The sequence below is a fragment of the Indicator indicator genome, chromosome 33 (genome assembly GCF_027791375.1).
Source record: "Indicator indicator isolate 239-I01 chromosome 33, UM_Iind_1.1, whole genome shotgun sequence".
NCBI classification, from domain to species: domain Eukaryota; kingdom Metazoa; phylum Chordata; class Aves; order Piciformes; family Indicatoridae; genus Indicator; species Indicator indicator.
In genome coordinates, this window is record NC_072042.1 from 6,673,629 (window position 1) to 6,788,145 (window position 114,517).

At 53.7% G+C, this 114,517-nt stretch overlaps 3 protein-coding genes across 4 annotated transcripts; all 3 read left to right on the forward strand.

Moving 5' to 3' along the window:
* The first annotated feature begins 32,130 nt into the window (after positions 1 to 32,130).
* Positions 32,131 to 89,579, forward strand: ARID1A (AT-rich interaction domain 1A). 2 transcript variants are annotated; one of them, XM_054395485.1, is made up of 20 exons: positions 32,131 to 33,291; positions 56,447 to 56,659; positions 57,308 to 57,760; positions 59,343 to 59,456; positions 74,046 to 74,286; positions 74,621 to 74,710; positions 75,408 to 75,575; positions 76,290 to 76,605; positions 77,765 to 77,910; positions 77,997 to 78,106; positions 78,743 to 78,952; positions 79,433 to 79,640; positions 82,551 to 82,683; positions 82,994 to 83,166; positions 83,326 to 83,476; positions 83,617 to 83,745; positions 83,848 to 83,944; positions 85,619 to 86,489; positions 86,948 to 87,078; positions 87,785 to 89,579. In XM_054395485.1, the coding sequence occupies exons 1-20, from the start codon at positions 32,131 to 32,133 to the stop codon at positions 89,516 to 89,518; spliced, it is 6,849 nt and encodes a 2,282-aa protein (XP_054251460.1). In that variant the 3' UTR covers positions 89,519 to 89,579. The 2 variants fall into 2 exon arrangements, with proteins under 2 accessions (XP_054251460.1, XP_054251462.1); XM_054395487.1 differs by having other exon boundaries at positions 86,249 to 86,489.
* A 7,677-nt stretch (positions 89,580 to 97,256) lies between these two features.
* On the forward strand, positions 97,257 to 100,997 carry PIGV (phosphatidylinositol glycan anchor biosynthesis class V). The gene is made up of 3 exons (XM_054395441.1): positions 97,257 to 97,343; positions 98,780 to 99,934; positions 100,686 to 100,997. The coding sequence occupies exons 1-3, from the start codon at positions 97,257 to 97,259 to the stop codon at positions 100,992 to 100,994; spliced, it is 1,551 nt and encodes a 516-aa protein (XP_054251416.1). The 3' UTR covers positions 100,995 to 100,997.
* Positions 100,998 to 101,860: 863 nt separating this feature from the next.
* Positions 101,861 to 110,969, forward strand: ZDHHC18 (zinc finger DHHC-type palmitoyltransferase 18). Its single transcript, XM_054395260.1, has 8 exons — positions 101,861 to 102,117; positions 105,178 to 105,338; positions 105,861 to 106,010; positions 106,773 to 106,910; positions 107,344 to 107,392; positions 107,796 to 107,898; positions 109,330 to 109,439; positions 110,341 to 110,969. The coding sequence occupies exons 1-8, from the start codon at positions 101,861 to 101,863 to the stop codon at positions 110,456 to 110,458; spliced, it is 1,086 nt and encodes a 361-aa protein (XP_054251235.1). The 3' UTR covers positions 110,459 to 110,969.
* Positions 110,970 to 114,517: the final 3,548 nt, after the last annotated feature.

Here is a 114,517-nt window from a genome sequence, read left to right on the forward strand (position 1 = left end):
TCAGCAGAGCTGAGGCTTCAGCCTGGCTCTGCCTGCTGCTTTTACTTTTTTTGGGGGGGTTCATTTTCCTCCAGCAGGAAGCTATGGACCAACCAACTTTCTGGTTTTAATTTCACTCTGCTCTCCAGCTGATAACTCAGGGTTTCTTTTGGAGCTGTACAATAAAAGTGTCCTCAGCTGACCTCACCTTACCGCCTGACTCCTGGCTGCAGAACAAAGCCACCCCAGCCGTTCCCCCACCTTGGAAGGGGCTAAGGTTTCTTGCCTGCCTTTTGGGAGATCTGCAAAGCTTTTTTTCACCTGGCCCTGCGATGCAAAAACCAGCAGCAGGGGCTGCAGCTTGTGCCACCTTCTCTCAGGTGCAATAATACCTCCCTGAGAAGCAGTTAGGTAATAAGGCAGCGACCGACAGGAGAGGTGGCAGGGTGCAGGCTGTGCAGGGAGCTTCTAACTCTCAGGACATTTTAGTGCTAATAGAAAGCAACACCTGGAGGCAAACTGTGCTGGAAGGAACTTTCTGACCTGTTCTAATTGCAGGGAATTGCTGGAGCTCCCTGGGTCAGTGGTGGCTGTTTCTTGGGAGGAGCAGGAGAGCTACAGGGGTGGCACTCAGGTGCTCCAGAATGCAGCTTCATGAAGGCAGCAGAGGTTCTCTGGTGAATTTCTGCTGCTTTGGGCTGGTCCTGTAAGGAGAGAGGAAATATTTTGCTTTTCCCTTTTGCTTAGTCCTGATTGACTGTAAACCAGAGAATTCCATTCTGAGATGTGCAGCTCTCTGCTCTTTCCCCCTTGCCCTGGCAGGTTTTAATCCCTGGAGCAGGCAGTGAGAGGCTGAAGCAGTCTCAGTGTTTTCCTGTGTTTATTCCAAGCACTGCCCCAGTGTCCAGTGCTGCTGAGAGGAGGAGCCCAGGACACACTGGATCCTCTCCCTGGAGCTGATGTTTTGCTAATATCTGAGGAGGGGACACTCCAGCACACAAAATGCCTTCCACTCTCCCTTGGCACAACGTTTGCAGCAGTGCCATGAACCTGCCTTATGTCTCCTACAGCTGCAGGGCAGCTCTCCTGTCAGTGAGAAGGTTTGCAGATGTCAGGTCTCTGAGACAGCTTCATTCTGGAGCTGGGGTCAATCCCTTTGGGTGCTGCTAGAACTGAAGCAGACCCCTCAAGAGTTTTTCAGACTCTTTCCCTTCAAGAGTGGGGCCTGCAAGGGTGGATGGGGTTGGATGTGGTCACCACTGTGAACCTCCCACCAGCCTGGACCATCAGGGTGGGTCTTACATCAAACCTTCACCCTGCCTGGCTGGGGTCTGGCTTGTTGGGGTCAAATTGTGCAGTCAGGAAAAACATCACAGCCTTGGCTTGGTCCTCACTGTAACAGTGCTGCTGTGAGGCCAGCCAGGCTCCACTCCAAGCCCTGCAGGACAACCAGGTGTAGAGCTCTGAGGGCACAGGGAGAGCAGCTCATGGTGGCTGCAGACTCTGCCTGGCTGTGAGCTGATACCTGGAGGGTCAAAGCTTGATGCCTGGGAGCTGATACTTAGAGCATCAAACCCCTTCTGCCTCTCTGGGCTCTGCAACCACATGGACCTCGTGTTTGGTGCAGCTGCAGTTTGTGAGACCTCCATGGCTTGGGAGGAGAGAGTGAACAAGAAGGGCTACACCTTGCTCCCTGGGGTGCTTTTAACTGAGTTGTTGTGAGTGATCCTTCCATAAGTAAAACAAAGTCTTGATTTTTAGTTCCAAATCAACCAAGTGCTGTTACTTTTTTAATTCCAGTGCTTAATAAAAATGGATTTGTTGATCTTTCTCTGTGTGAGAACTGTCAGTGTTTGGAAGGGCTCAGGTGGGCTCCCTCAGTCCGTCTCTGGTTTTGTCCTGGCAGCACTGAAGCTGGGACCAGCTGCTGGCATCTGAGCTGAAGTTGCGTTATTGGAAGTGAAAGCTGGGCCTGGCTGAGGCTGGGTCTCTAATGCCTGTCCTGGGGAGCCAGTAGGTGGCTTGGGGAAGACCAGAGGATGTGCTTTGACAGGAGCTTGAGGTCATTCAGCTTGAGATAAAGACAGGCAGCTTCCCTCTGCTGGGAGGAAAAGGGACTCAGATGTCTTTACCTTCCATACAGAAGGAAATCTTTACAAGGGAAACTGCCTGGGGGTATGTCAAGTGTTCAACAGCCAACAGGACCTTTAAGATTTGGCCCTGCAGGTCTCTGTTGAAAGCTCAAAGGAGAAGTCCTGGAATCCAGCTTCAAATAGCTGAGTCTGCCTGGAAATGGGAGGTGAGAGCGCAGCCTGGAGAGAATATTGAGCAGCTCTCTCTAGACAACACAGCTGTGGAGCTTCCCTGGTTTGGGGCCTGAGTCAGCAGCCTTTCTGTTGTTGAAGAGGTTGACCCAGGTGAGAGACTTTTTCCTTCTTCCCACTGTGCCAAGCACTGTGCCTGCCTCTTACCGATGAGCTACTGACCTCTGCCAAGTTAATCAGAGCATAAATAAAGGTATTTTGCCCTAAATGCTTCCTTTACAATGATTTAGGCTGTCTGAAACCAAAGGCTGGACACTTCCTCCTGATCCTTTCATTTATTTCTTAGTGAAACTTCACTGAGCCACTGAGCAGCTCTAACCTCCCACCCAGGCAACCAAATACCCTCTGGAAGTCCCGAGCTTCCAGGGGAGCTTTAGGTTGGATGTTACGGAAAAAAAAAATCTGTCAGGGATTGGAACAGGCTGCCCAGGGAGGTGGTGGAGTCCCCAGTCCTGTAGGTGCTCCAGAACCCTGGGGCCATGGTGGGGTTGGGTTGGACTCAATGATCTCAGAGAGCTTTCCCAAGCCCAACAATTCTCTTACCCTCAGTCAGTTCACATCATTCATTTTCCCTTCGTTTTTAGGCAGTCTGGGGACAGAGAGTTGTGCAGCTGGGTGGCATCCTGGGTGCCACCAGCTCCTGGTGGCTGTGCCAGGTCTGTGGGAGGCTGTGGAAGCAGTGGGTGGCAGCGTGCGGGGTGGGCGCAGAGCTTTCATGTAACATTCAACAATTTAATCCTCTCGTGAGGCAAAGAAAACCTCTGAAATATTGCAAGGCCTCTTTTTTTTTTGGTGAGTGCACAGGGGGGCTCTGAATGAAACCTTCATTCATGCTCTGAAAGCTGGAGGTCTGCTGCCACTGGGTTTTCTTGCCTCTGGTTATTAACACATCAAGCTGTCTTCCCACTCCAGCTCAGCTCACTTGCTGCCTTCCTCCCTTTGTGTGGCACAGGAACACCTGCCATTAACACTAATTCTGCTCTGAAGAGGAACTCCCTTTCAGATATGCTTGTCTGGAAATAAATTGACATGTAAAAGGTCTCCTTTGTCAGGAAGTGTGTGTAAAGTGCTGGGGTAAGAAGCTGATCGCTTACAAAAGGAGCTACTGACTCTCTGCATGGTCTGTGGGGAGGGGGCTGAGGCTGCCCCACGCAGAGGGGGGTGCTGGAAAGTGATGATGTAAGAAACCTTCTGGTCTTGAGTTCTTCCTCCACTGGGAATCTTGGTTGGAGGTGAGCACAGCCAGCAAACGGCACTAGCAGAGAGAAGTGTAACAGAAATGGGTGGCTGAGAGAGAAATGCTGCTAAGAAGCTCTCTGTGAGTTCTTTAAGCTTGAGGAGGGCAGATTGAGACTGGAGATGAGGAAGAAATTCTTTTCATTGAGGGTGGGGAGACACTGGAACAGGCTGCCCAGGGAGGTTGTGGATGCTTCCTCCCTGGAGGTGTTCAAGGGACCTTGAGCAACCTGGGCTGGTGGAGGTGTCCCTGCCCATGGTAGGGGTTGGAACTGGGTGAGCTTTGAGGCCCCTTCCAACCCAACCTATTCCATGGATCTATGAATCACAGGTGCGGCCTCTGCTTGGTGTCAGGGGTGAAGTTTGGGGATGATTTCTGTCCACAGCTGTGGTGATAGAACTGCTGCACTGTCTGGAGGTGCATCCCTGGGCTCTGCAGGGACATAGTTGGAGCGAACTGGGGGAGGGTTTAAGGAAAATTATTGTCATTAAGCTACCTCCCTGGGTTTTAACACATGCAACAAAAACTTAGGAGTGCTATTTTTAATAGCAAAACCTCATGTTCTCTGAGTTCCTCCTGGCCTGTGCAGGTGGTGGCTCTCTCCCAAGGAAAAGGTTTGCAGTTGGTTCTTTAGGTCAGACTTCAGCACTGCGAAGATGGATGGCGTCCTGTGGCTGTGGATGTTCTGTGGTGTGGAACTGGCTTTCAGCTGCTGCTGCTGGATCTTCCCAGCAAAGAGATAATTCAGTTCATAATGAAGAACAAGACAAAACATGTTCAGGGTTTGAAAGAACAAAAGTGAAAGCTGCTGCTGCCAGAAAGCTGCCAGATCAGCTGCTGTCACCTCTGCTCTATCAGGCACAAGCTCTCAGTATGCTGCTGTGCTCAAATGCTGTCTTACTTTTAAACAGCAGATGGTGTTAGAAACCTGTAACAGGTGGAACCTCTCCAGTTTTCTGCTAGATCAGAAGCAGCAGCGACTTCTCCTTTCCCTGGGGGCAGGTTCTCCCCCAGATGAATGCCTCTCCTTGGGTAGCTCCTACAGGGGGACAACCTCTGTGCACCATATGTGTGCACCTGCAAGCAGGCAAGGCTGCCTGGGCTTCCTCTGCTTAGAATCAAAGGAACCTGTTAATGGTCTGCACATTCCTCTGCCAGCTGCTCTGAAGAGAGAAGCAATGGGAGCAAGGAGCTGTGTTTGCTGCCCTGCCTCCAAGCCCAATCCAGTCTGCCATCACCTATGGGTTTGGTGTCTCGGAGGGCAGCACTCTGCATGCTTAAAGTGGGTTGTACACATTTAATTCCTGCAGCCTTTGACTCAGAGCCAGGAATTCATCTGCAGCTTGCAAGGTCTGTGGAAATGATGTTCCAGTTTCAGAAGTGCAGGAAGGGTTGAGCTCAAACTTCAGCTCCAGAGCCCTCAGTCAGCTGGGAAGAGAATTCCTCCTGCAGCAGTAGGAATGGCACCATGGTGGGGAATGAGGGTGGGCTGCAGGATTTGTCAGCAGCCCAAGACAGGGAGCTGCATTTTAGTCACGGTAGGGAAAGGAGATGCTAAATTCTCCTCAGCCTGGACTGGAGGAACTTCAGAGGCAGGAGGGACTGCAGCTATGGCTATGAAGCCATGCTTGATGCCCAGACCTGCTGTGTCCTCTGCTGCTGTAAGCAGCATGAAAATCATTATTTTTAGAAATAGCATTTTTGTTCCCCACCCACCAAACAATTTGTAATTTCAACATCTCTTCTCCACCCCAGCTCCCAGCCCTGTTTCTTTACAAAGGTAGAGAAATGTGGGCTTAGGCTGTAGGTTCTCTGCCCACCTTCCACACTCAGCTCTGGGGAAGCCCCCAGTAGCAGTAGAGTTTGGGACACCAAATGGAAGGACTGCCCAGTGGTCCTGGATAGCCTGCTCTAGTTGGAGGTGTCCCTGCTGACTGCAGAGGGGGTAGGACAAGATGACCTTTGAGGGTCCCTTCCTACCAGATGCAACCATCTGTGAAGCTGTGAATTGAAGGCAAAAAAGCTCAAAGTACATTATTTTCTCTTCAATCTTCTGCCTCTTTCACCAGCTCCTTTCTCTGCACAGCAAAGTGTTAAATTCCCTCTCTGACTGTTAAATGCAGGCTCGGCTGTGCAGGAGCAGAAGTCATTTGCTTTCCACGAGGAAAAAGAGTTGTCAGCTGCTGTGTTTTGTGGATGGCCACAAATGATCTCTTCTGGTCAGGGCAAGAGACCCAGATGAGAAATTGTTCCTCCTCCAGACACGCAAGAGCTGACCCGGCGCTTGAGGAGGAGAAAAAAGCATGGAGGAGAAAGCCCAGGTCTGCAGCTGCTGCTGTTTGCAGCCTTTGCCGTGACTCAGAGGCACGCCGTGAGTCCCTGCTAGCAGAGGCCCTCGCCAGCAATTAGCTCCTTTTTAATGAGACAGATCCCCGGCGCCGCGACCCCGGCTCGCTCCTTGCTCCGCCGGCTCTCTGTTCAGTGAGTTGTGAGCGCAGGATGAGCAGCGACTCACAAAGTCAAAGAGGAGTCCCTCTCCCTGCTCTGTTTGAAGAAGGGGCAGGGAGCTGCTCTGATGTTCCACTAAAGCTGCCTTTGCTCCTCGTGGCACAGCAGATTGCAGCAGATCCGCCTCCCAGTTCCAGCTGCCGGGTTGGAGCGCTCTGATCTGTGCGCTGGGTGCACGGCTAATTACGGAGGCAATTCCCATGGATACCAAGAAGAATTGTCTGCACTGGCAAAAACGATCCCAGCTGGGAAAGCAGGGAAGGAAAAGCTGCTGAAATATTCAGGAAGAGACTTCAAAAGTTTCTGGAAACTGAAGTAAAACATTTCCAGTGCTCTTGCACCTCAAACGCAAACCTTCAGAGAACCCCAGAGTGGGTTGGGTTGGAAGGGACCTCGAAGCTCATCTAGTTCCAACCTCCCTGCCATGGAACACCTCCCACCAGCCCAGGTGGCTCAAGGCCTCATCCAGCCTGGCTCTGAACACTTCTAGGCTTGGAGCCTCCACAACTTCTTCGGGCAACCTGTTCCAGTGCCTCACCATGCTCCTGGGGAAGAATTTCTTCCCAATGTCTCATCTCAATCCAGCTTCTCCCAGTCTGAAGCCATCAACTCTTGTCCTTCCACTCCATGTCTTTGTAAAAAGTCCCTCCCCAGCTCTCCTGTAGCCCCTTCAGGTACTGCTCTAAGGTCTCCCCAGAGCCTTCTCTTCTCCAGGCTGAACAGCTCCAACACTCCCAGCCTGGCCTCAGAGACTGCTTAGTCTGAGGAGAGAAGGCTGAGAGGAGACCTTATCAATGTCTACAAATACCTGAGGGGTGGGTGTCAGAATGAAGGTGCCAGGGTCTTTTGGGTGGTGCTCTGTGACAGGACAAGGAACAATGGACACAGACTGGAACCCAGGAGTTTCTACCTCAACATGAGGAGAAGCTGCTTTGGTGTGAGGGTGCTGGAGCCCTGGAGCAGGCTGCCCAGAGAGGTTGTGGAGTCTCCTCTGGAGACTTTGAAAACCCATCTGGATGTGTTCCTGTGTGGACTGCCCTGGGTGACCCTGCTCTGGCAGGGGGGCAGTGGGCTGGATGATCTCTGGAGGTCCCTTCCAACCCCTCTACTCTGTGATTCTGTGTTTCCCAAGGGCAGGTGCCTGGGCAGGGCACCCTGGAGCCAGCTGCCGAAGGGCAGGAAATTCTGGTTCCATCCCAGGGCTGCTGTCTGGGACTTGGGTGAGTTCCTCCCCTCTATGCCTCACTTCTCTGAAATGCAGGAATTTAAATCACTTCTTTCTGTATAAAGGAGTATTTGCAGGGTCTGTTGCACTCCATGGTAAAAGAAGGAGGGGAAATACCTCCTCATGCCCTGCTCAGATGTGGAAAATTAAACAAATCTGATTTTAAATCATTTAGTGATCGTTCAGCTCCCAGGCCCTTGGAGCAAACTGCACCAGGGAAAACAGACTTCTTTGATCTAACAACGCCCAAAAAAATCTTCTTGAGGGTTTGTTTTGAATGTGGAGGTTTGGGGACCATCCTGATCAACTACACAGTGGTTGTAACTTTTATTTCTGTCACTGATTTCTCCCCACCAGGAGCTCAGGCACTTCTCAAGACACTTCCAGCGAACACAAACACAGAGTAAGGAAAGCTGCAGCACCATTAGGTTGCATTTCCAGCTCTTTCTCATCCAGGGCACCTGCTCCCCTTTCCCTCCCTCCCTCCCTCCAGTCTTCCCAGCTGTCTGTCTGTCTCATTTATGTCAATTAGATTCAGTGCTGCCTGATTTAATTGTCCTGACTTTCCCCTCTAATAGAAGCTCAAGTGAAGGCAGGACAGGCAGGCAAGAAAGCAGGCAGGCAGGCAGAGGAGGGAAGGAGTCCCCCTGACTGTTGGGAGGGCTGGGGCTTGTTTGTGGAGCTGAGCACAATAACCTGTTTGTTAGCAGCTGCTGTGGAGAGGTTGGTGACCTCCTAACAGGCCTGGGATGTGGGCAGTGCTGTCACTGCAAAGCTTGTGGGGGCATCGCTTGAGGGGTTGAGGAATTTGTACAACCAGTCAGCCAACTCCAGCTGGCTTTCCATGTGCTGGAAAGGTTGGGATTTGCTGCCTAGGCTGATGTGTGCTCCTGTCAGGTGGCTGCACTGAGGTCAGTAAGCAGCACAACATCCACCAGAGGCCTTGTTCCTCATCCTGAGCCCAAGCCACCCCCAGCAGCCCCAAGCCAGGCTGACCAAGACCTGAGCTTCATGAGGTTTTCAGGAGGGCTTGACCCTGTCTCTGCTTCAGGCAGCAGACCTGGAAGCAAACCAGCTCAGATGAAATGTGCCATCCTTCCGCTCCCCCTGCAACAGCCGAATCCCAGGAACCCAGCTCTGACCTACTTCTTCTCCCTGGCTGCTGGCTGGTGTCTTCCTGACAAATTGCAAGGCTCTTCTCCAGCTCTCAGCAGCAGCCTGAGCTTCCCGGAGAGCTGGCCCGGAGAGGCACAGCAACAGTACCACCTAGTGACTTTGGCTTCCAGGGAGCATCCTCCCGAGCGGGAGGGGGAGAGCTGTGAATTAGGGAGGCCCCGGTTTGCAAATGAGATCCTTATCTCCCGGCTCATTTGGATCTAGGAAACCGATGGTGCTGATGCAGCAAAAAGTCCTGCATCTGGAGAGCTGGGAGCTTCCTGGGCAGCCAGTCCCATTTTCAGCTGAGTGACTCCTGGCTGAACCCAGCCCTGACCCTGCTGGTAACGTTCATTGATGGAGTCCACAGCTTCCCACACCCACCCAGCACAGGGATGGCGAATGCAGGCCTGGGCTGGGCTGGAATCTCAGGCCCAGGAATCTGCAGCTTTTGGCTGTCATGAGCCACAGGTGAAACCCTGAAATGGGGCTACAGAGAGACCTGGAGCAGCTCTGTGAGAAGCAAAGACTGAGAGGCCGGAGAAGAGCAGCCCCAGAGGGGATCTCAGCAATGCTCAGCGAGAGGTAAAGGGTGGGGGGCAAGATCCACATGGATCCAAACTCACATCTTCTCCCTCACTGCTGGAGGGAGGAAATCAGATCAGAGCATTTCTTTCCCCATCACAGGATGCTAGTCACACCATGGGTCTGTCCCACCTCACCATCCTGTCCTGTGTGCAGCTTTCCCTGGAAGAATTCCAGCTGACCCAGGTGGGTTCTGGCACATTCTGCACTGAAGGGAGCAACTTTTGGCAGCTGCTTTGCAGCATGCAAACCAGCACATGGTAGTGCTTCCCAGGGAAAGAAGGCGCAGCAGGTTGAGGAGAGGTGGCACAAGCCCCAGTGCTGCAGTGCTGGGACTCTTCTGTCAGGCCTATTAACTGCCATTGGGACTGGCAGAGGAAATTGCTTCGCTGGCTAATCAAATGTGTCCCCTCTCTGCTGTCAGGAGCACAGCACTACCCTAGGTCCACTCAGCCCTGCTCATGGGCTGATGAGTACCTGACAATTTTCTGCTTTCAAATTAAACAGAAAACTAAATTAGCAGATTAATTGTTTGCCATGTTTTTCCTGGGTGCCCATCAGCTGCCTCAGGACCCACAGCCAATCCAGAGCCCCTCTCTGCAGTCCCGAGGAGGAGGTGGAGCTCTGTGCTGGGCCGTGCTATCTACCAAGTGTCAGTCATGTTAATTTTAAATTACTTTTGTACAGCTTGGTGTCAAAACGATTAAAGCATGAAAGGAAAAAAACTGAACTAGAGGGAGGGAAGGGGGAGGGCAAGAGAGAGAATGAATAATTTACCTTGCACACACAGCAAGGACGCTGCCATCACTTTACCTCCTCACCTCTCAGAAGCCTGAAACTTTTCTTTCCAACTTCCAACTCGGTCACTTAAACTAATCCCAGAGCCCCAGCATGGTGGATGTTGGAAGGCAACTCCTGAGCTCTCCCAGTCCAACCCCCTGATTCCAGCAGGACACCCACAGCAGCTTGCCCAGGACCACAATGGCCAAGGCGGGGGGGTTGGAAGTTCTCCAGAGAAGGAGACTTCACAGCCCCTGCTGAACTGGAAGAAGCTGGATTGAGATGAGACATCAGGAAGGAATTCTTCCCCAGGAGGGTGGTGAGGCTCTGGAACAGGTTGGCTTGGAGGGTCCAAGCCTGGAGGTGTTCAAAGCCAGGCTAGATAGGGCCTTGAGCAACCTGGACTGATGGGAGGTGTCCCAGCCCATGGCAGAGGGTTGGAACTGGATGAGCTTTAAGATCCCTTCCAACCCTGAACCATTCTGTGATCCTATGAAGATCTATTCTCAACAGAAGTGTTAAATCACTCCCAACTGCAAAATCTTTACATATTAGCAAAGAAATGGTTTCAGATTCTGAGCTGCCTGCTGGCCAGGCAATTAACACCACCAATGGAACAAAACTCACCCAGGTTCATTGATTTATAGCTAATCACAGAACCTGAAACTCTTCACAGCTCAGAGTTGTGCTGAGGATCCCTGTGTCAGGGTACAGGAGGGACATCAGCACTCACACAGGTCTCAGGAATCACTGCAGACACTCCAATGGTTGATGTGGAGTGGTCAGCACTGGAGTGGCTGCCATGAAGAGGACAAACCAGGGCTGGGGCTATGCTAAAACGACATGGAGGAATGAATCCTTTTTCCTCCATTAAGAGCTGATGGAATCAGGGAGCTGTAGGCTTTCTTCCTCTCCAGCCCTTGAACTTCCTGCAGCTGGGTAAGAAGTTGAGTTCTTCACCTTTGTGTTGGGCTTTTAGGCTTTTTAGGCAATTTTTTAGGCTTTTGATAATCCTCCCATGATAATTTCAACTCTGTAAAGCTTTTCAGCCCTGACTATTGAATCAGCTCTTTGTTGGCAGACACTTTATCCCCTTGAAGTATCCAGGATGATTTATTGTTACAGGACAGGGAGACAAAGTGACACTTTCCCATCCCCTGCTATGTAAACACACAATTGACATCACTCCAAGACACCCAGCGTCAGAGAGTGCTGAGAGAACAACTGCTGCTTAGCTTTCCCCAGGACCTGCCTTCTTTACTGAGGGGGAAAACACAAGGAAACAGTCCTAGAATCATGGAATTGTTTGGGTTGGAAAAGCTCATCCAGTCCAACCAGCAACCCAACCCCACCACAGCCGCTCAACTACATCCCAAAGTGCCACAGCCACAGGTTCCTTCTCAGCCAAAGTTCTTGGAAGGAGTTGTGTTTGATTTGCTGGCTGGCTCCTAAGAAAGCTGAATGTAAATTCAGGGAGCTGCTGCTGAGTAATCAGAGAGCTTTTGTGGTTTAATGTTTTGATGGTAGAAGGAAAGCAGCGCAAGGCTGGAGGAATAAATAAATCTCTTCACGAGGTGTTCTGAACTGATTGGAGCACAAAGACCAACACAATGCAAGTGCAACAAAGACAGCAGCTAAAAGGGAGCTGAGGTCTGAGGCAGAGCCCAGAGCATCTTTGGTGCTGGAGGTTTTCCTCAGACCTCAAAAGCCAGAGGCTGCTCTTTCCAGCAGACCCTAGAACCTCATAAACTTAGAGCAAAAACTGATGAACAAGACAGCAGCTCCAAAGAGCTCAGAGGCCAAGAAGCTTCACCTGCAATTTGCATCTGCAGTTTAGATTTGTAGGTGAAGGCACCTGCAGCTTGAGGAACAGTGATAAGGAAATGGAAGTGCAGGGCAGGTGCTGGGCATCAGGAGTCAGGACACTTCTATGGAGGTGCCTGGCTGCTAACAGCATTGACAGGCACCTCCCTGCTGCAATGCATCTTCCTCTTCCACATAATTTCATTACATGTTGCCTGCTTTTCCCAAGCCGCCCCAGCATGCCCAAACCTCACGGATTCAGCAGAGGGAAAGTGAAGGTTTTGTGTGTCAGAGAGGATCAGCAGCTCTGCGTGTGAAGGGTGGGAAAGGGCAGAACTGGAGAGATGAGCTGCAAAAGGAATCAGGCTGGAGAAGACAGAGGCAGTGAGCTCTCACTCTGGGGCAGAACCACTGAAGCCCATATCTGATGGACCCTACAGCGTTTACTGATGTCCTCGTTTGTGTATCACAGGCACTTAGCCTGCTTTCCCCTCCTGCTTTTTCCACTTCATTTTTGATGTGCTTAAAGATCCTGATGTGTTTAAAGGTGGATGTGGTGCTTGGGGATCTGGTTTAGGGGTGAACCTTGTAGATAGGGTTCTCAGTTGGACTTGGTGATCCTGAGGGTCTTTTCCAGGATGAGTGTTTCTGTGATTCTCCATATTTAGCTCTTGCTTCATCCAATAGTGCAAGTACTTAAGAACAGATCCCAAAGGCCTCTCAACTTACAGGTGATCTTCTAGCTGAGTGTATCAGGAATGAGTCTTGGCCTAAGAATGGGAAGGAGAAATCAAGCTGTTTGGAAGTGAGGGGAAGAGGAGGGCATCCACACCCAGGAAGGAGAACCTTTTGTATTCCAAACACAAGATCAACGCAGGTCTGCAAGCCAGGCTGGAGTCCTCTTCACCCGGGCAAAGCTGGGAGTGCTGCTCCTGCCATCTAAAGCAGGAGCTCTGCGCTGGGGCAAGACTCGGCTGCCAGGGCAGCGTCAGGGCAGTGCCTGGCAGCGTCCCTGTGCCCATGCAACCCGGGAAGCCCAGCCTGGCCCTTCCACCCACCCGCGCCTTCAGCCCTCCTTGCCTTAGCGAGCACAGCGGCAGGCAGAGGGCAGCAAAGGAGGCTTTTTACTTTTTTTTCCTTTCCTAATTTTTTTTTTTTTTTTTTTGTTCTCAGCCCTTTGCAGTTGGAGCTTTCCAGCTCGATTGTGCTAAATGCTTATGTACCAGCGTTTCCATTTACAAACTCGGCCTCCCCTCCCCCCGGCCCCGCTCTCGCATTCACTCCGCCGCCGCCGCTGCCGCCAGCCCTCTCCCGCCCGCCCACGGAGCCCGGGGTGGGGAGCGGATCGCCTGCCCCAGCCCAAGGACACGCAGCGGGGACAGGGGCAGTTTTAGAGGGTCTTTGCCCCCATCCCTCGCCACCAGGCAGGCTGCTTCTCCTCCCTACCAAGGCCGGCATGAAGGGTTCTTGGTCCCCCGGCCACCCCCTCAGGCTCTCCCACCGATCGCTCCCGGGGGTACCGAGGGGCGCTGCCGGAGTTGGAAAGGGGAAGAGGGGCGGCTGCCCACCCTCATCCCTGCCGGCGCTTACGAGAGTTCCTCCCTCACTTCTCTGCTCTCATCTGCACAGGGAGAGGGAGGGCAGTGGGGTGTCGGTTTGATGGGTGTCAACGGCCTCGGGGACTGCCCGGGTTGCGTGCGCCCGGCCTCGGAGCGGCGGCAAGGAGGGGCTGAGCTGTACCGCCCCACGCCCTCCCGCTGCTGGCCTGGGACTCTTTCTCCCTTCCCCCCCCCGCCCCGCTCTGAGCGGGAGTTTCCAGGAAGCGCTGAGAAGAGCCGCAGTACCGCGCAGCCTCTCGCACAGCGAGCTCCTTCCGCTGAGACCGTGGCAGGAACACCAAGTAGTCCCAACCGCCTCTCCTTCCCCACCCAGCAAAAGGCTCCGTCCCGCTCTCCCTTAGCGGGACACGGTTTACAGAAACAGGGAGAGAAGCATTTCTTTCTCCCACCTTCACCCCGCGCCCTTGGCCCGGATAAGGCAGGAGGAAGCAAGGGGGGAGGGGAGGTGAAAAAAACCCGAGCTCCGGCGGAGGGATCCGGAGGCGCGGAGGAGTGAGGAGGCACGGGGAGCTGTGCGCGAGGGAGGGGGTGAGCGGGAAAACGCGGAGCGGAGCCGGGAACCGCGGCCCCTCCCCCGCCACCGGGGGGTCTCTGAGGGGGCGGCCGGCAGCGAGCCCACCGCCTCCGCCCGCCCCCCTCACCGGGCTGGGCAGCAAACTTCGGGGAAACTTTCCCCTTGGGTTAAGGCCTGGGGTCGTGCCTCAGCCCCCTCCCCGCCGCGGTGTCTTCCAGGCAGGTGAGCGCCCTCGGAGCAGTTTCTACACGGGGCCCGGGGCTGCTCCTTTCTCTTCCCCCGCCGCCCCAGCTGGGTTGCCCCCCCACCCCTTTCCCGAGGGCTCTCGTTCCTGTCAGCACACCTGGGCCCTCCCTCCGGCCCTCGCTGCCAGCCGCGGAGCCCTGGCTTCCTGCGCCCTACAGATAAGGCGCTGGGCTCACCCCGCCCCGCCGGCGGTCACCCCGCGGCTAACTTCTTGGCTCCTTCTACAAGAGCAGAGCTGGGAGCCGACAAAATGCATCGCCACGTTTATGGAAGTTTGCCCCAGTTCCTCCCCCGCCCCCCTTCTTCTCTCCCCTCCCCCCGGATGTTTGACTTCGCACAGGACCCCACAAATCCTAAAGCTGCTCCTAGGCGAGAGCTTCACATCCTCCCGTCAGCCCTGCAGGGAGAGCAGGGCAAGGAACTGCAAACTAAGGCCTTAACCCCCCCATCCCCTCCCCCTATGCCAGTTACAGAGGCTTCGTGTCCTCCTATTAACCCTGTGGAGAGAGGACAAAAGCTAAACTATGATCCTGCTCTGCTTCCCGCATCCCGTTCCCAGCTACATGAGCTTCGCATCCTCCTGTTAACGCTGAAAGGAGAGGAGAACAAGAGCTGCTGATGATTGTAAGGCCTTGCTCTGCTTCTCCCCACCCCCTCTGCCAGCCCCATCCCCCACTGCAGCTCCCATAGACTTCTATCCCTCCCATTAACGCTGAAAGGGGAGGACAGGAGCTCTGATGGGTTTTTCTCAGGCTTACTCTATTTTCTCCCCCTCTACCAACCAATACCAGCTCCACAGCCCTGTGTAAGTGCAAAGCGTGCATCTGGCTCTGCTAGCACATCGACTGAAAGCCCCTTTTCCTCTCAGCTCCACAGCCCTGCCAGGAAAAAACCCTCATTCCCCTCCTTTTCCTTATTCATTATAAAGGGTTGGTCGTGTGCTTTTTAAAAACGTGTGATCTCTTGTTTTAGAAGCATCTGTGCTTTAAGAATAAGGTTTTGTCTCCTGTCATCTTGAATGTAGCTCTTCATAATCATCTCTTGAAGTGCTCCATTTTTGTCCTTAAAGTTCTATTTTATTACCTCTTCTGGATCAGTGAAGGTCGGTTTAACCCTTTCAATGTGGAAATCGGCAGTCACTGTAGAAAAAAAGGTTGCCTTTTTCTTTTCTAATCCTTGGTTATAATAATATTTTGTCGACTGAGGTGGTGTTTTTTGTTTGTTTTTTTTTTTTCCAACCCAGTCCTGATGCTTGCTGAAAGAAGTGTGTGTGTGCTTCAGCACTGATTGAAGTCATGTATGAGTTAATGAGAAGCTTGCAGAGTATGTGAAGCAAGAGAAAATCTTTAACCAGCTCTGCTGTTCCTTCTACATACCACAAACTTGTAAGCTGTAACCAGGAGGTAGATTGAATCTGTGTGAAATGCTGCAGTAGGAGACTCTTGTTGCATCACAGGTGGATGCTCACTCAATCCATCTATTATTTGTCAAATACCTTAAAGTTAGGTAGGTTTGGGCTTTTCTTTTTCTTTTACGTGTTTTGAGACTTTATATTTCAAAGCAGGTTGAAATCCTTGGATGAAAGATGCTGCAAGCCTGCGAAGGATTATGTTTTGGATTGGGTTTTGTATTTTAACCAATCATTTATTTTTAATCCTGTGCTGACTGCTTCCCAGGTTAATAGATTGATCACACAGAGGAGACTCGTAGGTGCTGGAGGAATATTAGTGGTGGTGTCAACAGTCTAGTTGTGGGACTTCTAATTTAGGAGACATTGTTGTAAGGAATAAGATCAAGGCTGAATCCTGCCTGCATTTAGGTCCAAATATAAAACACACTTTGGAAGGAGTCCCTAGTGAACACTGAGAGTAATTAAGTAAAAATAAAACCTTTCATTTCACCCCCCCCCCCTTCCTTTTCCCCTTTTAAGATAGGCAAGTAACTGCAACGTTGTTTTCATTCCACCATTTTCATTACCGGTCCTCATATTTCTTAATTGTGTGTTGCATCTTAAACCCTCCAGTGACTTATTTCTGTGATTTGGGGCTATTTCTAGACCATACTTTTAAAGAAGTCATCTTGCTGTGTCCCAAAAGGAGCTCCTGAGCAGTCATTCTCCTAAAGCAGGCTCAGCTACTGACAGCTTGGCCTTTCCAAACAGATTTTTTTCTTTTTTCTTTTTCTTTTTTCTCCCCCTTTAAATTTTCGTGCTTAATTCCTTTTTTCCTTACATTAAGCAAATATTTATTAGTACCAGTTGGATTTTTTCCCCCCTCTATTTAAAAGAGCAGAGCCCTGTCACTGAGACAATCCCTTCACACCCTTTTGAGGAGATGACAGGAAAAAAAGGAATGAAGGAGACTTGTCTTGTGCTGGGAACCTAAATGCCATTTCCAGAAAACAATGCTGTAGGAAATGGGAATGAAAAATACATTTTATGCTGGTGGGAACTTGTAATGAGGCTAAGAGAGGATTTGATGTCTCAGAAAAGCAATCATCAGGAGGGAAAAACTGGGGACTTTATCATCCCTTTGTAAAAGTTCTCTGCCTGAATGGCCTTTTGGGGAAGAGAAATTTGGCTCCAAAGTGGTTATGAACATCTGTTGAATGGAATTTTAAAAAGGCAGAGATTATAATCTTAGTTTCTGTTGACTGCTTGAGAAAATAATTTTTTCTTTCTAGCAAACTGTGTGGACACTCTGAATCCACACTGCTGCTGACCTGCTCAGAGAGATGTTTTCCATGCATTTTTCTCTTTATCAAATACAGCCCCTACCCCTTTAGCTGTTTAATTTCATGTGAAGGGAGACTGATGGATTTTAGTGTCTCAGTCTGTATTTGAGGGGGGATTTGGAGAGCTGCTGGGGGCTTTCCAGAACTGTGGCCCTTGACTCAAATTCACATCCTGCCCACCTGTCTGCTGCTAGGTGTCTGTAAAGGCAATCACTTTGTGTCCACTGCCTCTGGTCAGCACCACTTCAGCAGCTATTTCTGACCTCCTGTTACTCAGGGAGGTCTTCACTTCTATTTTTCTTCCTATTATTTTGCCTCTTTTGCAGTCTGATGTTTCTGCTCTTGTTTTATATTCCAAGCAAGGATCCTGTGAATGCTTCAGCTCAAAATTTAGGTCATCTCCGATGGAAGAGGGAAGACCTAAAAAGTAAAAATAAGATTTCACTGTGCTTTAAAAGTGACAACTCTTGGCAAAAATGGACAAACTCATCTGTGTGTCCTGGCCCTCTGGGCTGGGGGGAATGGAGAAGACCTTTCTTGATTCCAGAACAAAAGTCAAGTCTCCAGGTGTGGTTTCTTCCCTTTGTTATTTTGTGGTCTTTTTTTTGTTTTCACACCTGCTTGGAGTTTTAATCACTCTAATTATGCATAGGCTTGCCCTGGAAAAAGAAGAGGGTGACCTCTTTGCATCTGGAGGAGATGGATTTGCCATCAATAATTGTAAATGGACTTGGATGACTTAATAATGGGGTTTACTCTTCAGCTTTGGAATTCTGTGATTTCCCTGGGTTGTAAGAATTCTGCTCATGGTCTTTTCCAAACCGATTAAACTGAGGTTCTACCACAGAGATTTATTTCTTGCAAATTATCTCTTAGCATTGGGCTCTCATCCACAAAGTGCTGATGGTCACCCATGAGCTGCTGAGTCATCAGAGGCCATGCATCTTTCCCAGGAGCAGGCCTGGAAGTTGCAATATTCTTCTTTTCTGTAATTGTAGACAATGTCTCTTTTATGGCAAAGAACCTCAGGATGATTTGTGGTATCAAGGGCCCCTCAGTAGCAGTGCCTGTTGGGGTTATGTCTTCACATTGATTACAATTTAGCAATCCCTCAGCCTGAGGGTATCTGAAGGGACTTACAGCCAACTGCCTCTCAAGTGGCTGTTGCTATAAGCAGCAAGCTGGGATTGATAGGTATGTGTTGCTATTGCTTTTCTTGTTACTTTAGTGGCTTTATTTAAATTACTGAGAATCTTGTGAATCAGTTTTGTTTGTTTTCTGCTCTTGCTAGGAGCTATCTGCAGGTTTGTACTAAATGTGCTGAGCTTCATCTGGCCTAGATGGATAATAAATACCTTAGTCAATGCAGGGATGTCCAGTTTCCTCTATTAACTCAGAGAGATTTGTCCCTTATCTGAATTGTTCCCCCATGCAGAAGGAGAGAAGCCTTGCATAGCCAGAGTCCTCCTCATAATCACCCAGACAAACTGACCTTGGGGCAGAAGAAGATGCAAAATGAGAATCGTTGTGATTTAGACTCCATGACCTTTGTGGTGTTCTGCTCTGGAGATGTGCTTGGCATGAGACAGAGTCACCTATCACCAAACACACCTCAGAGAACCACAGGATGATTTGGGTTGGAAGAGACCTTAAAGATCATCTTGTTCCAAGTCCCCTACCATAGGCAGAGACACCTCCACCAGCCCAGCTTGCTCAAGGCAACCTGCCTCTGAACACTTCCGGGCTTGGAGCCTCCACAGCTTCTCTGGACAACCTGTTCCAGAGCCTCACCACCCTCCTGGGGAAGAATCTCTTCCTAATGTCTCATCTCGATCCAGCTGCTGCCAGTCTGAAGCCATCACTTATCTTGTCACTACACAAAGGTAGAAGGAGTGGAGGAAGCTGACAGGGTTTGCAGGTGCCAGCAAATGCCTTCACCGAACACTCTTGGAATCAAAAAGAAGCTCCTCAAGCCCCAGCCACTCCAGAGTTGGAATCAATAAGTAATGAAGACATTACAAAGAGCTAATAGTAGAAAAACACCTTGTGTTGGATGAAGACAGGATGAGCTGTTGGTAACTAATCAGAAGAGTTGTAATCACCAGCTTTGGAGGCTCCAAGCCTGGCTGGATGGGGCCTGGAGCAACCTGGGCTGGTGGAGGTGCCCTGCCCGTGGAACTGGATGATCTTTAAGGTCCCTTCCAACTCAAACCATTCTGTGATTCTAGGATTTACTTTAAGAACCGTTCACAACAGTCTCCACTCCCTGGGTCTTTCCTTCTAGATGAGAGCTTCCTGTTGGTGTTTGTCATCTCTGAGCAGGGAGAGTCTGAAACCTTTCAGCTCAGTCGTTGCTTTGTCTCCTCAGCTCTCCCAGGGGTCCTGCAGATGCTTTCAGTTCTGCCTCACCATTTGATTTTGTGTGTTCCCCATTATTTACATTTCTTCACATATTACCTCCTCCTACCATCTGCTACCTTACGTTTTGCTCCTCTCAGAAATTCAGTAACTCTGTTTCATCTGATGTTGTTCTACATTATTTTCTTAAAATTTAATTAAAAGGTTCTGAGAGAACAAAGCAAATTAGAATTCCCCCTTTGCATGTAGACAACCTTAAGTGACTCAAATGCCTTGATACAAATTAATCTGTAACCAAAAGTCTGCTCATTTTATCCAGAAGGTATCTTGCCAGGCACCAGTATGGACTGGGGGTTGTCCTGCTGGAAGGCAGCTCTGTGGAGAAAGACCTTAAGAGTCCTGGTGGACAGCAAGTTCTCCATGGGACAGCAATGTGCCCTTGAGGCCAATAGGGCCCTGCTTATTCCTTGAACCCCCACAACCTTGATTTGATTCATGGACTGTACTAGGGGAAAACTCTAGGTAATTTTTTTGTGCATTGCCAAGCTTTAGGCACAGAGGAGCAGCACCTTCTCCAGATATACGCATAAAAAAAAGTCCCCTGACAATATCCTTGACAGGAAACCTGCCAATTTCCAGGGGGAAGGAATCAGGACTGCAGAACTGCTGCTCTTCCACAGGTGGTAGCCATGGGCTTCTGCATGTGAGACTTTGGTTTGCATCCTGCCAGGAAGCAGCTGAGGTCTGCATGGGTTTCTAGGAATGCAGGTTTGTCATCTGCTGTTTGGCTGCTGCTCCTGGTCACCACAGCTCTGCACCAGCACCTCTGCTATCACTCACTGCTAGCTGCCTACACCCAGAAACAGTACACCGCTGAGTAAACTGCTCCAGATTAAATCCCACACAGGAGCAGCAGGTTGAGCTCATCTGACTGCTTCTCTTTGTGCATTCTGTCCATTAGCAAAGCAGCAAAAGCCTGATGGAGCTGCAGAGCTGAATCTTTCCACCTCTGCACCCTGACTGGGAGATGCTTTGTAGTGGACTTACCAGTTCCTTCTTCATGCAGCCTTGGAGCATTTGGCAGAAGAAACTGCAGAGACAAAAATCACTGAATGGCAGGAGAGGAGGAATAGGAATCTGTCAGCTGACCCACAGAACCCCCAAATTCCTGAGAATTCATAGACCCATGGAAAGGTTTGGGTTGGAAGGGATCTTAAAGATCATCCAGTTGCAACCCCCTGCCATGGCCAGGCACACCTCCCACCAGCCTAGCTTGCTCAAGGCCTCATCCAGCCTGCCTTGGAACACCTTCAGGGAGGGGGCATCCACAACCTTCCTGAGCAACTTGTTCCAGTGTCTCCCCACCCTCACTGTTGAGAATTTCCCTGTCCTTGCCTGTGAAATCCCTCCCCATGCAGCTGAGCAGCAGAACATGCTCCACAGGAGAACTGCTGGGAATATTCTGAGAGGTAAATTAATCCAAGAAAGAAGCAAACACACTATTTTAACAGTGAAAATACCTTAAATCAGCATAACAAAGTGGGGTGAGTGTTCCTCTGCTCGGTGGAGTTAAATAGCTGTAATTAGATCAAACAAACGAGATTGATGTATCATCCCTTTGTAGACATGGCCTCCAAGGTAGGTCAGGAGCTAAGTTCAGTGGAACAGTTTTAGCACTGAGGCTTTTATCTACCAAGGCACAGCCACACACTCACTGGAAAGTAAATACTGCTTGGTAGAACTGCTGAATTCCCCCTAAAAAAAGTTCCTAGAGAAGACAGAAATCTTCCATCATAGCCTGAGCTTCTGGCAGTAATCAAACTCTCCTAGTTGATTTGCTCATGGAATCATGGAGTGGTAGGGGTTGGAAGGGACCGCCAGAGATCATCCAGTCCAACCTTCCTGCCAGAGCAGCGTCACCCAGGGCAGGTCACACAGGAGCACATCCAGGTGGGGTTTAGAAGTCTCCAGAGGAGACTCCACAACCTCTCTGGGCCGCCTGCTCCAGGGCTCCAGCACCCTCACACCAAAGAGGTTTCTCTTCATGTTGAGGTAGAACCTCCTGGGTTCCAGTTTGTGCCCATTGTTCCTTGTCCTGTCCCTAGGCACCACTGAGCAGAGCCTGCCCCCAGCTTCTTGCCCCCCACAGGTCTTTAATCTCTTGTTAGGCATTGATCAGATCCCCTCTCAGGCTGCTCTTTTCCAGGCTCTCAGCCTTTGCTCCTCATAGAGCTGCTCCAGGCCCCTCAGCACCTTCAGAGCCTCTGCTGGACTCTCCCCAGCAGTTCCCTGTCTGACTGGAAGCCACAAACAAGCCATGAACAGCAACCAATCCTGAGACTGGTGCTGGAGGAGCTTGTAAAGGACTTGCTCCCTAGCCCCCAACTTCCCATTTCAACACAACCCAGTGTGGGGATTTGTAGCCCACAAGATTTTCCTTGCACTGATCTTTCCTGGTTTTCCTTGTGCCTTCACACATGGCACCAGCCCAGAGCTGTCACTGGGGTTGGGGTGGGTGAGCTCAGCCCTGTTTCACTTTACTAAGTAAAAATCTCTTTCCTTATCTTTTCCTTATCAGACAAAGATTTGTCTGCTGTGGTTGCTCTTCCTAAACCCATCCTGCACTTTATCTCTTTAGTTCCCTTAACATCTTTTCCCCCCTCCAGGGAAAAAATAACTCCAGTCCTAGATCTGACTGGGGTCAGGCTAATTAGCCTCCTGTTGTCCAGACATTACTTTCTAAGCCTTTGGTTTGATTTTGAGGATTTTCTTTGATTTTGGTTGTTGTGTGTTTTTTCCCTCCTTCCTCCCCATGGCAGGATGTCAATTTTATGTTATTTTTTAATCCTTCAAGGTGGTAGAGAAGAAAATTCACTCATTTGCATCACTGCTCAACTGTTGTGCTTCAGGTTTTGTTTGCTGGTGAGGTTTTTGGAGGGCAGTTATAGAAGTATTCTACATTCCAGCCCTTGGAGCATCTTTGTGGCCTTCCTCTGGACCTGCTCCACCAGCTCTGTGTCCTTTTTATGCTGGGGACACCAGAACTGGACGCAGATGTTGTTTTGTTTTGTTTTGCCAGATATCCTCAATATTTTTATTTGCAAACTGTCTGTTGGGATTCCGCAGCATGCCTGGACCCCAGGATTCTGTTTCCCCTAGAAAGTGATGAGTTCTGAGACATGCTTTGGGTTTGAGGAGAGATCATGTGGTGGTTCCAGCCCTTATAAAGAGGTAACACCGCTGAGGTTTGACTCTGGGCCTCTTTAGAGTCCTGGGTATCTGTTAGATAAAAACGATCTCAGGTCACAGCTCCAGTGCTGAACTCTACAACCTCCAGTGGAGCTGCTCTGAACATGCTTCAATGCTTGTTTCAGCGAGGTGCACACTTGTGAAGTTCAGAACCTTATTTCCAGGCCATGTCCCTTGGAGCAAGATTACAGGATGGAGGCCTTAAAACCCCCAAATGAGTCCCCTGTGGTGCTCCTGGGAAGTCCTAATGCTCCCCATGTGGCTTAGATTACAGAATTCAGATGCTGAAATACACATTTAGGGGGGAAGCTGCTGGAAGGTAAATAAGCAGAATTTTTGTCTGGCCTTTGGATGAAAGGTCTCCAGGTGGACATCACTTTGTTTCCAGGGAACACCACCATGGTTGTGTCCTGTTCAACTGTATGTCAGTGCTTTGTGCCTGCCTTTTTACAGCTGAAATGAAGGGACCTTCCTAAGAGTTCTCCCCATAGCATGAATATTTAATAGTTTGTGTGTTCTCGCTCTGCATTGTGTCTGTGCCTATAAAACAGCCACCAAAAAGCTCTTAAAATCCACTTTTGCAGGAGATTTTCATCACCTGATTGAGTTGCAGGGCTGAGGAGAGGAATCTGTAGTAGAGCTGCACCTCAGATGCTGGGAGGAGTTTGCCCAGTGGTGGGTTTAGAGCTCAGCCTGGATTCAGTGAACCTCCCCTAGAGATTTGATTTCCGTTTGATCAGAGATTTCATTTCAGTCTGATCTGACTTCCCAGGACTGATGCACCGGTGGTGGCTTTCCCAAACCAAAACATCTTTAGCTGGTTCCAAGGGAAGGTTTTCTTTGTTTTCTCAGCCAGCTCCTCATGTTCTTCAGCTGCCCTGAGCGTTCTGGGCGGATCCTGCAAAGTGCTGAGCACATGGTTAACTTTAAGGGAGTATATGCCTGAAATCACCGGGGCTGCTGATGGGTAAAATTACACAGAGACTGAAGTACTCTGATGGCCTGAGGCCAGTGGCTTTTGCATCTTCTAGGACTGAGCCCTCAGCAGATTGCAGCCAGCAGCCAGGGATTAATTTTCTTTTATTTTCTTTTTTGTTTCTTTTTTTCCCCTTTTAAATATAACATTTAAAGCACAAATCCTGGCATCTGGTTAATTAAAAAGATTCTCTCTGAGCTGCGAGGGATGCATTAATGCAGCCTGGTTTCTGTCTCTCTCTCTCTGCTAGCACCCAGCTCACTCCACAGCGTTTAGTGCAGGGCTTGCAGTTTTCAGCCGTGCTCCGTTCCTGCCTCATCCTCTTCCAGCTTTTCCATCTGCTTCATTCTGTTTGGAAAATGGCAATGTAGAATATGTTTGGTGTAACCTTAATCCTGACCAGCATCTGGGCTCCGTTTAAAAAAAAAAAAAAGAAAGAAAAAGAAAAAGCATCTACTGCAGGCAAGGTTTCTGTCTGTGCTTCCCTGCTTCAGTACAACAAAGTTGGGGGGGAGGAACCCCAAAAACAAGGGTATCAAAATAAGGTTGATGTTAAGGGCCATGGGCAGGAGTGTGTCAGTTATGTGTCGTGTTTCAGATGTTTTCCTGCTCCATGGACAAACCTTGGTGCTTGTGCTTCCCACCTCACCTCTGTCCGGGGGGTGTCATGGCAGAGGTAAAGCTGCTTTGCACTATTTTAGAGGGGAGGAGAGGAAAGAGAGGGGAAATCTTCTCTTTTTTCTGTTAATTAGTCACAAATATGTAAAAGTTAATGCCACCAAAATAAACCCAAAAGTGCTGGACTGAGCTTGCTGTGTGATGCCTTCTGGCATTTCCCTACTAAACTTTTGCAGGCCTGTCAGAGATCCCTGATGCCGAGCTGCTTTTATCAAAGTACTCCAAAAGAACGTCCTGAAGATGAAATTTGGTGACCCAGCCGTGACTCCCTCCCCTCTTCCAGCACCCCGCGTCGCACCCGGGCAGACCCAGCTTGCCCATCAGGTCGGTGGAGCCCGGTGCCTACCCGGCTGGCACCCCCGGGCCGGGCCGAGGGCTGCACCCTGGGGGCTTCTCCTGGGATCTGGGGAGAGCTCAGCGTGTCGGGAGCCTTTGGAAACCTGGCTCTGGATGTCCCCAGCACCCGGGGAGCGCGCAGAGGCGCGGTAATTGCGCACCCCGCGGAGCAGCTTTGTGTTCAGCCACACGTTGGAACAGCCTCTCCTGAGCCACTTCCGATGGCTGGGGTGTGACTCCTCATTACCCAGCGCAGGATAACGCCTGGCAGCCAATTGCGCTTCCCAGCTCAGTTCCCGGCCCCCCCTTTTTCCCTTTTTTTTTTTTTTCCGTTTGATTTTCCCAAGCCGGTGCCGCATCTGCCCGGCGCTCCTGGCTCGGGGCTGCTCAGCTCCCTCCCCGAGCAGCCGCAGAGGTCGCTTCTGAGCACCATTAAAATGGGGATTTTAATTTATTGATTTCCTTGCCCTCCTCAACTAAGGCTCTCAGTCCGTCATGGCCAGAGTGGAAAAGACGCTTAAAGCCCACACTGGGCTTCTCCAGGTGGTGTCTGGGGCTGAGCTGCTGTCACAGCCACTGCCCTGCCAGAGGGCCAAGGCTGCTCCTGCCCCTGCCCTGGAGGTGATGAACATTTTTAATCAAGCCTAGGACGCTGCACTAAACCCCAAAATTGGGCAGAGAGCTCATTCCCTTCCTCAGCAAGCTCTTGCTTCTTGAACTCAGCATCGTGTGGACTGATAATGCAGGGAATAAAAGTTCTGCTCCACCTCTGGTGGGCAAGGGGCTCAAGGGATGGCTGTTTGTCAGCCATTCGAGAGTTAATTCAGCCAAGCTTGCAGCGCTGGGGTCTATCCACAGGCAGGGAGGGAGCCTGTGTGGCTCTGGAGGGGAGAATTAGCAGTGAGCTGGGAGGACAAACGATTGTTTATGGGAATATAGGATCTATCAGATGTGTGGATGCATTAAATAGGCTCTGTGTGTGGTGTTTTTAGTTGGAGAGGGCTTTTTTTATTTACTTGGAGGGGATTTTTTTTTTTTACTTGAAAGGGCTTTTTTTTTTTAGCTGACTTTTCACCCTACTCAGAAATCATGCTGTTTCAACACTTACTGGGGGGAAAGGGAAGCAGAGAGGAGGCAGGGGAGTATCCAAAGCACCTCTGGTCCTCCCAGCTTGTTGTGATGTCCAAGGGAAGATGCCCCCCACCTTGAATGATTTAGTTTAAGCAGACCCAGAGCTTGCCTGGTCTCGAAGGCCTTTTTCCTGCTGTCTCTAGGAGGCAGCCTTCGTCGAGCGAGCAGATAAAATCTTGGCAAAAAAAAAAAAAAAAAGCACCGAAGGATGTGAACCCCTTGGAAAATTCCACTTCCTGCACAGCAACGCTTGTCCTTGGGTCTCTCTCTCTCGTTCCCATACTCTTACGAAGGGATTTCAGCCTGAGGCTACCACACCAACTTTCTAAACAAACCCCAGGCTGCAGAGCTCGCTGCTGTGGCAGCTCAGCTGAGCTCAGCTGGGCACCATTTCTTCTCTCTTCCTACTTCCCTCCATTTTATTTCTCCGCTGGTTTCTTTCTCTTCAGCAGACTCCTAACTCTCTCTCCTGCTGAACTTGTCGGGAACAAAAGGCTCCGTTCCAGATCCAGCCCGCAGTTGCCGTGAGAAACTTCCTTGCAAAAAGCGCTGGCTGTCGCTCTGCTCTGCTCTGCTCTGCCTCCCTCCCTGCCTGGGTAAAATGGCAGTGCAGGAGCTTTATGAAAAGCCTGCACGAACCCTGCTTCCACAGCGCTGCCTCTCCCGCAGCAACCCCCCCTGCCCAAGTCGTGACGCCTCAACTCCAACTTCTCTAAAAATACACTTGAGGAGGGCAGAATTTCTAGTTTTTATATATATAATTTAAATTTGATTCTCTTTTTTTTTTTTTTTTCCTCACACTCCACTGAAAAGAGCAGCTGAGGGTGGGAGAAACGCAGAGGGGCAGCCCTGGGAGCTGGTTTGTTTTTTTTCTCTCCTCTTTGCAGGCAAAGCTGCTGGTGTTTTCCCCTCCCTTGCACAGGCATCACCAGTTCCCAAGTCCTTGAAACAGAAAGAATCGTTTTGCTTCAGTGGGAAAATCCAGGCCCAGAGTTGAGGGTTTTCTCTTTGCGCAGCTTTCAAAGGCTTTGCTTTAACTCTTCCGAGTGGGGTTTGCAGTGGAAGGAGGCTGCTTTGCGAGCCCACCCGACAGCTCCCAAATCTGGTGGGATTCAGGAGGAAATTCGACGGCTGGCTCCGGATCCAGTGCAGGGGTTTTTACCAACTCCGGGCCGCGTTTTGTTTGATTTTGTTCCTTTTTTTTTTTTTCCTCCTTCTGTTCTAAGTAGATTTACTCTTCCTCCTCCACGCGCTCAGCACCACGGAGCTGGTGACCTAGGGCTGCCGTGGAGTTCGGTGTGCATCAAATCAACGTGGTTTGCTCCTTGCCTGCACTTTATCCTTGGCAGTTGTCCTCTTTGCCAACGTCACTCAGTTTTCTCTGGAATGATTCCATCCCAGCTCTATCTCTCCTGGCATCGAGAGCGGCTCTCCTCCACGAGCCCCCAGTCCTCACATGCGTCCCCCCAAACTTGCTCCTGTTCCACTTTTACCACGCTGGGAGATGGGAGGGTGGGGGAGATAGAAGAGGGGGCCGTGGGGCAGTGAACCTCCATGGGGCAGTGAATCCCAGCGGGACGGTGAACCCCAGTGGCCCCGACCCCGTTACCCACCCCCAAGGATGGCGCTGGGTGCGGGGGGGCCGCGCAGGGCGCTGCGCTCTGCGTCCCTTCCCCTCCGGAAAGTCCACTTCGCTTTTTCCTCCTGCCGGCCCGGGCTGCTAAAATAATGCATTTCCGTGAGTCAGGCCGAGTCTCCTTTTCCTCTCTCAATGTGCATCCAAAGTTTTGCAGCTCCCTGTCAGATGTTAGCAGGAGGCTGGAGCAGGACATGGGCTGTGGCCCTTCCCTTCTCCCTTTGGTGGGAAGCAGCAAAATCCCCAGCACAATCCACTCCTGCCTTGGAGCTGTGCTGACACAGAGCTCTTGAGCCGAGCTGCTCTTGCAGCACGCAGCTCTCCTTCCCTGCCTGCCATTGTGCGGGAGCCGGTACAGTACCTCGATATTTGTTAAGAGGATAAATAAACTTTGTCCCACACAATGCACAGCGCACAAATAATTCCAGTGCTGTTAATCTGAGAGGTTATGAAGCTGCAAGGAGAGTGCTTAACCCAGATGTGACAGTGGCCAAAACACTGCGATGCAAGGGCTGGGCAAACAGAAAGGTATTTACAGGAAATGTAATGTTCTGTAGCAAAACTCCTCACAGATAAGCAGAGGTGCAGGAGATAACCTTCCCTCACTCCACTCTGTGTTTTGCAATGTGCTCCATGAATTATAATCGATGAGTCTCTTGTTCTTGGGTCCAGTCTGCATATCTCAGCATGCTGCGCCTCCCAAGGAAAACGGGAGAGCATCCTTCTGCACCCCACTGCCTGCATCCCTTCTCGACTCCTTTCCTCCCCTGGCTTCGCTGCTCCAGGCAGTACCTGGTGCCAGAACCTTTACCCAGTTCCTGCAGCCCCGATCCAGTCCACATTTGTAGCGAGTTGGGAGGCTGTGGATAATGATAAGTTGTGTGTGTGTGAGCGTGCGGAGCGCGACTGACTTTAGTCCGGTTTCCATGTCAACGATTCAGTCCATATTTGCCATCACACAGTTGGCAGAACCTTTTTTTTTTTTTTTTTTCCCTTTTCCAGAGGAGAAAGGGGGGAGAGCCTACTCCTGTTTCGGGTACTCTAATCTAGACCAGGTTTCCTCGGCTGCCTCAGTGTTGGGTTAAATGGCATGGCCACCTTCATGAAGGAGACTTCCACTCCGGAGGAGCCAGCCTGCTGGTGGCGGCAGCCTGCAGAGCCATGTGAGAGCCTGGAGCTGCTTCCCAGCCTATCTAAGCGGGCAGGGGCTGAGCCTGCCGGGGAGCCAAAGACTGCTCCGGGAGGTGGCGAGCAGAGGGCTCTGCCGCCTGGCAGGGATGCGAGCACCGGTGCCTTGCTGTGAAGTCTCCTCTGGCTCTGCTGAGCTGCAAGGTGGCAGTTCCCACACGGAGTGACATGGGTGGTGGGAGGATTTTCAGCTATTAGGTGGGAAAGCTGTTAAGAGCTGTGCTGTCAGCTGCTTCCTGAGGCCTATAGCTGGAATCTTACCCAGTGCCTCTGGACTGAGTGAAGTGCCAGGGCCTCGCTGCTGAGGCATTTTCCTGGATCTGCTTCAGCCTTCACAACCGTTTGGTGAATTGTCTCCTGCTCTTGTGGGTGCCTGGGGAACCCAGGCTGCCTTGCATGGGGCCAAGGCACTCTTGGGAGAGGATCCCAAAAGACTGACACATGTCAAGAGGTTGTGAGTGTGTGGTCTTCACCTGGAGCTGCAAGCCAAGCTCCTCAAGTGTGTGATTAAACTTCTGGTGGTGCTTCCCTTCCTGAAGCAGATTGGAGCTTTGGAGTTGGGGAGATGGTTGCTCAAGATGGTTCTGGGGTTAAATGATAGAATTCTCACCAGTTTGGGGGTTCTTTTAAGTCTAGCATAAACTAAACACCTGAAGAGTGCATCAGGCATAGTTTGGCCAGCAGGAGCAGGGAGGTCATTGTACCCCTGTACACAGCACTGGTTAGGCCACACCTTGAGTACTGTGTCCAGTTCTGGGCCCCTCAGTTTAGGAAAGATGTTGAATTACTGGAGCATGTCCAGAGAAGGGCAACGAGGCTGGGGAGAGGCCTTGAGCACAAGCCCTATGAGGAGAGGCTGAGGGAGCTGGGACTGTTTAGCCTGGAGAAGAGGAGGCTCAGGGGAGACCTCATTGCTGTCTACAACTACCTGAAGGGAGGTTGTAGCCAGGAGGGGTTTGGTCTCTTCTCCCAGGCAACCAGCACCAGAACAAGAGGACACAGTCTCAAGCTGTGCCAGGGGAGGTTTAGGCTGGAGGTGAGGAGAAAGTTCTTCACAGAGAGAGTGGTTGGCCATTGGAATGGGCTGCCCAGGGAGGTGGTGGAGTCCCCATCCCTGGAGGTGTTCAAGAGGGGATTGGACGTGGCACTTGGTGCCATGGTTTAGATAGGCATGAGGTGTAGGGTGACAGGTTGGACTCGATGATCCTTGAGGTCTCTTCCAACCTTCTTGATTCTAAGAGGAGCATTGTGGTGCTGTGGTGAGCCACAGCCCACCATAACCATGAATAAAGCCATGGGGCCTCCTGTATGAGGATCCTCCCTGACATGCTGAGGGAGCTTTTCCTGCTGCTGCTTTGCCTTTCTAGAACCCAGAGTCTGATCAAACAAGAGAAGCTCCATTGAAGGGAGCACCTAGGTCAACTTTTTGTTCTAGCACATTCTATAACTTTCAAACTCCTCTTGGTGGTTCTGGTGCTCTACTGTCCACACAGGTATCAGCAGAGCCACAGAACCTCCTGTGAGAGACTCTAGAACTGTGCTGGGATTCCAACCTTCCCTAAGGCCTGGGAAGAGTATCCCAATGCCAATGGCACCACGTATTGCCCTTTTCTAGCAGTGTGTTTAAGCTGTGGGGAGACACCAACTGACCAGTTTGCTGAGGTGGAATCTGCTCCCAGTCCAGACTGGGAAGTGGTGAGGCTGCTTTGCTCGGGAGCCTGCAGGGCACTTTATTGCTCTAGAAAACATTTCAAATGTTGCTCTTTATTGCCTGCCATGTACCACCCTCCTCTCCCACTTTCCAGCTTTGGAACCAACCCCTTTGTTCTGCCACTTGCTTCCCAAATGATACTTTTACTGGAAGGTTTATAATTAGTGTTTGGGTTGAGCTGACAGCAGCGAGCACCAAACCCTTCAGTTCACCCATGACAGGCAGAGAGCAGTGGCCATGACTCAGTCCTTCTGCACCTTGCCTTGCCTCTTGCTCCAGCCTCTGCTTTCCACAGCCACCAGAGTTGTTCAGATGAGGTTCCTTGTGGTGTGCCCCGTGGCCAGGCTGGGGCTGAGTCCTGCGCTTCTGTCCCTGCATGGCTGGTGGCTGGGGCTACTTCTGCCCAGTTTTCTGTTTGGAGAGGATGCTCTAAAATGGCAGCTTCCACACTCAGAAGTGTCTCTGGACTCTCCATCCATTGTTTTCTGTTTTTTTCTTTCCCCTTCAAGTTGTATTTACTTAAATTTCACTTCTGCAAATATTTCCTCATTCCTAAGGAGGCACCCACCCAGGTTCAGTAGAGGGGGCACATCTTCAAACCCTCCTGTACTCACCATCTTTGCTAGGCAGCTGTGGCCTCATTTCTGAGAGCCCTTTTTTATTATCCAAATAACAATTTCCTTCTGCACCTCCCATACCGTTCTGCAGCCCAGCACCATCTGAAGCCAGATAGGCAGCAAGAGAACCTGCTGGCATGGGACGGGTTGTGTCCAGCATAGAGTTCCAGGTGTTTTTCTCCTGCCTCTTGCTGCTCTGGGCAAGGCCATGAGCACAGAGGTGGGAATTTGGGTTTGAAAGCACCCACAGAAGGGTTGCAGAAGAGCTTGGGCTAATTGTGAGTGCACCACTTGGCAGCTGGGGAGCTTCAGCACCTTGTTGCCCTTCGTGATCGCTGGAGCATCCCGACCCATTGCTCAACGTGTTGTGTCTAGACACGTTCAGGTGGTTTTGGTTCTCCCCATCCAGCTGCCCCGAGGGAGTTCCTGGGTCTGTGCCCACTGCCCTGGCGTTGGCAGGAGAGGGAACCAGGCTTTCTTGGCCGTCCGTGTGTGCAGTTATAGTTCTGGCACACCGCCAACGCCATTTCCAGAGGGACACAACCAGCCGAGAGGAAATGACAACTGCTAGGAGTTTGCAAAGCCTAATTCTAAATGGAATTTCTAGGGACAAAGCAGAGGCGCTTCGGTAACCCGCGGGCCATCGCCTGTCTCCCCGCCGACACCCCACAATCGGCGGCCGCCAACGTGGCCCAGCGCCCTCATCGCTCCGCCGGAGGACTCCCGCTGGAGGCCGTCGCCTCGCAGCCCCGGGAAGTGCCCTGGCGAGGTAAGCGAGGCCGGGCCGCTGCCCCTCCGCCGCCAGCCCGCTGGTGTCGCCGGCCGCGGCCCGCTGCCGCCCCCTCGCCTCGCCGGCCGCCCGCCCGGCCCGGAGCTAGTCGGCCGGGCTCGGCTCCGCGGATCCGCTGCGGGTTTTGCGTGCGGCAGCCTCCGCCGCGCCGAGCCGGCAGCGGCCGGGGCCGGTCCGCTCCTCCTTTGTGACTGGGGGGGAGGCTCCCGTCCGGGCCGCGCTCGGCTCCGCTCCGGGTTTGGCAGGCGGCCGCGGCGCTGGGTAAAATGGCAGTGCTGAGCCTCGTGTCGGAGTGAGCCCCGCTCGGCGGAGCAGAGTCGGGAGCTGCCGCGCGGCTCGCCCAGTCCGGCCCCGCCGCCGCTCGGCCTGGCTCCGGGGACGGCGCCCGCCCGCCCGCCGTGTTCCCCCTCCCTCCCTCCCGCCTCTCCCACACCGGGAGCCCCGTCCCGGGTCCCCCCCCCCCCCACCCCCCCCTCCTCCTCCTTCCCCCCCACTCCCTCCTCCTCCCCTTTCTCCGCCGGCTGCAACCGAGGAGGTACAGCGGGGCCAGGCCCCGGGAAGCCCAGCCCAGCGGAGCCCTCCCCGCCTCGCCAACCAGGCCGGGGGGGAATGAGCCCCCGCTGCCCTGAAGAGCCCGCCGCCGCCTGAGCGGGGAGCAGCAGAGCAGCGAGGCCTCACGCCGGCCGGCCAGGCAGGGAGCAGCTCGGGGGGGACCGGTCCGGGGGGGGGTGGCTGGGTGGGGAGGGGGGATCATGGCTGCTCAGGTCGCCCCCGCCGCCGCCAGCAGCCTGGGCGCCCCGGCTCCATCCGAACTGAAGAAAGCGGAGGCGCAGCAGCGGGATTGTCCCCCGGAGGAGGCGGGGGGTGAGGCGGCGGCGGAGCGCGGCGGCGGCGAGAAGCAGGCGGAGAGCGAGGGCCCCACGGGGAAGGAGCTGCAGGACGGGGCCGAGAGCAACGGAGGGGGCGCAGGGGCCGAGTCCGACCTGAAGAGCTCGAACGGGAACCCGGGCCCCAGGCCCGCCGCTGCCGCCGCCACCCTGAACAATAACCTCCCGGAGCCGCCCGGTGGCGGCGGCGGCGGCAGCAGCGACGGGGTGGGGGCGCCGCAGCAGCAGCAGCCGCCGCAGCAGCCTCCCCCTTCCCACCCGGCCGCCTTGCCCCCGCCAGCCTACGGCTTCGGGCAGCCCTACGGCCGGGGCGCCCAGGCTGCCGCCGCCGCCGCTGCTGCGGCCGCCGCCGCTGCTGCCTTCCACCAACATGGCGGACAACAAAGCCCTGGCATGGCAGCGCTGCAGAGCGGGGGCCTGGAGCAGTCCTACCCGGGGCCGGCGGGAGCCCCCGCGGGGCCGCCCCCTCCCCAGAACTCGCACGGCGGCGCCGAGCACGGCTTTCCCAACCACCAGTACAACTCCTACTATGCGGCCGGGGCCGGACGCAGCGCCGGATCCTACCCGCCTCCCCCCCAGGCCTACGCCCTGAGCTCCCCCCGGGGCAGCGCGCAGAGCTCCGCTCCGGCGGCCACCGGCGCCAAGTCCCCCGCAGCCGCCGCCGTCGCCTTCCAGCAGCAGCGCTTCGGGGTCATGGGGCCCTCGGCCGCCGGCGGTGCAGGAGGAGGGGGAGCCACCCCGCAGCCCACGGCGACCCCCACCCTCAACCAGCTCCTCACCTCCCCCAGCTCCGCCCGCGGCTACCAGGGGTACCCCGGGGGCGACTATAGCGGCGGGCCGCAGGACGGGGGAGCCGCCGCCAAGGGCCCGGCCGCAGCGGAGATGGTCTCGCAGTACGGAGGGGGCAACAGCCAGGGCTGGGCCGCGGCGTCCGGCGGCGCCCCGTCGAGGAGCCACCACGCGCCCATGAGCCCCGGGAGCAGCGGCGGCGCCGGAGCGGGACAGAGCCTCGGCCGGAGCCAGCAGGTAACGGACGGGCCGCGTGGGACGGGCAGCGCGCCGGGGTCGGGGCGGGGGGTGGAGGGGGGGAGACGGGACGGACCGGGACAGGCCGGGGGCGGCGGGGGGTGAGGGGCCTGGGGTGCTGGCGGTGGGACACGGTGCCTCTACTGCGGGTTCCCCCCGTCGGGCCGGCACTGCCGGGGAGCTGCCATTGTCTGTGCTTGCTCGCTCGCTCTAAAATGGCTGCCTCGCCGCCTTCCCTTCCTCCCTCCCCAGCCTTTGTGCGAGGCTTTCGGCGAGCTGTCGCCGTTCTCCGCGGGGCCCCGGCCCGTTCCGGAGGGCTCTGGCCGGGGAGCAGGTCGGCCGCCCCCGGTGGAGGGCGACGAGGGGCAGGCGAGGCCGGGCGCGGGGTTCCAGGGCTGCGGGCAGGCCCGCCCGGGCCAACGCGTGGCCCCGGCAGCGTCGCCGCCATCGGTGCCTCCGCCCGGGTCCCGCCGCCCGGCTCCCCCTACCCCCGGTCACCCCCACTCCGGGGGGTCCGCACCCCTCGGTGAGGACCAGCGAGGTCCACTCGGGTGGCCGCGGGTCGATCGGGGCGATCTGGGCCATATTCGTTATGGGGCGAGCGGTGGGGGCCGCGGGGATGGAGCGGTGCGGCTGGGAGCGCTCGGGAAAGAGCCGGGCGATGGGAGCAGCGAGTGCAGATCGCTTTGGTTTGGGATTTGAATTATGGAGGTAAAATCCTTCTGTCAAAGCCAGGAGACAGTTGGTCTTAGGTTGACATCCTATCTGTGATCTGATTGGCTCCGCATCTCCTGCTCTTGGCCATTTATAATTGCCTCTGATGTAATGGTACAACAATCCTGATGAGCTCATAAACTTCTACACTCGCCTTTTCCGCCAGCCCCGGACCCACGGCGGCCCAACAGCAGCCTTCTCATCTCCTCTTCATCCCTCTCCCCCACTCCAACCCGTTCCTCGGAACCAGCCATGACCTTGAGGCGCTTGGGGTTGGCATCGGCGGGAGTGCGGCCCCGGCTAGCCTGCCCTGGTTGCATTGTGCCCGGAACAAAAGCGGCGGCGATGGCGTTTAGGTGTCTGTACCTTGGGTTTATTTTGGGTGTTTCGTGCAGCCTGCGGCCGGGGGCTGTGCTGTGGGAGCAGTGGCAAGGCTGCTCTGCACAGTGGCCTTGCTTGTTTGTTTTGGTTCTGTGACTTTCCCCTTCGGTATAAATTGATTTCTTTGATGGAGCTGAGGATGGTTTTGTTCCTGCCTCGTTTTATTTTGGTTTTTTTTGGCTCTTTTCAAAACTAGAGGCTGTTTGGATTCATTACTGGATGGAGAATATTGGGAGGGGGTCTGTGGTTATGTTACAGGGAAAAACAAAACAACCAAACCTAAACTTGTGGTGGATTCTCTGTTGACATGCAGCAGAGCTTTGATGGTTTGACTCAAGGATCTGAAAGGTCATTTCCAGCCAAGAAGATGCTCTGATGTTGGCATAGGACAGGCCTGAGGCTCTGGTTGTGTGTCTTGGGGCACATCTGGACTTCAGAGTGAGCACTGATGTCTCCTTCCCCCATCCATAAAGGGACTTGCTAGAGATGTTCAGGTGCTGATTGTGGTCAGGCCCAGCGGTGCCACAGTTCTTTGCTTTCTGGAGGACTGGAAATAGGGAAAAGGAGACTGCGAGCGATGTTTGCTATGGGGTGTGTGGAGTCATCTGCTTGCTGGCAGTCTGGGTGGCCAGGAGCCGTGCAGGGCAGCACAGCACATCCTGGGCATCAGACATCTTAGACCCAGGAGGCAGAGGGGCTGGTAGCTGCAAACCTTGGTTCAGACCAAACATTCTGTGCACCTCCAAGGGCTGTTGGTGGCTGCACGCAGGACTCTCAGCCTTCCCTTCTCGCTCTGTGTACTTTGCTCTAACTTCAGGCTGGGTGACAACTGACACCGCATGGTGTGTGACTCGCAGTCTCCAGAGTTTCCCTCCTGGCTCAGGGCTTCTCTTGTGTCCATCTGAAAAGGGTTTCACTTTGGTTTCTTGATTACCGAGGGCAGAGTCTCTCCCTCAGTGCCTGGAATTCCTGTGTTGTCTTCCCTGTCAGGCTGAGCTTCTCTCCAGGAGAGTGGAGCTTGAGCTGCCTGCGCTCAGCAGTCTGCTGCCGCTCGCTCATCCTGGGTGAGGATTCCAGCTCCACGGGGCTGGGTTCCTGCAGCTCCTCGAACAGAGGGCTTGGATGTGAGGCTGCTTACTTGGAGGTGCTTTTTCTGTCCCCTCCAAATGTCAGTTTAGGTACGAGGTGTGCTAAGACAGGGTGGCAGATTGAACTTTGCAAGCAGGGATTTGGCCGCGAAGCTTATTTGGTATTGGAAAACGAATTTCACTTCATGTTTGTGCTCTGTGTGGTGTATTAATAGTACCTGAGTGACCAGTCCCATCCCCTGGAATTCCTGATGAAGAGTTGTTCTGAGAACGAGCTGAACTTTAAGTTGTCCAAATAATCTATATGAAAAGTAAACCACCAACCACCACCCCCAGTGCTGAAAACCAAACAGCTTCCCCCCCAAGAATCCTTTTTGTGCCAAGGATTATTGAACTCAAACTGACAATTATTGAGCACAAACTGACAATTCCTTTTGTTTTTGCTGACGGAAACAAAAAAACCCCAAATAGTCTTACCTGGTGCGATGAAAAAAGCTTCCACATGTTACCTGTGCTGCCCACGAGAAAGAGCTGATTAATAATGACAACAATTCAGGCTTAAGTTAGAGCCTCTGCTTACTGTGGATTCTGTGAAATTCCCAAGATTGGGAGAATTTACATCTTGGAGTCTTTTGTCTTGTATAGGGATGAACAGAGCGAGTCCTTAGCTATCTTCTGAGAAGCTGAGGGAGAACAGGAGGCCAGAGTGGAGCTGAGGGAGTACCAGAGTCATCCATCTGACCAAACACCAGGAAGAGAAGCATCATTTAGGGCAGGCTTGGAGGAGATGTTGTGGGAATCTCTGGGGCTTCTCTGCTTGGGAATCTTGAGGTAGCAAAGCTGAAGTTTGGAGGTCAGGAGGCAGGAAGAGGCAGATGGGAGCAGTGCCTTTAGCTGTTGACACTCCTGATTTGTGAGTGATGCCACAGGGGCACTTGGAGCACATTGCTTGTCCCAGGCAGGGGAACTCTTGGTGTGAAAGCTGTTTGAGCATTTCCTGTAGTGAGAGTGCAGAGACTGACACAGAGGTAGACTCTGCTCTGTAGCCTTACTCACCACACCTTTGCCCCCTGGCTGGCCCCAGGGCTGTGGTGCTGAGCCCCTCTGCAGATAGCCATGCTCTGTGTTGGTCAGGGCTTGGCAGGTTTGCTTCTGCTTGACTTTTGTAGGTGGGAAACGTGGAGTGGGCTCAGGAGCTCTGGTGGCTGTTACACAGAGTGTGGGATGAGAAATCTGTGGTTTGCTGTGGGAATGGCTTGCAAGGAACCAGGCCAGGGATCTTAGCTTTCAAATTTTCCAGCTCCACCATGTATTTATTTCCACCCCGCCTCCTTCCTCTCAGAGCATGGAGCAGTTATTAATAATTTGCATTCCCAGTGTCCTGGGACTTGAAGGAAGCTGCCTGGAGAAGGAACTTCCCTGCCTTTAGCAGAGGAGCATTTCTCACTGGGCAGACTTCTGCTGCAGAGAGCAACAGCTCCTGTAACAGGAGATGTCTTTGGATCACATTAAACATTGACATCTTGGATAACCTCTCCACGGGTCCACTGCCATCTCCGGGCCTCTGCTATACGGCAGTTTAAAAATCCTTATGTTAATTAACACCAAAAAGAAAAGAAAAAGCTTTTGGGCCCCTTGCCATCCAGTAGCTGTTTCTTATTTATTTATTTTATTTATTGATTTGGATCTTGACTTCAGCAAACAAGGCATGAAGAATGTTGCTGGAAATATGTTTTTTAAAGTGAATTGGCACCGAGTGGCTCTGAGCTGCCAACGAGCTGAGCTATCTTGGAATCAGAACTCGAGCCCTGGCTCCTCTTGGCTCCTGCCACAGGGTTTTTCCTTGCCTGGCACTGTAATGTTAGCAGCCCTTGCACTGCTCCTCAGGTGTGCAGCACACACCAGGGCTTCCCAACAGAAAGAAGAGTGCAGCAGCCTCTCTTTCTGGGGTAGGGTTTGCCTCTGAGCGACTGGTTCTAGGCTTTGAAAAAGCAGGAGAGGTGTGCTGGTGTAGTGCTGGCATCGAGGTGTAATTAATCCTGGTGTGGACACTGAAGGTGCTGATGACTTTGCCTTTTCTAACAGGTCGAAGCTCTCTAGCAGCTGCCTGATTGTCTCAAATCTCTTGTTTGCTGAAATACCATCCCCAGGGTGCTTGGTTTGGAGATGAGCAATGCTTCCAGGCAGGATATGTGTAGGATCCAGAACAGCAAATCTCAATCCTGACTTTCAGCTGGAGCTTCTTTTCCCCTGCTCTTATCACCAGCAGTTTACTGGGAAACCTTGGGACAAGCCACAGGGTACTGGGAAGCCTGGGACAAGCCACAGGACTGTTGTGTGGTGAGATGTGGTTAGCAAAGCTCCAGAACCTGCCTGTGGCCAAGGGTAACTGAAATGCTCCCTCAGTCCTTACTCTGTGGGCTGGGACAGGGTCTCTGCAGGTGGTGTCTCTGTGATCGTGGTGCTGGGTGCAAGACAGACATGGGGTTTCTGCAGGGTTTGTGCATTTGACTTTCTCAGCCTTTTGGTCTGGCTTGGAATATTTACTGGTTGCCTAAAACTGCCTGGCCAGGTCAATTTCTTTGACCTGCTGCAGCTCCTGTTTCCTGAGCAGCTGTTCAACAAACAGGCAGAACTTCTTCCCTTTTCTGAAATAATGTCAGAAACTGGGGTAGGGGTGAGGCTGAGCCTCCAGTGCTGTGTTGTGTGGCTGTGTCTTGCTGATTTCCTAACTTGCTGTGTTCATAGAATCCCAGAATGGCTCAGGCTGGAAGGGACCTCAGAGCTCCTCTGCTCCAACCCCCCCACCATGCCCAGGGACACCTCTCAGCCAGACTCAGCTGCTCAAGACCTCACCCAGCCTGGCTCTGAACACTCCCAGGCAGGAGGCTTCCACAGCCTCCCTGGGCAGCCTGTGCCAGACTCTCACCACCCTCCTACTGAAGAACTTCTTCCTCAGCTCCACTCTAACCCTGCTCTGCCGCAGCTTCAAACCATTCCCCCTTGGTCTGTCTCAACACCCTCATGAAAAGTCCTCTGCAGCCTTGCTGGAGGGTCCCTTGGCCTTGAGGACACTCTCCAGCGAACACCAAACCCCAGGGGTGCTCCATGAGACTCTTGTAGGAGCCTTCCTGACAACTGCACTGAAGAACCCAGCAGGAAGAAGCTGATGCCCAACATCAGGCTCAGGAGGGCAGCTGTTCATTGTGTCTCTTGCCTCCTGTATGCCTTGGGCTGAATGATCTTGGAGGTCTCTTCCAGCCAGATGCATTCTGTGCTTCTGTGACTTCTCCACTGTTTTTCTTCCTCTTCTCCCCAAAGGAGCACCCCTAGGTCAGAAATGCAGTTTCTTACCTCCTGAGTAGGATCTGTGATCTGGGTGGTTAAAACATTAAAGGCCAAGGATGCCCTTTACAGTTTTCACTGGGGGTGGTTGAAATTCTCTCTCCAGTCAGTTTTGAGTTCTTTAGGTTTTGGGAGTTTTTGTGTTGAATTGTACCTCCTGTGTGCTGGATTGCTCTGGGGGGAAGCTCAGCAGCATGCCACTGTCCAGTGCCTGCCAAGAATGCTTCAGACTCTCAAGGAGCAGCAGTAGCAAAGCAGAAACTGAGGGCAGCAAGTGGAGTTGTGGGGGGTGGGGGGTGACAAAGATAACCTTGTTGGTATTTAGCATTGCTGCTGCTTGCTTTTTCTCTCTGGAAGGGCCTTCAGAGCATCAGCAAGAATGCAGAATGCCATCTCCCCCTTTGTTCTGGGGGAAAAGAAAGGAAATACATTGCTGGGGGGAACAATGGTTTTGAGAAGTCCTGTGAAAGTTTCTCTGCTGTGTGCTGGTGTCAGAGGCTCAGCCTTTAATTTATCTGCCCTGGTAAAACTATCCTGGATGTCTTCTGGCCAAAGCCTGTAAATCTCCAGCTAGGAGTGAGTGACAGGTGGGATTGGAGGGAAAAAGCCTTTTGCTTTGGCAGGCTGGGCCAGAGCTGCCACACATCCCTCTGGGTCCCGGTGACTGGAGAGGAGTTCTGATCCCTTTTTGTTCCTGCTTTTAGTGGCTGCAAAAGCAGAGGGGTTGGGCACCTGAGGAGAGGCTCTGTGGGCTCAGGAGGACCATTGCTGTGTTTGTAAGTTGGTTCCAGGAGAATTCCAATCATCAGTTTGATGCCATCTCGGCTCTCTTGGCTGTCTTTGCTGTCCTTGGGGCTGAAGTTCTGCAGAAACTGGGTTTCAGGCATTCTTTTTTCTTGCCCTGGTGTGCCCAGGAGGAATGTGAGGTCTTGAGTTCTAAGCTGGGTTTCAGGCACTCTTCTGTCTTGCCCTGGCGTGAAGAGAGAGAGGAGGAAGTGAGGTCCTGGCTTCTTCCAGTGACTTTTTCGGTGGAAGCAGCTGAGATGCTGATGTGGGAGCTTGCCAAGGTGAGGCATCAGGGCTGGGACAGGGTGGAGAATGCACTGTGTCTCTTCTGAGCCTCCTCCTGTGCTGTAAGTGCTGAGAGCATCTTTCCTCCCTGGGATGTGGCTGGAGCTGGATGTGTTGTTAAGACCCTTTCAAGTTGTGTGCTCAGAGGAGCAGAACCCAAGCCTGCCCTGAGAGGCTCCTGGAGGGGAAGCAGCAGGGCTGGAACAGGAGGAGCTGCTGCTCTCAGGACTGAGCTCATTGCATAGTTTAGCAGTTCCTGGAGTGTCTTAATCAGATGCTAATTTGTGTTAACATATGGATGAGAGAGGGGTTCCCATTTCTTAGCTCTTCTTCTGTGTACCTGCACTGCCAGGGTCAGGACTCAGCAGCTGAGTCCTGCAACTTGAGCATTTTTGGAGGGGTTGGGTTGGGTTTTTTGTTTGTTTTGTTTTGTTTTGTGGTTTTTTTTTTTTTTTTTTTTTTTTTACTCCATCAAGAAAAGCACTTCCAGGTTTGCCAGGGTGGTGTTGCTGGAATATTTCTGAGTGGAAGTGACAGCTCAGTAAGTATTCACACAGTGTGGGCATGAGCTTGCAGTGGCAGGGTGTAAAGGATGCTCCACAGTGATAGATAAACTGAACAAAAGCTGCTCCAGAGTTGCTCAACAAATAATCTTTTTGCACTCTGTGTTCAGAGTAAAATGATCACTGGAGCTAGGATCTGATTTCTGATGTTCTTTATGGTTTTTAGGGGGGGTGGAAAAAGGGAACAGAAATGGGGAGGAGAAAATAAAGGAGACTAGTCAATTCTGTAAACATGGTGAAGACCTCTTCTTATGAGAGGCTGGGGAGGGTGAAGAGTTGCTGTGCTAAATCCTATGAAATTCCCATGAAAAATCAGTTTGTAAATAAGGGCAGAGCCACTGCTGCATTACAGCTGTTGGCATTCCATGCAGTCACCAGCGTGGCATCACTCCTGAAGCTGGCTGAGGGCAGCTGAAACTCTTGCAAGGACAAATTGCTGCTCGCTTCTGCTTTGCTTTTTTTTCCTTCTTCTCTCTTTTTATCTCCTCCTGGATAATTAAAATGCTCCAACTGACCCAAGAAGCTGCAGGGTTAGGTGTGGGGAAGAGTTTGAGGGAAGCTGTGGGAGTCCCTGATGCAGCTCCTGCAGCAGATCCCTGCTGGGGGCTTGCCCCGTAGGTGTGTTTGGCCATGTGGGCAGCCAGAAGGGACTGAAGAGCACTTGGGATGTGATGGGCACCTCCTGCATGTGGCTGGAAGGGAGAGAGGGTTTCAGTGGTCACCAGTGTCAGACTCAGGTAGCATTGGCTTCCCATCTGCAGAGATTCTGCAGCTCTTCTCCAAGATAAATTCTTGGAGGCTGAAGGACTCTGGAATTTCCCCCTGGAGAATTCCTGTGTGAAGCAAGGACTTCCCTCCCCCTGCTCTTGGGAAATTTCATTCAGGTTTGACTAAGAGAAACCCTGAAAATCTCCATTTCCCCTCTGATGTCAGCACCACTCTGGCACCTTGCCTGTGAATAGCTGAGCAGGAATGTTTGAAATCCTGCACTCAGGCCACAGCTGCAGCTCCAGACACTGTGGTGGGAGAGCTGCTCTGCCCCAGCCAGGGCTGAGGTCTGGGATGCCCTCCCCTCGGAGCAGTGCATGGCCAGGGCCAGGCCGAGTGGCTGGCAGGGGCTTTGTGCTTTCTGAACACTGTCAGTGTCCAGAGCAGTGCTTCCAGCATGGGCAGCTGTGCTGAGAAGCAGGAGGCACAGCAGAGGAGAGGCTGTTCTGGGCTGACTTTGCCCAGCTGGCCCTGTCTGGGCTGGGTTTGGTGAGGTCTGTGCTGCCTGCAGCACCTTGGTGTTGGGTCCCTGCCTGCCTTGCCTTTGCAGGTGGCTGTGTTCCTCTCGTTGAACAAAGGTCTGGCCCTGAACTGGAGAGCTCCCCTGGGCTGCTTGAGGCCAGGACCAGCTCTGCCTGAGAACAGGGCAGGCAGAGACAAGTGCCAGGGAGCTGCCACAGTCTGTTTCAGTGCTGTTACCCTTGGCACCTGACAGCAGGGAAAACACTCAACTGAAATCTTCTTGAGTGTCTCTTGTCCTGGTCTCTAGGAGCAGGGAGCAGAGGCTGCAGTATGTAACCTGCTTTTAAACCTATGGCCTCCTGGCTGTCCTCTGCTCCCTTGAGATAAGCTTTGCCAGGTACATGGCAGAGGCCTGGAGCTGCAGGTGTGGAGGGGTTTGGGCTGTCCTGCAGGGCCACCTCAGCTCCTTCCAGGCTCCCTCTGTACTTGTGTGAGATCCTTCCTGGAGGCTTCTTTGGAGTTTCATCCTTCATAACAGTCTGATGATGGATTTAAAGTCCAGGTGGCTGTAGGACTATGCACCCGGTACAAACTCAGGAGGGGACTCTGGTATTCATTAACCCAATGTAAATGATTAAACCAGTGCCAGACTGGAGCTGGTCCTCCCTCAGATGTGCTGCTGTGAAATGGTTTGAAGAGAAGTTCTTAGCTCTCTGCAGAAGATCTGTCGGAAGGATGGAAGTGCTGGAATTAGTTAAAATGATAGATTGGTTTGGTTTTGTTTGGGTTTTGTTGGGTGGTTGGGTTTTGGTTTTGGGTTTGGTGGTTTTTTTTTTGGTTTTTTTTTTTTTTTTTTGCCTTTGAAGGAAATCTCTGACTGTGGAACTAGCAGGGCTGGTCCCATTCAAGGGCAGTTTACTGAGTTGCATCACATGTGCCAGGAAGCTGCTTTGGTTGTGCTGTGGCAGCCAGGGCTGTGGGGTGGTCAGGGGCATGCTGGGGGAGCTGGGAGGGTGTCTGGGTGATTGTTTCTGTTATAAAAAAATCCCCAAAATCATGGAATCCCGGAAAGGCTCAGGCTGGAAGGGACCTCAGAGCTCATCTGCTCCAACCTCCCCACCATGCCCAGGGACACCTCTCAGCTAGACTCAGCTGCTCAAGGTCTCATCCAGCCTGGCACTGAACACCCCCAGGCAGGAGGCATCCACAGCCTCCCTGGGCAGCCTGTGCCAGAGTCTCACCACCCTCCTACTGAAGAACTTCTTCCTCAGCTCCAGTCCAACCCTGCTCTGCCTCAGCTTCAAACCATTCCCCCTTGGCCTGTCTCAGACACCCTCATGAAAAGTCTCTCTGCAGCCTTCCTGCAGGATCCCTTCAGGTACTGGCAGGTAGCTCTAAGGTCCCCCCAGAGTCTTCTCCAGGCTGCACACCCCCAGCTCCCTCAGCCTGGCCTCACAGCAGTGCTGCTCCAGCCCTTGGATCATCTTTGTGGCCTCCTCATTGCTTGCTCTTGGGTGGAGGGCTTGTGGTGGTTGTAGTGCTTTGGATTCAGTGGAAAGGGTTCAGGGCAGCTGCTGCCTGGAATGGATTTGGACATTATGGAGCAGTAAATTGTGTGTGGCTAATTGGGCAGTGCTGTGACAGGAAGCACTGGGCATCAAGGTCTCTCCTCTCCTTGTCTTTCAGCTTATGGTGATAGCCCAACAAGGAGCTAGCAGGAGCAGAAGCCACCCTGCAACTGGGGGCACAGCAAATCTTCACAGCAGGTGCTCAGAGCTGCAGCTCTCAAAATCAAGGTTCATGCTCCAACTAAGGGATCATCTTCTCTGGACAGGGGGGCTTACACCTGGGACACAAAGCAGCTCACTGAACAGGAGAAACTTCCTCACTGTGAGGGTGCAGGGCCCTGGAGCAGGCTGCCCAGAAAGGTTGTTGGAGTCTCCTTCTCTGGAGAGCTTCCAACCCCACCTGGATGTGTTCTGTGACACCTGCCCTGGGGGATCCTGCTCTGGTAGGAGGGTTGGACTGGGTGATCTCCAGAGGTCCCTTCCAACCAGTCTGTGACTTGGAGGTGGTGCCTGTGCCAGTGCTGGGTGAGGGTTCACAGCAGAAATGGCACAAGAAGCAATTCTTCAACTCCTGCTCTGGAGAAGCAGCAGAGCACCTGGCTGGCTGTGCAGGAGAGCCCAAAGGACTTCCCTAGCAGCCTTCTCTGGCCTCCCTGCTCAGCTCCCAGGGCATGGCAGTGTTGCAGAGCTTGTTTCCACGTTAATTGTGATTGATTACCTTGCAATCTAGGACAAGATTTCCTTTGAAAAGCTCAGTGCTGATTTGGTGTCAGGAATGGAAATCAGATGAAGTGATTAGTGTTGTATGAAATGTCCCAGAGCAATCCAGTGCTCTTTGGCTTCCAGCTCTGCCTTGGCCCTTAACCCTTTGCCTCCCTTCTGCTTCTCCAGGCAAAGAGCTCCTCAGGCAGGCTGCATGGGTTGCTCCTGGTGTGATCTGCTGCCTCAGGGGGGCAGCTCTGGTGGCTCTCCTGGTGAGTGCAGTGTGCCAGGGCAGCGCTGGCACTGCATGGGGACCATGTGCCCAGGTTAACTTTGATCACTGTCAATGGCAATAAAGTGCTGCCAAGCTACAGCCATGGCTCATCCTCCCTTAGCTGAGTTGTCTTCCAGTTCTTGTTCTACCTGTTCTGAGAGCAGGGAAGGCTTTTCAGCATTGGCTGTTCCTCCTCCCCCATAGCACTGGCACAGTGCTGAAGGTTTGTATCTTCTCAGCAGCTGCCAGCACACTCTGCTTGTAACTTGCTGAGCAACTCCCCACCTTCATGTTGCTTCAGAAGCAAGCTGGGCTTTTCTGGGGTAGATGAAATAAAAGCCCAAGGGTAGAAGCGAGCATGGGGCAGTGGACCCAGGCTTCAGAAATCACCAGCCAAGGGCTGGGGGCCTTCAAAGAAATGATTATTACTATTTTTAAGTGAGAGGGACCCTGGTCAGTGTGGGGCTGGGGTTCTTGTGGGGCTGGCCACATGTAGTGAAACTGAAACATTCTGGTGAGACCCCACCTCGAGTGCTGCTTCCAGCTCTGGTGTCCCCAGCAGAAGGCCACAGAGCTGTTGGAATGAGTCCAGAGGAGGCCACAAGGATGATCCAAGGGCTGGAGCAGCTCTGCCATGAGGCCAGGCTGAGGGAGCTGGGGGTGTTCAGCCTGGAGAAGACTCCAGGGGAACTTGAGAGCTGCCTTCCACTACCTGAAGGGATCCTGCAGGAAGGCTGCAGAGGGAGTTTCATGAGGGGGTCTAGAGACAGGACGAGGGGGAATGGTTGGAAGCTGGAGGAGAGCAGGGTTAGGCTCAGGTCCCTTCCAACCTGAGCCATGCTGTGATTCTGTGACAGTGTTGGCTTGCTGAAGGCTCTCTTAGTATCTTCGGTGCCCTCTGGGTGCAGATAGATGGTTTGGGTCTGAATGCTGGAGGTTGGTTGTTAACTTGTTGCAGGGTTCCCAAGTGCATCCCTGCTCGGTGCAGATGGTAAATTGTCATTACTGCAACTCCAAATATTTTTGGTTCCATGGAGCTGAAGCAGTCTTGAAGGCTGAGTTCTAAGGCTAAAATAAGAGAAGGCTCCATAAACTCCACAGAAATAGCAGCTGAGTTTGTCAGCTGCTGGATTGAGAAGTGCAAGAACTTTTCTTCTGTGAGCAAAACAAAGCTTTGCTGCCTTGGTTTGGATCCCTCCTGTGAAGCACTGCAGGGCCAGGAGGGCTGGACAGGGCCTGAGGTGAGCTGAGTTGCTTCCTAGTGAGGTGACACCAGGGCTGAGCCCAGTGCAGGCTGCTGGGAAGGTCAGGGCCATGTTCAGATACTCTTGGATGTGATTAGGAAATGATGGCCCCAGGGCTCCTGGCTGGGGTAAGGGTGAGGCTTTGGGCAGTGACAGCTGCCTGACCCCTGTAGCCCATCCTGAAGCAGAGGTAATGTCCAGCAGTGACCTCTGAGTTTGAATTCAGAGTGTGGGAGGCAAGGCTGATGGAGCAGAGTTCTGTGCTACCTTCCCCTGAGGCTGCCCATCTCTTCACAGGCTGACTCCTGAACTCAGGAGCTCTTGGATTGTTTTGATCTTCCCTTAGTTGTGTTCTGCCTGCTTTCAAGTAAACTCAGCTCTTCTGCAGGAGCAAGGGAGAGCTTTGGGACTTCTGAAACATGGCTTGGAGAGGCTGCAGGCCCCAGCATGCAGCTCTTAAAGCAGCCAGGCAGCTGCCCTGGACAAGATGGAGCTCTGTGTGCTGAGACACAGTGGTGGCCAGCAGCTCTACCCCTCCAACCTGAGCCATTCTGGGGTTCTGTTGTGGTGTAAAACAAGACAGATATTCAAATCAAGGTATTCAAATCCAGGTTGAGCTTTCAGACACAAGTGGGTAGAAACCTGCAATGCTGCATTTTATGGATGAAGAGCCAGCAAGAAATAGTTTGTAGGAAGCTAGGAGCTGTGCTGGAGGTGCCTTAGCAAGGTTTGAGTGTGCACCAGCACCCAGCAGATCTCTGCAGAAAGAGCTTTTAATGAACTGATAAAACCAACTTCATTCTGGAAAGGAAGCTCCAGTGAGCCTCCTGCAGTGCATCTTCCTGAAGGGCTGGAAAACCTCTGCCCTGGTCAGTGGCAAAAGACATCTGTCCCTGAGATCAGGGCTGCTGCTTTTCAAGGAAAGAGGGAAGTAGCTGCCTGGCTGCAGTTTGCCACAGGTCACAGTTGTCTGGATGCATTCACAGGGCTGCTGGAGCCCTTTCAGGTTTTCTCTGCTGCTCAGTGCAAATATTTTGCATCTTGCTGGGGATGTGGAGCAGCTGCTCCTTTACTGATTGAGATGAGATCACTTAAGTGGTGGTGACACTTAGGATGATTTTGCTCTTCCATCCTAGCCCTTCCTCCTCTTGGTTTGTTTTTTTATGGCTTGCTGTTGGCCCAGTCCCATTGCTGTGGTACAGCTCGTGTGTAAGGAGGGCTGGAACGAGAAGGCTGTAAGGAGACACTGAACCATTTCCTTCTTGACTTGCCTCCAGCTGAGCAGAGCCAGAAGGAGGAGGTTGGCTAAACTTGAAGCCTGATTTAATGTTCAGGAAGGAAGTTTGTTTCCATCTTTAAAGGAACACCACCTCCTTACCACTGTGACTGGTTCCCTGGGATCAGCTCCTGTGCAGCCAAGCAGCAGTTCTCTTCACATCTTGGTGTTGCTTAGGTCTTGGGAGGAGTCAGACAGTGGCACTGGGGAAATGTTGTGGTGAGTTGGTTGAATTCTGAGAGAGACTGTCTGCTTCCCTCAGGATTTGGAGAGAAGGAAATGCTCTATTTTCATCCATAAATGTAAACTATTGGGGGTGTCAGAGATCGTTTTGCCCATCTGAACAGCAGAGTGCAGGGACTGCCTGGGACATGCCTGGCAGCTGCACTCCTCTGCAGCTATTGCAGAAGAATCCTGACCCTGCCTTCATTTTGCCTTACTCTGGTGAATGTTTGTCAGAAGCTCCTGCTGGGTGACAATAGCCATGGAAGCTTCCACATCAGGGTCTGTTTGATAAAGAGGGAACTGCCTGCCCAGCTAAATCCCCCTGGCAGGGTTGGGTTGTCAGATAGGGACAACGTGTGGCATCCAGCTGGCACTGAGAGACAGCCCTGCCATGGGTACTCAGCCTAGGCTTGGGCTCTTCCCTCCCTGCCACCTGGAGCCCCTGCAGAGCAGGACGTGGTGGGGTTTCGAAACTGTTTGGTCACAACATCAGCGTTGTGCTGGCAAGAGAGCTTGGAGGCAGAGGGAAATGAATCCTCTGGCTGTTGCCTCATCTTTATGTCCTGGGGATCCCTCTTGCTGCTTGCACAACCTGCAGACAGGTTCATGAGGGGCCTGCCCTTGAGTCGCTTCTGCCTTTGAGCAGGACAAGGTGCTGGGAGAGCCTGGCTGTGGGCAGGCTTTGACCTGGTGCTAACGACATGAAGAGTTTCCCCCTGTGGCAGCTCAGCCCACCTCGGGGTTTGCAGCTTTCTTGTTTTGGGTGCTTTGTCCTACAGCTTTCCACCAGTCCAGAGCAATGAGCTGCTAATGGGAGCACCTTTCTGCCTTGGTTACTGTGAGCTGCTTCTGCCTTTGGGCAGGTCCTGAGGACTGCAGGAAACCAGTTGTGTGTTGTCTTTAGATATGGTAGTGGTTGAAATGTGCTACTGAGGGTCATGAGAGTGGCTCCAATAATGTGGTGTGATAAGCAGGGTGGCCATGTGTCAGAGACAACAACTGACTGAAGAAAGGACCTGTAATCCAGTGACTCGATAAGCTGGATTTGTTGAATTTGTTAAGGAGGGCTTAAAGTCAGGCTGGGAAGGAAAGATGAGATCAACAAATGCACTTTGTTTAAAACACAGCCAGGCTCAGCAGCTTCCAACCCTGCTCCTCTCAAACAGCAAATCCCCAGGACCCTGCTCGTGCCTGTGCAGGAGCCCTGGGTCCTGTGGGGTTGTTTGCAGGGAGGGTTTGGGGTGTGGGGCTCTCGTTTGGTTTCCCCACCAGCTCACCACCTTCTGATGGATTTCTTTCAGGAACCAAACGTTCCATAAAGACAGATCCTGTAAGTGGAACTCTGGTCAGTTTCAATCAATTTGAAGAGTTAGTAAGAGTGGTGCTTGGGAAAGTCCTCTGAGAAGTGTGGACTGGCCTCTTGCTGGGAAATGTTAATAGGGTAATTACTGACTTGTGTTCAGCCAGGGAGGCAGAGTTCACTCTGTGGCTGCTAGAGAAAACCTGCTTATCTTTTTCCCACTGGTGGAACTTTGGATCCTGGATTTACAGAAAATCTCCCCAAAGGAGAGAAGGGATCCTCCAGGAAGACTGCAGAGGACTCTTCCCGAGGGTGTCTAGAGACAGGACAAGGGGGGATGGCTTGAAGCTGAGGCAGAGCAGGGTTAGACTGGAGCTGAGGAAGAAGTTCTTCAGCAGGAGGGTGGTGAGACTCTGGCACAGGCTGCCCAGGGAGGCTGTGGATGCCTCCTACCTGGGGGTGTTCAAGGGCAGTTTGGATGAGACCTTGAGCAGCTGAGTGTAGCTGAGAGGTGTCCCTGGGCATGGTGGGGGGGTTGGGGGAGATGAGCTCTGAGGTCCCTTCCAACCTGAGCCATTCTGTGGTTCTATGAAAAGGGTAACATTATTTAAGATGCTTCCTGATTTGAACTTCACAGGAGCTCCAAGTAACTCCTGGTCAGAAGCAGGTGTCTGAAGTGGTTTAGCCAATGTCCAGTTTGCCTTTTGTGCATTAGTCTGAGGTCTGTGTGTTAGCATAAGATCAGAGGAATAGAAAGTGGCTGGGGTCAAACTGTGACCTACTGGAAAAAGTCAGAAGAAAATCCAGCCTTGCTCCAGTTGCAGAACTGAAACTCTGTTATCTGAGCACTTTGGCAGCCAATAATTGAATCCCCATTGGCTGTTGATGCTGAGATGATGATGATGATGAATCGCCTCTTGGTTGTGTATTCACCTCTAAAATTCTAGGATTTGTGGACATGAGTGAGTTCCATTTTTCAGTACCTTAATATAAAAATCAGTTTCTCTTGTGAGTTTCTAAAGGGTGATGTTTGGAACCTTGAAACCGATTCCACAAGCCAGGGGAGTGAGGCAGAGCAGCCCTGACCTGCTTCACTGCTGGAGTGATGGCTGGGCCTGGAGGCTGGGTGCTGAGCACTGCTTCGGGTGCTGAGCACTGCTTCATGTCTTGGCCTGCTGGTGCTGAGGGACTGAGGGAAGTTGGTGGATTTCTCAAGCTTAAAAAAGGGAGGGGAAGGAGAAAAAGGAAGTGAAGATTGCTGCCATTCTTGGCAAAACTTGCTGCCTGTGTCCAGGCTTCAGTGCAGTGTTTACCAGGGGGCTTCAAGGTGTTTTATCTTTTGGGGCCATCTTCACTCACTACAGGAGGATCTTTTTATCTTAATTTTAATTTCCCCTCAGCCTCTTCCATCTCTTTCAAAGCAGACCTCCACAGGAAGAGAGGCAATGAAGTGTGACCCAGTGCACTGGCCCTTCAGAAGGCTATAAAAGGCAGAGAGTTCAGGCTGGGATATTGACCTTAGCCCAGGCAGTTGCACCTTAAATAGATCAGATGAAAGAGTTCCTCACTGGAAGACGAAGCTTGTTTGCTCTCCAAGGGGAACAGTTGTGAGCTGGAGCTCATTTCTCAGCTTGAACTCCCTAGGCTGGCTACGGAGGAATTGGAGTCACTTGTGCATGGAGTTTGAGGAGTACAAACAGGACTGAAGTGTCTGAAGTGCCAGCTTGAGGCAGGAGAGTGACCTGTGGCTGGAGCAGGGCTTGCTGCAGCACCTGGCGCTGCCCACTGGTTGCTGTGGTGGTGTTCCCTCGCTGATGTCACAGCGTTGCCATGGCTGGGAGATGCTGCAGGTGACTCAACTGCCTCAGCCTTGCAGTTGGTGTGAACCGGTGCAGCCCAGCTGGTGGTGGTGGTGCTGGTGCTGGGAGCCTTGGTGGCAGCTCCTGTTCAGGATGTATCCTCTGCATCCCAGGTACTGGCACTGCTTGGGCAGGCAGTGCCATGTCTATTACAGCCTGCTGATGGTGAGTGTCTGGAGAGCTGAGTTTTGTCTTGACCATAGCCCTACTGCCTGGATGCTGCAGGCAGCGTAGCTCTTGCAGTACACTTTGAATGTGAAAATAGGGCAGAGATTTAATCTAGGGAGAGGGTTTAGAGGTGGAAGGTCAAAGCCCTTGTCCCTGGAGGCAGTGTGGATGTGGTGTGTTAATAGTGTTGGGACCTCCAAAACCTGGCCCAGCCTTGGTGTCTCGTGGCAGCCCGAGCTCTTGGGGGCTCCAGAGGATGTGGAACATGGTGGAAGTGTCAAAAGCCAGGGCAGCCTCTCCCCTCTGGCTGGGGTGGCCTTTTACAGTGTTCAGTTAAAGGCTCTTGGCTGCTTTGTGATCAAGACAAAGTATTTTCCCTGAGTGGTTCTCCATTTGCCATGAGTCTCACATGGAGGTTCTGCTGCCTGCCCTGACAGGGGTGGTGTCCCTCAGCAGGGTGGGAAGTGCTGGCAAAGGGGCAAGGAAAGTTGCTGATTTGGAGCCCAGGTCCTTGCAGTGAGCTGCTTCGGGTGTCACCAGCAGGTTAAGCTTTTGCTGCTGCTGGCAGGGACACCTCCACCAGCCCAGGTCGCTCCAGGCCTCATCCAGCCTGGCCCTGAACACCTTCATGGAGGAAGCACCACAGCCTCAGGAATTTCTTCCTCATTTCCAGCCTCAATCCGCCCTGCTCAGGCTCCAATCCATTCCCCTCTCATCTCTACAAGCTCTTGTAAAAAGTCACTGCCTTAGCTTGAGGGTTCGGTGGCCGGGGAGCAGCTGCCGCCTGTGTCCGGGCTCCCGGGGCCGGCCAGCGCCGCTCTCTGTGGGCCGCGGGCGGGCAGACAATGGCGGTGCTGGCCGGGGCCATCCGGCTCGGCTCGGCTCGGCACGGCACGGCCCGGCCCGGCTTGGCCCGGGGCTCTCGCTGCCGGGGTCTCTGACCATCGGTTCCCTGCTCTTTCTGGGTTAGCAGGCGCGGGTCCAGGTCCTCGCAGGCAGCCAGAGCCACGGCCAGAGATTAGGAGCAGTAACCTCGCTGGCAGCGGCGGTGCGGCTTTGCCTCTATGCAGATTAGCCATGTGCTCGGCGCTCCCAGGCGTGCCACAGGAAAAGCCTCTTCCTGCCTCGGCTTCTCGGGGGGCGGCTCCGGCGGCGGCCCCGGGCCCGGACCGTGCGCGGTGAGGCGGCCTGGGAAGAGAGGGATCGCGGCGTGCCGCCCCCCCCTTCCCCTTCCACCTCCGCGGCTACGTCACCACAACACAACCACACGAGCTCAGCCTGTTGGTGTCATTCATTCGGTGCCAAGATTGCTTTAAAAAATTCCCTTGGCCCCAGTTCAAACAGGAGTACAGCTGGGATGTGTTAGATTTTAGGCAGTCTGCCCTCAATTTGAGATGAGTTATAAATAGCAGTGCCGGCTTCCTTAACTACCACTCTCTGAGGTAAAATGCAGGTTAATTACTGTGGGAATCAATTAGGGCTTCTCTCAGTTAAACGGCCAGGAATGCTTTTTATTATTTTTGAGCACGAGAAAATGGACAACAAATCTGCTCAGGAAAGGATTTCAGCTCCAAGGTGAGAACTCAAGGCTTGTTTTGGTTATCTCTTTGGCCTTTCTGGTTTGTGGGGTTTTTTTTGTGGGTTGTGGGGTTTTTTTTGTTTGGTTTTTTTTTTTTTTTTTTTTTTTTTTTCTCCTGGCGGGGGTGGCTGAGGGAAACAGTTGTGGCCAGTGATGGAATGATGCTGGTGTGAGACTGGAGGGGTCAGCAAATGATGATCCTCCCTCTGTGATAAATGTGAGGTGGCTGGGGACAGGCAGAGTTACAGTTCTCAGTGCAGCTGCAGAGGGTTTGGCTTCTGCTTCCAGTGTGGGATTTGCCTCTTCCCCTTACTCATTTTCCTGCAGGGACCATGAAACAAGTCCCCTCCAATGCAACCAAACTCTTTGTTCAAGAGGCCAACTTTCTCTTCTGCTGGACAAAAGCTGCAAGGAAGTTTGTGGAATCCTCTCCTCTGCTTGGCAGCTTTGTTGGTCAGGGACAGTGGTGGTGCTGTGCAGCCTAGCTGGGGTTCCAAGTGCTGTTTGCTTTTAGGGGTCTGTCATCCTTTACACTCTGCTTTGGGGAGCTTCTGAACCCTGCAGGTTGAGCTGGCTTTGGGCTTGCTCTGCGTCTGGAAATCCCTTTGAATTTTCTTGAAAGCTCAGCAGTTCCTCTGGAGCATTGGCTTGGGGTCACTTCCATTACACACCCCCCACCAAATAACTGCTTTAGGAAGTTTTGCCTGGTGACAGGACTCTGTTTGGCCAAGTTTGGATACTTGGCAGTGTTCTAAACCAGCAGAAAGACAGAGCCTGAAGGGAGAATAGAGGCAATTTCTATGAATGCAAGGATGTGGAAGCAGGGGGTCTGGACTTCAGTGATCAAGGAGCAACACTTTCTCTCAATTATGTCTCTCTGTGGCAGGGCCTTTGCTTTTGAAGTGTAATCACAGTAATCTACTCCTGTGGTTTCCTATTGAAAGGATTTCCCATCTGTCAGCCCACAGAAGAATCTCCAGCCTTTTGCAGGCAGGCTTTGGTATTTCCTTATTTATCCTGAAGTGTTCTTGTGAGCAAGCCGGAGCCAGCGTCGCTTCCCTGCCTCCTGTGCACCTCTGCTCTCCCCACAGCCTTCAGCCCAGCTCCTGGCTCCATCCCTGCCTTGCTGCCTTTTAACTTGACTGCTCTTTTCTTGAGGCACGTGGAGTTAAATAACCTGAAAGGGGGGAGGTGGGAGATTGGAGTGGACTTCCTGGTGGTAGCCCCTTTGAGCTAGAGCAGTGCTGCTAAGACAAGAGCAGTCACAGCTCCCTCAGCACCAGAGATGTGGCTCCTCAGTGGGAGATTTGAAAGGGAGAAGCAATGCCTTGAAGTGTTTGAGATGTCCAGGACAGCCCCAGGGAGCAGGAATTAGGCTGTTGGCTTGCAAGGAGGCAGGAGTGCCTGTAGGAAATCGTATCTTCATTAGAGATTAATTGGCATTTACGTGCCTGCTGTTTACAGAATGTTATCTGTGAGGCTGTAATTTGCAGTGATGATCTTCAGGTTTGTTTTTAGCATCCTCAGTGTGCTAGGGCCTTGTGAAAGAGTGACAGCTGAGAGCTGCATGGTGTGGAGGCACCTCCTGTACTCTTCCTCTGAGCAGTCAAGGTGACCACTTGGTCACCTCCTGGCAGTAAGTTTGGGGGTGGTGTTTGGGCCTTTTTCTTTCTCTTTTTTTTTTTTTTTTTTGTTTCTGGGTGCTTAATCAGTTCCAAATGTTTCATGAAGTTTTGAAGAGTTGTAACCCTTCCTGTAGGAGTCACAGAGGAGTGGATCTCCACTTTGTTTCTGTCCTTCCTGAAGATATGGTTGGCTTTGGGGGTGGCCACAGGCAGGACAAATCTGTGCAGAGGAGGCAGCATGTGGAGGGCTGTGAAAAACAAAACCCCAGGCATCTGGTCAGGGAGGGTGGTTGAGAAGCTGCCCTTGCTAGTGGGCTGAGAAGGTGAGGAAAAGACCAGGAGGAAGAAAGTAACAAGATACTGAAATGCCACCTCAGGAACCCAGGTTTCACAGATTCACAGATTGCACATGTTGGAAGGGACCCTCAAAAGGGACAGCTTCAACTAGATCAGGCTGTCCAGAGCCACATCCAGTCTGACCTTGGATGTCTTGATCAGGTAGAAGAAGGAGTTGTGTGCTTGAGAGGGGATGAGAGAGGGCTTTGACTTTCCAGAAGCTAGGGGCTGGGAAGCACTCCTGGTGGCACCATTTCTGTGCCAAAGAAGAAATGTGGGGAGGGAAAAGATGTCCCCAGTCTAAGGTGATACCCACGGGGCAAGACTCCTGGAAGCATTAGGGATGATTGCTGGAAAGATGTAAACACAATTTGCAGCCCTGAGGGTGTAGGAGAGCTCCATGTGGGTGCTGCCATTCAGGAAGGAAGCCTCTGAAGCTCTGAGGGTTCAGACTGCAGCCAGCAAACCAGCCCCTGAATGGAAACTTCCTGGGGTGCATGACGTGGGCTGTGGGGGTGCAGGCAGGGCTCTGGGGCTTCTCTGGGCTTCCTCTGCTGAGGGCCTGCAGTCTCTGCCTGTATTAGCCTCCTGCAGCCTCTATCTATGGCAGCATCTGAGGGGGCTTGAACGTGAGCCACACCACCTCACTTTTTTAGTGTCAGTGTGGATGGAAACAGGAACATGCAGCACAGCTGAGCATGGCAGGGCAGCTAGAACCTGCCCTGCTAGGGAGCAGCCCACTGGTGCCTCACACCTGGCCAGCTGTGAACAGCTTCACTGCAGGGCTGAATTGCAGTGGTGGAGGGGACCTGGCCCTGGTTCTTAGCTGATCTGTGCCATCTTGGTGCAAGTTAAGGAAAACCTTTCCTCTAAGGGTGCTGGAACCCTGGAACAGGCCCAGAGAGGTTGTGGAGTCTCCTTCTCTGGAGGGATTCCAATCCCCCTGGCCGCTGTGCTCCTGGGCAAGCTGCTGTGGGTTCCCTGCTGGAGCAGGGGGACAGGACTGGGTGAGCTCCAGAGGTCCCTTCCAGCCCCTCTGTGCTGGGCTCTTCATAAGGTGAAGTTTGTCTAAGGGAGCCCAGTTGGAGCTGCCTGGTAACCCTTCCTTACCAACGCCGGGGGGGTGCTGTCCCTGCTGTCTTCTTTCAACTCCCTGCCATGGCCCAGCTCCTGTTGCCCCACAGGACCACCATGAAGTCCCCACTGCTCCCCAGCTTCCCCCTGCTTGGCATGGGCTGGCTGCTGGCAGGCAAGCTGCAGCAGACAGCTGGTCAGACAAATGTTCTCAGGGGCTGTGTTGGGACTTCAAGCTGTGCTGGCTGCTGGGGCAGGATTTGCTGAAGTGGAGCATACTGCACAAATTTTTTTTTTTTTCTCCCAGGAAGGGTGGATTCTGCAAACATAACTGAAACACTGCTCTGCTCTCTGGGATTCTTTGGGGTTCCCAGTGGGATCTGTGGGATGTTGGCTTGTGCAGGCCTGCAGTGCCACTCCTCAAGCACCTGATCTCAGCCAGAGAGAGAGGGTGGATCTGTAGAAATACCACCCTAGGGCTAGTGGCAGGAAGGAATGGTATGGTAGAGAGGCCATTGTCATGGAGATCTGGTGGAAAACATCTCACCGGTATTAGTTAGGTCATCAGGAGATCAGGGAACGATTCTCATTCAACCCAAGTGATGGAGGTTAAGGACTGGGCCTGGGAAGCATTCATTTAGAAGTCACTACAGCAAGAGAGTCCTGCTTTGGGGTGGGGATGGGCTGCTGAGGCTGCCTAGGTTGGAGGTTGCCTTCTGAGGTGCTTGCTCTTTTCAGGAAACTGGAGAGACTGCTCTGATGTGGTGTCCCCAGGCAGGGGTAGTCCAGCTGAGGAGATGCTGGGAAGGTTGCATTTATTCACTCAGCTCATCATGTCTGCTCTAAAACTCAGGGATCTGCTTTTCAAGGCTGACAGATTTCTTTCTTTATTTTTTCCCCCCTATGTGTGCCTTTGAAGAATTTTGATTTGGCAACCTTCATTCTGCAAAAGGCAGGAGGCACAAAGCAGACCTTAAAAACAAAATAAATACATGCAAAAACTGAAGGGAGCTGCAGCCTTGGATGTTGTGAGTGTCAGCAGCAGTGCCCAGCGCTGCTCCCACATCAGTGTGGATTAATTGAGATGCAGAAGTGTAAGTGCACAGCCCATGGTGTTTTGGGAGCCTTGTTCCATGTGCTAGGAGCAGGGCTGCTTGTGAATATGGAAATCTGCAGCCTGGATTTACCTGGTTGTGGAGGATCTAGATGTCAAACTGCCACTTAAACTGATAATTAATCTTTCTTAATGATCCTTCTCCCCTCCTTTGCTGTTCTCTGGCCACGGGAGTCCTGGCAGCACGGAATGACAGCTTCTGGTTGGGGTTGTGCTTTGTGAAGTGTCTGGAGGTTGGAGAGAGCAGTAGGAATCCTGCTGGAATGCAGAAGGGATCTGGAGAATGTAGCACCTGAGGAGAGGCAAAAGAGCTTCTGCTTCTCTGCACCTGTTGATGTTTCTGCTGGGGTTCTGGGGGAGTTGGGAATGGTTCCTCTGTGTAGCTGAGTGGACCTCATGTCTCTCCACTTGCTTTGCAGCCTTCAAGCCCAATGGATCAGATGGGGAAGATGAGACCTCAGCCCTATGGAGGAAACAACCCTTACACTCAGCAACAGGGACCTCAGGCAGGGCCCCAGCAAGGACATGGCTATCCAGTACAGCCATATGGGCCACAAACTCCTCAGAGATATCCCATGGGAATGCAAAGCAGGACGCAAAGTACACTGGGCAGCATCTCATATGCACAGCAGGTAGAACACCCAAGCCTCTGTGGTCTCTGTTTACAGCAGGGGCAGGCAGAGGAGCCACAAAGTGTGGGACCACCTTCAGCCAGCCTGCAGGCAGCTGCTTCAGTAAAATGGAGTTTCTTCAGGCTCTGTGGATCCAGGTGGGATCGAGGATCTGTGGAATCCCTGCTTCCAAGAGAGGCAATGGCAGAGCACTGACTCAAGGGAAAAATAAGCAGCAAGGAGGGCTAAGATGTTCCTTCCACTGTGTTCTAGTAAAGACACAGCTCTGCTTTGCAGAAGAAATGACTTCAGGTCAGTTTGGGCTCTTTGCATGGTCCAGTGGCTCCTGCTGGACTGTTTGCAGGGTTCAAAAGGCTTTTTTTGGAGCAAGCAGCCTTCCCTCTCAGTGTCCCTGTCACTGAAGGCAGGTCAGACAGGGATCCCTAAAACCTTAGTGATGATGTCCATGAAAATTCTGTTCCTACCAAGAGAAATGTCCTGCACAGGTGACTCGTGCTGTGGTCTGGGAAGCACCTAGGCAGTGGCATTTCCAGCGCATTCCCAGTTAACTACTTTACACAGGTCTCTGATTTTTTTATTTTGCTGAGCAGAACCTTTGTGTGTGTGTAAAACACCTCCCTAACTGCTCTCTCTCCTCTTCTCCCACAGATTCCTCCCTATGGACAGCAAGGCCCCAGTGCATATGGGCAGCAAAGCCAGACCCCATACTACAACCAGCAGAGCCCTCATCCCCAGCAGCAGCCTCCATACTCTCAGCAGCCTCCATCCCAGACCCCTCACTCTCAGCCTTCATATCAGCAGCAGCAACAGCCTCAGTCTCAAGCTCCACAGCTTCAGACGTCGCAGCCTGCCTATTCCCAGCAGCAGTCCCAGCCACCCCATCAGCAGTCCCCAACTCCATACGCTCAGCAGCAGCCCACAGCCCAGCAGCACCAACAGAGCCAGGCCCCCTACTCGCAGCAGCAGGCGCAGTCTCCCTACCAGCAGCAGCAGCCGCAGGCAGCTCCCGCGGCGCTCTCCCAGCAGCCCTCCTCCTACCCCCCGGCGCAGCCGCAGCAGCAGCAGGCTGCCTACTCCCAGCAGCGCTTCCCCCCTCCTCAGGTGGGTCACCTGCTGCTCGCTTTCCTTCTTTGGGAGAGGGATTTGGGCAAATCCTCTCCTCTGTGCACAGCAGCTGGTTGAGCAGCACACCAGTGAGCTGCTGGTGGTGCCAGATGTGCTGTGCTGGCTGCTGTGGCCAGACCTGTAGCTCTCTCAGGCGTGTCCCAGCCCAGGCATCTCTGTTTCACCCCAACAGCCCACAGGGAGGACCAGAGCTTTTCTGGCCTGGTGGAAGTTGGCTTTGCCCTCAGAATGTGATCTGGAAGTGCCTGAAGTGCACAGAGGGCACAGGAGCCTGTGGTGTGAGATGCACCTCCCCTTCATGCACATCTCTGAGCCAGGCAGAGTAAAAGAGGCAGAGATGTGGTGCTGAGGGCCATGGGTTAGCACCAGCCTTGGTGCAGAGAGTGGTTGGACTCAGTGATCTTAAAGGTCTTTTCCAACCAGAAGCATTCTGTGACCTCTGTGGTGGTGATGGGAGGCTAAGCCAGGCTCCCACTACAGGTCTGAAGGTCACAGTGTGACAGCAGTGCCACTGCAAGGCAGTGCCAACCTAAAGGATTTCTTAGTGGAATGGTTCTCCTGCTGTGGTCTGTGGAGGTTCTCCAGGTGGTCTCTAGAGCTCCTTGGCTCAGTACCACAGCAGAAGAGAGTTTGCAGAGTGACACAGATGGTGACGGAAGAGTTTGCTCTTAAATGTGAACATGGCTTTAGGGAGGAGGAATCAAGCAGCAAGGGCCTGGAACTGAAGCTAACACCATGAAGCAAATTCATTTATTTTTTCTTAGGCATTGTGTTGGTTTCCTTCTAATGTCTGAAACAGACTTTCTGTAAAGGCCAAAGTGACAGGATAGGAGGTGATGGCTTCAGAATGGGTGGAGATGAGACATTAGGAAAAAATTCTTCCCCAGGAGGGTGGTGAGGCTCTGGAACAGGTTGTCCAGAGAAGCTGTGGAGACTCCAAGCCTGGAAGTGTGGAAAGCCAGCTTGGATGAGGCTTTGAGCAACCTGGGCTGGTAGGAGCCGTCCCTGCTCACTGCAGGGAGTTGGAGCTGGCTGATCTTTAAGGTCTCTTCCAACCCAAACCAGTCCGTAATGATTCTCTGATTTATTTTCAGCAAGGCTTAATGATATTTTAATAGCTGTGTGAAAAGCTAGCTGGGACCTTTCAGCAGCCATTGCAGTGCATCAAAGGCAGCTTTGGAGAAGTTAAGGATTTTAACGGACCTGCCCTGTTGGTGTAATGAAGGACTTAGAGCTGGCCTGAGATGTTACAAGATCAAGAAGCTAAGTGAGCAGTCTCCCAGGACAGTCTCTGCTCTTCAGGATCTCTAACAGGAGAAAGGCAGAGAATTCTTGCATGGTTTTAGACTTGAGCTCCCACCTCTGAGCAGCAGTTGGGTTGGGCAGTGAGTGTCCTCCTGCTGGCTCGAACGCTTTGCTCCCTTGTTTCCTGTTGTGGCCACATGTCACCCAGCACACAGAATTCCTCCACCACATGAGAATGCAGCAGAGTGATCCCAGCAAAGCCTTTTCTGTATTCCCATTTGTGGTTTTCTTTGGTGTTTTTTTGGTGTTTCAGGAGTTATCTCAAGACTCATTTGGGTCCCAGGCATCATCTGCTCCCTCAATGGCTTCCAGTAAAGGGCAAGAAGATCTGAACCTGAATCTTCAGTCCAGACCTTCTAGCCTGCCGGTGAGTGCTGAGCTGCTCTGGAGGGGAATGGGGTGAGGGCAATCAGAAGCACAGCAGGAGAAATTAGCACTGGTTGTATTCCACATGGAAATGGGAGTGATGGAGGCTGCCTGTGCTTTTTTACGAAGTCATTAGCTTCTGGCTTCCCACTGGAGATTAAATGTAATTTACAAAAGTAATGGATTTGAGAGTCAAGTTTAACCCTAGGTGCTCTGGTTTGCAGGTTCTGGCTAAAAGATTTCTTTTCTTGTTGAGCTTTCTGTTTGCAGTGCCTGAAGTTGCTGGCAGAGCAGACCCTGACCTTCAGGAGAAGGTCTCTCATTTTTATTTGACTTTCTTGTTCCTCCAGCCCAGTGCTGCTCTGCTGGTAGCAGAGTGGCAGCACAGTTTGCTTTCTGAGTTGTTGGATCCTTCTGCTGCTGATTTGAGCTTCTTTGGTCCAGTTTGACTGAACAGTTGGTGCAGAAGTCAAGTTTATTAGCACCTGGAGTGAGGAAGATCACTCACAGACAGCTCCTTCCTTGACAGATGGAGAATTGTATTTTCTTTAGCATTCTAAATCTGTTTGCTCCATGTACAGGAAGCAGTTGGGTGTGAGATTAGTTCCAGCAGGTTTGGGACCAGAATAGTTTTAACTTTGGGTTAAAACTTCATCAGGAAAATGGAGAAGGTTTAAAAGTTTAGTTGGCACAAGTTAGTCTGGGCCTGACCTGGAGGGAAAGGTTTGAGATGCTGGGTTCTTGATTTTGCTGCTCCGTTTGGTTGTAAGCAGTAGGAAGTGAGTGAGAGTTTATTGTTTTCATTTAGCCATTTAAGTCTTCCATTTAGCCACTTGGCTAAGTCAGGCTTCTAAGCTGCAGCTGCATTGGTCAGGGGAGAGTGAGCTGTGCATGGAGCAAAGTTATTTTTGCTCTCAGCAATGAGAACAGCTTTGTTGTGAGCCCCTTGAAATAATCCTTTTGAATGGTGGGGACAAATTGTCACCCAAAACACCAAATGATTCTAGTCCTGACCACCTAGTGGGAACAGTTGTGGGTTGCTCCTTTTTCTTCCTATCTTTTATTTTCACCTTTTTAAATAGATTTTTTTTTCCCCTTCCTTTTGGACCCTGATTACAAAGATTTAATTTGTTCTGAGGCCTGGGTGGGGGGAAATCCTTTTAAATAGCATGTTTCTTTCCACTCTGCTTCTCCACAAGTTCTTCCATGTGACCCATCTGCTGGTAAAGAATGGAGGGAAAGTGAAGGCAGGGAAGTAATTGAAGCAATTGCTGTAGCTGGGAACGGTGGGAAGTCCTGCTCCGTGCCCTTGTTGATGGAGCCTCCATGAATCCTACCAATCAGCTCCCTCTGACTCAGATTATAGGAATTAGTTGCTCTGCTTAGCAGAAGTAGCTCCTTCTCAGCACCACGTGGGAGTTTGTTTTATACCTTGTGGTTAAATGTATTTGGCCCCTTTCAAGTTTCGCCTTTTGCCAAGCAGTTAAAGCAAAAGAGATTCAGCTCTGCTGTGAGTGAAGGGACCTAGGGGCCAGGGAGTGGGATCCAGCTGAAAAGGGTTAAATCATGGAATCCTAGAATGGCTGAGCTTGGAAGGGACCTCAGAGATCATCTGCTCCAACCTCCCTGCCTTGGGCAGGGACACCTCTCGACTCAACTCAGCTGCTCAAGGCCTCATCCAGCCTGGCCTTGAATACCCCCAGGCAGGAGGCATCCACAACAAGGTTCCAGAGTCTCACCACCCTCCTACTGAAGAACTTCTTCCTCAGTTCCAGTCTAACCCTGCTCTGCCTCAGCCTCAAACCATTCCCCCTTGTCCTGTCTCCAGACGCCCTCAGGAAGAGCCCCTCTGCAGCCTTCCTGGAGGATCCCTTCAGCTACTGGAAGGCAGCTCTGCCTGGTTTAGAAAGTCTTCTCCTGGTTGGGAGGACTCCTGGATGCCTGCTTGGTTCTGTATCACTTAACAGAAGTGTGGTTTGTGGTGGTTTAATTCTTTGTGGAGTTGTGAGCCCTTTGCCAAGCCTCAGTGGGCACTGTGGCACAGCTCACTGGGTAGCTTGGAATCGGTGCCAATGGTGCCATGCATCATCTTTAATTAAACAGAGCAGCTCCAGCAGGAGAAGGATCTTCCTGCTCTTTAGCTTCCTAGGAAGCGTTGGATTTATGCTCCCAGAGCCTTCTCAAGGCTTTGGCCTTGCACATGAATGTTGTGCATCAGCTGTGATGTTGGAATTCTGAGCAGCAGAGGGGGAGGATATTGCTTGCCATGTCAGGAGGTGGTGATCCCCTAGCTGGTGATGTTGTTCAGTTGTTCAACTCCTGTGGCTTTGCCTGGCAGATGTCACACTGATGTTCCTGGAACCTTCCAAGATATCTTCCCAAGAAGGATATTTTTTTTTTTTTTTTTGTGTCGCTGACTAAACTTTTTCCTGATGAATTTTCCACATTCAAACTTTGAACAGCAGAAGATTCAGATTCCTGCTTCGTTTAATGCTTTGTCCACCCACCTGTAGGCACCAAAGTGTCTGCTCTTCCCTTTCAGCTTCTGCTGTAGCCTGCTCTGGCTGGGGCCCTGGTTTATTGTTCTCTTCCTGAGGATGGTGAGGTGCTGTGTTTTGGAGGAGGAGGAGGATGCTGACCTGGGCTCACTGATCCTCCGTGAGTGATGCGTCCCTGCCAGGGTCCTGCCTGCTGCTGGCTTTCTCCAGTCTAGGAGAAGACTTTCTCTGAAGGATTTGCTGCTTCCCTAGGGAGTCTCTGTCAGGACTGCAGCTAAACTAAACTCAGATTGCTGTGTATGGGAGAAGTGAAGTGCAGCCTTCTGTGGCTGGCTGTAATAGAGGAGCAAGGGATCCTTAGTACAAACCTGCTCCTCCCAGGAGATTCCCTCTGCTCTTCTCCTTAGCAAAGAATTTTTCCTGGCAAGTTGTGTGCAGTTTATTCAGTGCCTTTACCTTTTGAGGCTTGGATTCTGAGTCTGTAGGAGTCAGATGTTTCCAGCTGTTAATTACCTTCTGCTCAGATGTGGAAGGTGCTGGGAACAAGTAGAGGAGAAGCCAGGAGGGTGCTGGGATGTCACCTGTTTGGGTTTGGATTGCAAATCAGTTCTGCTGCAAAGCTCTCTGGAGTCTAGGGTTTGTGGGGAGGAGTTTTTTGTTTTGCTATAGAACATGCAGCAAGGCCAGGCTGGATGAGGCTCTGAGCAACCGAATGTGGTTAGGAGGTGTCCCTGCCCATGGAGTAGATGATCTCTGAGGTGCCTTCCAACCCAAGCCATTCTGTGATTCTATGCAACACATCTTGCCCCAGTGTGTCCTGTGGGCTGCCTTGGAGGAGCTGAATGTGAGTTCCTGATGTCTTTGGGTTGGATGAGGAGCAGAGCACTGAGGTGGTGGTTGCCAAACACCAGGCTGTTTGTACTTTCCCAGCCATAGAAGTTGGTATCTGTGGTGTTAGGCCTTCCAGGCTGGTCCCAAAAGCCATTTATAAAGCAGAACTGAGCTGGTACCAGTGCATGCTGGCTTGTACTTGCTTTTCACTGGACCTGCTGGGATGTCTTCAGGGAGGCTTTGCTATCTGTGGAACTCCAAAGTTCTGTGAGGGCAATGTTGTTTCCAGCACTGCTTTGGTACAAAAGGTTCTGCAAAGGGTGAGACTCCTGCCTGAAGTAGAAGGACAGAAAGGTTTGGGAGGTCCTGAAATAGGAAGGTTGTGTGCTGGGTTGCTCCAGGGAGTGGAGCAAACTGGGGCAGAAGTTTCAGATTTCCCACCCCAGACTGTCCTTAGTTTGTTTGGGTCAGTGTAATGTGCAGCCTGAGGGAGAAATCCCTGTCCTGGGCAGCTTATTTTTATCTTGGTTTGCTGTGGGAGTTGTTCTGATCTCAGTGTTTTGCACTATTGGAAACCTGTTTTGCTTATTCAGCTGCGTTTCGTTTTGGTTCATCTCGGATTTTTTTCCCTTCTGACAAGTGTCTTGTCAGTGGCAGAGAGGAATCTAAGCAGCTAAAAACAGATTCCTGCTCCATCTTTAACTCTGGAACGTGTGTTCTGGTCGTGGGGCTCTGCAGCACAGAGTTAGCAAAATCAGATTTTTGTGGAGGAGGGAGAGGAATGAGGCTGCAGGGATTTGGCGTGTGCAGAAAGAGCCTTTCTGTGAATATCCCCCAGCAGCTGTGGGGTCTCCTCCTTCGGTTACCTCTTCCTTTCTCAGGGAAGGAAGGGATGTGGGTGCTGGAGGTCATCAGGGAAGCACTACTTGGCTTCTCCCCTCTTACAGAGCGGTCATTGGTGCCTGAAGTGGGATTGAGTTGAGCTCTGTCAGCTGCATCCTCTGACCTGAAAATAATCAATGCAACAGGCTGAAAAGCAGCAAAAATCTGTCTCAGAGCTGCTGTGGATGAGGAGGGAGGTGCAGCCCAGGAAATGAAGGCTTCCTTAAAAATTCTTGCAGCTTAAAATTAATCATTTTGGCAATTTTTGTGGAGGGAGAACAGGAAGAGAACTTTCTGCAGTTGAATCTACTGGGCACCGCAAGCTCTCCTTTCTTTATTCTGTCTCCATATGGCACTTCCTGCTCCTGTTTGGTTTGTGTTTGGCCTTTTGAGCTTGGCTTATTGCTTGCCTTAAGAGAGGGATTAGTGATGTATGCATTTCAAAGCAGGGGAGCTGCATGCTGTGCTGCTTGGGCATCGCAGTGGCTATGCAGATAAACACTCCAGCACCTGGAGGCTTGCCCTGAGGAGCCCAGTGCCTGAAACACAGGTAATGGAGAGATGCTGCATTCCAGTTTGTGCTGATCTGAAGTCCTAAGTTCTGGTGGGTTTGTCCCAAGCTGTGGTGATAGAAGGGAGCTGAAAGGGTTTTATTGCCTGGCCAAGGCTCCTCTGCCTCAGCTTTTTCCCGTGGGTGATCATGGCCATCATTGCTCTGTGGCTTCTCGAGAGGGCTCTGCCTTTCTGTCAATGTCTTTTTGATTTTGCTAATGGTGGAGAGTGTTGGGTGCAGCTCACAGAGCTACTCGAATCTTCCAGCTGCCCATGTGGTGTGGGAGAGGTCAGAACCAGATGATCTTGAAGGCCCCTTCCAGCCCAAACCATTTTCTGATGCTGTGCTTCACGCCTCTGACCTGCTTCCCAGGGCTGCTCAGCATTTTGTCCATGTGGCAATTTTCCCTCCTCCCAGCCCTTCCTCCGGGTTGCAGCAGAGTTAATCTAGCCTGGTGCTTGGGAGGAAACTCCCCACGCAGGCTGCATCACCCCGGAGCCCTCTGCCTTCCCCACGAGCAGCGAGGCCCTCCCGAGCCTCTGCCGCTGCTGCAGCTAGGCTGGAGCCTGCACCCTGCTCGCTGCCGGCCTCGTTTCCTGTTGCTATTCTGGTCGGGAGCAGCTCAGCTCAGCTCTGCTTCCTGCCTGCACGCCGAGCACACTGCCCTAGCCCCCGGCCGCACTGCTTCTCCGCAGGGCTTTGGTTACAGACCCCAGGGAAAGAGGAGCTGGGGAGGCAGGTGGCAGGGAGAGCTGGCAGCTGACTGGGGAGAAAAGAAGCTGGTGTCCTGTTGGGCTGGGGCCAGGAGCTGGTCAGTGGTCATCAGGAAAGTGCTGTGGGCTGACCAGCTCTGCTCTTGGAGCCCAAACAGTAGCCCCCTGCCCTGTCCCAGTGCCCCTGTCCTGGCCTCCCCATCCCAGCCAAACGCAGAGAGGTGACCCCATGCTCCCCAGAGCGCTTCCCAGAGCCTTGCTGCTGCAGGGCAGGGAGCTGAGGAGTTCACTTCCCTGTGCTTGCTGGCTTGGTGTCATTGGAGACCCTTTGAAAGGTGCAGAAGCCTCTTGCTAGTCTGCCAGCAGACTGCTAGAGCCTCCTCCTGAAAGGGAGAGCCAGGAAGGCACTTTGGACAAGGGCTTGTGGGGATAGGAGAGGGGGAATGGATTGAAGCTTGAGGAGGGAAGATTGAGATTACGAAGAAATTCTTGACAGCAAGGGTGGGGAGGCACTGGAACAGGTTGCCCAGGGAGGTTGTGGATGCCTCCTCCCTGGAGGTGTTCAAGGCCTTGAGCAACCTGGGCTGGTAGAGCTTTAAGGGTCTCTTCCAAACCAAATAATTCTGTGAATCTTTGGCTCCTCTGCCCTTTCCATCACAACTGAGACCTGCCAGAGGTCCCACACCATGCAGAGGAGGGGGGTCCATGTTGTGACCTTGGTCTGTGTGCAGTGGTCACAGGGACAGATGAAGGAGTTTGAGTTTGGCTGAGAGCACTGCAGGCCCCTTGGACACTGCCACACCTCAGCTTTCACTGTACAGGAGTCCTTGTCCCCTTCATGTCCCTTTGACCTGCTGGAGAGACTTGTCTGTGGAGAAACTCTTCCGACGCGGTGCTCAGATGTGGGGCAGGGCAGGGGCCCAGGGCTCAGCCGTGCTGCTGCCATGGGCTTGTGGCTGCACCCTGATGGGTGCCAGCCTTGTGCTGGGATTTCAACTATGGCCTGGTAACTGCAGGAGTTGTTGTGGAATTGTGTTTTTAAATCAAGGTTTTACCCAGGAAAAGAGAAACCTTTTATTAAATAAAAAAAAAAGAAGGTTGAATATCCTGAAAGGAGGGGAAGTGACATCTCTAGGAATTGCCTGCTCTGTCACCCTGACCCCGAGGGTGGCACACGGCCTGCGTCAGCATCTGGCCCGGGCCAGGTTTCCATGGTTATGTCACCTCTCCCCATGCAGGCTCATTGCTCCCAGCCAGGGCCAGGGCAGAATTCCCTCCATTCTTTCCAAATGTGCTTCAGTTTCCAGGTGAGTCCCATCCAGGTGAGCAGCCCCTGGGTGCAGCACTGCAGGTAGGTCCTGGCTGGAGGTGGTTTCTCCAGAGGTGCCCCAGCTGGCAGTGCCGAGGGGGGGGGGGCTCAGCCATGGTTCTGTCGCTGCCTCCCCACAGGAAGAAGGGATCTGGGGGAGGAGCTGCCAGCTGGCTCTGCAGCAGCTTTTCCCAGCCAGAGCACTGCCAGGCTCATCAGATTGGCAAACCCTGATACCTGGGAAATCTTGGAAGGAAGATTTCCTCCCTTCTCTCCTAGGATCTTCTTTCCTTCCACTTCTTTAGGAGTTGATTTTGTCCTTCTGAGCCATTCCAGAGAGGCCAATAGCAGCACTAAACATGGAGCTGTGTTGAAAATGCAAAGTTTTGGCCTGAGCCAGGGGTCTTGGATCTGAAATTATTTCAGACTCCTGCTTTGGCTGTGTTGCTTTGCCCACCCTAGCTGGTGTGGTTGGCATGGTGGCACAATCACATGCTGAGATGACTAAATGCTTTTGGAGTCTGAACTCAACACATCAGAGACTGGAAAGTGCCTTCCAGAGAAAGCACTGCTGGGGAACTGGAACATCCTTATGGCTGTCAGGGAGAGGGGAGCCTCTTGCCTCTTAGGTGATTCAATGTTTTATAGGATCTGGGGTTTGTCTTCAGACTGATGGAGAATACTTAAAAACCTCTGGAAAGGAAACAAAAGCTCTTTAAATAAAAGGGGCTGCAATCTGTGGTCATAGTGGCACAGAGTGGTTTGGGTTGGAAAAGCTCTCTGAGATCCTCCAGTCCAACCAACAGCCCAGCTGGGCTCCAAAGGGTTAAATGAAAACTCTGCTGGAGAGTTTTGCTGCTGTGTTTCCCAGGGCCCTGCAGAAGAGCTCAGCACCCCAGGTTCTGCTGGCCTGCCAGGGCTGGGGGAAGCATGGTTCCTCCTGCTCCACTTTGTGCTGCAACTCCAGCGTTTGGCTCTCTGCTCTCCAAAGATGGAGAACATGAAATCTGCTGAGGGGGAGGGAAGGGAAGGCCCCACCCTCTACCTCCCTGGTATTTTATTTTTATTTTAATTTTATTTGGATGGGGAGAGAGGAGGGGTGGCAGAGGGCAGGAGCAGGAGATGTGATTAAAGCTGCTGCCGAGCAGATCCGTGGGAGTGGAGTATCGACCTCTGAGGAATCAATGGCTGCTGCGGGAGCGGCGCTGGCTGCTCTGCCAGCTCTCCCCTTGCAGGAATGTAGTAAAGCCAGCAGCACTTCCCTCTCCCATCCTCCCTCCTGGTTTTATGTCTTGTGTGTCCCTGCTTTCTGCCAGGCACCCAGGCTCACCTACATTTGCTGAGGTGGATTAGAACAGCAGCTTTATTTTTGCCATCGGAGTAGAACTGCGCCTGTGACACCGAGCCCCTCCTCCTGACAGCCTCCTTTCCAAATGCTCTTTTTTTTTCCCTGCAGTGCAGCTACAGCCAGCAGCTTCCACCAGTTTGTCTAAAGCCAGCCTGGAAGAATTGAGCTTTTCAGCTGCTTTCTTTTGAGCAAAGAAACCACACAAATCTCTCTTGCATGTTCTAGTCCCCATCTTAGGTTTGTAATTGTTGGTGCTGATGCCTGAGAGGAGCTTCAACTGCTGGGAAGGGAACATGGAGTCTAGCAGAGGCTGGAGCCTTGCTAGGGTTACCTGCCTGGTGTTTGTTTTAGTGGGCAGGTGGCTTTCCCCTGAAGCAGTAAAAGTCCAGCACTTGTTTCCTTTGTGTGAGGACTGCTTGGGTGAGTAAGCAGCCTGCTGGAATAGGACTGGAAGGGTTTGTGCACTCCTGGGTTTGTAAGCAGGTTCTTTTTTTTTTTTTTCTCAGAAGAGCTTGCTGGAGAACCTCAGAACTGAGTCTACTTCCTAGCTGCTCACATGTGGGCCTTGCTCAGATCAGAGCTTGAGCTTCCAAAGCGCCAAGCCCAGGGATTTCATTGCACAGTTCAATTCCTTTGTTTTCTGATCTTGTCCCATTTTGAAGGACGTTGGAAGAGATGAGGCCATGAATTAAAAAAGCTCTCCTGGAGCACTGAAGTGTTCAGGGCAGCTCATGCTGGTGTGGCAGTGCCCTTCCTCCTGTGTATTCCCCAGTTCTGATGCCAGGACAAAGTCATCTAAACCCAAACCTCTCAGCACCTGAGAGCTGTGTGGCAATGGAGGAAAGCTGTGTGTGGGCAAGGCCTCATGTTGCTAGGCCTTGGTGATATTTGAGGACTCTTTGGTCATCCTGGGTAGCTTGAGAATGAGGATGGAGGTGCTTCCTGCAGGTGTGTGGAACAAAACCATTGACAGGCAAAGTGGCAGCTTAGAAAGAGGCATTTTTGAGTTGCACCCCAGGCCTCCTGCAGAGCACACAGGAAGAGTGTTGACAGCATCTTTGACTTCACTTTCCATTCCAGAAGTGTTGTAGATGTGGTGAGAGGTTTCACTGGAGAGACATTCTGCACACATCATTCCTCCTGCTCTTGGTCTCTTCTCCATTCCATGTGGGCACCAAGAATGGAACTGGAAAACTCCATTCTAACTCTCACCAGCAAGAAAAAACCTTGGAGACAGCAGGTTGTAAAGGGAAAGTATCAACTGGGTATCTCCTGTAGCTTAACTTGTGTTCCCCAGCTCCAGCTTCTGGTTTCTCCTGGAAAAAACAAACTGGCAGAGGCAATACAGTAGGTAGGAAGGTGGTAGCAGAGCCCTCTCCAGACACTTCTCATCTGTGGAAATCTCAAGCCAGCTTTGCCAGGTGTGATGGATGTGCTGTGGGTGTGTGATTGGTGGTGTAAATGGAGCACACCAAGGTCTTTGGGCCACTGTGGTAGGAGACAGAGTGCTCTGTGAAGCAGAAGTTGGGAAATGCAGCTGCAGGGAGTAGCAGACAGATCCTGGGCTGCCAGTCAGCTGTGTGACTCTGGTGATGGAGAGCACTGAGGTATTTTGGGTGTAGAAATAAAGGGGAAGGGAAGGACAAGCTCATGATTTTAAAAGTGTTGATAGTTCTTGAGAAGGAACTGCAGGGGAAAATGAAATTGTAACAGAAACCCTTTTAGGGGCAGTGAAGAGGCTTTTCCCCTTTCAGGGAATAAGTTTAGCCATTGTTCTCTGGTCTTACTCAGAAGCATCTTCATGGAAACCACTGCCCCTCCAGAACTTACAAGCTCCACCACATGCTTGGCTCCAGATCATAATTTCCTTGAGTGCTATCTGGTGATCTGATAATGCCTGCAATCATTACAGCCTCTGCTCCTTCCCTCTTCCCCCACACTTCTCACATGCACTTCAGGTTGGGGATGGGCAGGGCAGAGGCAGGGGAAGGCAGCGGTGCCCGGTGAGATCAGTTTGCTTTCTGGTCAGTCTTCCTGCTCTTCCAGATCAGTGGGATGGGCCAGAGTGGAGGCTTGGATCTCTTCTCCTCTGGCGTTTTGTTACCTTGATCTTCAGTGTTTCTTCTTGTTTCATCTGTTTGTTTAACAAATGAGTTTGTATCAGATCCTTGCTCTCCTCACAAGTCTCCCTGCTCCGGCTGCCTTGCGTCGGTCATGCCAGGACTTGCAGCCCTTTCCCTGAGACAGATGAACTCCCCTGCCCCGCTCCTTTGGGTACCAGATCCTGTGATTTCAGGCATGGTTTTGTTGTGGTGTGAAGAGGAGAAGGTGTTAGCTGCTGAGTCCTTGTTTGTCAGCGCCACTGGCACCGGCGAGGGCTGGGGCCTGCCAGGCGCAGCTGGAGCCGGTACGGTCCTGGGGTCCCCGCGGGCTTCCGCTATCAGGTCACAGCCCAAAATAACACTGGGCACTATTTCAAGGGAAGAAACTCAGGCTTTGGGGCTGCAGCCAGCCTGGAGTGTGAGATTCTGTGTGAAATAGTTGGAATCCCTCCAGCGTTTTTGATCTGCATGGCAGATGAGCAATAAAAGGCATAAAAAACACATTGGGAACACGTGAGGAAATTCTCCAGACCCTGACGTTTCCTTCGAGTTGGCAGAGTTGCTGCTGTCAAGCCTCACCTCCTGTCTCAGCTCCATTGGCTGTGCTCGTGGGAGGAGGGAAGGGGAGAGCCCTTCTCATGGCTTTCCAGGTCTCCTCCTGATGCTCTGCGGGAGGCAAACGAAACCTCCCTGACCCTCTCCTCTTGGGCTTGCTCCAGAGCCTGCCGACGCCAGCAGGTCTCCATTATTTCAAGGAGGGTTTCTGTTTTTTAAAGGCATCCCTGCTGGGGCTGCCCTGAAGGTGGGCTGGAGAGGGACTGAGAGATTTCCTTTCGCCCTAGTTTGTGGTGCACTCAGGTAGCTGAGACACCAGAGCTGGAGGGTGTCCTTGGGTCTGGTTAAGAAAAGCCAACCCCCCACTGTGCCTTGATGGTTGGCATCCTGAGAAAACGGGTGGAGAGCAGCTCCCTCCTTGCTGATCAGCTGCTTGCACTTAGGCATTCCAGTCCCTGCCTCTCATCCTTCCCCTTGCAGGAGTCTCCCTTCTGAGGAACTTAGTCCTACTGAAGAACCTGCTCAGGAAATGCTGCTCTGCTGGCAGTGTTCATCTGCTGGGGAGCTGCAGGGATTCATAAACTTGGAGGTGAAAGTCACTTGCTGAGTTACTGGATTTTTATGGTCCTGTTCCAGTTCATGTCCTGACACCCAAGAAAGGTTGAGAGGAAATCCACTTTTAACAGATTTCAGCTGATGATCTGAGAGGCTGCTCCACAGCTTCTAGCTTGAAGGCTGCTCTTGCTGTATGTGAGGTCCCTGCTGGTATGCCAGCAATGCAGAGGGGCCCTGGTGCTCATGGCCCAAGCAGTTCTGCATTAACCTGCTTAATTAAAACTGAATGTTTGTAAATGACTCTCAGCACTTAAGCTGAGCTCTGATGCCTACCTAGGCAAGGTCGAAGACGCCAGCTTCAGAGATCCTTATCGAGTTCCTCAGGAGTTAATTTTCAAACACGTTTTAACCTTGCTTCGTTTTCCATCTTGCAGAGATTTTCCTGCCTGCCCTTACCAAGCCAGGTCCTCCCAGTCTGCCCAGCTCATGTGTGAATATTGCTTGGAGCAGAGAGTGACCTCCTCAGAGCCAGGAGGCAAACTTCCCTTGCCTCTTGAGGGAGGTTGTCACACATAGCTCTGAACAGCAGGAGGCTTCCGCCTTTCACCCTCCATACTTGCTCTGTGTTTGTCCTTTTGTGCCAGGATTTTGTCTCAGGTGTCCATTTGTAAAATGTTTTTTCCTCTGAGCCTAAAAAAATCTCTCCCCTGAGCAGCTGCAGGCTCTGCCCCTCTGCTCTGGAGGTTAAACTGGTCTGAAGTGCTCTTGGTGGGGGTGGATTTTAAGCTGCAAAGGGTTTTAGTCTCCAACTTCATTTCAGTGATGATGCAAACCCAGTGTTTGCATGCATTTGATGATTCAAACTGGAAGTACTTTCATGCATTTTAAGGGAAATAAGGTCTGTGAAGGTGACAGAGCCTTGGGGCAGGCTGCCCAGAGAGGTTGTGGAGCTTGCTTCCCTGGAGGCTTTCCTGGGTGACCTGCCCTGGGTGACCCTGCTCTGGCAGGGGCCTTGGACTGGATGATCTCCAGAGGTCTCTTCCAGCTCTACCACTCTGTGGTTCTGTGAAACAGCAGCACTGACATCCAGCTTTGGGGTGGACTGAGCTGGCTTCTGGACATTCTGATCCCTTCATTGTCTCAGGGGGCACTCTAGATGTGAATCTTGGACTGGTGGCTGAAGTCAGCTGCAGTGAGTCTCAGGGAGGAGAGTGTTCTGCTCTTGGTTATGTTGGTTGCTGCCTTTCAATGCAAGATCTTGGAGCTACTGCCTCTTCACACCTGTCTCAGATGGTTTCTGCAGGAGGAATTGGAGTTTGTCAAAGTTGTCCTGGGGAAAAAGCCCAAGAACCTGCATAAAGCAGCAATGCCTTTGGTGTTGCACCAGGGAGGCACTGAACATTGCAGGAGCCCTCAGCAACTATTTTTAGGCTTTTTCTGCATTTTTTTTTTTAGCTTTCAGTGAAGTAAACCAAAGCTCTTTTTTTGTTGTTTTTGTTCCTCAGGAAGGGAATACTTCAGCAGTAAACAAATATACCTCTGAGACTGTGGTGCAGGAAATGATCTCTGAGACAGAAGCAGTAATGGGAGGAAGGACACTCAGTCACCCCCCCAAGTGACTGCTGCTTTCTGCTCAAGTGCAGCATTTGCCTTTTGCTCAAATTCCACTGTTCAAGCAGCCAAGATTGGCCTAATGCAGCAGGCAGCTGAATGTGGTGCAGCTGGTGCCCAGCTCTCACCTTTGTCCTCCTGCCTCTCACTGTCTGTCCAACGAGTGTGCTGAGGTGGTTGGGTGTCTCCCAGCTTGGGTTTTGTGCTTCTGTCAGTCCCAGTTTTCCACTTGCTGGGAGGTGGTGGCATGTGGCTCTCCAGCTCAGGTGATGGGGGGGGTTGTCAGAGCCTTCTCCCCTGTCCCACATCACCTGGCCCACAGGGGTGGTGCAGTGGTAGGGCTCCTGCTTGCTTCTGCAGGCTGAGTTGGCAGTGCCTGTGTGTGAGGTCCTACAGAGCATGGAGCTGGGCAAGTGTTACCTGAAGTGCTGCTGCAGCAGGCAGCATCCACCCCCAGTCTGTGCAAATGAGACCAGGGGGTCCAAGGCAGTTACCAGTTGGCTCAGCCCTTCTTGGTGGTGTTTGAAATGAGGCTGGCTCTGATGCTGGCCACCTGAGCTCTGTGCAGAGAGAGCTGATCTGAGATGCCTCCAGGGCTCAGGCTGGAACAGCTCTGAGCCAGGGCTGATTGCTCTGAAAGACTGACAAAGGACAGGTGAGGTCCTGGTGAGCTCTGGTCTACCACTTCTGCACCTGTTGTGATCCTCTGAATCCTTGGCAGAGGTTTTTCCCTGGCAGAGTTACAACATCCCAGCTTTCTGTTCAGGTCTGCCACCACTTAGCCTCTCTTGGACTGTTTCTTGCTCATGTGCTGCAGGCCAAGCCTGAGGACCTGGTGCAGGTTGTTAGCTGGGGCAGTGGAGCCTGGTGGCTCTGCACATCATCCCCTTGAAACTGTGCCCATTTTTCAGCCTTGCCAGCTGATTCTTGGTGCTTTTGCTGTGCAGTCACTGCTCTGGCAATTGGAGGTTTCACCTTGCTTAGGCTTTTGGTGCTTTTCCGCTCCAGGCTGGATGCATGCAGCAGGAAGGGGGATTTCTAGCTGTGCCTTCAAGAAAAGCTGAACTTCCCAGGCTGATTTTTTGCTGTCTTTGAAGAACAGAAAGTGGGAACCCTGAAGAGTATTCTCTGGGTTTCTTTTCACTCTCTGTTTACTTTGTTTTTATCCATCTCAAGTGAGCAGTTTCCCAGCTCACACGAGGTTTATGAATTAATTATGGTGAGGCAGGAGCTGCTGTCTTTGAGGCTGAGCCACACTTCTCTTCCAAACCATTACACATGGACTGTCTCCTCTGCTTGCAGTCTTAGGTGTGTTGTGAATGCACTCTTTACTTTCTCACCTCTAAACTGAAGCAGAAGCAGCAAGCAGGAGAATTTGCCAGTTGTTGGGACCACCTGCAAGCACTGAGCAAGCCAGATAGGGGCCCTCGTGGGTTCAGAGCAGGCAGCAGGATAAGGCAGCTTGGCAGCTGCCTGGGTCTGCAGCCACCTTTGTTACTGATGATGATGGTGTGAGCAGAGCTGTCTGGTTTCTGTTTGTAGAGTGGCAAAGGAAGAGCTGCCCCAGAGGGTGTGAGGGAACAGCCCCATGTCTGTTTTATTCTTGTCTGATCTGTTTCTCTGTGTGTTGCAGGACCTGTCTGGTTCAATAGATGATCTGCCCATGGGTACAGAAGGAGCCCTGAGTCCTGGAGTAAGCACATCAGGGATTTCCAGCAGTCAAGGAGAGCAGAGTAACCCAGCTCAGTCTCCTTTCTCTCCACATACCTCTCCTCACCTGCCAGGCATCAGAGGACCCTCCCCATCCCCAGTTGGATCTCCAGCTAGTGTTGCTCAGTCCCGCTCTGGTCCACTTTCACCTGCTGCAGTTCCAGGTGAGGCTGCTTGGCACATGCTGACCTTTTGGTGGGGCTGCCTCCTGCAGCTGGGGATGAATGGCCATGGCCAGTGGGGAGGAGCTGGCCAGTGCCAGTGCTGTGTGGTTTGAGGTCCTGTGAGCTCATTTCCAGTGTCTGAGCTGGGTGGGAGGGCTGGAGGCAAGCAGTGTCATTTCGCTGGGTTATGGTGACTGATCTGCCTCTTGTTTTTCCTCACTGTGGCTAACACAACCTCCTCCTGAAGCTGTCCTTCTGGCGTTGAATACTCCTGCCTCCTGGGGTTTGTGGTGTGCAAGTTGTGTCATTAACCACTCTCTTGTTTGTGGTGCAGGCAATCAGATGCCACCCCGACCGCCCAGCGGCCAGTCGGACACTATCATGCATCCTTCCATGAACCAGTCAAGCATAGCCCAAGATCGAGGTGTGTGACATGAGATAAAAGCTTTAATTGTAAAGCTGGCTGTGTAACTAAAACTCACCTGGCCTGGTGACATGGATTCCATGGTGAGATAGCCTTGAAAAGCTGCCCCAGGTTTATAAGCTGCAAATGTTCAGACACCCTGCAGTGAATTCAGCTCTTGGTGGTGGTTTGGCCTCTCGATGCTCCATCTGAGCCTGGTGGTTTGGCTTCTGAGATGTTTTCTCTGGCTTTTAACAAGCTCTTCTCTGAATGTTGTGGTCCAAGGTCCATAACTTTTGAGCTTCAAAACGAGGGATGCTCACAACAGTGCTGTGTCCTTTTCCCCCTGAGAGAATGGGATCAATGTGGGGGAAAATGCAGGAAAGGTTCCAGCCCTCACAGCTAAAAGTTGTCACTGAGTAAGCAACCAAACAACCCCAGTAGGAGAAGAAGCCCCTAGGGTTTGCAGAGCTGTGCTGCCTGCTTCTGTGACATGAAGCTGGCTGGTTTTTTTTTCTGGTTAAAACAGGAAATTGGATCTGTTATCTCAGCAGCTAGCACTAGCTTCTTCACAGCAGCTGCTGGAGCTCTGGCCAGACTGCTGCTGGAAGGGTTCTGTTAGTATGACCCAGGGGTTGCTGTGACCTAAGAACGTGTCCAGTGGCACCTCTGGGTACTTTGCACTAATGATTGTCTGCTCCACTCTCTGGGTGACCAGGTTACATGCAGAGGAATCCTCAGATGCCCCAGTACAGCTCAGCCCAGCCTGGCTCAGCCTTATCTCCTCGGCAGTCCTCGGGAGCACAGATGCACGCTGGCATGGGGCCCTACCAGCAGAACTCCATGGGAAGCTATGGACCCCAGGGGGGGCAGTATGGACCTCAAGGTGAGGCACAGTCAGCTCCTTGTGGTGGGAATTGAGCCTCTCTCCAGTGTAAGATCTTGGCTTTGCTAAGCTTCTACTTTGTCCTCTCTTAAGGTGTGGGTGAGACAAAGCAGTGCACTCCTCAGGGGCTGGGCCTTGGTCTTGTTGAGATTCATGGAGTCACAGAAGGGGTTGGGTTGGAAAGGACCTTGAAGATCATCTAGTTCCAACCTCCTGCCATGGGCAGGGACACCTCCCACTAAACCAGGTTGCTTAAAGCCCCATCCAGCCTGGATTGATGACCTGTGGTATTTTCAGGGCTACATCCAAATGTAGATTTCCTTCTGGTTTAGAAGGATGTAGGTCATGCATCCAGTGTAAGAGCAGCCAGGTCTCTTTGGAGAGGAGGAAGAGTAAGTGGTGTAAGTTTTGGAAAGGGTTAAAGGAGGGTTGTTTGGGGTTTTGTTTATCACATTCTGTCCTGACCATCAAGCTCAATGCTTGGTTGAGGTTTGGGGAGAGTTTCAGGCAGCTTTTGAATTGTTGTTGCTTGGCTGTGTCAAAACACATTTTTTGTGGCTTATATCCAAGTGCTTTGACTCCTCATTGAGGTGTTAGCACTCCCCCTCATCTCTGTTAGGGATCTTTAAATATTTGCTGATAGAAGATTTTGATGGTGATTCATAAACTAACTGGTTGACTGATGTTGTCTTTCCCCTCTTTTCATCTCCTCAGGAGGTTATCCCAGGCAGCCAAACTACAATGCTATGTCCAATGCCAACTACCCCAGCCCAGGGATGGGAGGAAGCATGAACCCCATGGGAGCAGGGAGCCAGATGCATGGGCAGACTGGTGTGCCACCCTACAGCGGGCTCCCTCCAGGGAGGATGACCCATGCCACCATGGGGAATAGGCCTTATGGACCTAACATGGCAAATATGCCACCTCAGGTGGGCACAGGGATGTGCCCCCCGCCCGGGGGCATGAACCGCAAAGCACAAGAGGCAGCTGCCGCTGCCATGCACGCCGCTGCCAACTCCATCCAGAACAGGTGAGGAGCAGCACTGCCCTGCTCTCTGCCCAGCACCCTCCTCCTGGCACACCTGGGCTTCAGGGCTGTGCATGGAATAACCCAAACCTGGAGTGCAGCTGAACAGACCCCTTGAGGGTTTGCTCTTCGTGGGGCCTTGCTCATCAATTTCAGCATTAAGGAGCTCAGACAAGCAGCTTGCTGGGACTCAGCTTTAGGGACATACTTGGGGAGGTTTTAATGTCTGTAGATGAAATCTGTTCAAATCTGAGATTTCTTCAGTTAGTTTTGCTTTCTGCTCCTCTTTGTTGCATGAGTGACTTAAAAGACTCTGCCTGTGTGGTAGGAGCCATAAATCCAGCAGCCATCCAGCTGCATTCATCTCAACCAAGGCACTGCTGGCCCAGTGTGAGCAGCTTCTTCCTTTTAGGGCCTTGATGAGCAGCTGTGGGAAAGCAGCTGGAGTTCTGCAATGAACTTTGCAGCTCTTTTCTGTGGTTGGTTGGGGGTTTTATTGCACATTTCAGAGTAGGTGTATGTGGCCTACAAGAATGCCATGAGAGCCAGGAGCTGGCTTCCAAGTTGGGTTGCCCCAGTCAAGCTGTCAGATCTGTTGTCTGCTCGTGGTGCTCTTGGTCCTGGCTTCAGGGCTGCTTCTGCAATCTGCTTCTGATGTTAGCCATGGCTGCAAGAGGGCAGGCTCCCAAATGCCAGTGAAGGAGTCTAAGCCCTGTCCCTCTGAGGAGAGGCAGTAGTGGAGGAGGTCTTCTGGTGCGTTTGAAATAATGCAGCTTGTATGGGGAACAAAAAGGAAAGGCAGAAAAAGCCTCAAGTGTGGCAGCAGCACTGCCAGGTCCAGTTGTGAGTGCACAGGGCTGCAGTGGTGGCAGCTCTGTTCCTCCTTGTGAAGGCAACACAGGTGAAGTTCTTTTGGGGTGAAAACACTTCAGAACTGAACATCTCTCAATGATTTGCATCCCCTTTTCTTTTGAGGATGTGACTGAAGCTCGGGGTAGCCAAACTTTAACAGAGCCCCCAATTGTTGGTCTTCTGCTGGCAGAGTGAGCTGGAGAAAGTCACTGCTCCACTTACTCCTGACAAACTTCCTTCCTTGGAAGACAAGATCTTGCCACTGCCTGTTGTTTAGAGTAAGCACCTGTCTGTTCCTTGCCTTCTCTAGGCCTCCTGGTTATCCCAACATGAACCAAGGGGGAATGATGGGCACTGGACCTCCTTATGGCCAGGGAATTAACAGTATGGCTGGGATGATAAACCCCCAGGGCCCACCCTACCCCATGGGTGGGAATATGGCCAACAACTCTGCAGGTAAGGCACTGCTGGCTGCTGGGCATTGCATGGATTTCATTGTACTGCCTTGAAGATCAGTGCTAAAGGATCTTTGACCTTCCTAGGGATGGCAGCAAGCCCTGAGATGATGGGTCTGGGGGATGTCAAATTGACACCTGCAGCTAAAATGAACAACAAGGCAGATGGGACACCAAAAGCTGAATCCAAGTCAAAGGTAAAACGTTTTGGGTTATGTTTTTAATGACTGTTGAAAGATTATCACATCTACTGATGAACAGAGCCTTGGGTGTAGGGGTTCACCTGGAAGCTCATGTTGAAGTTCACTTCTGCTTCAGGAGTTAATTTTTAAGTAAGTTTGGAGAGCCAAAGCCATTTCTGCCTTTACTCCAAGGGTGTCTGCTGGAGGAAGACAGAAGAATGTGCTCAGGCAGTGCATCAAAAGACAAGGGGGGAGCAAGGCAAGGTGCAGGAGCACAGGGCTTGTGTCTACACACAGCCTTGGGTGGGGCAGGCGTGTAGGAATTAGTGTGTGAAGCTCAGACTTCACAGCCCTCCCCCTGCATTCAGGAATTCCTCAATCCCTCTTGCCTTAGAGATGGCTCTCTGCAAAGGCTCCTAGAGGTTGGGTTGGTCTCTGTAGCTTTCCTGAAAACTCCAAACCCAGGCAGTGTGTGAACTGCCTGAGCAGCAGCTGCCTGTGTGGTCCCTTGGTCAGAGGATGCTTGCCTGGCCTTGCACTGAGCTCTCCTCAGGAGAGCAGCAGAACTGTGAGCTCTTTCCTGACTAATCCTGACAAATGAAGCAGCTGCTTCTGTGCTGCTCAGTCCTGATCTCTCTTTCCTTCTCCCAGAAGTCCAGCTCCTCCACTACAACCAATGAGAAGATCACCAAACTCTATGAACTGGGTGGTGAGCCTGAGAGGAAGCTCTGGGTGGATCGTTACCTGGCCTTCACCGAGGAGAAGGCCATGGGCATGACCAACCTGCCAGCAGTGGGCAGGAAGCCCTTGGACCTTTACAGGCTCTACATCTCAGTGAAGGAGATTGGAGGATTGACTCAGGTGGGTGTCCAGCAGCCAAGTGTGGTCACTGGAGGTTTGTAGTCAGTCACAAGCCAATGGGCAGCACAACTGCAAGGTGGCTTTGGGGCCAGGTGTCAGCCATGGCTTCCAGCTGTGCTTCTTTACTTTGTGTTCTAAACCTCAGCATCCCTGAAGTGAGCCACAGGGCTGGCTGAGAACAGTCTGTGCTGAGGCTCAATTCAAGGAGGTCTTTTCCCTACTTTGGTCAGGGCAAAGGTTGGTGACCCTTTGTCTCTGCACCTGGCTGTCAGCTGCCCTCATGTCTAATTCAGTTTGCAGTCTGCCCCTTTTGAAAAGGTTCCTCTGGGTGAGGAGGGGAGGTCACTAGTTTGGGGGTTTGAACACAGCTGTTGCTGCTCTGCTCAGCTCAGCCCTTGCTGCCTGCTCTCTGTTAGCTGGGAAGTGTTAACTTGCTGGAGAAGGTTTTGAGTTCAGAGCCTCTGCTTTGGTTGTGTGCAGGTCAACAAAAACAAGAAGTGGCGGGAGCTGGCCACCAACCTGAACGTGGGCACGTCCAGCAGCGCTGCCAGCTCGCTCAAGAAGCAGTACATCCAGTGTCTGTATGCCTTTGAGTGCAAGATTGAGAGGGGAGAAGACCCCCCCCCAGATATCTTTGCAGCTGCTGATTCAAAGAAGTCTCAGACTAAGATCCAGCCTCCATCCCCAGGTGAGTTCAGAGGCTGGGGAAGTCGTGCAGAGAAAATCCGAAGCAGCAGATCTCTGGCACTGTTCACCTGACCCCATGGGATCAGACTGGTTCCAGATGTGCAAAAAGCCCTCTGTGTCTCTTTCTAAGCAGGCCCTCCCTGGTTGTGCAGGCGAAATACCTTTGTGATACGGCAGGGAATGGGCAAAGAATCACCAGAGAATGGCTTGGCTTAGAGGGGACCTCTCAAGGTCATGTGGCAGCAAATGGTCATAGAATGGATTGGGTTGGAAGGGACCTCTCAAGCTCATCCAGACCAACCAAGCTGCAGTCAGCAGGGACATCCCCAACCAGAGCAGGCAGCTTGGAGCCCCAGACAACCTGACCTGGGATGGTTTCAGGCATTTCCCACCTCTGTGGACAGCCTGGGCCAGGGTCTCACCATCCTCAGTGTAAAAAAAAAAAAAAAAAAAAAAACAAAAAAACACAAAATCTTCCTTCTTTCCAGTCTAAGATGGTAGCAGGAGTGAGTCAAAGCCTCCTGGGATAATTCACTTTTGTGTCCCACCTCTGTACTCAGCTTAAGAAAAAGACATAAAAATATTTACACACAGCCCAGTGCTGACTGATCCACAAGGACCATGTGAGGACCTGGTGGAGAGAGGGGTCTGGAGTTAGCCCTGCAAGGTGATCTCTGCATGCTCCCAGCAGCAGCCCTTGATGTCCCTGCTCAGCACTGGGAGCCTGCTGGAAAAGTTGTGCTCATGTTGCCTCTGCAGGTGCTGCCTTCTGGCAGTAAGTGCTTGCTGTGGGGGTGCACTCCTCTTCCTCAGGAATTGCTCCTTTCTGTTCTCACCAGGGGACACTGAGGACTTCCTGAGACTGTGCACAGAGAGCCTTGTGAGCCTGTCACAGGTTGGATGCTCTATAGAGATGAGACCCTTGCAAATGAATTTCTGTCTGAGCCTCGGTGGGCTGCTCCAGTTCCTGAATATTTAGCCAAATTCAGATTTGTTAAACAAAAACCAGAGGAGAAAGCATTCAAAAGCATCCAGGCTCAGCCTGTTTGCTGCACTCTTTAGTCTTCAGAGAGTCTCTGATGGTTTGAGTCTCGTTTGCATCGAGCTCAGTGTTTGAATTGCTGCTGAACTTGCCAGTCCCTTCAGCTTGTTTCCCAGTTTTTCCTACAAGTTAAACCTTCAGCTGCTTTTTCTGGTCAGGAGCCTGTTCCTGTAGGTGAAACAAAAACTTTTCCCTGCTTTGAAGTTCCTGTAATACTTGCAAAAAAGGCTTTTTTGGTTCTGAAACCTGGCATCAGCTCTGTCTAGCTCCTGAGGAGTGGAATAATGAACCCTCTTTGGACCAGGCTCAGTGGACCCAGCCCGGCTAAGCCCTCAGCTGACATTCTCAGCCCAGGTGTTCTGCTGGCAGCTCCACGTGGTGGTGCTTTAAACAACTACATCTGAGCTGTTCCAGTGCAGCTTCACCCTTGCTGTGTTCTGCAAGATGAAATTAACTTCTGTGGCACTAGACTGAGCTCCTGTCTGAGTTTGGCTAAGCCAGCGCACAGAAAGGCTTTGGCCAGCGTGGGCTGGGCATGGCCACGTGGGCACCAGGCAGTCCTCCTCGGGTGCCTGCTGGCGACCTGCAGCCTGTCCCTGGGGAGCTGGAAGCAGCCTGCCATGGGATTCTGATTCCCAGAGCGTGGAACTGGCCTGGCTCCAAGTGTGTGTAACTTTGAGTGGGAGTGACGGCAGGGGGTGGGGACAAACACCAAATGGCAGCCACGCGGGGAACGTCTCCAGGCCTCTTCCTGCCAGCACCAGGCAGGGACAGAGGCGTGTGGAGAATTCCTGGGGGAAGCGAGGGGAGCTGGGGAGGGAAGCAGAGCCGCGGGGAGGGCCCATGAATGAAACTCCCTGCTGGGCTCTGCTCAGCCCTGCCTTCTCCAGAGACCTCCCCGGGCTGGGAGGGAGTCCTGGAGAAGGAGGACAGGGTGCCAGGAAGGTGGGGTGTAAACAAACATGCCCTGAACCTGACCTCGGAGGATTTTAATGAATAGCTGAAATGAGTCATCAAGCAGCAGGGCTGAAGCTGAGGGATATCATCGGGTGCTGGGGCTGGTAACTAATGGAAACATTAATTAAGAGTTCAGCTCTTGCTGGCTGTGAGGAGGAGATGAAGCCAGGAGCTGAGGCTGTCACCGGGATCCAGGGGCAGAGTGCCGGAGCTGCTGCTGCCGGCACAGCTGGCTGGCACATGACAGCCTGGGAGTTGTGATGAAAGCCTCCTGCAGCAGAAAGCAACCCCCCTGCAGAGCCAGGAACTTGCTGGACAGGTTTTGTCTTCAGTGAGGGATCCGGCAGCTCCGGCATTCCCTGTTCCAGGAATCCTTAGGAGTGGTGCTTGAATTAACCTGCATGAGTTAACCCCTCCGGAAGGACAGCGTAGACAAAGGAGTCTTGTTCAGAGTGACTTCAGCTGACATCCTGCAGCTGTCATCACTAGAGAGACTGAGAGACTTCCAGGAGAGGGCTCAAAGCTACCTTCTCCCTGGGTAGGAAGTGAAGATGTCCCTTGGCACAAAGCACCAGCAGCCACGTGGTGCACTCCAGAACATCAGCCTCTGAAGCAGGGTGGCTTGGCCAGCACCACACAGACCACAGTGGTGGCCCAGTGGGTAAACCAAAACGTGGTTGAGAATGAAATTGTGATAGAAGTGAAGGTGTCCTCTCAGCTTCAGGTCACTGTTCATGGTTCTTCTGGGAAGTCTGGCCCAGGGTGTCCTTGGACTGTTGAGTTCCTTCTACTTTTCCTGCCCTATTTCATCTGTCTTCTTGAAGGACTCTGCTTTGGTTTTTCTTGAGGCTGGTGTTTTGGGAGGTTGTTGCAGGGTGCAGAGCTGCTCATACCACATTTCTGTTCTTGCAGCGGGTTCAGGCTCGATGCAGGGCCCTCAGACACCTCAGTCCACCAGCAGCTCCATGGCAGAAGGAGGAGACTTGAAGCCACCAACTCCTGCATCTACGCCACACAGTCAGATGCCTCCTTTGCCAGGCATCAGGTATGAGAGCACTGCACCCTCTGCCACCCTGCTGGGTACAGGCAGTGAGCTTGGAGGTCACTACCACGGATGGCTGGAGGCTTGAGTGCTGTTTTGGTGGAGCTCCATGGCTTTGCTCCTGTTAAGAAGGCTCACAGCAGTGTGTGAATGATCACTGCCCTGGGGCTGGGATCCGAGGATTGGATCTGGGGGCAGCTCTTTGGTTCTTCCAGGGAGTAGCAACACCCGAAAGGAGGGAATGTGTGGGGAAAGCATCCTGAGGAGCCCTGTGGAGCTCTCTAATCCTGTGTCTGTGGGGTTTTTGCATCAGGAGTAACTCGGTTGGCCTTCAGGATGCCTTCGCAGATGGCAGTGATCCCACGTTCCAGAAGCGGAACTCCATGACTCCAAACCCAGGGTACCAGCCCAGCATGAATACCTCTGACATGATGAGTCGCATGTCCTACGAGCCAAATAAAGATCCCTACAGCAGTATGAGGAAAGGTGAGGCAGTCCTGCTCTCTTCCTGCCCCTGCTCTGCTCCACGACTGAGCCCTGTGCCTGGCTGTACGCTGGGATGTGGTGTAGGAGCCCCAGGACATGGGACAGAGCTTTCTGGGGCAGGGGCAGACCCCCTGACTGCTGCTCTTCTCAACATTTCAGCTCCAGGAAGCGATCCCTTCATGTCCTCAGGGCAGGGCCCCAACAGTGCTATGGGTGACCCTTACAACCGTGCTGCAGGCCCAGGGATGGGCAACATGGCCATGGGGCAGCGGCAACACTACTCCTATGGAGGTCCTTACGACAGAGTGAGGTAGGTGCTGCTGAGACCCTGACTGGCTTGGCTGGTGAGCTGAGGACTTTTCCTCCCTGCTGGCATCAGCCTTTCCCATGTGAGGAGCAAGAGTGGATTTACATGAACGTGTTGGGGGTTTTGTCTCCATCTCCATGCAGGACGGAGCCTGGCATGGGACCTGAGGGCAACTTGGCAGCTGGCACTCCGCAGCCCAACCTCCTGCCTTCCACCCCGGAGTCAGGGATGTACTCCCCCAGCCGCTACCCACAGCAGCAGCAGCAGCAAAGGTCTGTGCAGGCTCTTGTCACAAACAGCTCTTCCCACTACAAGACTTGGGAAAGTGAAGCTTGCACCTGAGCAGATCAGTAATGCTTATGTTTCTTCTCCAGACATGATTCCTATGGCAATCAATTCTCCACTCAAGGCACATCCTCGGGCAGCCCCTTCCCTAGCCAGCAAACTACCATGTACCAACAGCAGCAGCAGGTAAAGGATCAGAAGGGGGCTGGTTTGATGGACAAAGCAGAGCTTTATCTCTGAAATCCATGAAAAGAGGAGGATGGAAACCTTGGGCTGTGTATTTATCCATGTGTAGAATGAAGGAGCTTATCCAGGAGGCTTTTTCCCCCAGTTTCCAGATAGTTTGGGTAAGTTTTAGTGCTCCCAGCATTGTCCTGGAAGGGAGGTTGTGTAGCTTGGAGACACAGGTGCCCTGTCCAGGCAGCAGGAGATCAAGAAGCTTTCTTGGGCTTCTCTGCCCCTCTGGAACATTCTGAAGGCCATCACATTCCTGTAACAAGTGATCAGATGAGTTTGGTTGGGGTGGGTCCTTGGTGGCTCTGGGGAGCTGCAGACAAAGGCTCCTTCCCTGCCCCTGCCTCCTCCTCGCTGTTCTCAAACCCCAGGTTTGTTCCAGGAGAGTTGGAATGAACACCCAGCTCTGTCCATAATCCTCATATCTGACTTGCTCTCTGTGTCAGTGCCAGGGCCCAGAAGGTTTTCCTGATGATTTTGAGTTCTCTGGTTTAGGAGAGCATAGAGAGGGCACTCACCAGGCTGTGCTAACAATAATTCCAACTGCTCTGCAGTTTGGCTCTGCAACTAGAGCCATGGGGCACTGAGCCAGGAGTTCCAGTTACTCTGGTTCTTGTCATCTTTGAAGCCCTAGAGCTCCATCTGAAGCCAGTCATGACCCTGGAGCTTCTGAGTAGAGTGTGGAGCAGCCAGAGCCTGGACCCTTGGAGGCAAGAGAGGGCTTGGGTTTTAATTTTGTTTCAGCAATTGACTATTCTCTCCATTTGCACTTAAAAGATGTAGGGGGGAGAACAGTTCTTGGTCCTTTCAGTGATGTGCAGGTTTCAGACTCTGCAGCCTGCAGAAGCAGCAGGAGTCACAACAGTGTTCAGGTTTATCCTGTTTAATGCTTCAGCAGAAGCTTCTGTTTTGGGGAAAGCCTCAGAGAAGTAGGGTCTGATAAAATTCCTGGATGTGAAAGAAACACAAACCTGTGCACAGCTTGGTTTGTGGTGAATGCAGAGCTGAGCCTTTCTACAGGCAAGTCCTTTCTGTGGGCAGATTTCAGCCCTCGAGGCATCCTTGTGGAATCCACAAGGAAAGCAGCCAGCCAGCCACAAGGAGTTGGCCTTGCCTTGTGAAAGGGAAAGGCTGCTCCAGGTCGGGTTGGACATGGCTAAGGAGGAGAGGAGGGCTCAGCCTCTTGCAGGCCGTGCTGTGGGGCATGTCCCCTGGTACTGAGTAACTGCTTGCTGAGGTTTGGGTTCCTGGTTTCCCAGTAGATGATCACAGAATGCCAGGCTGGAAGGGACCCCAAGGATGATCGGCTCCTGATGGTGGAGCTGCAATGAGCTGCCCCAGCAGCCTGTCCAGCTGAGGCTTAAACTGCCCAATGCAGGGGACTCCACTGCTGCCCCTTGGAGATGATTCCAATGTCTGACTGTGCTCATGGGGAAACACTTTCCCCTGGAGCCCAACAGGAATCCCCCCAGCAGAACCTTGGCCCCGTCCCCCCCATGTGTTCTCCATGGGACTCCCTGTGCAAAGGGAGCCTCCCTCTTCCTGGCCACCCTTCCTGTGCCGGCGCGGGGTGCTGAGCTCTCCCGCGGGTAACCTGACGCCGCCCCTGGCTTTGTTTCCCTGCAGAACTACAAGCGGCCGATGGACGGCAGCTACGGGCCGCCGGCCAAGCGGCACGAAGGGGACCTGTACAGCGTCCCCTACAGCGCCGGGCAGGGGCAGGCGCCGCAGCCGCTGCCCGCAGCGCAGAGCCAGCAGCAGAGCCAGCAGCCGGGCGCGCAGCCGGCGCCGCAGCCGGACCTGTACAACCAGTACGGCAGCGCCTACCCTGCCGCCGAGCGCCGCTCCGCCGCGCCCCAGGGCCAGTTCCCCTTCCAGTTCGGCAGGGACAGGGTCTCGGCCCCACCGGGCTCGGGCGCGCAGCAGAGCCTCCCGCCGCAGATGCTGGGGGGTCCGATGCAGCCCGCCCCGGACGGCCCCCAGCAGGGAGCCATGTGGCAGGGCCGCGGCGAGATGGGCTACAGCTACCCGAACCGGCAGGGTGCCGGCGCCGCGCCCCAGGGGCCTGCGTACCACGGAGTGAGTCGGACGGAGGAGATCCTGCACTCGGAGCAGAGGGTCAACCACGAGGGGCCGTGGCCCGCCCATGGCAACCGGCAGCCTCCCTACGGCCCCTCTGCCCCCGTGCCCCCCATGACGAGGCCCCCCCAGTCTAACTACCAGACGCCCTCCAGCATGCAGAATCACATTCCTCAGGTATCCAGCCCAGCACCTCTGCCCAGACCTCTGGAGAACCGCACTTCTCCCAGCAAATCTCCCTTCCTGCACTCGGGGATGAAGATGCAGAAGGCAGGGCCCCCAGTCCCTGCCTCCCACATCACACCAGCAGCTGTCCAGCCTCCCATGATCCGGCGAGACATCACCTTCCCGCCGGGCTCTGTGGAAGCAACACAACCTGTGCTGAAGCAGAGGAGAAGGCTGACAGCAAAAGATATTGGTAAGAGGAAGTTCCTCTGCTGCTCTGCTTGTGCCTGCCCAGGGGATGGGTCCTGCCTCAGTGCTGCCAGGTGGAAGGGTTCTGCTTGGCTTTGAGTTGTGTTTTCATAGATCCATGGAGTGGGTTGGGTTGGAAGGGAGCTTAAAGCTCATCCAGTTCCAACCCCCTGCCACGGGCAGGGACACCTCCCACCAGCTCAGGTTGCTTAAGGCCTTATCCAGCCTGGCCTTGAACACCTCCAGGGAGGAGGCCTCCACAGCCTCCCTGGGCAACTTGTTCCAGGTGTTTGCAGCTTAGCTGTGGTTTCCGACAGCATTTTGGCATTGTCTGGGGAGAGGTTTCTGGGACTTCAACTCTGTGCATCACCTCTGCTCTTCCTGGGTACAAAAAGCAGTGCCAAGTCTCCTGTCTTGTTTTCCAAGTGCAGGAGCTGGGAATCTCTGGTGTTTGTGTTACAGGAACTCCTGAAGCCTGGAGAGTGATGATGTCTCTGAAGTCCGGGCTGCTGGCTGAAAGCACGTGGGCCTTAGATACCATAAACATCCTGCTCTATGATGACAACAGCATCATGACCTTCAACCTCAGCCAGGTGGGGGCAGATGCTTCCTGCTGCAGGTCTCTGCAGTGCTCCTTCTGTAAGGTTTCTGTCAGCAAGAGAGCACCAAGCAGCTCATGGCCTTGTGGGGTCAGGCTCCTCAGCATCCCTGTGGAGCACACCAAGAAGAGAACCTGGGGACTGGGTCCCTGTGCTGCTTACTCACTGGCCTGATACATTTGTTGGGGCTCAGGCCTGTGTGTTCTCTCTGTGGTGCCTCTGGAGCAGAGGAAGTGATGGTAGGAAGGCCACAAAGGAGTCTGCAGCGATAGTGAAAGGCTGGAGGCTGCTGGTGGCTTTGGGTGTTGATGGTTTGCCTTCACCCCTGGCTCTGCCCTCAGGGGTGCCCATCCTGAGGGTCAGCCTTTGCCTCCATGACTGTTGTAAAAGCTGCTCAGCAGTGATGTAAAGGCTGTTTTGCTGAGTGCTGTCCTTCCCCTCCCTGTGTGTTTGCACAGGTCTGGGGCTGCTCTGGGCACTGCCAGCCAGCATCTGGGCTTGGCTTGGTTCCTGCTCTCAGAGGGTGGAAAGCTCTCTTCTGCAAACAGCCAATTAACAGTGTTAAGAATCCACTGATTAACAGCACTGCTTAAATTCTTAGCCCTTTATCATGCTCTGCTTTCCCAGCCTTGGCCTAAAGTTGGTTTCTGATCACTGTTCCCTTCCTTCCTTCCCCTTCTGTTTTTCTCCTCCCTCGTAGCTCCCAGGCTTGCTGGAACTCTTGGTGGAGTATTTCCGGCGCTGCCTGATCGAGATCTTTGGAATCCTGAAGGAATATGAGGTGGGAGACCCAGGGCAAAGAACACTATTAGATCCTGAAAGGTTCTGCAAATCTTCAGCTTCCTCTCATGAAGAAGGGGAGGAGGAGGAGGATGAACCACGGAGCCTGAACTGCGAGGAGGAGGATGAGGAGGAGGATGAGGAAGAGGAGGAGGCCGCGTTTGCAAGCAAGGACAAAGTACCTCTGGAGAGCAGCGAGGAGAAACTGGTGAGCAAGTTTGACAAGCTGCCAGTGAAGGTGGTGCAGAAGAACGACCCCTTTGTGGTGGACTACTCAGACAAGCTGGGGCGGGTGCAGGAGTTCGAGAGTGGCCTCCTGCACTGGCGGATTGGCGGCGGCGACACCACCGAGCACATCCAAACACACTTTGAGAGCAAGGCAGAGCTGCCTGGGACTCACAAAAGAGCTTCCTGCCCCTCGGGCCTGAGGAAACGGTCAGCAGCTGACAGCAACCCCAGCACTAGGGAAGGAGAGACTCCTCCCTCCGACAGCTCCTTGGAGAAGAGGATCACTGCCACCATGGACGACATGCTGTCGGCACGCCCAGGCGCCCTGGCTGGGGAGGAGGAAGAGGTCAAACCCTTGGAAGCGGCAAAGGAAAGCAGCAAGTTTCCCTTTGGCATTAGCCCAGCCCAGAGCCACAGAAACATCAAAATTCTGGAGGATGAGCCTCACAGTAAGGATGAGACTCCCCTCTGCACCCTCCTGGACTGGCAGGACTCCCTGGCAAAGCGCTGCATCTGCGTCTCCAACATCATCAGGAGTTTGTCGTTTGTGCCGGGCAATGACTTTGAGATGTCCAAACACCCTGGGCTGCTGCTGATCCTGGGGAAGTTGATCCTCTTACACCACAAGCACCCAGAGCGCAAGCAGGCGCCCCTGACATACGAGAAGGAGGAGGAGCAGGACCAAGGGGTGAGCTGCAACAAGGTGGAGTGGTGGTGGGACTGCTTGGAGATGCTGCGTGAGAACACGCTGGTCACCTTGGCCAACATTTCTGGCCAGCTGGACCTCTCCCCCTACCCGGAAAGCATCTGTTTGCCTATCCTGGATGGACTCCTCCACTGGGCAGTGTGTCCATCTGCGGAGGCCCAGGATCCCTTTCCAACGCTGGGGCCCAACGCGGTCCTCTCCCCTCAGAGACTGGTTTTGGAAACGCTCAGCAAACTCAGCATCCAGGACAACAATGTGGATCTGATCCTGGCCACCCCCCCCTTCAGCCGCCTGGAGAAGCTGTACAGCACCCTGGTGCGGTTCCTCAGTGACAGAAAGAACCCTGTGTGCCGGGAGATGGCCGTGGTGCTGCTGGCCAACCTGGCACAGGGGGACAGCCTGGCGGCCAGAGCCATCGCCGTGCAGAAGGGCAGCATTGGCAACCTGCTGGGCTTCCTGGAGGACAGCCTGGCAGCCACGCAGTTCCAGCAGAGCCAGGCCAGCCTGCTGCACATGCAGAGCCCTCCCTTCGAGTCGACCAGCGTGGACATGATGCGCAGAGCCGCCCGGGCGCTGCTGGCCCTGGCCAAGGTGGACGAGAACCACTCGGAGTTCACCTTGTACGAGTCGCGGCTGTTGGACATCTCGGTGTCGCCCCTGATGAACTCCTTGGTTTCACAAGTGATCTGTGACGTACTGTTTCTGGTTGGCCAGTCATGACAGCTGTGGGATCCCAGCCCCCGTGTGCGTGTGCGTGAGTGGAGCCCTTAGGAACTGACTGTTGCCCTTTATTTATGCAAAACCACCTCAGAATCCACTGTCTGCCCTGCGCTGTCCTGCTTCTCCCCTCGGGGGGCAAGATGTGGCCCCACTTCCCCTTCCCCCCAACCCCTTTTCCCCTTTGCCCTTCCGATTTGTCCTGAATCCCTTATTAAAGGAGACAAAAGTTCTGTCTACATAGAAGACTTTTTTTTTTCTTTTTTAAATTACTTTTCTTTTTTTATTTTAACCAAAGTTGCTGTCGTTTACAGTGAGTTTGGGGAAAAAAGAAAAAAACAACAACAACAACAACAAAACAAAAAAAAAAAAAAACAAACAAAATCCAAACCACCAACAAAAAAAAAGTGACTTGGCCGTGTTCTCACCTTGACAGGCACCACTTTCCTAACTGTTTTTAATGGTAAAACTCTCGAAGGACACACACACAAAAAAACAAACCAAACACAAAGCAAGTGCTGAACTCTGGTGTGGTTTCTATCCTTTGTACATTCACAAACCTTGCAGGAACCAAGACGTTTTTAACCCCCCCCAGCTGTGAACAGCCCTGGTCCAAGGGAGGGCCCTGTGTGCAGTAGCTTGGTTTAGAGAGAGCTTCGTGTACTGTACACCTGCAGCTGTCAAACCATTTACTGTAACGATGTCTCACATGGAAGAAAAAGAGAGGAAAAGAAATAAAATAATAAAAACAAAAAAGGAGAAAAAAAGACAAAAAATAAAGAGGAGAAAAACAAAAAAAAAAAGAGGCTCAGCAGCGAGCTGTAGTTTTTAAAATGTTTTTAGTTTTAACGTCGAGGAGAAAAAAAAAGACAAAAAAAAAGCAACAAAAAAAAGGCTTTTCCCCCAAAGTATCATGTGTGAACCTACAACACCCTGACCTCTTTCTCTCTTCCTCCTTGATTGTATGAATAACCCTGAGATCACCTCTTTAGAACTGGTTTTAACCTTTAGCCGCAGCCCTGGGCGCTGCTCCCACCCCTCCCCTCTCCCCCCCCGTGTACATATCTCTGACGTTGTACATTGCACATCCCCCCAGGTCCTGCCCCTTTTGTCCCCCTTTGTCCCCAACCCCCTTTCTAGTCTGACAGTTACTGAGTTGATGACCTGCAAAAGCGAGACACAATTATTTAATCTCTTGCCAGACATCCCCTCCCCGGAGGATGCTGTACAGGTCTCTGTGTATAAAGTCATTGCTGTCTCAGCAGCCAATCAACTGATAGTTTTATTATTATTTTTTCCTGGGTTTTTTGGGGGGGCTTTTATTTTATTTTTGTTTCTTTTTTTCTTCTTTCTAATCGAGGTGTGAAAAAAGTTCTAGGTTCAGTTGGAAGTTCCTGATGGAGGAAACACAATTGAGATTTTTTTTTTTTATTAGTTTTATTTTGGTTGAGATTTTTGGTTTTGTTTTTTTTTTTTCAGTGCTGAATTCTGCATCTTTGTATTTCAGATGATGTAGCTAAAAAAAAAGAAAAAAAGAAAAAAACACAAAAAAACCCACAAAAACAAAACTTGATGTAAATTCCTCCCTTTTTTTCCTTTTTTGGCTTAATGAATTATCATTTATTCAGTATGAAATCTTTATACTATATGTTCCACGTGTTAAGAATAAATGTACATTAAATCTTGGTAAGATGTTTGTAAGGGTTTTTTTTGTTAGCAGAGTGGGGAGGTGGCTGCAGTGCTGTCAGGGCCTCTTGGTGTGGTGGTGATGATGATGATGATGCAGGTCAGCTCCTTCCTAACACATTGCAGAGACCTCAGAGGTCCTGCATTGTTTGGGCATGACAGAGTCTCGGCTTGCTCTGGAGAGTCTTGGCTTGCTCTGCTTTGCTGTCTCCCTGGACACCCCAGAGCTGTGGGGTCTGGCTTGGCTTTCTCTATGGACACCCCAGAGCTGTGGGGTCTGCTGTGCTTTCCCTTTGCCTTGTTCCAGTGGTGTTTTGGCTTCGTGCTGCAGCTGGGTAGGAGAAACTGTGAGGTGAAGCTGTGGCAGAGCAGTTCAGAGGGTGAGGAAGGCTCAGAAGGGGGGCAGCTCCCTTTCAGCATTTCATTTCCCTACTATATTTCACATTCACTTGGAGCTGTGCTGTGGGCTCCTGACTTCCTGCAGCACAGGACAAGGTGTTCCAGCAGGCAGAGCTCTGATGCCCTTCAGCAAAGGGCCAAAGTTCAGGCTCTTTATATGAAAATCTGCACTTTTTCAGGCGTTAGTAAATGAGGTTTTTATTTAGCCTGAAGCTTTATCCTCCAATGATAATAGAAGCAGGCCAGCTAGGGCTGCACTGAGCTCATTTGAGCAAAGGAGCTTGTTAAAGGGGAAGCTTTTCTAAAGGCAAAGGTCATTTTTGTTCATGGAATCACCTGGGTTTATGCCACTGCTCTTCTGGCAAGCTCTTAGTTCCCAGAGCCCTTCCTTAGCTGTAGTCCTTAAACTTCAGATCCCTGGAAGTCAGGATCAGGTTGACTCTTTTCTGATTATCAACAGGATTTGCAGGAGCTCCTTAGCAAAAGGCGAGGCCTTAAGATGAGGTCTTTAAGAAGCAGGAATGGTGCTGAGCTTCCCTGGCGAAAGGAGAGCTCCTTAGCAAAAGGAGAGGCCTTAAGATGAGGTCTGTAAGAGACAGGAATGGTGCTGAGCTTCCTTGGCTTTCCAGAGTCCCAAGCTGTGAGTTAAGAATTCTGCTGGACCTCGCTGATGTCAATTTAAGCCAAACTTCTCTAATACTTCAGTTCTGTACTCCAGGAGCTTTGTTTTAGTCTGGTTAAATTACTGTAAAAAAAAATTAACTTCTTTTTTCTTTTCTGAACAGAAAGGCCCTGAGCAGCAAGGCTGAGGAAAGGAATGTGAGCAGCTTTTGTACAGCCTCTGTGTTCACATTAGGGTGAATTGAATCTCAAGCAAATGCTGCACTGGGGAGGGAGAGCAGAGGCAGAAGTGCTGCTAACTACCAATTTTGCCACTATTTGTACAAGCAGTTGATCTGAGGGGAGTGATTTGGCTCCCCCAGCGCTTGCCTGGCCACAGACACATCCACCTCTGGTGCTTCTGAAAGGGTTAGAAGAAAAACAGCATAGATGAGAAATTAGTAAAATGAGAACAAGCAGCGTTCACAGGTTGTAATTAGTGACTATGTTGAGAGCCACACCTGAGCTCAGAGCTCGACTTTGGCTGCCCAGAATGCAAATCCTTGATGCTTTGACCTGATTCCTACCCAAAGCTTTCTGTTTCCGCAGGCATTCCTTAAACCCCCACACCTCTGCTCCTCACCACTCCATCATTTCCCACTTTTACCAGCAAAGGAGCAAACCTGTGTTCTTCCCAAGCCAGAGCTCTTTAAAATCACTCAGGGAGTCTCCCTTGAAGACTCAGCTGGCAGTGAGAGTTTCTCGGTCGTGCCTGCAGTGGGCAAGGTCAGGTTGATACCACAGTGTGTCAGGTTTAAGCACAAATCGCTGCTGCTCTCTCTTCCCAGGCACTGCCATGCTGGCAGCAGGAAGGAGCCCTGCCAGGCTTCAGCTGCGGTTAAGCCTCGCGTGAGCAGGGTTAGGTTGCCAGCAGAATTTGGTGTCTCTGTCATCAGGTGGAAGAGATTCTGAGGGAAACCTGCCCCCTACCCCCCGCCTCCCTCCCCTGTAATAGTAAGTAATTAATAACTGACACTTCTTCCCAGGCTATTGTTGTGTGATGTTGCTTAATGTGTTTTGGTAAGAGCCTTGTTTAATCTGTGCCCTCTCTGCAGCTGCCGTGCAGCTTCTTTCGGGGTTTGTGTTGGTGCAGCTCCAGCAGCAGCAGCTCGCTCTGGGCAAGGGCTGCAGAGGGCAGGTCCTGCTTCCTCCTCCACGTCTCCAGCCGTGACCGGACCCGATTCGGCCCCTCCGGCCCTGCCTGGCTGGGAGCTGCCCTGAGGAGGGCTGGCTGCAGGCGGCGGCTGGAGGAGGCTGGACGCAGGGCACTGGAGGCAGCCCAGGGCCGGGGATAGGACAGCTGAAGAGAGCAGCTTCCCCCTCGCAGGCGTGGATGTTTGCAGGTCAGTCTCACCCTCCCTGGTCGCGGGACGAGAGAGGGTAAGGCTGGGGCGGCTCAAGGTGTCCCAAGAGGGCTCAGCCTGTTCCATTCCGGCCCGGGCCGGGGCTGTGCCGAGAAGCCATGAGTGCCTCCACCCACCCTAAACAAAGATGGCGCCGCCCATCCCTCCCCCCATAGCCACCAGGCCGCCACGTGACGCTGCTGCGCGCGCAACGCCGGAAGAGGCGTGGCCGGAAGTGAATGCATGGGGCGGAGCGATGACGGCAGGATGGAGCCGGCGCGGGAGCCGCGCGCGGGGCACTCAGGTGGGGGTGGGGCGGGACCGCGCGCGCGCCGCGGGAGGGAGGAGCTGGTATCGCCCCGCCCCCTCCCTGCACCGGGGCACCGCCCCCAAGACCCCTCCCGTCCCGCCCCGAGGAGGGGCCGCGGCCAGGCCCGGGGGGACGCTGCGGGGGCCTCGTCGGTGTCCCGAGCCTTGGCCCCGGGCGGCCTTGGGGCACAGTGAGAGCCGGGAGGCGTCGAGCGGCCGCAGGCCTCGGCCCAGGGGGTCCTGCCCGGGCAGGGAGCTCGGGGCTGACGGCGGAGCGCGGCTCACGGATCCTCCTGCGAGCGGGAGCGGGACGGGCGTCGGCTGGGGGCTGGCGTTGCTTTCACGACCAGCCCTCTGAAAGGCCTCGGTGGTAGTGAGAGAAATCGAGAGCCAGGGCCCGAGGCTGCTGACAGCGACCAGGGCACGTCGGGCTGCCCGGGGTGAGCCCTTCGGTGCTCGAGGCGCGGGTCGGTCCCGCGTGGCCTGGAGGATCCGTGCTGGGATAACAAACAGCTGAGAACAGCTCCTCCTGAAGCCCCCTGCCGAGCACCGCACGGGCGATGGTTTAAGTGAAAGAGATTCAGACTGGAGAGAAGGAAGAAGCTTCTCACACTGAGCTGGGGAGGGCCCGGCCAGGGCTGCCCAGAGGGGTGGGAGCTGCCCCATGCCTGGCATCATCCCAGGGCAGGTTGTTGGGGCTCTGAGCAACCTGCTCTGGGTGGGGCTGTCCCTGCTGGCTGCAGGGGGTTGGGCTGGATAAGCTCTAAAGCTCCCTTTGTACCCAAACCATTCTGTGATGTTTTCAGTCATCGTCCAGCCCCTCAGCAAGTCACCTGCCTGTTTATCACCCAAGTGAGGGCAAACAATCCCCTTTCGGTCCATCTACACATCAGCTGCGCACCTGAAAGAAGCAGCAGGCACAGAGTGCGAGTCCCCAGCCCGTGCCCCAGCTCGGAGCCGGTACCCGGGCGAGAATGCTCCGTGGCGAGCGCCTGCTGCCACCGGGTGGTCATCGGCCCCCGCTGCACCGAGCGGGCCTGGCCGCATCCTGCTGCCGTTGCCATCCTCGTTCGCTGCCTGCATTCGCAGCCCTTTTTCAGCGCTGTTTGCAGTGCTCCGTTTGTGTCGGGGAGCAAAGGGAAGCGCGGAGCACGGCGAGGGAGACGTTGCGAGTTCATAGAATCAGAGAATGGTCTCGGCTGGCAAAGCTCTCTGAGAGCATCCAGCCCAAACCATCAGCCCAGCACCACCATGGCCACCCAACCCTGGCCCCAAGTGCCATGGCCACAGGTTTCCTGAACACCTCCAGGGATGGGGACTCCACCACCTCCTTGGGCAGCCTGTGCCAATCCCTGATCACTCTTGCAGCAATGAAATTTTTCCTAATCTCCAACCTAAAGCTCTCTAGGTGCTACTTGAGGCCATTTCCTCTCTAAAGCTCTCTAGGTGCTACTTGAGGCCATTTCCTCTCCTATCACCTGAGACTAAGGTGAAGAGACCAACCCCCACCTGGCTCCAGCCTCCTTTCAGGGAGCTGTAGAGAGCCATGAGGTCTCCCTTTAGCCTCATCCCGAGCTCCTTCAGCTGCTCCTCCCCAGCCCTGTTCTCCAGACCCTTCCCCAGCTTGGTTGCCCTTCTCTAGACCTCCAGTCCCTCACTGTTGTTGTGAGAGGCTCAAAACTGACCCTAGGACTCGAGGTGTGCCCTCACCAGTGCCCAGTCCAGGGGGACAATCCCTGCCCTGCTCCTGCTGGCCTCACTGTGGCTGATCCAGGCCAAGGATGCTGTTGAGAAGACTTTGCATCCTCTGCTGAAATGTTTTAAGCCACTTCTGCCTTTTGGTGGTCCTGCACCCATGCAAGTGCCCCTCTCAGAGCCATCCCAGCTCTGCCACCTCTTTCCCTGCCCGGAGGAGGGTTGTGGACTGCAGCTCTGCTGTTACAAGGTGTGCTGCTTCGTGACAGGAGCAGGCTTTTTAAAGCTGCTTTGCTGGGAGCTGCCTTGGCACATTCATGTTCACAGGAGGCTTTTTCCCTGCTTTTTTTTTTTTTTTCCCCAAACCATATTTAAAGCACCAGGATTTTTTAAATTATTTTGATTTTATTTCTGTGGTGCTTGAATAGGATTTGCAGCTGTGAAAGTGCTTTAATAGAATTTACAGCTGGGGCTGAAGTATCCCCTGCTTAAAATAACAGCACAGCTTGGTGAGGCAGGAGAATGTGCCTCCCACCAGTTGCTTTGTCTGTGGCTCTGAATGCTCTGGAGCAAGAGGAGAATATGAGCAACCCCCAAACTTTTGTATCTGGCTAAATAGGAAGAGTAATCCTGTGGGTAGGGACTGGAGCTATAAATGAACCTCTTTGGGGATGGATTTTGCTTTGCTGATCAGTTGCTTTCTGCTCCCTCCTGCAGTTTTGTTTTATTTTTTTAACCTGCCAGGTTTTGGGGGTTTGTTTTATTTTTCCTTCCCTCAGTAACATGGGAAGAGGAAAAGGGGTTTTGGGGGTCATTAGGTGCTTGGTTTGGGGATCTGAGACACTGGATCAGAAGGATGGCAGGTGGGAAGCAGGGCAAGGATGTGGTGTCACTGAGACCTAGCTGTGGGTCTCCTGGTGCTCAGCTGAGAAGCAGTTGGTGGCTGGGGAGCCAGCAGCAGGGCTGTGTTACCTCAGGGAGCTGCAGAGCAGCTACTGCCTGCCCTTGGTGGCTCTGGGCCAGTGGTTTTCATAGCTGGTGCCACAACCTCAATCTGGGATACACAGAGGAGAGAGCAGCGAGGCTCCACAGAGAGATTTCAGTCCTGCAGGTGAGGTTTGCAGGGAGGAGGTGGACAGGAGCCACCTCAGCATATGCAGCTCACTTGAGGGGCAGATGCCCTCCCTCCAGAGAGCTGGGCCCCTGCCAAAGCACTGGAGAGATGCAGGTGGTGAGCTTGGAGCAGTGGAATGTCACATCCTGGGGATGATGTCTGTGATCCATGGAGGGGTCAGGAGAGGCCTGGGATGTCCCTGCTGGCTGCAGGGGGTTGGACTGGATGACCTCTAAATGTTCTTTCCAACCCAACCCATTCCATGAATTTACAAACATAGCTGACACCAGAAATGCAGAATCACAGAATCTGGCTGGAAGAGACCTCAGAGACCTCCAAGCTCATGCAGCCCAACCTTGGAGCCAGCACTGCAGGGAAAGCACTAAACCATGTCCCTGAGCACCATGTCTGCAGGCTGCTTGAACACCCAAATACCTTTCTGTTTGTGCTCTCCCTTTATCAATTCAGGTTTCCAGAGCTGAAGGGAGAACTTCCCAGGCATCAGTGACCTACTGAGGCAACCTTCAAGCTGAGAATGGAGCTGTGGAGCTGGCAAGACCCCTGCCTCCAGGAGGTGGTGTGGTTTGCGCTGCGCTGCAGAGCTGTGACCCTTCTGCTGCAGGCAAGTCTCTGGTTCCCAAGGCAAGGATGCTGCAGGGGCTGTTATCTGCTGCCCCATGGCCTCTCTTCAGCATTACCTTGGGCACCAAGAGCTGGGTGTTTCTGCTTGACCAGAGAACCTTTGGAGAACCACAGGCCAGCTGAATCCAGGCAGTGAAACTGCAGTGCCCCTGCCGGCACGCTGCTGGTGTAGGAGGCTGCTTTGGCAGCACCAGAGGCTGGAGGCTGTTTATGGGCAGGAGAGGGGATGAGAGGAGTGAAGGGACTGGAGAACAGGGCTGGGGAGGAGCAGCTGAGGGAGCTGGGGGTGTTCAGCCTGGAGAAAAGGAGGCTGGAGGAGACCTCATTGCTCTCTACAGCTCCCTGAGAGGAGGCTGGAGCCAGGTAGAAGTTGGTCTCTTCTCCCAAGGAACAAACAATAGGACAAGAGGAAATGGCCTCAAGTTGCACCAGGGGAGGTTTAGGTTGGACATGAGGAACAATTTCTTCTCTAAAAGGGTTGTCAAGCCCTGGCCCGGGCTGCCCAGGGCAGTGGTGGTGTCTTCATCCCTGGAGGAGTTTCAGAGTCATGCAGGTGTGGTGCTGAGGGCCATGGTTTGGTGGTGCCCTGGCAGTTCATGGCTGGACTGGGTGACCTGAAAGGTCTCTTCCAATCTAAGCAATTCTGTGATTCTAGGAGGAGCAACAATCTCCTGCTGCATACTCCTCCCAGGTCTCATTTCCAGAGCCATCCTCTCTGTGTGCTGAGACCATCAACAAAGAGTCCATCTGCAGCCATGGCCCTCCTGAAGCAGCACCAGCCTGGGGAGGCTGCTCAGCAGCAGACAGCTGGCAGTGGTGGCAGCCCCTGAAAGCCTTGGTGTCAGAAATGCCAGCGGCCTGCACGCAGCAGATGTGAAGTTCATGGCCAGGCAGCAGCTCTGGGGAGCTTTTAGTCTCAATTTGTTCAGTCTTTGCCTCTTCTCCTTTCCCTGCCAATGCTGAATTCATGGCAGGGGGACTCGTCCCAGCCTGCGTTGGTTGAGTACAAAACTTGGCTCTGGAGCTTGGGGGTTTTAAACATCTTTTCCTTTGGAATTACATCTTCTCCCTTCCCTTCCCTTCCCTTCCCTTCCCTTCCCTTCCCTTCCCTTCCCTTCCCTTCCCTTCCCTTCCCTTCCCTTCCCTTCCCTTCCCTTCCCTTCCCTTCCCTTCCCTTCCCTTCCCTTCCCTTCCCTTCCCTTCCCTTCCCTTCCCTTCCCTTCCCTTCCCTTCCCTTCCCTTCCCTTCCCTTCCCTTCCCTTCCCTTCCCTTCCCTTCCCTTCCCTTCCCTTCCCTTCCCTTCCCTTCCCTTCCCTCTTCTCCCCTTTGAAGCTCAGGATTTCTCCTCCTGCTTGCAGTCCTCGGTAGGTTCCAAGAGGATCTCTGCTGACCTTCCACCCTCCCTTCTCTCTCCAGGCTCTCTTTAACCTCCTGATCCCGGATCACGCCGCGGATGCCTTCTCTCCGCCGCGGCTGGCAGAGGCTGGCCCGTGGGACGCGGTGGTGGAGCGGCTGCTGGGGGGTCTGTCGCGCTGGGACGCGGAGCATTTCCTCTTCATCGCGGAGCGCGGGTACCTGTTCGAGCACAACTTCGCCTTCCTGCCGCTCTACCCCCTGAGCCTGCGCGCCGTGGCCGGGGGGCTGCTGTGGCCCCTGGGGCGCCTGCTGCGGGCTCGCAGCCTCCTGCTGCTGGCCGCGGCGCTGCTCAGCTCCCTCTGCTCCGTGCTGGCCGCCGCTGCGCTCTACGAGCTGGGCCGAGCCGTGCTGCGGCGCCGCAGGGAGGCATTCCTGGCGGCGCTGCTCTTCTCGCTCAGCCCTGCCAGCGTGTTCCTGGCCGCTGCCTACTCGGAGAGCATGTTTGCCTGCCTGGCCTTCGGTGCCATGTGGCAGCTGGAGCGGGGGCACGGCTGGCACAGCGGAATGCTCTTCTGCCTGGCCTCCGGGGTGCGAGCCAACGGGGTGCTGAACGCAGGCTTCTTCCTCTACTCCCGCGGGAAGAGCTTTGCCCTCCGGCTGCAGGCGGGGCCGAGACCCCTAAGGCAGCTCCCTCCGTTGTGGAAGCAGCTCCTCAGCCTGGCGTCCGCAGCGGTTCTGACGTGTGCTGGCATTTTCCTGCCTTTTGCGCTGTTTCAGTTTTATGCCTACCTGAGGTTCTGTGAGGCTGGTCCCGCCCCGGAGCCCAGCGTTCCCCAGCCGCTGGTGCAGCTGGCTCGGGACAGAGGCTATCGCCTGGCAGCCACGGTGGGGGTGAAGCCTCCTTGGTGCTCCTATCGCTTCCCCGTGGTCTATTCCTACATCCAAGACTCTTACTGGGACGTGGGCTTTCTGAGGTATTTCAAGCTCAGGCAGATACCCAACTTCTTGCTTGCTTTGCCTGTCACCCTGCTGGGCTCCTGGGCTGCCTGGACCTACGTCGCCGCAAACCCCTGGCACTGCCTGACTCTTGGTCTAGAGAGAAGAAAGAGTGAAGAGGAAAAACCCAGAGCTGGGTTTTGCTGCCCTGCTGTCTTCGTCTACATGGTCCACGCCACAGTCCTGCTGCTGTTTGGGTTCCTCTGCATGCACGTGCAGGTAGGACCTTCACAGCAGCACACAGGAGTGGTGATAGGGACAGGGGCAGCCTGGGGCTGTTCCAGCTGCATGGGTTGTGCAACCCCAAAGCTTTCCCTTTCCTTCTTTGGAGCTACTTCTACAGAGGGTTTCCAAAGCTCAGCTTTAGTTCCACTGCTCAGCTGGAGGGTTCCTGAAGAGAGGGTGCCAGGTGCTCAGTGTGGCAAGGACACCAAGATAGAGATCAAAGGGTCCAGATGGTGCTTGGTGGTGTTTGATGTGTGCTTAAGGCCAGGCTGGCCAAGCCCTGCTCCTGAGCTGTTGGAGGATGAGGGTTCTGGGTCATTGTCATTTGTGCTGAGCTTAATGGATGGCAGCAAAATGATCCAGAACCTGTCACTGCACCCCAGAAGTGTGTGAAGGTCTTCTGTAGGACACAGTGAGTGGCACCAAAGGTTGGAGGTCCCAGTAAAAAATAATTGAATGGTGACATTCAAATCTCCCCTGAAGCTGCTGCCCGTGCCCAGCCCCTGAGCTGGGTGGTGACAAGGATGTCATTGAGATGGTGACAGTTGTCCAGTACCTGGGGACCACTTGGCTGTGTACACCACAGAGCAGGAGGAGCTGGAAGGTGTTTCAGTGTCATAAATCCTGGGGCCATGTCCCTGTCCCCTTCACCAGCAGTGTGAGGCAGCAGATGGCTCCTCTGTGCCTTGGGAGCTGGGCTGGGCACTGCTGGCCAATTGACCTGATCTTTGCCCACCCTCCTCAGGTGCTGACTCGGTTCCTTGGCTCCTCCTCTCCCATCCTGTACTGGTTCTGTGCTCACCTGCTTCAGGAACACGAACCCTTGCTCCAGAGCGAAGGGACAGATGACCAAACTGTGGCACCTCGCTCTGAGAAGTCTCTTCTAGCTTCATCTCCTGGTTCCTGTGGGAGAGGGATGTCTGAAAACCCCTTGGTGAGGCTGCTGATGAACTACAGGTTAATGACCCCCCTGAGCAGATGCCTCCTTGGATTCTTCCTGTCCTACTGGCTACTGGGACTGATCCTGCACTGCAACTTCTGGCCATGGACGTAACAAGGGGAGGCGGTGGTGCAGAGGGGTGGTGGGGCAGAAGCAGTGCTCAGAACTGAAACTCTTTGTGGAAGCCTGACATGGTGTAATGGTGCTGCCCAGGGCAGTGGTGGAGTCCCCATCCCTAGAAGGCCTTCGAAGCTGTGGAATCATAGAATCATAGAATCAAGAAGTCTGGAAGAAACCTCAAAGATCATCGAGTCCAACCTGTCACCCTAAACCTCACGACTATCTAAACCATGGCACCAAGTGCCACGTCCAATCCCCTCTTGAACACCTCCAGGGATGGTGACTCCACTACCTCCCTGGGCAGCACATTCCAATGGCCAACCACTCTCTCTGTGAAGAACTTTCTCCTCACCTCCAGCCTAAACCTCCCCTGGCACAGCTTGAGACTGTGTGCCATGGTTCAGTGGTGACCTGGCAGCGCTGGGTTGAGGGTTGGATGAACTTAAAGGTCTCTTACCACCAGAAGGATTCTGTCACTCTCTGACTCTCTGAGCCGCTTGGTCCTCTTTGGTCCCTTCCCTAGCGCTTGTTTCAGGGCAGCCCTGGGGGCACTCATGGGGCCGGGCTGGGGACAGGACCTGACTGCGGCCGCACCTGTGGGGACAGCGGTGTCAGCACCGCCGCGTCCCCAGTAAACACCGGGCGGGGAGTCGGGGGTCACCCATGGGCTCCCGGGAGGGCGCAGCGCCCGGCGGGGCCGGCAGGGGGCGCGCACGGAGGCGGCGGGGCGGAGCGAGGCGCGGCGGGGCCGGCAGGGGGCGCGGGACGGAGCGGGGCCGGTAGGGGGCGCGGGGCGGACACGTCGCGGGGCTCGGGGCGGGGCTCTGGGCCGGGCCGGGCCGGGCCGGGCGCTGAGCGCCATGAAGGACTGCGAGTACCGGCAGATCCCGCCCGGGGTAGCGGTCCCGGCACCCGGTACGGTCACTTCGCCGCCTCCGTTACCCACCGGCTCGGAACGGCCCAGCGCGGCCCGGCGTCCCCGGCGGAAGTGGGAGGTGTTCCCGGGCCGCAACCGCTTCTACTGCGGCGGCCGCCTCATGCTGGCGAGGCACAGCGGCGTCTTCGTTCTCACGCTCGGCCTCATCCTGGCCACCAGTGGCCTCTTCTTCGCCTTCGAGTGAGTCTGCGCTGCCGGGCGGGGGGCTGCGGGCACCGCCCCGGGAGCTGCTGGCACCGGGGGTGGCCCTCTGGTGTGAGTCCCCGCGGGGTGTGTGTCCCCTTCCTGCCGGGGGTCCCTATGGCGTCCTCTCCCCTCCGTGCTTGAGGCTTGTCTGGTGGCTGCCCCCACCCCGTGCTGGGGGTCCCTCTGCTGTGTCCCCGCTCCGTGCATGGGATCCCGCAGGGGTCTCATGAGCAACTCTTGTCCCCCTCCTTTTGGGCGGCCCTGGGGTAGCTGGCATCCCAGCTGCACCCTCATGGTGGGAGGCAGGTGGGCTGTCGCGCCCCCCATAGGACCCCTGATATCCTCACCTTCTCCCCACTGCCCCCTGCAAGGCATTCTCCCTCTGCACGGTCCCCAGACCCGCTTCACAGGCTTCCACTTTGCCGGGTGGCCCCGGACCTTGTTTGCTGAGTCTGGCCCTGGGAAGAAGTTTAACAACGTCCCAGGATCCTTCCCTGGCCTCTGAATCCTCTCCCGAATCTCCCCTCCTGATACCGAGGAGAGAACTGGTCCAGAACTACAGCCAGGAGACCCCCAGGACTGGGGGCTTGGTCCATGGAGGCAGCAGTGGTGCTTCTGTTAAAGGGGCTCGAGAAATGGTGAAATGCTTTGGGGTCTCCACTCAGGGGTCTTCACTGCAGCTCTGTCCCCATTGTGCAGTGTCTGGGCAAGAGGGAGCTGCATCCCCCCCAGACCCCTTTGTTTTAGGAAGCTTCTGTGCCCCGAGGGAGGGGAGAGCCAGGAGCCCCCGGTGTGTCCTGTGCTGCCCAGAGGAGCTGAGGTGGGTTGCTGCCATCTCTCAGGGCCGCTGCCCTCCTGCCTTTGTCTCGGGAGGGAGCTTGGTTTTGCTGTGGGAAGCTTCGGGGTCATGCCTGCCTTGGGATCATCCCTGCGAGCCTCAGAGCAAAGCTGCCCAGAGCTGCTGACAGGAGATGAAGGCATCTGATGGGATTAGAGCTTCTGCAAAGTCAGATGAGCTGAGAGGGGCAGGCAGCTGCGGGAGGCAGTCACAGCATCCTGCCACAGCAGCTCCTGTCCTGCTGTCCTCTGTACCTCCCTGGCAGCTCTCTCTGCTGTGTCTGAAGCTAACGGGCAGCACAGGGACTGCTTTGTGCAGGGCCAGGCAGAGGACATCTGCTGTGCCCTCCCTCCTTGCCTAGTCACTCGTTCTTGCTTGAAGGTGCCCTGGGGCTTTCCCAGTTGGTATTTTAGCAGCCTGTTCTGGTGAGGGTTTGCTGCATGCAGAGCAAATGCCTCTTGCCTCTGCACTGCACTTCTGTAGGGCAGCTGCTTGGAGCCTAAGGGAGGGAAAGTGAGGGCCAGAGATTCTCCTGCAAAAGGGGTGGCAGCAAGCTCACATCTCTCATGAAGAATCTCTTGGAGAGGGTCGAGGGAAGGCCACCAAGATGATCAGAGGGCTGGAGCACCTCTTCTGCAAGGACAGGCTGGGAGAGTTGGGGCTGTTTATTCTGGAGAAGAGAAGGCTCTGAGACCTTAGAGCAGCCTTCCAGTACCTGAAGGGAGGTATAGGAGAGCTGAGGAGGGACTTTTGAGAAGAACCCCTAAGGACAGGGGACAGTGGTTTGAAACTGGAGCAGGGTGGATTTAGGTTGACTTTAGGGAGAAAGTCTTTAGAGTGAAGGTGGGGAGACACTGGAAGAGGCTGCCCAGGGAGGCTGTGGATGTCCCCTCGTTGGAGGTGTTCAGGCTCAGGCTGGATGAGGCCTTGAGCTACCTGGGTTGGTGGGAGTTGTCCCTGCCCATGGCAGGGGTTTGGAACTGGATGGTCTTTAAGATCCCTTCCAACCCAACCTGTTCTGTAGTTCAGTGGTTCCAGAGACCTTTCTGTCCCTCTGGCAGGGACTCAGGGGCTCAGCAGCAGCATTGGGCTCAGGCTGGAGAGGTTTTGTTGCTTGGTGGCTGCTTTGTTCTGGGCAGCTGAGCTGCAGAGCTGAAACAAAAGTTGCTTAATCCTCTCATACGGCCTTGCAGCGCAGCCGCCCAGCCCGCGGGGTTCCAGCAGCCTTCCTGCCTGCTCTCTGCTCCGGGTGCTTAGTGCTGCTCAGAATAGCAAATCCCTCTGCAGAGCCGGGACAGGAGGCTCTGCAGCTCCACACCACGCACAGCTCTGCTCCTCAGACACCTTCTGCCACTCTGCTGCCAGCACTGGAGCTGCCCTGCTCTGCAGGTCCCCATCTGTGCAAACACAGCCCCAGGCCATGCTGCAGCAAGCCCAGGAGCAGCCATCATCTGCTTGGATGCCTGGTGGCTTGTCACAGCAGAGTCAGTGCTGGAAGGTGTCCCCAGCCAAACATCTGGCACAGGATGAAGGGCACAGGGGTCAGCCAGAGACAGCAGAGCTGTGCTGGATCCAAGCCAGGCTCCCTCTCAGCTTCCCACGCTGGACCAAAAGGGGTCAGCGCCACACTGCTCTGATCCCTGTGAGCCTGGGCTGTTCCTCCTTGTGTTCTTGATGCTGCTCTTGCAGAAGGTGACCGTGCTCTGGGGTAGCTGAAAAGTGATTCTGGGACTCCAGGAGGGCAAAGTGGTTGTGTACAGGGACTTGTATGGGCATCTGCAGCAACCTGGGCTGGTGGGAGGCGTCCCTTGGACATTAGGAAGAAGCTCTTTACTCTGGGGGTGGTGAGGCGCTGGAGCAGGTTGCCTGGAGAAGTTGTGGAGGTCTCATCCCTGGAAGTGTTTAAGACCAGATTGGATGAGGCCTTGAGCAACCTGGGCTAGCAGGAGGTGTCCCTATCCATGGCAAGGGGTTGGGACTGGATGATCTTTAAGGTCTTTTCCAACCCAACCCATTCCATGGTTCAAGATCTTTGTGCCACAGGCCTGGTCTTCCCAGTGCCACTCCAGTGTTTTCTGGGCTGGCTCTTGCTGTTCCAAAGGTCTCTGCAGAGCAGCAGTGCTTCCCCCCAGCATGCGGGGACAGTGCAGAGTGTCACAGCTGCTCACTGCAGCAGCCAAGGTGGGTAACAGTGGTGTTGTATTTTCTTTTACCAGCTGCCCCTTCCTTGCCAGTCACCTCACCTTGGCCATCCCCATCATTGCAGCCGTCCTCTTCTTCTTCGTCATCAGCTGCCTGCTGCAGACCAGCTTCCGAGACCCAGGGATCCTGCCCAGAGCCACCCCCAGTGAGGCTGCAGACCTGGAGAAGCGAATCGGTGAGAGCTGAGATCATGGAATGGTTTGGGTTGGAAGGGACCTTGAAGACCATCCAGTTCCAATCCCCTGCCATGGGAAGGGACACCTCCCACCAGGCCAGGCCTCATCCAGCCTGATCTTAGACACTTCCAGGAATCCATAGTGTGGGGGGTGGGACACTGGAGCAGGTTGCTCAGGGTGTCCTGTCCCTGGAGGTGTTCGGGACCAGGCTGGATGAGGTCTTGAGCAACCTGGGCTGGTGGAGATGTCCCTGCCCATGGCAGGGGGTTGGAGCTGGATGAGATTTAAGGTGCCTTCCAACCCAACCCATTCTGTGACTCTTTGTCACACTCAAAGCCTCCCTGGAGGAGCTGAGAGGTGCTCGCTGTCCTCCCCTGCCATGATGGAGATGAGCATCCCCTGACCTCCCCAGCAGGAGAGCAGGAGCCAGTCCCTTCCCTTGGCAGGAGGCAGCTGGGGGTGACGAGCCAGGGCTAGGGCTTGCCCTGCAGCAGTCTGACTGTGCCCTCCTTGCCTTGCAGACAGCATGGGCACCTCCACATACCGCCCTCCCGCCCGCACCATGGAGGTGGTGATCAACAAGTACGTGGTGAAGCTCAAGTACTGCTACACCTGCAGGATGTTCCGGCCGCCGCGCACCTCCCACTGCAGCGTCTGCGACAACTGCGTGGGTGAGCGCCCCCTGCCGCCCGGCCCCTGCCGCCCGACCCCGGCCCCGGCCCCGGCCCCGGCCCCGGCCCCGGCCCCGGCCCCCGCCGCCCCCTCCCTGGAGGTGTTCAAGGCCAGGCTGCATGAGCAACCTGGGCTGGTGGAGGTGTCCCTGCTCATGGCAGGGGGTTGGGACTGGATGATCTTCAAAACCCTTCCAGCCCAGCCCAGTGAGGCAGCTGTAGGGGGTGGGCAGGGAGGATTCTAGCACAGCCTGGCTGCTCTGGAACAGCTTCAGCTGGCAGCAGGGTGGCCTTTGATTTAGGGATATGCCCTGAGAGTTTCCCTCTTGTGCAGCTGCTCCTGGTGCTGGATGGCACCTGGCCAGGGTTCTCAGGCAGGTCCTGTGCTTTGAGAGGTTTCTTTTTGTGACTTTGACAGCGATTTTTCTGCCCAGAGGAAGCTGCTGTGCAGAAAGACAGCAGCCCTGCTGTGAGCACACACCCAGGGCTGCTGCTGCAGGAGCTGCTGCCTTTCCCCTGCTGTCTTTCACTTTTAGTCATGGCAGATGTCACCAGTCACAGGCTGCTGTGTAGCAGGGTTTGGTGAGAGGAAAGGTTTGGCCTTTGATGCCCTTTGATGCTAAAAGCAGGCATGTGGGCAGGTGGCACAGCTCTGCTGACCTTCTGCTGCTCTCAGGCTGCTGGGTGTGCAGCCCTCAGGTTTGGGTTCTCTGATAAGGTTTCAAGGCAGCAAGAGTCCTCACCATGGCCTTTTTGTTTCAGAGAGGTTTGATCACCACTGCCCCTGGGTGGGCAACTGCGTGGGGAAGCGCAACTATCGCTACTTCTATGCCTTCATCCTCTCCCTCTCCTTCCTGACCGCCTTCATCTTCGCCTGCGTCGTCACCCACCTCACCCTGCGTGAGTACCAGGGCTCCTGGCAGCCCCGGTGCCCTGCTCCTGGCAGCCCCTGTGCCCTGCTCCTGGCCACAGGAAGCACTGGGTCCCTCCTGCTGGGCTGAGCGTGGCAAGAGGCTGACTGGTTCCTCCCAGGCTTTTCCATGCAAGTGTCCTGAATAAGTCAGGTCTCAGACCACAGGGCCCTGCAGATTCACCCTGCACCTCCCTGCAGAGAGAGCTGCTGCCTGGCTTAGCTCTGCGGAGCAGGGGAGCTGCTGGGTGCAGCTGCTCTTCACCCTGGCAGCCCCAAACCTCCCCCAGCTCTGTCTGCAGGCTGCAGGTGTTCCTCAGGCAGACCCCTGTGGCCTGCAGCAGGGTGGCTGCCTGATGGGGGGCCAAGTGCTGGCTGGGGGTGCCAGGCTGATGCTGTTCCTTCTCCTGTTCTGCTTTGCAGGCTCTCAGAGGGATGGGTTCCTCACCACCCTGAAGACAACACCTGCAAGATATCCTTCTGGTGCCATCAGCTGCTCAGCCTGGCAGGCAGTGGTGCTGCCACACTGACCATGCAGCTCTTTGCAGGGCCCCCCTGGTGTCCCTTCACCCCTGGTGTCCTTTCACCACTTGGTTCAGTCCCCAGGCAGGGGACAGGCATCTCTTCACCAGACTGGGCAGACCTTTAGCTCACCACCAGGGGCTGAGGGTGGCTGACAGATTTGTTTCCCAGTTTAGGAGGAGAGGGAAGTGCAGGGGCAGGCTGTACCTGGCTGGGTGCCTGCAGAGTGGGGCAGGGCATGGGAAGCTGGCTGGGATGCTGGGGTGGCCCCAGGGTGTGTAGGCACAGGGCAGAGCTGCCCAGGCAGTGCTGCTCTCCTTGCAGGGTGGTTCTGTTCCTTGACTGTGTTGCACTGTGCTGGAGTTGGTGATTTGCTTTTTCTCAGTCTGGTCTATTCTGGGCCTCTCAGGTTTTCACACTTACTTAGTGGCCTCCAACCTGACGACCAATGAAGATGTGAGTACTGTGCCCCCTGGCACCCTGCAGGGCTGGCCCTGCTCCCTCCTGGGCTGTGGAGGGCATTCCTGGCTGCCTGCCTCAGTGCAGTATCTCAGTGCTGCCTGCACTGCCTGCCTCTGGTAAGGCACTGCTGAGCCAGCAGCCCCTGCCCAGGCTGTTGAGGCTGTGGATTTTGGTTGCTGAGCAGGGGAGGAGACAGTGCCACACGTGGTGCTTGGCAGTGCCAGGCTCTGGGGTCACACACTGCAGTGTCTGAAAGGGGTTTCCAGCCTGTTTGTGACTTTGCTTAAAATTAGGTCTTCTGAGGTTAAAGCCAGCAGGCTGGCCCCAGAGGTGCCTTTGGGTGTTAGCCTGGGACGTGGTGCTGTGAGTTCAGCAGCTCACAGAACCACAACCTTCCCCTGAGAGCCTGGGCAGGTCTCCTGCTCTGTTGGTTCCTCATCTCTAAGAAGCAAATCATCTACAGACACCTCCTGAAAGCCACCTCGAGCCTGGGTGCCTGCAGTCTCCAGGGCCAAATGAGTGCCCTGAGCAGGGCAGGATCTGTTTGATCCCTGGATTCAAAGTACACTCTCCTGGCCAGGAGTCTCTGGGATCCTTGCTGGCAGCTCCTGGCACTGCAGAGAGCACTTCTGCAGCCCTTTTTTGTTTGGGGTGGTTTGGGTTTTTTTACCTGTTTTCCCCTCCCCTTTCCACTTTTCTGTTCTGTTCAGAGCTGTGCTTAGACCTGCTCCAGGCCACCTAAGTGAAGCTCCTGGAGGTTGCAGCCCAGAACTGAGAGCAGCAGAGGCCTCTTGCCTCTCTGTGCTGCCCATGTGTCAGCTTTGTGCTGCAAGTGGGGAGAGGAAGTAAAAACAAAAGGAGGAAATGCCCTGGGGAATGGCTGGCTGCAGCCAGGAGCCTGAGGTACAGCATCTGCTGCCCACTGCTGTGTGCCCAGCTTGGGGTGAGCAGGGCTCTGAAACCAGAGCCCCAGCAACAGCTGCCCAGGGGGGAGATGGGGAAGCTGCTTCCTCCCAGTGCAGCACAGCCTGGGGATCCCCTGCTTGGCTGTGCAGCCTGAGGAGCTCAGGAGGGCTGTGAGCTGGAGCCCTGCCCTGCTGAGCTCTCAGCCTAGGAGAGAGCACGAGGAGGAGGAGGCTGCTGCTGCAGGTGGTGCAGCACTGAGGGTGCCCAGCTCTGGGGCTCTCTGGCTGCAAGGCTGACCCTGGCAGAAGCAGGAACAGCTCTTTGCTGTCTCCTTTGGCTGCCCTTCTGCAGCTGTGCTGCTTGTCAGAGCAAAGAGAGGAGGGGGCTTGCAGCAAGAGGAGCCTTCAGCAAGGATTCAGCCACCCCAGCAGCAAGGATTTGAACCCAGGCCATTGCTGTGGAGTTCCTCCACTGCTACATCTCTCCTGCCTCACTCCCTGCTTGTGCTTTGTCTTTCAGATCAAAGGGTCCTGGTCGAGTAAGAGGGGCTCAGAGTTTGCCAATCCCTACAGCCATAAGAGCATCCTCACAAACTGCTGTGCAGTGCTGTGTGGACCTTTCCATCCCAGGTAGGAGCCTTTGACCCCCAGGGTGCTGGGACCTGCATCCTGCTCTGAGAGAGGCCTTGGAAGGGAGACATTTGTGAGAGCTCAGGGAGGCTGAGTCAGCACAAACACCTCTGCCTCCATGGTGAGGAGGAAACAGCTTCCAGCCCCTGCAGAGATTGCTGCTTCTCAAGCTTGAGCTTGATGAGTTCCAGACACAGAATCATGGAATGGTTTGGGTGAGAAGGGACCTTTGAAGGTCATCTAATCCAACCCCCAACTAGAGCAGGTTGCTCCAGAGCTCCATCAAGCTTGAGAGCAGGCCCAGGAATGAGAGTGAGCCACAGCAGCCCCAGCTGCACAGCCTGGGACACCCTCCCCTGCTGCTCTGTGACACCAAGAGCTGCACAGAAATCCCAGCTGGATCCACACCCCCAAAAAAGGGATCCCCACATGCCCTGGGACAAGCTGAGAGCCCCAGGCCAGCAGTGCAGGCCCTCAGCTGCTGCAGCCAGGCTGCCTCTGCCCTCTGCCCCCAGGCTTTGTGTTGGGTCTGGAGGTGCTGCACCAGGGCTGGCCTGCAGAGGTGGTCAGGCTGTGGGTTCAGGGAGCTGAGCTGTGCCCTGGGAGCTGTGGCACACCAGTGCTTCCCTCCAGCTCTTTCCCCTCTCCTTGTTTTCCTGTTGTGAAGCTTTTCTCCAGCTCCCATTTGGGTTTGTGGTGACCCAAAGCCATTAAGTGCCTGGAGGCTGTTTGGTGGCTTTGTGAGGCAGCTCTGTGGTTTGTCTGGTGGGCAGGAAGCTGCCACCCAGCAGCTCCAGCTGATGCTCTGGTTAGCAGCTCCCACAGGAGAGCCCTCTGGCTTCTACCAAGGCTCCATCTCCTGAGCTCCTCTGCCTTGCATCCTTCCCCTCCTGTTTTGCAGTTTGATAGACAGAAGAGGATTCATCCAGCCCGAGGCCGGAACCCCGTCCAGCCCCAAGAGTGAAATCCCTTCCTTTGGAGCCAAAACTGACACCAGCATGGTAGGAGGCATCCCCTAGCAGTGCTGTGATGTAGCCCAGTGCCTGCTGTGCCTGCACCTCTCTCCAGCCAGTACCTTCCCCTCCTCCCATCTCCTTGGCCTCAGGTGGGACAGATCCAGAGCTGCCAAAGACTCAGCTGAGCCATTTGTTGCCTTTTTTCATTATTTATTTATTCTTTTCTGTTCATTTGTTTCACTGTGATGTGGTCTGCTTGGACTCCTGCCTGATGGAGGCCAACAGCATGAGACCCTCAGACTGGTGCAGAAAACAGAGGGTCCCTGCTGCACCTCGGGGACCAAATGGGTTTGGGGAGCCAGCAGACCTCTGAGCCTGCAGTGTCTGCTCCAGGGGGTCACTGCCTTTCTGAGCTGGGCCAAGGGTGGGGGACTGGGAAGTGGGTCCCAGCCTGAGCTGGGCTCTCACATCTCAGCCTGTGGGCTGGTGGAGCTGTAGGGTCCCTGTGTCCCTCTTAATCTCCATGGACACATTGTGCTGGCATGGGAGGGCTGCTCTGCCTCTCCATGGCCACTGCGGGAGCAGCTTTGCTTTCCCAGAAGCTGTTGTGGCTGCTCAGCTGGGAGGGCTCCCAGTGGAGGTGGAAGCCAGCTAGGTGTGCCAGCTGCTGGTGACCTGTGTCCTGGTCACCAGGGAGGTGCTTGGTTTGGCCTTGCCAGCCTGTGAGCCAGGAGCTGAATGGGGAAGCAGCAGCAGACAGTGTTGTGTGGCCCTCAGCTCCAGATGCTGCTTGGCAGGGCTGCAGTTGTTGGATTGGGGAACCTTTGCCTGCTGTGAATCCCTGGGGGTCACCCCCTTGCCAGGTGGGGTTTGACAGAGGGAGCAGCCAGTGGGAGATCGGGAGATGTCCTGTGTGGGGGAGGCCAAAAAGCATCAGAGAAGCCTGTGAACCCCTGGGGGTCACCCCTGCCCAGGTGAAGTTTCACAGAGAGCAGGTGCTGGAGTCTGAGTTCCTGGCTGGCAGATGAGAGCAGAGCTGTCCCCAGCACCTTGGGAGCAGTGCCCTGGTGCCTGCCTCATGCACCAGCATCACTCTGTGCCTGCAGCAGCACAGCAGAGCCAGCTCTGTGCCACAGAGAGCTCAGGGGACAGTCACAGACCTGTGGGCAATACTTGAATCAAGTTATTAAAGCTGCTGGCTGCTTTTGCACAATCTCTGGGTGGGGTTTCTGCTCTGTAGGTTTTCTGCTTGGTGCAGGTGGTGCTGTGCATGTTGGCACCAGGGCAGAGAGTGTGCTTGGTGTCAGGATGCCCACTTAGGTTTCCCCATGGGTCAGACAGGTCTGTTCCAGCCTCAGGCAGAGGCAGCACATTTCTGGGGGCAGCCTGTCCCCACTGAAGTCACCAGCATGGTGCTTTGCACACCAGGGGGGACCACTGCAGACTCTGCCCAGCTTTGGGGCATGCAGGGCACTGGCAGTGGCAAGAGGCTCCCCTGGGCTGCAGGGCCACCAGCTCTGCATGCCTTGGTGAGGAGCTGAGAGCATGCTGCTGGCTGCGGAATTGCTGCTGGATCCCAGCAGATGGCCCTCACCACCCAGCAGCTCCAGCAGCCAGCCCAGGGCTCTGTGCCATCTCAGGGGCCAGGTGCCCCTGCTGCATCCAGAGAGCCTGCCCTGCCCTGCCCTGCCCTCCTTGCTTCTCCCACAGGGATGTCCCTGGTGGGGCTTGGCCCTGCCCTCGAGGAGCCTTCCAGGGACAGGTGTGGGGCCAGGGCAAGTTGGGCAGTGAGGAGCAGGGTGGGGGTGGTGTCAGGGGCCAGAAGACTCCCTGGGTTTATTTAAAGTGATTTCTTTTGTTACTCAACATAATAAAGTTTATTTTTCAAGAGTTTAATTGCTTGGGTTATTATTTTACTCCTTAAGGCAGAAGAGGGCAGGGGTCTTGGTGCCTCACATCCATCAGGTGCCAGCTGGGCTCAGGATTTCACCTGGAAACTCTTACAGCAGGATGGGGCTGTGAAGGGTGCTCAGCTCCAACTGGGACTCTTCTGTCCCATGTCTCCAGGCTGGGCGAAGTCTCTTCCAGTCTCTGCTCCCCTTCCCCATCACCTCCTTGCCCTTTCCCCACCCACCTGGCTCGGGCCAGGGCTGTGCCAGGAGCTGTGGTTGTGTCTAACCCAGCCAGGTGCTGAGGTGCATAACCTGTGGTGTCTCCCCCAGGAGGATGCCTGCCAGGACTTTGCCATTTCCTGCACAGCCTGATGGGATTTGCCCCTCCTTGGACCTTAGCCCTGCTCTCTGAGGGTTAGCTGGTAAGGAAGTGCTTCCTTCTCTCATCACCCACTCCAGCTGCCCAGCTCATCTCCCTGCATGACCAGCCCTGCCCACAGAGTCCATCACCCTCCTCTTGTGCAGACATCTCTGTGCCATGTGCCTCATCCATATCACCAGCACCCACTGGCATCCCACTGCTGGCAGGGGTGCTGAGCCCCTGGCTTGTGCCATCTGACTGCAGGGCTGAGGGGCAGAGGGGTCCCCAGAGCCCTGGTGAGAGGAGAGGGATGATTGCCCCCAGCTCTGTGCTGGTGGAGCCACCCACGCTGCGTGGCTGAGGGGTGAGAAGCTCTGTGCCATGCTGTGGTGGTTTGTGCCCAGTGGAGCTGCCATGAGGGGGTTGGAGGGAGCCCTCTGCTGATTCAGTGACCAGAGGAGCAGGAGCCTGAAATGGAGTTCTGACCCCAGCTCTGACCCTTTCTGCCTGGCTGATCCCTCTCCTCCTTGCCCCCCTACCTCTTTACCTCTCTACCACCAGCTTCCTCCTCCTGCATGCCTCTGGCAAGTTCCTTCCCGAGCTCCTTGTGCCCCAGCCCTGCTTCACCCGTGGGCTGTGGAGCTGCCCCCCTGCAGCAGCAGTGGAGGAAGGCTGCTCCATCCTCCCCACCCTGCTCTCCTCCATCCTGTCCCATCTCCTTCCACCATCCAGCCTGGGTGCTGCACTCTGCTCCCTGCTGCTGCTTGCTGATGGATTTCTGGCACTAACTTTCTCTTTCTCTTCCTCCCCTCTCCTCTCCCTCATGCTGGCTCACAGCAGAGCCCTGGCCGCCCGCAGCCCTCTGCCTCCCGTGGAGCAGCCCACGGGGAGCCAGGACACGGTGGGCAGCAGCCGAGAGACCTCAGCCATGACCACCACGAGTGCCTCCCTGGCCAGGGCTCTGCTCCCTGCCCCCCGCCGCCGCCAGCGAGGGGGGCAAGGGGCCGTGCCCGAGGAAAAGCTTCTCCAGCACCCCTGGGGGACGGCCTCCCGTGGGCCCCGAGCTCAAAGCCATAGCGCTGTGACCCTCCCCATGCAGTACCGGAGCGCCGCTGGCTCCTGCTGCCGGACAGACTCACAGCCCCGAGGCTCCCTGCAGGCAGCAGCCTCACCCCCAGGGAAGGATCTTCCCTCCTGGAGGTGCTGAAAGGCAGGGACCAGCATTCTGGAGCGATTTGGGAATCAGCAGGCTCCACTCCAGAGCGTTTGCAGCCCAGGGGGTAGCATCACACCCCCAGCCATCCCCCCCTCCAGCCCCTCTCTGAGCCGTGCCCCTGTGCCAGAGGCCTCTCTCCAGCTGGGAGTTGGCTCACATGGGCAGAGTTGACCTTTGCAACCCCCCTGCCAGCCCCCCTACCCCTGTGCCCTCTTAGTGTGGCTCCAGGTTTCAGGGAAGGGGCTGAAGCCCTGCAGCACCTTGAGCAGCGTTGGCAGGGGCTGTGGCACAGGAACTGTGGCACAGGAGCTGTGGTGTAGCCAAGCCTGGAGCCCCCAGCCCAGTGTAGAGCCTGGTAGGATCCAGCACCCCCTGCCCTGTTTTATGCCTTTGACTTTTGTAACAGAATAAAAGTTTCTCCTATTTACTGTACACCAGTGTCTGGTTGGGGCTCTGCTGGCACTGGAGCTCTGCTGGCACTGGGGGCTGGCACTGGGGCTCTGCTGGCTCTGCTGGCACGGGGGCTCTGCTGGCACAGGGGCTCTGCAGGCTGCAGCTCCTGCCTGGCCATGCCAGTGCTGCATGGGGCAGGGGAGCTGTGTGGGGTAATGGAAAGCTGCTGCCCCTCTGCCACCAGCCGTGGGGCCAGGAAC

Bases quoted from the DNA above. Each gene is read 5' to 3' on its own strand.
- ARID1A (XM_054395485.1), top strand. From the start codon at position 32,131: ATGGCTGCTCAGGTCGCCCCCGCCGCCGCCAGCAGCCTGGGCGCCCCG. The intron at 82,684-82,993 runs GTATGAGAGCAC...TTTTTGCATCAG, and splicing joins CCTCCTTTGCCAGGCATCAG to GAGTAACTCGGTTGGCCTTC. The intron at 83,167-83,325 runs GTGAGGCAGTCC...TCAACATTTCAG, and splicing joins CTACAGCAGTATGAGGAAAG to CTCCAGGAAGCGATCCCTTC.
- PIGV (XM_054395441.1), top strand. From the start codon at position 97,257: ATGGAGCTGTGGAGCTGGCAAGACCCCTGCCTCCAGGAGGTGGTGTGG. The intron at 97,344-98,779 runs GCAAGTCTCTGG...TTCTCTCTCCAG, and splicing joins CTGTGACCCTTCTGCTGCAG to GCTCTCTTTAACCTCCTGAT. The intron at 99,935-100,685 runs GTAGGACCTTCA...CACCCTCCTCAG, and splicing joins TCCTCTGCATGCACGTGCAG to GTGCTGACTCGGTTCCTTGG.
- ZDHHC18 (XM_054395260.1), top strand. From the start codon at position 101,861: ATGAAGGACTGCGAGTACCGGCAGATCCCGCCCGGGGTAGCGGTCCCG. The intron at 107,393-107,795 runs ATATCCTTCTGG...ACTGTGTTGCAC, and splicing joins CTGAAGACAACACCTGCAAG to TGTGCTGGAGTTGGTGATTT. The intron at 107,899-109,329 runs GTGAGTACTGTG...TTTGTCTTTCAG, and splicing joins ACCTGACGACCAATGAAGAT to ATCAAAGGGTCCTGGTCGAG.